Here is a 144,179-nt window from a genome sequence, read left to right on the forward strand (position 1 = left end):
GTGTACAAAAGTCATATCTAGAAGTCTGAGACTATGAGAATATCTACCCTCTGTGGATATACAGAATACAGGTAGAGCAAGAAAGTCTTGCAAGGCTCAATTCTTCTTTCTGTTACCTTGCAGAGACACTTTAAAATTCACTACATATAAAAAACCCTGACAAGCAGGTGTTCAGGACACATTAAGCTGGCACTTCACTAAGTGTGGATGACACCAGTGTTAACAGCTTCAAAGGTCATTTTTTAAAAGATATTAATTATATCTCAAGAAATTGTATCACCAAGTATTGGAAATTATGCACAAAAGTATACAAAGTGATATCCCCAGAGTAAAGACACAATCCTGTTCAGACAATAGCAGGATGCTGAGATCAGTTTTTTTGCACACAAAGGCCAAAAGTCCAATTCATTTTAACAGAAAAGGGGACTATCATGAGTCTCTTCTTTCTCTCCTCCTCCCTTTTTTTTTTGGAGCATGAAAAGACCTGGAAAAAGCAAAAGTAAGTCCTTATCAAGAACCATTAAGTTCTCTTCCAGAATCTTTCAAATATCACAATTGAATTTATCCTTCAAATGTCAGTGTCAGATTCCAGTGTGAGGTAGTCACTGCCTGGTCTGTTATTACTATCACTGCTTGCCTTCAAAAACCTCTATTCACTGTATATTCTTTTCAAAGATATGTGCAGCACAAAGTTAATCTGGTTCTCCATCTAGCTCTTATACTGTTTTTGTTGCAATAGCATCTGCGCCTCAGGAACAGACATTGTATTAATGTCAGTTAAAAGATAAACCTGGAAAAAGCATGTGACTGTCTGAGCCAGTGGGAAGCATTTGCCTGCTTCTTTACTGTGTCCTGCTTTACTATGTAGTGCTAGTTATGCATGTCTTACAGGGAAGTTATCCAGAAGCCTAGTAGAAATATCAATCACAGCTAAACTGAAGGTGGATCATGTCTATATCTGTAGTTATAAACTCTTTAGAAGGTCACTTTTCAACACAGTGTATGCTAAATGATGAACTGTGTGCTAATTGCACAGAAGGCATTTTAGGTTGCATCTCTTTGCACACACTCTTGTTCTTCCAGGCCATACTAAAGCTTTCAGTGGTTTATTCAGATGAGTATAGGTCATTGCACTCTTTCAAGCACTGCCATTGTCCCAGTAGTCTTTGTTAGCTAACCTAAATACTTTAAAGAATATTCCAGCTTGCTATTTTCCCTGTCCGTGAGGATAGTGTGCTAACTGAAGCCCATACCTTTGCTTTTTTCTGTGCTCCTTGTTACTGATTTTAAACAACAAGCTGGTCACAGCAGTGACTCTCTTTCTCGGACAGCACCTAACACATTTGGAGCATTATTGAAACTTTAATGAGTATTAGTAATTATGCAACTTCTTCACAGGCTTCATCAGGGACACATGGCACTGCAACATTCATTGTCACAAAGAAACTCACCCAGTACATAAGACACTTGCAAGATGCTTCCCAATAGGTCTCAACCATTTGGAACACATTAAACCTAAATGCTTAAAAGTCTGTTGACTATGAAGGAAAACTACCCAGCTCTTCTGAAAGAAGAAGAGAGGTTTTTAATTCTATTAAGATGTTCTACTAGCAAGTCTTCAATATATTCTTGATCTGTCTTAGATTATTTGATGGTAGTGGCAGGAAAAATAACGTATTTTTGATAGCAAGAGAGCCTTACTCTTCATATGTACAGTGTAAGCTTCCTGTAGGAAAAGCTTATCTTATCTTTCTTTTCTGCAGATCAGCTCTGATGACTTACTCATTGATTCTTTGAAGAAAATGCCCAATCATCCATACATATCTGTTTCTCATGCTGTAAATATGCTGCTTCTCTTATCCTTCATCTGTTAGTCCTTTACCCATTACTTTTGCTCTTTTCTGATCTTCTGTATAATGCAATTTATTGCCCTCATGATCCAGATCCCACTTTGCTCCTTTCTCTCTTCTTATGGAGCTAGATGCTCTTTTCCCCTTGGTGTGTCTGCCAGTTTCTTCTCTTTATTCCTTCACTTTGATCTTTCTGTTGTCTGTTTTTTCTCTTACCTTCTCTTCATGGCAGGAATGGCTACTTTTTATTACAGGGTCTCTGTGTTTCAAACCCTTGTTTTCTTCAGGAATCTACCATTCTTGAATCTTCCATGTTGTCTTTTCTCCTCCATCATGTCCTTAAATCCCCTTTAAGATCTTGATGCTATGTACCCATGGCAACAGCCGCTTCAGATGCTGTGACCAAAGCAAGCACTGAATTAATTCTGCAGTGCTTTTTTTGTTTACCATATCACATAAAAATGAGGGAGATTAATTTTCTTATCTGATGACTCATAACTCCACCCGAGCTGATGCTTGAACTCATTTTCTTAGAGCTGGGTGAATATCTCCTAAGGAGCAACTCATTTAGTGAAAGTAACCCTTTTTTTCCCCCGTTATCATGAAACAGAATCTGCTGGATTTTTACAAAGGGTAAATATTGAATGCCTGGTTAGGATGTGTTGAGCTTTCCAACATTATTCCCAAAACCATTAGAGAAGACAGCCAGCCATGGACAACACGTATCTGGGATGAGGAAGGAGGAAATAGGATAAACCAAATGTGGTAGCAGCCATCTGTGACTCCCCCAGCTGCCGCCGCCTTGCGCAGGACTCATTAAGCACACACGAAACGATGCAGTAGGTTCAGTCTGAGGGGGTGGCTGTGCAAACCTCTGCAAGCATTCCTTGGGAACAACAGCTACTGATAAGCTCATCATAGCATCTGACTCAATGTTACAGAGGTTCAGAGCAGCAACGAGCATGTTAGGGAAGCTACACGGATGGTACATATGTAATAGGCAGGTTATCAAGCACAACATTAGGAGTGAAATGCACAAGGGACTCTGATACATAGAAAGATGCTTCATACTTGAGCAGGGTTGTAGGTGTATACAGAGTTGATTGAGTTTGTGAGATAAGGTGCTGGTGTGATTTCTCATGTCAGTAATACTAGAAAGAAGCTGCTTATCTGATTATACAGATTGTGGAGAGGACTAGTTTTAGCAGAAGACTCTCCTACAAATAAGATTCATCTTGACCATCTGTTGCCAGATGGAAGTGTTCTACTTCTGAATCACTGGCTGCAATGCCACATTTAGAAAATGAATCTTAAATGAATAGATCCACAGCACAAACTATTTGCTGAGGTTATATTTTCTGTTTACTTGGCCTTAAGTTATCATATGGCTACATACTCCTGGGAACATGTTGTTATTTAGCAGACAGCCAATCCTGCAGTTTGCACCCACCCTCTGTGAGGCATCCCTGTTGCCTGAAATAGAAGTACGTAATTTATCACTAAAAACTGCACATACAACACAGAGGTCCTGTTCCACTTTCATTTTGAAATATGCACATTTATTCAAGGAGCCTTTAGGCTACAGAGTATGGATTTAGGAGGCAAATGTAGACAGTGTTTTGGTATTCAGGCAGGCCTAGAACACAGCCAATGGACTCATACGCCTTCACTTACAGCTCTGTGCTTACATTTCCTCTGTGAAAAAAACAAACAAACACTTTTTTTTCTTTCTTATTTTCTTTAAGATATTTACTGTGTTTTTTTTTTAGTGAACAGACATTAAGAAGTAAAAAAATATGCAGAAGCTACTGGGAACTTTCTGCAGTACAATTTTAAGTCATTACTGTTTTAATGAAGTATAAAGATGATTATCATGCTTAAGTTCTTTGAAGTTTAATTGTGGCTTTTTACACATATTATTATGCACAAGTGAGGTCTCATGCAGAAACTGAGAACCAGCAGTGTATTTTATCTCAGCAGAAATAATGCCAGGTTTTGGTCTTACATGAGCTGAAATGGACTGAGTTTATTTGGCCAGAAAGAAACTGAACAAACAAATGGAATCTGGAGAAATGCCAAACAGATATTTATACATGTCAGGCTCCACTGAATTTCTGTAAATGAGAAATAACTAATACACAGACCTTTGCAGTGTCACAGACTCACACTGGTAACATCGTACACCGCTTTGATTTTGAGGAACCGTACCCGTTCTCATCTGTAGTTGCATCATATCTTTTTGGCAACACAGAATTTGCTTAGATAGTCACATGAGGAAAGTATTTAATGTATTTAAAGATACATTTTGAAGAAAAGCAGCAGCTAAAGCCTGGGAAGAAAACTGTTAGATTATGTCTGGGACAGCTTTACAAAATCATTGTCAGGAATTCTGCAGGTCAGCAGTTCAAGACAACTTGAGATGCAGCTACTGCTAAATACAAACTAGTTTTGATGTACACACGTCTGTAGTGACTTCTGCTTCTTCTTTATGTGTACTTTTGGTGAACATTACAGCAGTTAATTTTTTTCTTGGCAAAACATGCTTAGAAATAGCAAATCTACAGGTTCACATGTGGGCTAACTTGTAATTAATACAAGGTGGAACTGATCCTTGTAACAGAAACAATAAAGTATGATCTGTTTGGCAATTATGACAATTAAAAAAGCAGGAAAGAAACATCCATGCTGAATAAATTTGAGGAAGTCACAGTGTGACCTTACTTAGTTGTTATTTAGTTCTAATAATACTGTTAATGAGACATAGAAAGTACATGTTTGACAGCTGATTCCAGATGAGGCTGTATGACAGATAGGTCAATGTCCAGCACTTACAGTGCATTGCTGGTAGTGACTGTGGCTGGTCAGTCCCAGAGTTGAAATAAGCAATGCACAGATGTCCCTGCAAATCCTATGTGGTGAACTAGAAAGTAGAGAAAGTAGTATCTAGCCTTAAAATACATAAAGTGGGACAGAAGATGCTTATCATGTATATGTACAACCATGGATGCATGAAGCAAGCTTGACTCACACACCACCTCCACAGCACTACCAGCCTTTACTGAGAGACTCTTGGCAGCAATAATTCTCATGTCACACAATTAAGCTTTCTTTTGTGAAACACTTGTTGAAAACCTTTAGGACTCAAGACTTGGTTAGGCTGGGTTTAGAACAGACCCAATATTGCTACCCCATGGCATGGCCTGTGACACTCATACCTCAGTGTTCACTGGCAATGCACAGAGAGCTGTAACTGATTTTGCCCTGCCTAGGAAGCCCATTCCTGACTGCAGAGCAAGCTGCAGGCTAAGGCTAGCTGTTTGAACATTCCACATCTTTGGATATTTTGATTCTAAAATATATTCAAAGAATATCTAAAAGATATTTTGATTCTAATACTCTTTGATTCTAAAAGAGAGAAAAAAATGAAGATAATAAGCTATGCCCAGATCTATATAGGGAATTATTCCAGACAGTTACACTGCACTATTTTAGTGAGTATCTCTGCAGAGATTCCCACCATCAGCTGCCTGACTCGGGGAAGGTGTCGTTGTAGCTACCTGTTGAGTGGCAAACCCTTCCTCTTATTATGGTAGAGGGTTGTTGTCACGTCTGTGTTGGATGGGATTTCCTGTCAGCTCCAGGAGTTTGCTCTTTCGCTCCAGTGGGATCTTTGTTTTTTTAAGTACAAAGCTATAGGATTAAGATTTGCCTTGATTCCTCAAATTAAGTAATTTTGTGAAACTCTTTTATTGGTTAATCCCATGTTAATTTGCCCACTTGCAAAACAAGTGCATTCTTCCTTCATCTTCTTAACATAAAAATGACCTTGTTATTTCTGATAATGCAGCTTGTTGGGCAAAACTTAATCCTGTCACTACAAACATAATCCAGTAAATCCTCCTCTTGCTGATAACACTTTTTCCTATTTGAACTCCCGTGGGAGCTTTTGATTCGGTGTTTGACAGGCTTCTAGGTCCTCCTAATGTTAATCTGCAAATAATGAGTAATCTAAGAAAGAGGGGAATATAGTTTCTCTGGTTCCTAGCTTTTATCTTTCATGGTAATAAGATTGTCTCCCAAAGCCGTTTCAACTGCTTTACAATTTTTTAAGAACCCATTGTATTTAATTTCAAGGCAGGAGAGCACAATTTAGCTCTCAGGATCATCGCTGATGTACACCCATCCGAAGGCCAGTAAAGAACGAAGAAACAGGAGACATTTCTGCAACATTTGTGAAAGTCACTGGGGAAAAGATTGTTTTGGTGTCTGTTGCACTGCCTCCAATCTGCTGATAACATTTTCCTCCACATTTCATTTACTCTTGACCTAGATGCTACTGTCCGTGGGCAATCACTGATGGCCCAGCAGATGCTGCAGGGACCTTGTTGGCTATGGGTTAATACACTTGTGAGGTGGGTGGCGATATGGGGGAAGTGGCAAAGCGAGTACCTGGCCTCGGCTTCAGAGGGAAAGCACATCTGAGTTCATTGCTAAGGTTCACCAGTCAGTGGCTCTCAGGAATTTTCAGGTAGCAAAAGCAGCCAAGGCTGGCTTTTCATGCTTTCAGGGTCACTCGGAGCTCCTGTTCTCTCATGCGTCTCTGAGCTGACAGTAGCTTACTCTTGCTCTTTACATGTCACTGGATTCACACTTTGCTTCTGAATATACACAAAAATGTTGACTTTGATCTGTATGACCTGTGGCCAAGTTATCTTAGTGATTTCTCCCCCAGCACCTTCCCCATCAGTATGAGCCGTGTTACTTCTGTTCCTCTCCCCTGCTACATACTCAAGGGACATGTTCTTCCTCCTATTGGTTCTCGTCTATTCCTTTTCTTCCTGTGGCAGACCTGGAGCCTGAAAGGATCCCCACTCCTACTTTTTTACATTTTATAGTACTTTTATAAGACAAAAGCAATTTGAGAAAATGTTACACATTGGTCTGAGAACAAATTCTCTGGTATTTTGCCTGAGAAAGGTATAGACAGTAGTGTACAAACTCAAGTGTAATTCTTATGAGTCCAGTGGGTGATGCAGGAACTGTCAGTCTGCCCACATGCAGAGACAAAATAATGGACAATTGGAAACAATGGACTTGAGGCAAAATGATTGGTGGAGCTCTTAGCCACCTTCACAGCTAAATATTTGTCTACCTGGTACAGGAACTATCTAGGTGGGAATGTGAGCCTATCTCAAAGGCTTCCCCAGCCAGCTCCTGCCATGCCCAGGCCCATTTCTGTGTTTCAGTGTGTTGATTATCAATCTGAGCAGAGAATCGGGACCTCTGGAGAGACTCTAGCTGGTTCATCTTGGAAAATTGATCAAGCTGTATATAAACATCTTTTAGCCCACAAACTCTGTGCTCTCATGCTTTACATTCAGGGAGCACATTCATCTTCCTTGTGAACAGAGACTGATGACAAATAATGATAGATGTGAACATCAGTATCTCAGAGGAAAGGATCTTCGTTGTTTCTCTTTTTTTCTTTGTTAAAATGCCATTGTCTTCTCCCCACTCCATTACCCCTATGAAGACTACATAGGTTTGCCACATAGAAGTGGTTTCTGATCACAAACATTTGTTTCCTTCATAGTACAATAACCTTATTTTCCCGTCTTCTTGACAAATTCAACATTCCCCAGACACAGTCTCTGTTTACCTTCTGGCAAGCCACTACATTGTTACCACACCAGGGAGCTGGAGTGCTACAGATAGCTCCAGTGAGCTTGATTTGCATTTTAGCAGACTTTTTTTAGTTCAGAGCATGTCTTTTCACCTCCTGAATTATTGGTAAGTACTTTTTCCTTGGTGTAGGTGAACTTCACCCATAAATGGAAAGAGGGAAATGAAACAGAATATGCTATTTGAATTTCACAGAATGACAGAATGGTGGGGGTTGGAAGGGACCTCTAGGGATCACCTAGTCCAGCCCCTGATGCTGAGTGGCAGGGGTGTGCTCCTCGGGGAGTGGTGCTGTAGACTGCTGCTGAGCATATCCCCAGAGCAGCAGCTGGACAGAGGCTGGCTGCCTGATGCGTGCACTGGGATATTGCCAGAGAAACTGTTTCAGAGGCTGCCTAGTAACTAGTTACATAAAAAGACTTCATATTACTCAAACAGAGCTAGTTCTTTACCCAGAGCTATTTATAGGGATGCTCATAGCATTCCAGCCATGCTCTCATGGATGGGTTCTTGATGCCTCATCCAGGCTCACTCATTGTCCACCAAACTCTTGGCAGCAACCTCTGGAAAGGCAATTTCACATATGGTATGTGTTTATCCTGTGTAAAGGGTGTTCTAGGCTCCAACTAGTATCCATCTCCATACTATGGAAAGGAAATTACAGGACACACCTCAGGCTCTACAGTTCATCCCCATTTTGGTGCACTGAGAGCTTTAGGCATTGGCAGACACCCATCTGCATCATTAACATGAACATATCTCTCCTTTGATGTCATGCTGGAGAAGACAAATCTTAGGCCCTTTTGTTGTTGACAGCTGAAGAGCAGCCATGTATTGGTCCTTAATGCTCAGAGCTTGTTCTCTTTTCCTCAGTGTACTGTTAGCACTCAATAAATAATAAAACCCTGCTATGTTGGGGCCTCCTTAACGAGCCAAGCCTATAGTCCTAATGTGCAGTAGCTGCACTTGCACATCTCCATATGCAATATTAATGGTGATATTATGTAACTGTGTAATGGAGTGTCAAGGAGTCTCTGGGACTCTTGCCTGAGTGAGGATCTGAACAGAATACGAATGACCAGCAGTTTGGCCCTGGATGCTTACAAGTAAATTCATCAACAGCACAGCCATCGTTTCCTATTTGCTTGATAAATGTATTCAGCCTTTAACAATCAAAGAGAAATTTCAAGAACATATGCCATATTGCTTGCTTATGAAGCGTTTTCTTGTTCATTGCTTTGGATAAACAAAAGCTGAATGCAGATAGCCACTGCTGTGGTTGATAGCACCAAAGACTGGGCTAAAAATGCCCAGAGTGACAGGTCCCAGATGAAAATGTCAGAGCTCCTGGGGAGGCCCCAGCTGGTGCAGACACAGGTCTCACAGAACAGAGAGCAACAGCTCTGTTCCCACATTTCTACTGACTCAGAGGGAGAGGAAGGCAGTGGCAGACTCCCTCAGCCACCTTCACAAGGGGAGGAGAGCATTAAAGATGCTCAGTGCACTGCTTGGAGGCAGGCTGTACACACAGACAGCAGAGTTTGTTTTTCTGATATTGCTTAGAAGCATCTGCTTTCTCTTCTCTTTAGTGTGCTGCCTCCTGGACTGTTCAGCCCCAAGCCCTGTAGAAAATATGCTCATGCACAGGCAGGACATGGGAGGGAGAAAGGGAAGACTCAGCTGCAGCTTACTAAAGAATCAGGGCAAGAAAGGGAATCAAAGATGGGTTTGGGAGGCTGTGGAAAAGAGAAAGCAGATGCAAGATGCACCATGTAAAAGAAGCTGAATGTGGAAAAGAGAGTGTGAAAAGGATAAAGAAGCTGTAGAGGGGACACAGAGAAGCCAGGAGAGAACATAAAACAGAAGTTAATAGTGAGACAGAGATGAAGAACAGTTAAGGGACACAGCTGAGAAAAATAGAAGAGGGCTAAAGCACTATTTCAGTGTCTTTTAGGAAGAGCCAAGACACAGGCTCTTAAAATGAGTTTTAAAAAATAAATAATGAAAGCCAAAGCAGCCTGAGGGTTGGTTTGTTTGGGTGTTTTTTTAAGGAAGGAGAGAGCAATCCAGAGAGGCTGCTCAGCAGTTAGAAGATTCCTGATGCTTGAAGCTGCTAGCTCCTCTGGAGGTTTTAGTCAATTCACTGCTCCAGCCATGGGCTGACTCCTGGGATTGTTACACTGACAGAACATTGTTTTCTGCTCTTCTCCCATGGCAGGCATTAGTACTGCAGGACTTTATTTTCTTGTAAGGGACTAGGAAAGTTATCATAGCTGTGGTGTTGAGAACCAATATTCTGTGGACTCTTCAGAACCAAAAATCTGATGTACTGTGATCATAAGACACAACCTTAGAGCTAGATAGTTCCTTCTGGTCCTGTGTTCCCATTCTGCTGTAGAAGCCTGGTAGATTAACATTTTTGAGACCTTTTAAGTCTTCAGCTCCTTGCTGTTGAGCAAAGCCATCTGGCACACTCTTTAAGAACACACTTAAGTTTCCTTGAAGTCAATAGAACCAGGAAAATTGCTGAAAAGAGATAATGGGTTTGTTTTGTTGAAGTATGCAAGGATATAAATAAAACAATGTTCAGTACAAATCTTTGTGTAGGCACTGCTATTTGGAACAAAAATGGCTGGAACCAATTTAACAAAATAATCAAATCTAAATCAACTCAAACAACTTTCATACTGGAGTAGAGGAGCAGACATCAACAGTTTTCCTCCCTGTTGCAATGCTCACCTTCCTATTTTGGTGCAAATCTGTGTTTTAAGCAGGCCTTTTATAGTTTGCTCTGGGCACATTATTCTAAAGAATGTAGGTTTCTTACACAATATCCTTTGTTCTCTCCACAGGTGGACATGATTTCCAGCAGCAGGCATCAGTCTCAGAGAGGCCACGTGACACTGCCATGCCCCATATTAACTGAGGTAAGAAAACACTGTAGACACATTGCTAAGTTCCTGGGTGTATCTTTAAAGAAAATGCTCTCAGCAGCAACAGATTTCTATTTTACCAACATATTTCTGTTTATCTCAAGGTGGACAGCTCCCAGCTCCCTGCAACCATTCATGGCAGCCATGGCTAAAGTGTCTGTCCCCATACTGTCTGTTTTTCCTCAGTTCTTTCATGAGAGGGAATGAAGGGGTTCCCCATACCTGGAATTTCATTTTAAATGGATGAGATGTTCTGAAGTGCCAGAATCCAAAAGAATGAAGTACCTCTGAGGTGGAACCACAGAGCTATTGGTGGTTAAATCTTAATAATACTCCATCAGTCTAAAATGCTTTTCATCCCTCAACCTCAAAGAGCCTTACGTTTGAGAGTAAAAATCATGATTTTGTTTTTAAAGATAGGGAGCAGTGGCAAAGCAAGTTAGTTTTGTTGCTCAGGGTCATTCAGTCCATCAGAAACAGGAGACATTTTGGAATAATACATACTGAGTAACATCAATACCATCCAAACCAGTTTGTTTCTTTTGCTGTTGAGAATATTCTTACTGAGGCACTTTATACAATTCCTCTCCTTTACTCTGAGGCTTGTAGATCCTGCTCATAGCAGAACTGCCCTGTTTTCTGCCCTGCAGTGGAGCAGGAGCTGCAGCCTGGCATAGATCTATTTGGCTTTATGTGATCTGATTTTAAGGTAGCTTGCTTCAGCCCCACCATGAGCTCAGCAGAACTTGCCACCTGCAGGGATTCTGGAGTGCCTGGCTGCTGGTGGTTGTTTATTTACGCAGTTATGGCCATTCCAAGGCTTTGTAATCCCCTTTAGGGATGGAGTGAGATGCCTGATAACTTTTTTCTTCACTGAGAAATGAAAGTGCACACAAAAGGGGAAGTGCAATATGAAAATGTCATATGGATTTGTTTCTAATAAGACTGTTATGTGTTGTTGATCTCTTCACCATGATTTAGCTCTTCAGGCTCTGCATAGCCACTTGAATGCAAAATGTAGGTCCTGAAAGGAATTACAGAAAGTATAAAGATTGTTATAGCAGTTCTACCATAACAATAACAACACAACCAACAGTAAATTAGAAATAGACTCAGCTGGGCTTTTGTAATTATGTTGTAATAAACTTTAAACTGTTTTGAAGCAACACAGTGCTTTAGATACCACAGATAAATGAAAAATACCAGGACAGGATCAAATACACGTGGTCTTTGGTGGAATTGAAGTTAGACAGAGGTTTAATAGAAAGTGAAAAACAAGGTCTGTAAACCCTGCTCCGTAGCTTTGAGTGACTTTGGCTGTCCTTGGCTTGCTGCTTGGTGGAAGGCTGTTGCATCCATTAACAATCTGACACATTTTGACTTAGGGAAAAAACATTTGTGACTCTTTGTATTTCTTGGAGCATCTGAATCAAGGGATATGATTGTTTTTTTTCTCATCTTGCATCCTACTGACTTCAGATACAAATACAATCCTAACAGGTGGCACAAGGAACTTGCTTTAGGGCAATACACGAGCTTTGAAGTAGGAAGTGAATTGCTTAGGCAATCTGTGTCATTAAAGTTGTCCAGGATGTTATAGAGATCATCTTGCAGAGTAATTGTCATGACTGGCTGTCCTCTAACCCCATGCCAGAGCCAGAAAAAACTGTATTGGTCCTTTAAAATGTTGATGAATTGATATAGGAATCACTTGACACAGAGCATGGAGGGAAATGCATCTTTAGCAACTGTGCATATCTCCTGCTCCAGTAGATTCTTCTCTTGTGTGAAAACAGAAAAATTTGCCTGCTCAGAATCTGAGCTTTGTGAATGTTGTTGCCATATATTGATTAGCCCACATCTACTGCACTGTTCATTCAAATAGCTTTTGGATAGAAACCGCCTTGAATGAAATTCTGTCCCATTTCTTTTCAGTTGCTAATTTCTGTAATTCATTTTAGTAACGCTTTACAATGAAAAATATGTGTGCCACAAGACATATCTGCTCTGTCACTGCGAGACAGGAATCAGCCACTGTTAGAAACAGTCCCCAGGGAGGGCTCTGGCTATCTGTGCAGCATTTTACTTTCCAGAACAGCAATACATTTATTTGACAATGCCCTGAAAAATTAAACTTCCAACTGCATCTAACAGGACGAGAAACATTCAGAGAGAAGAGGGTTTCAACACTAATCATTCACTATGAGCAATGCAACTGGGAGAGACAGAATTGATGCTGATGAAAAGCACTAGTTGTGCTAATGAAACTTTTTAATGTCCTCTGCTGATGAGGCAAGCATTGGAAAGCTGCTGCTTCTTTGAAAGGGATGAAGCAGAGTAATTCAATAAATGTTCCATATTTATAATGAAATCTCCCCAAGCAATTTCTGAGCTTTGCTCTCATAAACCAGCAACACCCTAGTAAGCAATTTCACTGGAGCAGACAATTGTTAAAGGATTTGCATAAGAGAACCAGATGCAAGCAAATGTCCTGCATGTAAGAGTTGTGGCAGTCACCCCAGGCAGTGCAGAAACGAGCAACTTCTGCCTCTGTTCATCTTCACCTGCTCCTAGTGAACTTGATTGTAGCAGTCCACAAAATGAGCCAAGTACAGTGTCTTCTTCTTTTTATAATGCCTGTTTTACTTATAAGAAGTAGATCTACACACAAGGCAGGAAGAGAAAACACCAAGGACAGCAGGATGCACGTGAGCTAGAATCTGAGGGAAACTACTCCGTGAATGATTTGTTCCTGGGATTGTCTCGATGCCTGAAGAGGTTTCCAGAATTTTTGCAATGACTTTTGCAGGCCTAACCACGAGCAATGCAGGGAGAAGAAAATTCCTGGCACACAGGGAATGTGCTGTGGTCACCTCTCCTGCTGGCTACCCTAGAAGAGGGAGGGCATCATGAGTTCTGTACCTGTTGGATATGAACAAGAAGCTGAACTTTCTTTTCTGTGCAGGATATTTTTAGTATACTCAGGGATATTTTTAGACAGTGGAGGTCTTTTCTAAGGACTTGTATAACATAACTATCCCAACTGGTTCACAAGCTTTACCACTCTGTTTCTTTGAAACACCCACACTGGTGATTTTTTTCTTGAAAACTGAAATGAAAGTATCTGTTCATGACACAAAATCAGAAAGGTAAAGCTATTGGTGCTAAATTAAATTGCTGCACATCAGCAACAATGAAAATGTCTCTTTCCAAGATTTTTTTCTGTCTTTGGAGCAGACAATAAGACAAAAGCCACTCTGCATCCCAGTTTGTATTGCCCCTATTTCTGGAGTTGCTGGTTACAACACATTCATAAGACAGTTGAGAGATTAAGTAGAGAGCACATGATTAAAAACTGTGTGGATGTGTGGATGATATGTTTTTTAGAGTTAGTAATACAGCATGCATGGATTTCCTAAACTTCTTGTTGACTTGGCTCTGTAGCCAAGTTAGGGAACCCTCCTCCTCCAAAATACAAAGTCATTTCACAGAAAGGGGAACAATATCAGATCTGTCCCAGCTGAGCTTGGCAATAGCTACACAGCCAAGTCAACAAGTCCTTGATTCTGTCCCAGTGACATGGCCTTCTTATCCCTCTCCCACCTGCCAGGCCTGAGAAGAGCCAGGCTGCCACTGCATAGTCAAGCTCCCTGAGTGTCTTGCTGTCACACCAGCACATGAGCTGCCTGCACGAGCTGCTCCCTTTAATCCTTTAACTCCATCAAGAACCTACAGAATCCCCTACATACTGCATTTTCCCCCAAGAAATCTGTAATTTCAGCTACTGATGTTGCTGACAACTTTGTAAATGTACCTTTGCAGAAATCTCTATCACCCCACTTTTCATTCTTTAACCATTTTTTCCCACATGATCCTTTCCAGTTCTTTAATACAGGCAGTTATCTGGAGTTAAGCTGGCTAGCTGGAGGAATAAGGCACCAAATGAGTAAGGATTTCCAAAAGGAAAGAGCTCTGTATTAACCAAAGAAGAATATATTTTTTTGACAGTGTCACCTATTATATCAGTGAAATTCATATTCTAATGTAATACAGTTCTTGCCCTTTAGCCTAACAATTTGTTAAACACAGGATATTTTTAAATGAGAAGCAGTCTCCAGTAAGTTAATTTAGCAAAGAGCTTGAAAGCTTTGGTTATGAATAATTACCTTACCAATGACAGCAAGTTACCACAGAGGATCTTCAAAACCTAGTTTATTTATTCTTTTATTACTACTCTGCCTCTTTTCCTTTCCAGCTGCTCCTTGCATTTCAGGATTCTCTTCTCAAAGCAGCAAAGGCTGTTGCTATGTCTCTCAGAAGTGACTTTTCAGTTGTTTCATTTCCTTCTTTGTTGCCTTCTTGAGTTTCCTGCTAATGCTTGACAGTATACTCTTGGCTGGAAGGTAGCTATGATGAGAATTGATGACAAATTCAAAGAGGTAGCCTCTCAGATTCTTTTTTAAGGGCCAATTCTGTAACAGGTTTTACGTAGCACCTTATTGGAGCATATCCATATACCCATGTATCCATATACAGGACTGTCCCTTTAGAGAGGGGAAAATGAAGAGATATGATTGTTGCCACCAATGTAGGTAAGCAGATGGGTCCTTTCACCTCCTGCCAACCCACCAATCTAGAGGAAATGTGACTTTATTTTTAGATATGAATTGCAATGATCAAGTGAAGTACAATAATTGCAGTGAATCACAGTTAGAATGGTTTGTAATCATTAAGGCTAAAGACTGCAGATCCAGAGGCTGGAGTAGGGCTCTGGTCATTCAGAGAAGTATGCTTAGTAGCTTCAGTGTGAGCAGGTCTCATTCCTTAACCAAGGTTTGTCTCTGCAGTCCTGGTCTGGGCTGAGCCGTGGAGCCAGAAGGAGTAGTGTAGAGGTGGTGTTCTGGAGAAGGTGGGGGCTTCTCAAAGCAGCAACGAACAGTGCCTGTAATTCTGTTTGGCAAATTGTGTGGGCTTTTACTTTCCCCCCTTTTTGTCCATTGAATCACTGGCTAAATGTATCCTAAACTTGCTCTTCCTATGTTTTTCAGCTTAATTTTATGATGTAACAGATAACATCCACCTTAGGAATGGGATCTCAGGTGTAATGCTAATGAGAAATGTCTGGTATAATCTGTATGAACATAAGTAGTTCTACCTCACAACTGCGTGTGAGCTTCTCCAGCAGACCCTGTTACAGAGGATGTTCTGGGCTCCTGCCAGGATGAGCTGCATACATTAACCATTCACCAGAGCTCAGAGGATGCAGGGATCATGGTGCTTAATTTATGATATTAGCCTAGAGCCTTTCCCTTTTGAGAGAAAGTTAGTAATCTAATCTTACATGCAGACCTGTGTTTGAAAGCACCTTCGGAATATATATGTACCCTGCCTGCTCATGATACAATTGCTAAGGGCCAAGCTGGGTTATGCAAAGAAGTAGCTCTGCCAATTTTACTATGCAGCTGCTGCTGAATTGAGGAATCATCAGTCGTAGAAGGAAGACCTGACATTTCCATGTAGAGTTTCATGCCAAGGTGACAGTCTCATTTTCACACACCTTTGGATGGTTTTGCCTTTCCCCTCCTCGATATCTCAGAACATTTTATTTCTGAGCCATGGAACTAGCAGAAGGTAAGGATGGCAAGTGTGCAGAGCTAAAAGACAGTCACACCTCTGTTTATGTGTGCAATTTAAACACGAGAGGGTGTTCTTCTGACCTCCCAAATTTGTGTTCTAACCTGTGAAGAACTTGCATGCAATAATATTTAATTTGAAGACAGCAATCAGTTTTAAGAAGATTAATTACCTTCTTGATGTAAACACTGACTGGGCAACTAATGTGCTGTGACTGCTACTCATTATATCAAACTCAATCATTTCATTGTTGCCTCGTCCTCCTCCTCATTTGTCTCATCTCCATCTGCTCACTCACTCACTTAAATGCTTGCACTGCATTGTATGAGATGTCCAAGCTTACTGGGGCAAAATGCTGCCTTCTATGGAAACAGGATCTGGCTCTACATAATCCTGCAACGTAAATGCGATATCAGTTCTTATGCTGCTAGTAATTTGACTTTTTTTCTGCCTGTGTGACTCTTAAGAAGTAGAATTCCTATTTTGGAGCTAGTTTAGCTATGTGCAAGCGCAAGTTGAGAGTAAAACTGATCACGTCTCACTAGAGCCCTTTGAAAACAGGGTGCTAGTCTAAGCTAGTCATCAAAGCTTGCTTCATTATTGTTGCAAGTGCTATCATCAGAGGCTGGTATTTCTCAGGATGGAATGAATGACATTTTCAGAGGATGATTCATCCTGCCCTAATGTAGTAAAGCTTAGTCACCTACTGGAGTTGTCTCTCACTGTGAACAACATACTAAGACCATATGAAACGTTGGAATCATACTGCAAATGCTGTGGGCAAGTCCTCATTTGTAATTCTGTTCTGTGCTCCAACTGCTAGAAGATGAGTTTTCTCTTGCCTTATGATGCTCTTACAAGCATAAATTTTAGCAGTAAATGCCCTGGGCTTTACGACTTAAATCACTATGTATCATTAAACAGTTTAATTAAACAGTTAAAATGTCCCTTTAGTTATAGCTTACCAATATCTGGTATTAAATACAGAAGAAGAGATCACTGTATATTGGCAGATTAAAGCTTGCGTCAACTAAGAATTACACAATGCTCTTGTAAAGTTTCTGTGCAAGTAAATCTCTCTCCTGCTGTTTGCCAAATTAGGGGGCTTTTCCTGGTTATCTCCTGGGATAAAGCCAGGAGGTCTCTGAGGATTTTAGTTCATTCTGCCCCTTCCCTGCTGCTGTGCCGTGAACAGAGGTGCAATATTCCTTTCAGGAAGGGCTGGTTTAGTGTAGTAAACACAGTCACTCTGATAAAGCATGAAAGAGGTAGGCAGAAATGTGAGAATGGTGGGATTATTTGATATAACTTCTTTTATTTCTTTCCAAAGAGAAGGCATTGGTGGGTTGGCTTGCTTTCTTTATTGCCTTGTGCAACATCAATGCTTTACAACTAGAAAATAGTATAAAAAGTGGTGATGTAAGCACATGAAAGGGTAGTGAATTTGGTTTGGAACTGGAAATATCTCCCTATAATGAAGATCATGACCTCAAAGTACTGCAGTTCAGCTAACGTTTCTCTTTGTCTGTCCTACTCCACATTATGTCTCTTGAGACGATATTTTATTTAAAATTAGGTAGGAAATGAAAAGAACAAGATGAATCTATGGGGAGTCCTGGGGGAACTCCTGCTCTGAGATCAGTGGCACTATTCCCAAGAAAGTTAGTTTCAAACCAGTTTGTCATCTGAGTTTTAGATGACAATATTACCAATAGCCTTCTCAAACAAAAAGTGTTGGTTCTGGGCTTTTCTCTGCCATTCTGCTGTCATTGCATATCCCTGCTAAAAATCAGCAGGGAATGCTGTGATTGCACAATATATCTAGCTGGCGGCGTTAGTCACTGGGGAGTGTGTTCTTGTGCTTCTATTTGTTTGATTTAATGCATGTTTGCATATTCAACTGTGCAGCCAATAAACACCATGTTCATGATAATAAAAGCCTAGCTCTGGATTTACTTGATGAGCTAAGTGTGTGTTGATGAAGGCAAGCCCCAGGTGTGCAGGCCGTGCTTATGGGGTATGGCTGCAGCAACGGCAGCTTCTGCAGGGGTATCAAGATGCAGCTACATTTGGTATTAGTGTCTTTGGGCTTTGGTAATATTCTAAGCATCTTGTGGAGCTTGGACTTGTTTCACCTGTTCATTCCTAATTAGCATTTCTGTTCTTCATTATCACACCAAACAGTAGTCTAGATAGTGCAGCGGTCAACTTCTACGTACTCAGCATCAAGTACATGTATGTTTTTCACTTGGTGCTCATCAGACAGAAGCTAATCCAGATTTTAACTTACCTTTAGCAGCTGCAAGAAATATGCCTTTCAGACTTGTGCTGAGGAAAACAAAAATCTTCAACACAGGAAAGAGGAAGAAAGGGCTGAGAAAGAATGACAGTGCCAGAGCACATCTTACCTGTACAGTGCATCGTTATTTTCAGAAACACTCACAAGGTTACTGAGCTTTCAAAAACAAAAATCATTGAAGTCTCACACACCTTCTGCTTTAAAGTTCTTTGGCAGCTGGTCATCTGCTCTGTAGTTGAGCTGCTTTCTATTCACTAAGGTGACCTGACTACTTCTCTCACCTAAACATCTTTACTCTAAAAACTGCAGGTTGGAGAAAGGGAATAATTCATTCCCTTAATCCCTCAGTGAAGCTTCAAGTTCACAATCAACCAATTTGCCTGTGTAGAGCACTTTTTGGAATGGAAAACAGAGCCTAGCATTTTCATGGGTTAGTTTTTTCATCTGAGTTAACTCTGAATACTCTGAGCTGAGTCTGACTTTAAAACTCTTCTTTGACTTCTGTATTCTCTGGTTTGTAACTAAATGACCTGTCCACCTGTAGTATTTGAAGCAGGGGCACTAGATTGAGCCAAATAATACAACTGAGTATTTAATGAATTTATTCCAGCCTGTTGCACACCACTTTTTTCAAATGACTGGAAGCTACATATTAGAGTCTAAATAGTGTCATGGTTGTAGAGTAACAGAAAAGCATAAGGACAAATTCTCTTCATTGGAATGCCCCTTAATAATTCATCTAATGGCAGACAACATACACTTGCTAGACCAAGGGCATTTCTTACTACTGTGTGCATCTGCCTCATGGCACAGTGTAGACAAGAGAGGGTCAGATTCTTCTCTTCAGGTTCCCAGTGACAGGAGGGGAGGCAGCAGACCAAGGATGGCACACTGTATATTCTAGCTTAATATAAGGAAAAAAACATGTTGTACATGCCAGTGTTTGCACACTGGCACAGGTTGTCTAGAGAGGCTGTGAATCTCCATCCCTCCAGATACTTGACAGTTACTGGACTAAACAACCTGATCAATCAGGACATGTATTGAGCAGGTAGTTGGACTATGTGACCTGTGGAAAATCTTTCCAAAATCTATGATCCCAAGCCCTTCAGAGATTTTGACAGTAGCTTCAACCTCCTCTAAGCAATAGCTCTGTTGGTGTCTCTATAAATAGAAGCTGGCTTGCAACAGCAAAACGCTGGAGTGTTTTATTAGCTGCTTACTGGGAAAAGGTTGATTTTCCACAATGCCAGTTTTTTAAAGAAATATGCCGCCAGTGTATCTCTGTGGCCTCCACTCAGAGCTCAAGAGCCGAGTTTAGTGCTCACTGCTGTTTGCTTTGGTCTTTGGATCAGGCCTTATATCCTAACAAAGGCGGTATTTGTGTGCAATCGGCAGGATGAAGTGAAGGGTTTGATGTGTATGGTAACGGGTGTTGGACTGTGCTAAAGACGGGAGGGAAATGCCCTGCGTTAGGCGGGATTCACCACAAGGTGTCTCATGCCTCAGCACGTTTCTCCCAGAGGTGCGGAGCTATCCAGGAGCTGCTGCTGCCTGCCGGGAGCGTCAACAACACGTAAAAACAGCCTGGATGTGGAAACCAGGCATCAAGAGCGTGCTCCTCACGGGCTGATTAAAAAGAAATGCCCAGGCACTAACATCGGTGAATATGAACAACATGCTCCAGAAAGGGGCAGAAAATGAACACTTAAGCCAAAGAGGAACACTGGAAGAGTGATGGCACGTTATGAAACAGGGCAATCAAATCTCTCTAGCAGCCCTCACTAAGCCAGCCAAGCGGAACCTTTAAGGCTAAGGTGTCCCTTTAAAGACTGTTTCCCGGCCACATGACGTGTTGGGGTGGAAGGCAGTACCTTTCAGGACCTTCTCTTTAATCTGTTGAGTTTGAGAATCCAGACTAGAGCCCGCACACGGGTGGATCTATGCAAGCACCGAGCACAGTCTTTGTGGATGTATACGTGCTACATACGTCATTTTCAGATGAACCCTTTCCTGTTCATGTATGTACAGGTTCTCCTAGCACTGGAGCAGACTCTGCTCTTACTTTGGGATGTTACCTGGGCAAGGACAGCCTCGTGTCCACCTACCCATTTTCTTTATAGCGGTTAAATGAAAGCTGTAACCGTTAATTGCCTTAAGAGCTATCCATATACAGAAGGTGTCTTGTCGTTCCGAGGCCTTGACCACCCCAGTGTCCTGGGTTGGGCTGGGACAGGGCAAGTCGCCCGGCAAATCCGGCGACCAGTTTGCCTGGCCGGGCACGTCCGAGCGGCGGTTGCTGTCGGGCCGGGGCCGCCGCCGGGCCGCGCAGAGCCCAGAGCCCGGTGCTTCCCGGCGGGCTGGGGCAGGACGGGGCGGCGGGCAGCTCCGGGAGCTCCCGGCTGTGCGCACACCGCCCTACAGGTGTGTGTGTCGGCAGAGAAGCTCCGCGGGAAGCGGGGGAAGGTGTGGAGTCTTCACTTACTAATCGCAGCGGCGTGAGCCGCCCCGGAGCCGCGCAACTTCGCCGCCGGTGCGGAGCTTCCCGTCGCCACCTCGTCCCGTCCCGTCCCGTCCCGTCCCGTCCCGTCCCTTGTCCCGCCCCGGCCGGGGTTCGGCGCGGCGGCTGTCCCCGGGCGGGGCGAGGCGAGGCGAGGCGAGGCCGCCCCTCCCGCCGCCGCGCTCCGCCCGCCGCACGAGCCGGCGCCCGCGCTGGAGCCGGAGCCGGAGCCGGTGCGGGTGCCGGTGGCGGAGCGGCGGGCCGGGCCCCCCCCGCCGTGCCTTGCCGTGCCCTGCCCCGCCCCGCCCCGCCCGGCCCGCGCCGCTGAGCCGCCTCCGCCCGCGGTGGATGCCGGCGGGGAGCGGGCGGAGCGCGCCGCCGGGGAGGGGGGCTGCCGCGGCCGCCGGAGCCCCCGCGCGAGCGAGCGCCCGCTCCGCTCACCAGCATGCTTTACTTCCAGATGGTGATCATGGCAGGGACCGTGATGCTGGCTTATTATTTCGAGTACACGGACACCTTCGCGGTCAACGTGCAAGGCTTCTTCTGCTACGAGGGCGCGTACCGAAAGCCCTACCCGGGCCCGGAGGACCGCAGCGCCGTGCCCCCGGTGCTGCTCTACTCGCTGACCGCAGGCGTGCCCGTGCTGGTGGTAAGCAGGGGCCGCCCGCGCCTCCCCTTCTCGGGCAACTGGTCGTGCCGGACCGGGCCGAGCCTGGCAGCGAGCCCCGGCCGGAGCGGCCCCGGCGCGGGGATGCTCCGGGATGTGCCCGGCGGCGCGGACCCTCCGCGCTCCCGGCGCTGCGTGGCTGCAGCCTGGCCCCGCGGGCCTCTGCGGGCAGAGCTGCCGGCCCGGCCGCTGCCCCTGCCCCTGCCCCTGCCCCTGCCCCTGCCCCTGCCCCTGCCCTGGCCGCGGCCCCGGCCGCTGCCCGCCCCGCGCCTCGCAAGTTTATTTTTAGCAGCTATTTATGTAACTGCCGGTGCCTCTGTTCACAGCCCCGCTCGTCTCCCTTCGGTAAAAATGATCTTTTCCTTTTCGAAGCTCGTGTCGGTTGCAGGGAGATGAGTACCTGAGGGAAACCTGCTTGTTAGCTACCGCCTACTAACATTTCACCCAGTGCTAATTAGAAGACCCCCCTTGCCAGTGTATTTTTTCGAAAGTGAACCGATGTGCGCAAGGAACGGGGAGCAGCGCCTCTTGATTGGGTTGTCTCCATGTGTCACAGTTACTGATGTGTGTGCAAACTAAACCTGTGTGTCTCTAACTGAATATGATTTCTGTCAACCGCCTTTAAATAGGTATATCTTAAATGAGATTTATTTCGTTGCTTTTCTTTGGGCTTTGGGGAAAGCAGCTAAGAGGGAAAAGCAGTGAGGTGTCTTCCCTTCAAGTTGTTCAGTGTACTATTTCTGTTGTCAGGTAAAAAGGGCATTAGCATCATTCAATGACAATACTGTGGAGCAAAGACCAGGAGAGAATGAGATGGGAGTATTTCTGTTGGGGATGGATTCTGTTTAGCCTCACTAGGTGCACGCACAGTTGCACATTCCAAAAAGTCCTTGTAAATAGTTTATTTTAACCATTATAAGCAGCACTATTGAAAAAATTCACAATAAGAAGAGGCCCCTTCAGCTAGCAATCATTAGTTTCACAGATAAATTTCCTTTAATGAAAATATTAAAAAAATAGGAGAGGAGAGAAGCTTCATCAGGATGATACTATGGCAGTCCCTGGCACCGTTACCTTCTACACTGAGCACCATGGTGGTACCCAACAGAAAACCTCACGCTTAGGCTCAGCCTCAGTGTTTGAGACTGGTCTTTTTTACCTAGGGATTGAACTATGGCAAAAGATATTATGTAGGCTTTTGATTTTGTTTTCCCTCTTCCTTTGATGTCAGTTAGCTGACCATTTTATTTGCCAGTTTGTTTGTTCTTTTGAACCCTTGTATACCATTGAGATTTTAAAGGGGTTTTTTTGTTACTGGTGTTTTTCTGTGCTTTGCGTGTGAGGTTTGTTTTGCTTTTAATTCTATTTCTTTCATTTGGCTCAGGAAGTTAAAAAGATTATGTCAGATACTCATGATGAGCATCTCTTTTTCCTAATTTGTATCAGCAAAAATGTATTGGTAGTTCCCAGCCATTTCCTGGGTGCTAGATGATTGCATCAGAGAAATCACCATGACATTTTGGGTTGGCAGTCTTGTACAAAGGCTAATTAATTTGATGATATTTAGCTGTGCTTCCTCTCCCAGACATCAGTCTTTTGGCAAATGGTATGCACTGGGAGGTCAGAGCATGGAAAACCACATTGCAGTTGCCTGCATTGCACTTTGGGAAAAAAACCCCATTAAGTGGAGAACTGAGCCTGTGGGAATCTCTTACTCAGTTGTGCAGGATGTGGACATTGTCTTTGCTTGCTCCTTTCATTGAAAGAAGGAGTGAAGGTAATACTGCTTCACCAAAGCAACTTGCATGCTTTTAGCAGTAGCTGAACTTCCTTCCCAAGATTTCAGAGATGAACTAGTCTCTTCCATTTCATTTATTTCTCGTCTATGACAGTTTGAACGTAGATATTCCATGTCATTTTTGGTTTTGCTATGAATATGTCTGTGTTCCATTATTTATTTTTCTGCCTGCAAAGGTGCAAGTGCAGGCCAGTGAAGGAGATGGCTTTCTGTGAATGAAACTGTAGGGTTTCTGCAATAAACCCACTGTTGTCATGGAATACAGTTTATTAAATACTGTGATTTATGAAAAGGATTTTTGTAAAAAATCCTCTTTTTTTACCCTTTCTCTCAGTTTGCCGTATGGGGTTAGTGCTGTCCCTGAACTTTTGAGACAGAGCAACAAAAAGGCTTTACCTTGGTGTTCAGAGTAACTGGGTTTTTTTGTTTTTGAGGGGTGGGCCTTGTTGACTGAGCCACAGCGTGCTTCAAGGTAACCCAGATTCTCCTCCTGTGGCTCAGTCACTGGCTCCATTGCATGGAGTTTTGATGAAGTTACTTTAAAATCAGAAAATAAATTATTTTCTTCACTCATCTTCTATTTAAAAAATGAAAAAGTAAAGTAGCTGGATCTGTCTTGGCAAGCATCTGTCAGCAGTGGGTCTGTTGCTGCTGAGGCTCTCACACAGCTGCCCATCAAAGCTCCTGTGGCACACGAGAGCTGCAGTAGCAGAGCCAGGTTCTGGGCCATGCAGTAAGGCTGAGTACCCAGGATGGACTTGTGAGAGCTGCCTTAATCCTGGAAACTTTCAGGTTAGTCTTTAAAATGCTCCTTACTGTTCCTGCAGCCCTGGAGCAGCATTGCTGCTGTGGGCCCATCCCGAGTCATAGAGTCATAGAATGGTAGGGGTTGGAAGGGACCTTTAGAGATCATCTAGTCCAACCCCCCTGCAGAAGCAGGGTCACCTAGATCAGGTCACATAGGAACATGTCCAGGTGGGTCTTGAAGCCCTCCAAGGAAGGAGCCTCCACAACCCCTCTGGGCAGCCTGTGCCAGGGCTCTCTCACCTGAACAGGGAAAGAGTTGTTTTCTATATTTAAGTGGAACTTTTTGTGTTGCAGCTTCATCCCATCACCCCTTGTCCTGTTGCTGGCTACTATAGAAAAGAGGGATGTCCCAGCCTCCTGGATCACCCCTCAATCTCCTCTTCTCCAGACTAAACAGCCCCCGTTCCTGCAGCCTTTCCCCATATGAAAGATGTTTGTCTGCTTTGCCATCACCTCTGCCCCGTGCCATCCAGGGCTGGCCACCGCTCCTCCCGCAGGGCTCTGGCCTGAGCCGCGGAGTCCTGGGGCAGCAGCACACCGCTCGCTCTGCTGCAGCACTCGCATAGGTGCTGCCCTTGGGAAAGGGAAGCTGCATGGAGGAAGGGGGGGTTGTACTCTGCGCTTGAGACATACTGACTTTGTGTATCTACAGTCTCTTTTCAGGTATTTGTGAAGTATTAACCAAGTATTTAGTCAGCCCTGAAGTGGTCAGTTGGTTGCACTAGATGATCATTGTAGGTCTTTTCAACTGAGCTATTCTTCTACAATATCTCCTAGGTCATGTAAGAGCTAGTAAGAAGTCACATTGTTGTGCTCTTTGATTCAACATTAATCAATTAATTGTCTGCTAATAGACATATCTGCTTGAAGTTTCTGCAACTTCAGAGTTGCCCAGGTTGTGGATGCCCCGTCCCTGGATTGTTCAAGGGCAGGTTGGATAGGGCTTGGAGCAACCTGGAAAGTGTCCCTACCCATGGCAGGGGGGTTGGAATGAGATGATCTTTAAGGTCTCTTCCAACCAAGACCATCCTATGATTCACAGGTATAACAGCAATTAAAACCTCTACAAGGAAACCTGTAGAGGCATCCAGGAGCTGTTCTGTAGGATGAGAAGAGCTTTCCTCTTTTCCAGTTGGTTTCGCAGCTTTTATGTAGATTCCATGAAGTGATGCAGGATATATTGTAACATTGGTTTTCAGTCAGAAGAATGTAAAAGCCCTAAGTCTGAAATTGTGTGAAGGGAGAACAAGACTGCTGCAGAGGCAGTGCCCCTGTGTAGTCCTTTCCTCCCATCTGTCTTTGTGACTCAGGCTCGAGTTCCGCTGGCTCTGCGCTCCCATCCTTTCATGTCTGTAGCACTGAAGCTCTGCTGCACTGAGCAATTCTCAGCCCATTTTGCTTTGCTTTTCTTTCTTTATTAATTTTAGTCTTTCTTGTCACCTTCACGTTTGACTTAAAGTCGCTCCTCATCTGAGTCTGCTCAAGTATGTAATCAGCATAAGAGCGCTAGTTGAGAGCTCAGTGCTATTTAAGCCATTTCCCCAAGTGCCAGTTCTTGCTCAGTGGGCTGGTTGCTTTTTTAGACTTGTTATGACAGATGTAGCTTGGGAAATATACGTCAGTCTAATCCTTTAGCTTCCAGTAGAGATGATTTGTGGAACTGTGAATCTGGCTTCTCATGTGTTCAGAATCTGTAGAGTGATCAGTTCTGCACTGTATCTTCCTGGTAGAGCTTAATAATTTTGACCTCTCTGAAATACTACCGACTACTCTCCAGGATTCTTCCAATGAATCCACACGCCAATACGGACCACTGAAAGCAGCGAAACTGCTTAAGCAATAATTGGTGTAAAAGTCAATGTTTTGGACCTGAGATGTACTCTGGCTGTTGTATAAAAGCCAGGAGGAGGTGATGACACATTTTCATTAAGCTGTGTAAACAGTTTTATTATGCAAATGTTATTTGTTTTTATTTCCAAGTAACCAGCGGATGATGACGGCACTTTAAAATCTCCGCTCTTCTGCTCGCCTGGATGGATGGCTACCGTGTTCGTATTTTCTCTGTAAACCAATTAAAACCTCATTTGTTTCAGGATAATCCTCTTAATATCATAATTGAATTCAGACATGAAGCATTATATTCTGTTTTTTTTTAGTAGCCTGAGTGAATCTTTAAATTGGCACATCCCAAACAAGGAGTGGATGTGAAAAATTGGGCATTCTGCCTTCAGCTTAGGTTTAGTCAGGAACTTTCTTCTTTCTGATCATTTGAGGAAGGAATTTTGAAACCTGTCAAGAAAAGACAGTAAAGTGAGAGATGCAACATCACTTTTTATCTATCAAATTTTCTGTATCCTGATGCTTTAAGAAAAACCAAGATCATTCTGTGAATAATGAGAAACAGAATCTACCTTTTGAAGGGTCAGCACAGATTTTGTAACTCTCTTTATTCTTCACTGTCTTGCTGATCTCTTAATAGTTCCAGGTCTGGGCAGCTCAAGAGTAGTTCAAGGATATGCAGAGACCTGAAAGATTCACTGCTTGTTTGCAACACATAGATCCAGCTGATGTGACTGGTCAGGCCCCTGTCTCACTCTTCCTTTTTGAACCTCCTAGACCCCATTTTCCTTCTGTCACCTCTGATTCCATGTGTTTTGGTATCCAGGACTGATCAGTCTATCAGGCTGGGTTTTCAAAATGCACTTGTCAGAGTAGCTTTTAGTTAATCTGTAGTTCACTGAACCTATTTCACTCTGATATAACTTAGTGCTGTATATGAAAAAAAGATGCTAGATTGTCATCTATTTCTGGGACATCAACATACTCTGTTATCTGTCTGTTATAAGGAAAAAACATAATAGAACTAAAGATCTGAGAACAAATAGTTCTGGCAGTATCTTGTATTCCTGTAGATTTACCTCATCTTGGAGAACTCTGGGTGCTTTTAATTCCTGATGTTATTCACAGAAAGCACTACCTTCACAAATGTTTCTTCCATCCATTTTAGGCTGATTATTGTTCTGCTTCATGGCTGGTACCAAGTTGCTTTAGCTTCTAGGGATGCTTTGGTACTATCCAAAACTGAAGCACAGGGACAGAATGGAACAAACATTTCTCCTGCTCTGCTACTTGAAGTAGAAGTGGCTATTATGGATCCTGAAAGAGACTAAGCTGTTCTGTCAGTGACAGAATGCAAGGATGCACAGTTACCAGCAGCTCTGTGTTACAGAGTGAACCAATCCTAAGAATATGGAGTGGGAATTCAAGGGTTCACTTTTATCTACACGTTCTAGGGCAAGTTAGAGGAATCACCCAGCAAAGGGTTTAGTCTGTCCTGGTGCTCTGGTTTGGGAGCAATAAGGTTTTTTGCTAGCTAGATAGTTAGCTGCCAATATTTGGATATCTCCCAGTGCTGTTTTTGAAGTGACAATAGTAATGCAACAGCAGATCAGAATTGTGCATCCAGACTGGTAGGAGTTGAGGAGACTAAGCTCAGACTGAAATCAAAGGGAAATGGTTTTACTTGCATGAGGAACTTTCTTTAGCTTCTTGATTCATTCTCTGTTTCAACAAAACCTGGATAGCTTTGATTAGCTGGCACAACTGACAATGGTTAGGATTTGATGCGAAGGAGGAGTTGCCAGAATACTTTGTTTACTCTCTGATCAGGTTCCTCTTGAAGGGTTTGTTTGGGCTCTGTCTTCATAGCTCTGTTTCAACCTGTGTGCACAGCTGCATCTTCATTTCCCGGACAGTTTTCTTCTTCTATTCTCACATTTTGAGGGGTGGAGAAGAAAAAAGACATGCAAAACTTGCTGGGTTTTTTTTTAATGTGCAAAGACTGAGGACTGAAGCCACTTTTTTGGAAGAGGGGAATGCCCTGTTAGGGGAGGAGTTGAAGCTGAGGGACAGTTGACACTATGCTGTTCCTTGGTGATTTCATTGCAGTTTTACTTCTGAATAAAAAATAAATGACACTGTGAAGTCTGCAGTAACTTTTGTGCCAGATGTCAGGATTTGCCTGTTGGGATGCAGAGCCAGCCAAACACACAGTTTGATAGTCTGATGCTGTTTTTATACTGGCATGGGACTGCTGATCTAACAGGAGAAACAATAAAAGATTCAGTACCGTTGTGGGGTTTCTTGAGAAGCCTTCTTTACCTGTCTGCCTTCCTCTTGTGCTGTGATGGCTGACGTGCCCAGTGCCTGCAGAAGTTATGTTTGTACTTCCATTTGAGTGTATGATTTCTGCCGTGCTTGATGTGCAGCATGCAGCTTACTAACACTAACAACACCGAGGCCATATGCCTCATCCCACGGTAGGCACTCTGCAAGGAAAGTGGCAAGCAGATGTGAACAAGGCAGGCAAGGTTCTGTTTGCAGCAGCTGAGTGCCTGCTTGTCCTATAAACAATGCAGTTATGTTTTAAGTGAGAAATTGTTAATCCAACTAATCCTGCATGGTTAGGGACTATGTATGCATTGTAATCTGAAACAGCAGGCTGCAAGTCATAATCAGTTTCTCAGCACACAGTTCTTGCTCGCTGTACATCACACAGGATTGGGGAGATGGGTGTCCATATGATACATAATAAATGACAGCCAAAGTAGACTTGTAAGTAGCTTTAGCTGTGTTTTTCAGCCTTAAAAGCTGTATGATGTTTAAAGAGCTTTATAATGCTCTTGCAGTATCTTACAGATACATTGGAGTGAGTGATGGCCCAGCTTTTGTCATAAAACGTTCTTATTTAGCTGAGGCCTGGTACCTCACAGATTGCAAATGAAGAGCCTGGCTGAGGTGGATATTCCACATGTCCAGCACTCGGAAAACATGTCCATGTGACATGCTGCTTTAATGAGGAGTATCCATCGTAACGTGCTAGGCCTTCCTATTTATGCATAGTGCAGTGAACATGGTGTGAGAGAGGGACTAGGAAAGCAAAAGTTAGAGCACTTGCTATCTCTGATCAGCAATCTGGCTTTGCAGGTGCAGGTATGTTTAGTTGCAATGAAACACTGCAATCTGCAGCAGAAAAATTACTGTAAAGACTTTAAAAAAACTACTGTTAATCTAATCAATTGTTCATTACCCCTTCAAGATTGTCTCTCCATCCTGCATGCCATTCCCTGGGGTATGAAGCATCATAAAGCCCCCTCTGGTTGTACTGGGTGAAAACTCAGTAGACTGTGGGTTCCACTTCTGCTTACCATTCTGGGCAACACACAGTGTTACCTGGAACTTTGCATGTATTGTATAAATGTATCATAATTAGCCATTGTGTAATTATTAAACAGTATGCATTGCTAGGAAAGTTTCATTAACCTTATATACTTGGTATTGTACAACCAATGATAATTGCACTCTAGCTATGTTTTAAGAGATTACTTCTTTGCAAATAGTGTTTTTGTTTCTCTGGAGATGCTGCTTGGTGCCTCTCAGTCACGTAGGGGGAAGCAGTGTGTATGAAGACATTAATTCCCAAGGTAGAGGGTTTTTAGTTTTTAAATAATAAAGACACTCTCAAGAACAGAAGCCAGCCCAGCAATATCCTGCTGTTCTGCTTCTTTTTTCTTTCTCTACATAACATTTTGAAAGCCCCATTGTTTTCGGCTGGTAGGTTTCATGCTGTCTCTACAAGGGATCTGAGTCATCCACTTGTTTTTTTGTCATCCAAACTCTGAATAATATTATGAGGACTTTGGTCAACTTGTAGTTTGCCTCTTTACAATTCAAGTATTAAATTAGGGTCAATAAGTGGAACTCAGCTTCACAGTATAGTTATTTTGGGTAGTAATAGAGATTTCTGTGACCTGTCCATAGCAATCAATTGACTGAATAAGATTTGTTAATCACGGGTCAACTGAGCTGCAGAGACTAACCATGTGGAACTGGCAGCCTGTGCAGAGCACGAGGTGAAGTGTTTGAGTTTGACCTGCTTTAGTTAAGACTTAGGCCAATACATGTTGCCTTCTTGGATTTTACAGTGGATGCACAGACTGCCTGTAGCGTGGCTCTGCTGACAAGTGGGGACCTCATATGGGCAAACTGCTCCTGGCTGATGTCTGAAGCCTGACCTCCCCAGCTGTGGCAGTTTACAGTGGCTCTGTGCCAAAGTTCATCTCTGTACAGAGCAGTGTGTGGATGTGCCTGAGTTTCAGCACATACTTAATAGTAGTTTGATCATCATTAGTGGGCTTGGTGTCCAGAGCCTCTCCACTGCTCAGCTTCTGCCTCTCCTGCTCCCGTGGAGGCTGTCCTTGGAGCTGGACTCTGCTGTCAGGCTGGGCTTGAGGCTGAACAGCCACGGCAGCAGCCCACACACACATGACTGAGTGTCCAGGAGGTCTGAGGAGCTTGTGCTATGCTGTGCTGTAGGCACAAACATGCTCCTGGCAATGGTGGGAGGCCAGTCCAGCCCTTACACTGGTCCTCTCTGCCAAGAGCTCGTGCTTGACTGGAGTCAGTGCTTCAGTCAGTCGTGGGGACTCTTTCCAGAGCGTTTAGCAGAGGCAGATGAGATTTGTAGGCAGACTGACCTTGGGGTAGGCAAGTGGTTTGCAGCCATCTGCAGCTGGCAGAGTGAATGTATGGAGCTGGGTTGTGAGCTCTGTCAGGCTTTGCCTTGCGAAAGGGGTCTGGCCACTCAAGCAGGACGTACATTTAGCCTTTACTGCCTAGCTGTCAAGTGGTAATTGTGAAACTAGGCTTCTCTGTAAAGCACTAAATGGTGTGTGCATGAAAAGAATTAGACAAGAACTAGGCACGTACTAATTGTTAATTATCTTGGTATTGGTGGTGTTTAATCACATGCTGCAGCGCTACTTGAAGCAGCAAGGCTTTCCTGATTTGGAATGGTGTATGTGAGTGAGTGTGGTGCTGATAGAATCTTTTTATGGAACCACGTTCATTTTAAGAGTCAGTACTATGGTTTTACCCAGTATTTCTATTGTCTCTAACTCCACCATAATTGTTGTGTGACTGGATGGAGAAGGAAATCACATTATCAATATATTTGCATGTGTGAGTGTGTGTGCACAGGGTGCTGCCACAGAATAGTTATGTTTATGTGGTTGATTTGTATCCATACTACAGTTCATGTGTGTTTTTAACCTTGAATTCTGATGGCATAAAAATAATGCCTAAAATAATTATTCTCCCCACTAGAATACCTAGAAAGTTATCATATCACTGACTGTGAAAGCACCTTTCAACACAGCATACTTTGAACTTCTCTTTCTAGTTATAGCTTAGGCAGCTCAATTAATGAGAGATTAAAAGCACAATATCTGTTCATACATTTACATAGCAGTTAAGTATTTTATCTAATACTCCTTGATTGTCTTCTCAGAGAAGAGCAAACAGCAGCTCTTACAAAGTCTGCCTTGAGGACTGGCAATGTAAATGCTTCGCAGCATCTACAGTTTTTAAATAGACTCATTCATCCTTAAAACACTTCTCTCGCCCCTCGAGCCCCTTTGGAGATGTTTGATAAAGCCAGCAGCATGCTTACTGTTATTTTACAGTTCTGTGCAGAGGAGGAGGTCCTTGTTAAGGTAAACCTTTATGCCCCATTTTATGAGTGGAAGGACATTGTCACATATTGAAGGAGAGTAGCTGGGCTTACTTTGGCTGATAGACTGCAGTTGATTTTCAGAATACCATTGCATGCCTAAAAGAGCTGTTTTTATGCTCTGCTGTCTTCACAGCAAAGTATACAATCTCCCCTCTGTCTGGTAGGCATTTCCTGTACTAGGAATTTTTTGCTGAAGTTCCCCACTCTTGCTGCTCCTGTTTCAGCTCATTGGCTGCTGTGTTAATGAGGGCACTTGGGACTTCCTCTTAATTCAAGCACTGCATTGTGTAAACTCCTAAACAGGGTCAGACAACATAGTGTTGCCAGCTGCACATCTGCAGCCATCTGGATTCGTGGCAGGAGCAGTAAAATAGGCATTGTGTAGCAGAGTTGAAAGAGTGACAAGTGTGGTGCAAATCATATTTGCAGAAAAACGTAAAATAATGCCCCGTATTTGATCTACGGGATATACAGAATCACTGCTGAAATGGTCCTTCCACGCCTATACGTATCGAATAAAGACAAATGGGCTGTGCTGCTGCCATGCAGTGCTCTGTGGAAAAGCTGGCTGCCTGGTTCACTGCCACTGCACTAAGGGTTCAGTCATTATTACAGCTTGTGATGCTCATAAGCAGTTCCTGGCCCACTTCTATGCTGTCATTAAGGTTCTGTTGCTAATAAACGTCACTTCAATGTGTTTATTGTAGTAACATTTCTAAGGACAAATAATTGCCCACTGTGAAATTACAGCTTCCAAGGCTGAGGAAGGAGATACAGGTGAATGGTCACACATTGTTTTGTATCTGGGCTTAGCAGCTATTTTGGAATGTGGAAGAGAGGATTCTGATCTTTCATTTCTCTGATGCTTCCTCACTGATTGGCATCACTAGGGGCTGCTGCTGGAATAACATCATGGGTCTGCCTGAAGTCACTAGAGCTTCTGATGTTAATTGACTTTGGTGGAGCCACAGTGTCACTCACTTTGACTGTGTCAGTGAAGTGTCAATGCAAGTTGCAGTCTCTGCGTTTCCATGAAAGCTTTTATCTGGTCATTTGTTTCCTGGATTTCACAGGCACTAGAAGTGCGGATTTATACCATCAGGTTTTTTCCCTCAGTAGTTTTACTGCTGGTTTTATGCTGAATATACATGTTATGCACAAATAGACCCTGATGTGAGGCAGCTCAGAATAAAGTCATGGTTCTAGATCAGGTACTTCCTATGCAATAGATTTTAAAGAGGTTTTAACTCATATTTAATGACACCTGAATCCTTTGCAGCAATTGCTTACAGTGTGAAGACTACAAAGTATTATATGAGATAATGACTTTGAGGAAGTATGCTCAGGAGTGGATGTTCCAGTTTTGTTCTTTTCTTTCTGTTTTATCTGATCTGTTACCTTTCTCGAGCACTTAGCACCTCTCCCCTGTAAAAATGGCTTGGCTTCCTCCTTTGGTTTTGTTGTGTTCCCGGGATGGCATTCATTGCTAAAATCCACGTCCCCACTTTCAAGTATTGCTCTAGAGTGTCATAGGGTTTCATGGACAACCCAGACCCTGCTCAGTTTAGTGGAGATGTTATCTTTGATTTCAGCTGGAGAAAGATAATGTCCTTAATGTATTTAATGAGTTGTAGCTTAGGTAATTGCGGAGGAAGATGCTCATACAGAGTGGAACTGGTTGTGTGCTTTGACAGAAAGCTGGTTTATTGAGAAGGTGACTTTAATAAAAAAGTACCAGATTTACTTATTGATCTGTCTAGCTAAATTTATCATTATGAATCAAATACTAATTGACAGTAACAAGCATAAGTAAAAACCAATTACTTGAGTGTGTTTTGCAGACAAGTATACTTTGCCACAAAAATCCAGGAGATAATTTTACAGGTATTAATGGCCTGTGCAGTCTCTTTCTCAGAGCTGGATTAAAACATGGGATGCTTATACTGGTATGGTGTTCAGTCCTTGAGTTTTAGTTGTTTGATGACAAGGGCATTTCAGTGAAAGCAGCATTCCTTGAACCGATCTCAGGAGTAACCTGTCTGCAAAATGTGACTGACCTTGAGTAGAAGTCGGAGCGAAGAAATGCTGAGAAGCAGGAAATTCGGATATTCTCCTTCCTCTGAGCCTCTGAGAACAGTTGGCTCCAGTCATATACTGACTGTAAAACCACTACTTTGTGACCAGAATCTTTAAGAGATGCCTTTTATGTGATCAGTTTTTATTCAACCAGGGATGAAAGACCGTTTCTGTGGAATTTTGCAATTGAATCTTCATCCTTGGTAGAAAAGTACAGTTGTGTAGATCACCTAAGGATTAAAGCATGAAGTCACGTCGCTGTGGGAAAGGGTTGTTGGCACAGGTATCATAAGCACTGCTATTGTGTTCATCAAGGAGTAATGTTTTCAACATGCACAGAAGGGCTGAGAGACCAGTCTTCCTCAACATATAGAACAAAGTACTGGGTTTTTTTGGACAGGCAAGAAACAAAGGCATTTACCAAGGCCAAGCAATAAGGAGCCACAGTCGTTTTCACGTGGATCACTTGAAGTCCAATAGAAGACTTCCATGGTACAGCTGAGTGCAGAGCTGAATGTACTCTGTGGAACTCAGCTTCTGACAGGGAAAATAAATGGTGGGACTTTGAATGGTTTGTTTTTCCTTTCCAAATATGATGGTGTTGCAAAGGTTGAAGCTAAACACCTGAAAAAAATGGAAACATTTTGGTGTAAAGTTCTCAAAATCCCTACTGAAATAATTATATAGAACAACATTTCTCAAGTATCATGCAGAGATCTGGAGACTAAAATTAGTTGCTGTTTGGTTGTATTACAAACATACCTTGTCAGGAAGATGGGTTGTAGGGTGAAGTGTGGAGCTTGGGAACTTTAGATAACGGCATTCTTGGTTCTGAAAAAAGAACATGAGAACAAGCTCTGATGGGGAATTCACACAGGTTTTAAGGACCTTATCCAGGATTTTTCAACCTAAAGTAACTTTGCCTTTTGAAACGTGCACTGATGCTTGTAGAAGACAGTTTGGAATTCATTCTTTTCTGCTCTCCATTTCCAGAGCAGGATTGCCATGTTTTGGGTGCCAGTAAGTTTCTCTGGCTTTCTTTTCTTTCCAGCTTTTGAGTGTTTTTTAAAAAATTATAAAATTCAGGGCATGGGCAAAGAAGTTCTCACCAAAATCCGTTATCTGCTGCCTCCTGGAATGTGCTCTTTGAGAGTGCTTGTGTCAGCATTGTGAAGCTGTGCCAGCAGTCACAGTTTTGGAGCCAGTTGCCAGACACTTACTTGGCCCCCAGACTGCCATGTTAGCGTTACTGAGATTGTTTTCCAAGCCCCTAGGCCATTCCTAATGCCTTGGAGAACTGCAGTGCAGAGCAGCTGGGTACTCTTCATCTCACAGCAGCAGGAAGGGTTTGAGTAGGGAATGTCATGGCAAGCACAGTGGGTGAAGTGGGCTGAATGGGGACATGCAGGTGCGTGCAGCCTCTGCTGCTGTTGCAGAGCATCCAATGCAGGACCTGCTGTCACATGCCACAACTTTCTGTCCCTCTCTGGCAGTGGCACAAGACCCATCTCTTAGTTACTCTCATAGTAGGGGAGTCCTGGAAACTGTTTCTCAAAATGATCTTTTATATACCCAAACTTTGTTGTGGCATGGTGTGACTGCAACCCTGGAGCCAGCTGTGCAGAGGCTTTGCCTGTTGGATGAGAGCAGACACCTTCTGTGTACACGAGCAGTTGCTTGCTTAGGCAAGACAAAGGAGGAGGGGGTAGGAAGCTTTTAGAGAGACTGTACTAAAAAATGTTTCAACTTTTTCTGTTGTATGGTAAAGTAGTGAATGAAGACAATGTAGCACATAATGAAGTTGTCTGTGTCTGTGATAATGTGCTCACGCATTCACTTGAGGCTCCCTGGTTGCAAATGCTTGGCTGTTATGTCCCCCTTGCTTTTAAATAACAGTAAAGTCTTAAAGAGAGCAAGCTCTGCAATTGTTATGTACTATGTGTGCAGTGTGTTACAAAGAGCAGTAAATAGTATTTGTGCCTGTAGAGGTAGTGTTAGTGTTTAGCAACATATGGCATAGTCAGCACAACAGAGAAAAAAAGTAAAGCAGAAAGTATGTGACTATTAGATCTATGATCTCATACTGCTGTTTTTCTTTTGAAAATGAGCAAAATGTTGGTGTTTTTCTCCAAAAAAACAGAAGTGTACATATTTTTAAACCCAAAGTTCCTGGGAAAACAAGGCTGAGCATTTTTCTGCACATCTTTCTCTAGAAAAGCAAATTTCTTTTGAAATGTTTTCTCCAGACTTCCAGGAGCTGCTCTACAGCCAGGTCCTGTATGTCCATGCTGGAAGCAAGGAACGATATTTTGTGTTTCACCAACAGCAGACAGATTTAGCTGGGATTGTTCATTTTTCTCAAAACTACTGGTCATCTTTTACTATAGAAGATGTACTTCTGTACAAATCAGGCAGGGCATTGGCTGTCAGTTTAAGCAAGGGAGAAGCAAGGAGAACAAGAAAAACACAAAGAAAATGGCCTGAAGGGAAGGCTCTGCATAATGAACTTGAAATTGCTACAGCTGGAAATACTGTTGCTGCTTTTCCTGCCAGAGCTGTCACCTCACACAGCAATTTTAGCGTAAAGCAGAGAGTGGAGCTTATCTACAGCATCGCTCAGGACTGAGCTCTGTGCTGCTCCATTCCTCAGGCTCCGGAGACTCTTGTGCTCTGTGCTGTGACATTTTTAAAGGGGAAATAGGCCAGAAGTAGCCCATGGTCTTGCTAAAAGTTAAGAAGAAAAGATAAAGAACAGGAACAACAGAGCTCACGGGAGCTGTATTTTAAAAAGGAACCTGCCCCTCGTGAAACGGGAACTCCCGAGTGCAATGGAGGAGGAAGCCGTGTAGCTCGCAGGAGCAGTTTGCCCGGAGATACAGAGACTACCCCCAACATTTTTAGCTCCAGTTCCCAGCTTCCCTTCCTGCCTGATAAGGGAATGTGAGGAAGCTCATTCTAGAGAGAAAAGCAGAGTGGACTGGCTGTCTCCTCAAAGAGACAATCCTTGCCATATTATTTCTCGAAGGTGGTCTCACAGAATCCTTGGTCAGGGTTCAAGCTGTGCCTAAATGAGAGAAACATCATGAATGAAGTCAGAACAGAAATGACAGTGCACGATACTGTCAAGTGTTCTTCATGACTTGAAGCTCAGAGGGTGGATGAGAATTCTTTTTAATGCAATAACTACTTCTCACTGTTACTCATCTACCTGAGCAGTTGCTGTAGCTGCAGCACAACCCTGAGAACTGGCAGAGAGGGAATCGTGTGTTCTACCACATTCCCTGGCCCATGTGAAGGTTTGTATACCCTGAAGTAGGAGTTAGCTGGAGAGATCTATGAATGGACACATAGAAATTTCTTTCCTAATGCCAAATAGAGAGTATCAATGTTAAATTGTAGGATTTATCTCCTTTACAGACCCTCAGATATTTTGTCATCCAAATGAATGTTTAATTCTTACTTAATCCTAGGTTTTTATAGGAAATTGCATCATAGATGGTGAGGTAGTCTGTAAAATAAGCCTCATTGGTATTTCAGAAGTGCAGATTTAAGGTCATTTATTTATACAGGTACTGGCAGTTGTAAACCATACATGGCAAGAGAGGAAGTTTGTTTATGGATTCAGTTCACTGGAAAACCAACAAGGTCAGAGCTGCTCTGGCTCTCATATTTGGAATGAGTCAGGTTTGACACTTCAAGTTGAAAAAGAGCTCAGAATTGAAAACCAAGCATATACTGGATAGATGATTTTGGGAAGGACATACTAGGTTTCTAAATTGACATGCAGTGTTAAAACTAGGAACAGCTTGCCTGGATTCAGGAAAATGACTAATACAGAAAAAACCCCTGCGCTGGTTTGGGAGGAAGGGAGTGTGTACTGAGCACTGTAAGTGTCCTGTGCAGGAGACAAGGAAAAGAGCAGGTATTGGCTGGTTGGTGACAAATTACTAGTACCGAATCAGCTAAGAAATTACTCATGAGCCATGAGTTAAAACAAGAAGAAGTATTAATTTTAGATGTCCTCCCTCCCCAGCTCCGTTGCTGGCTGTGGAATGGATTGTCACGGCGCAGGCAGGGTGCCATTGCCATGGAGATGCTTGTGAGAACTCTTCCTAGAATTTAGATTTTGCTGGGTTAAGGCTTCTTTTCCATGCTTCCATAAAAAGAGAGGATCATCTAAATGCTAGTTATGAAGTATGTATTAATATTAAGTACAGTGAGTTTTATGCTGTTCCTGTTGCACTTTATATAGTGACCCGGGACTAAGGGCCTTCCCTGAGGTTACAGAGAGAGGCTGGAGCAGAACAAGGACCTGATCACAGCCTGTCAGAGCTTAGGCTAGTGCCTGTAGGGCAATCATTCTCTGTCGTGCTCCTCCTTGTAAAAGTGATGTACAGTGCCATTCCATCAAAGGACTGCAAAAAGTATATCTAGATATGCTCTTTGGGACACTGGAAAGCCTGCAGTTTGGTAGTCTTCATGGGAACACTGTTCCTTTCCTTATAGTTGACATACTGTAATTCTATGTCAAAAGGTTTTCTCAGCCTTAGGGATGGCCTCTGCTTTTAATAGCCATAAAGATATCTGTGAGCTAGAGAGCTTTAATTGCATCATTCTTCAGGAAATCTCTACAGTGATCTCAAGTAGCATGATCCTGTTGGACAGAATAAGGTAAAAGGTACTTCCAATACACTCACTTTTTACATTGCAAATTATGTGTCTCTACTTCAACTTGTGTTGCTCTGTCCAAAAGTGTGTTGTCAAAGCTTTCAGATTGTCCATTGCAATCCTTCAGTCAGTTTTTGAGTATTCAAAAAACTTTCCACCCCCAAGACATAGCCAAGAAGTACACAAGTTATATTAGATGTCATATGTTGGCTGGCTGCAACTCACGTAGGCAGTGGAAGGGGTAATGGCAGTCCCTGTGCCAGAGGGAATACACAAATTGGTCCTGCAATATTTCAAGCATGCAAATGATGGTAAAGGGCAAGAGGGAGATGTAGAACTGATCGTTGCCAGTGGTGCCGGAGAGAAGGAGGGGAAAGAATTGCACTGGGAAACAGAATCTCTCCTGGGATGTACTGAGTTTGAAAAGGATTTTCCTTCCATTTCTGCAACATCAATAGGCTGTAGGAAGGAGAACAGCTTTAGTTGAGCTGCCAGGACAGACAAATACAGATTCCAGAAGGATTCTATCACAGCAAAGGCGCAGAAGTGTAGAGATCAATGCCTGTTGTGCTCAGTGGCATATCTCACTCTGTTTCTGAGGCTAGAGCACTAGGCCTAGTATAGCGAGAGTTTTGTCTTTAGCTAAGTTTTGCATCATTCTGACCCTTGCACCTATGTACTCACTGTAAGAGTATCTTTGAATAAGAACTGAGACCTTCAACACTGCTCCCTGCTATTCCCGGAGCAGAGTTTTCTTCATGCAGGTCACAAAGGAAATATAACAAGGAAGGGTTGTCAGCAGCAAAAACCTAGATGCAGCTGATGAAGACAAGTTGCTGGAAGTGAGGCTTTCCTCACTTGGTAGCATCCCTACCAAACAGAAAGAAGAACCTGTATTCCAAGACCAGCAGATGCAGAAGCCCTCTCAGAGCCGGAGAGCTGAGCTTGCTGGCACACACTCTCCGTGCTCTTACAAAAGATCAAGCACTGTATATCACAGATCTTTCCTTGTGCTGGATTCTGCCTTTCCCTGGAGGCTGGGAATCTGCAGTAATTTTACAGAAATGTGTGCAGTTCAGCAGAAAAGCCAGTTAAATGCAGAATTAGGCAGAGTTCGGGTCGCCTAGTCCTTGATGTGTCAATATTTCAGAGGAGAAAAGGGAGTTACCGTGAGTAACAGCAAAAATGGTGGTGGTTCAGTTCTCACCTTGATGAATCATATTAAAACTGGGGTTTTTTTGTTTAGGTTTTTTTTCATGAGCTGTAGGAGTCATTGGGCTGTTTTATCCTTATCAGCATCACAATGATGACCTTGAATTCAAGACTGACTTATGTTTCATATGTGCACTGATCATTTGTTAGTTGTAGATGAAGGAATTGTGCTTGAGTGTGCTGCAGATTTGCTTACATCAAAGTAGAGAGGGGATACTTGTTAGGTCAGGTATTGAAATCTGTTTCATCTAAAAATTCCATTGGGATCTGAAGCCACTCTAAAGTAACAAATGATGACTGTTTCTGAGACAGAATTAGCTTTGCTTTTTACATGCTTGCCACCACAGTTATTTCTGTTATTTGTGCTACATTATTTATTAGAAGCACGTTCCTCCCCTGTGACACAATTTAGCCCAAAGTCATCTGTGTAGATCTACAGATAAATAACATTAATTGTGTTCTTCCTGTTGACAATGAGCTGTGCTGCTGAGCCATTGCACGTGGTTGTTTTTGGTAATTGGTGCTGTGTATAAGCTGTTCAGACCTGTTGTGATACATGGGAAGGTTTATAATTTCTGTTAGGTTCAAGGCTTAGAAAAAACTGGGCAATGAAACAAATCTGGTGGCATCATTTCTTCTGTTTGTGTAATATTAACACTTGAGTTTTCTGGTCTTCATTCCTGTTTGTCAAACTGTGATGTACCTCTCGGTAAGCTTTACTGCTTTTCCAATGGCAGAGCAGAAGAGCCTTGCCTTTGAGTCCCATAGTGAACTGAAGTACTGTGGTCTCTATTTCACCCTTCTAATCTATTCTTTCTTATCATACCTGTGCTATCTGCCATACAGCTTCAGCATCACAGTTTTAGCTAGATAGATGCTTAAGGCTTGGCTTTGGCTATTGAATCTAAATACTGTAACTGTTATGAGTAAATCAAATGAAAGGTCATGTTTTGCTGTACCAGTAAATGCATATCTTAGAGGGAGTATTTGCCACCAAAAATAGTTTGTTTATTTATTTGTGCATGTGTTTTTGGGGTTGTGGGTGATTTGTTTGTTTTCATTATCTGCTAGCCATAATGCGAATGATCTGTAGACATGACAACTTTATTCATTTGGGTATAGTGAATGTGAAACAGGCCATGCCTAATGTTAAAATATCAGTGGTGACACTTTGTTCAAGCGTAAGGAGCAAAGCTAAAGCCAGACTTGATAAACTCAGTTGGCGAAATATGAATCAAACCCTGTTAAGTACCTCCTGGCAAACCAATCCTCTGATGTGAACAACGGCTCTCGTGTGGTTTCTTTTTGCTTTGTCCTCCATCACGGTCCAAAATTTAGAACCAACCCTGTAAAGTGCTGAGTGTCACTGAAAGCTATGTGGGAACTGAAATATTCAGCATCTTTCAGGATGAGGCCTTTCCTTTGGCCAACATCTTGTGCATGATCCGATCTGTTATTCTTGAACTAATAGATTTCTTCCTCTTTCCCCTCATCCTGAAAACTAGGTTATGTTACATTGATTCCAAGTCCTGGTCACAGAAGTTTACTCTCTTTTGATGCAGATAAAGTACAGCAAGCCACAAGCATGTTTCCCTCACAAGAAGATTAACATAGAGACCTTGGTTCACTTGTGTTGTGTTTTGTGCTGGTTTGCTCGTTTCCCTAAGATGAGATAGCCATCTCTCATATGAGTGTATTGTACTTGCTGTAATCTCATGTACCATTTCTCTCCCCTTTTTTCTCGTTCCCTAAGATTATCGTTGGAGAGACTGCAGTGTTTTGTCTACAGTTAGCTACAAAGGATTTTGAAAACCAAGAAAAAACAATATTAACTGGAGACTGTTGTTATATAAATCCACTGGTGCGCAGGACCATCAGATTCCTTGGTATGAGCAAAGCTAACGCTTTCGTGTTCTGAATGGTGAGAGTGATCAATTGTGTCTCAACTTTGACCTAGTGAAAATACTCAGATAACCATATGGTGTTTCATGTGTAGTCTTAACTCAGGTGCACTGAATTCTCTCCTTTTGGGTAGCAAATGAAGCTTCTTGGAAGTTTAGAAGCCAAGCCTGGTTTAGGTACTTTCTTAGTCTAGAGATTGTCCATGCTCCACTGAAGTGTGCTGTAACTCCCCCATTGACTTCAGGAGACATGAGCTGTCATCCTTTCTACTTAGTTCATTGGAAATGTATTGAGAAGTAGAAGCACCGCCACTCAAAATGCCTATTGAATACTCCCTGATGCTGCTTTTCTCTGTGTGTGCATGCAGGGACGCCATAGCAGGGCTCAGTTCTGTTGTTTGCATCTCACAGTTGTGTATGAAACAGCTGGAGGAAGGAAGCCCTGGGGCAGCTGGTCCTCTCGTGTGCCCCAGTGGCAGGAGGAGGAAGGGGATGTGCAGCTGTGTGTGTATTTGCAGTGTCTGTGTGAGGGCCATGTCTGCCCTCAGAGAGCGGGTTTGCTCACTGTCACACCACAGTGCTGCAAGTTATTAAGGAGACTGTCCTTGCATGGATCCAGAAGAGGGGAGGAGGGATGATGAGGAGCTCCTACCACTCTGGTTGTTCTGTGTGTAATCAGTGCCTGTGTTTCCTTCCCACTTGCTGGGCCCTCCTTGCTCACAGAAGGAAAACAAATTGGGAGGGAGGGAAGGGATGAGAATGGCCACCACACTGTTCTGCCAGGTGAGGCATCACTAATGCATCACTAAGGTCACCTGTGCTGGGGTACTGCACACCCTCAGGGCTTGCTGAAAGGGCCCTTCTAGGCAGCCACTTGGTGTCTGACAGCTCAGGGTGAATTAAGGTCAGTGTGCCATGCTGGCCAGCCAGGCTCCCAGGAACCTCCTCAGGCTGGTAGCTTTGCTGATGGAAACACCCAACTATCCCAGGTGCAAATGTTTCTATGGCATCGTGTCTACATCCACTAAAGTCCTCATGGTGCCCCATGGAGTTGGGAACTGCCAGAACCCACTGTATTCCCAGTGAATTGAGGTATGGGAAAGGTAAGGTGATGTGTCTGTGGAGATACAGGAGGAAATCTGTAGCTCAGGTGGAATTTGAACATGCACCTGCTGGCTCTGCCTCCCAGACATGGTATTGTTTGCATTTCTTTCCAGAGCTCATTTTCTGCTTCCAAAGGGACAGAAAAACATATCTGTTTTCTTTTAAATAATCAGATACATGCATTTCCATTCTGATGAACAAGTGCACTAGCCTAATGCTTTGCTTGTATGTCTGATAAAACCCCCTATCTTAGTGTGAGTAGCTCCTCAAATGTATAGATCTTTAGCTCACTGTGGTGGTACTGTGATTATATGCCATGCATATAGATGTACCCCATAGCAGTCAAATGGAGACAAGTCATGAATGGCAGTACTGAATGATTCAGTACTTCAGCTGCTTTCCAGCTAGGAAGGGGAAATATGTTTGTCCAGTATGTGTTACCTCTCCATGAGAGCCTGACTTCCTTGGTTCTCAAACAGATTTACAGGGTGAAGAATGTGCATCTATTTCGTGAACATGGGCAAAAGTTAGGTACCAGTGTAGTTAGCTGCCCCAGACAGGGAGGCCTAGGGAGCAAGCTACTTGCACAAGTGCTGAACGTGCTCCTTCAAAGGATGGAGAGAGATCAAGCGTGCTGGTACGCAGCGCTGCTGCTGGGCTTGTGGGGCAAGGACTGACCCAGAGGTGAGCCAAGGTCTTTAGGGTGCAATACTCCCAGTGGAAGGAGCTGGTATGTTACTGTGATGAATACTCTATGTTGCCCTGGAGTGAAATTTAACTCTTTGTTTTCCTCTTTAGGAATTTACGCATTTGGACTTTTTGCTACGGACATCTTTGTAAATGCTGGACAAGTAGTAACAGGGAATCTTGCACCACATTTTCTTGCACTTTGTAAACCCAACTATACAGCACTTGGATGTAAACAGTATACACAGTTCATCAGTAGTGTACATGCCTGTACTGGAAATCCAGACCTTATCATGAAAGCCAGAAAGACATTCCCATCCAAAGAAGCAGCACTAAGCGTATATGCAGCTATGTATTTGGCTGTAAGTATGTCCTACTATTTCATCTCAGTGGGGTTTTGAGAGCAAATGGCTCACACTGTGAGGGGAGGAGGGAGGGATGGGGAGCAAATAACACAAATATTGGCTAATATATATGGTAAACGTCCTATGAGGTGCTGTGAGACCTGGAAGAATTTGATTAGTTTGACTTAATCCTGACAGATACAGGTGTAATGGCTCCCTGAGCCTTGAAAGCTGAGGGGCAGTTGTCCAGAAAGGGTTCTAGATTTAGGTTAACAGAGCTCTTTGTTTGCTTTTTCCCCATGTCTGGACAATATGGGAGGAAGCTTAGCTGAGTGGTAAAAAATAAGGGTGGGGATTGCCTGTGAGTGGTAGTGGTTCCTTTCCATATTTTAACCTGGGGATTAGAAGAATTGCACATAGTTGTATTCTTTGGTGAAGCAGAAGAATGGGCATATGTAAGTGTCTGACCTCTGCAGGTTTCTGTGCACGTCTCTAGGTACCAGAATTGGTATGTGCAGATACCTCAGTGCTCATGCAAAATCAGTTTGGCTTTTATTCTGCAAAGAAACAGGGACAAGACCATCCAGCCAGTCTTCCCTGTCTCCTCTCTTGATAGAGGGAGTGATGAGCGGGACTGGGATAAAAACTTGTGTTTACTGCCTGGCATCAGAACTGTTTTAGAGGCTATTGAGAAGTGCGAGGCAGCAAGTGAGGGCTAGAGTGACTAATCAGCCTCACTCAAGTAACTGTGCAGAACTCGCTGGCTTAGTTTGGAGTGCACATTGTTCTTTTCTTGAGCAAAGGCCCATCTTGTTTAGTAAAGTTGTCCCCAGCACATATCTATGGAGTCTCTGACCTGTGCTGGTAATCACAGTCCTGTGTGGCCCTTTGGATGGCCCAGGGCTGCCATTGCAGTGTCCATGGGAAACAAAGCAAATGTGTGTACCTCTGTGATTGTTGCAGGAGTCACCCCTTAAATCTCCTCAGTATGTGTGTGTGGCATATATATGTGTGTATGTAGACCTGTGTGAGTGTGTACTGCTTTGGAGCAGATATTTAATGAATTGACTTTTGTCATAGAATCATCATGGTTGGAAAAGACCTCAAGATCATCGAGTCCAACCACTATTAACACTCACTTCAGATTGATCTTGAAACCGATAACTTGCCAGCATGGCAAAGATGCCAACCCCATCCCCAGACAATGTGCCAACTCCATGCTTCTGAGTATGGTTTTAGAAGCAGTTGCTTAAAACCTGCAGCACTGACAGTAACATTTACCATGAGTTCCTTGTGAGCAATGTCTGATTAAGAGCTGTGGCTCATCAGTCGGTACAGGCAAGCGTTATCTACAAATAAGAGATGAGCAATAGCATTCTATTCTAACTCAAGGCAAGTGTAAGACTCCTAATACTATTGTCTTTATTTGGGGAGATATCTAAGGCTTTGCTTCACTGAAACATACCTCTAAATTTGGTGCAAGCTATTTTAGAAAATATTCAGCATTCTTCAGTTTAATTGCTCCTATTTTTCTCATCCATCTGTAAAGCTGGATTTCCACTGTTGCCATGAATCACAGTCACCAAAGGAAACCAACTGTTCAGCTGCTGCAATGCAGGAAGGAAAATAGTATTAGTGCATTTTGAAAACAAAAAGTAGACATTAGTGAGGTCTAATGCCTAGTATCAATGGCTTTTGACATGACAGGGGTATTTTATGCAAACCTTATGTTGTCTGTGGTCAATATACAGTTAGCAACATCAAAAATGAAACCTGATGTGATCAATTTCATGGCTTTCTAATCTTTCAGTAACTGCAGAAATGAATGTATCCTCTGTCATTACTGTTTCTCTGTGTGATGCATGACACTCATCATTTAGCTAAAGTGCTGTAAACTGCTCTCAGGATTTCTGAATTCTTACAGGCTGCCTAATAAAGTGAATTACTAGGATATATCAGCTGAGTTGCAGGCTGCAAATTTAGGTTCCTGGTACAATATTGGCAGTCTTCCTTTTTATTTTCTTTTGTAAAATCCTGTTGCATAGTTGCAACTCAAAATACTGTTTGTTACATGCTGGGGAAAGAAATGCAATGTGCCAATACCGGGGGTAGTGTCCTCACATGGTTATGATGTTTATCAGCATAGTTGGCCCTCAACAACTGTCTCATCACCATTCAGTGGGGTAGAAGATTTAACCAGTAACCTAGTCTTTGCATGAGCTGTGGTACAACAGTTATTGAGAGTATGGACGTAAAGACCTCGGTGTATTGCTCAGCTAAGATTTCATGGTCATATAATCTCTGATACAAAACGTACTTTCCTTTTGTGGTTAACAGAAATATTAGGGAGAGAGGGAGGGATTGTTGCCAAATCCTCCCTGAGGATTTCAGCCAGCTGTGCACAAAATAAAGCTAGCTTAGAGACATGAACAGGCAACAAGCTGATCCAGAGTCCTTGCTCTCAGAGGGGGCAAAGTGAAAAAGTCAGGCTTGTGTGATTTCACTGATCAACTCATTTAAAAACAAAGCCTATGCTTTATCTAGTAATTCCCTTATCATGTCCCATTTAAGTGCAGCCACATCAGATCACCCAGCATCTGTACAGGTTGTCTTGTTAACAATAGCTTCTTTTTTCATCCAAGTTCTCGAGTCTTCCTTTTCCCCCCTCCCCTCTTGTCTTTTGAGAGTGGGTGGCTGCTATGGTAACTCTGAATTCCCCCTGCTGAAAGTGCAGTCTGTCTCAAACTATTGTATTGCTAATATTTAGACCTCTCTGTAGTGTTTGCCTCCATGACTTTCTCTCTGCATCCATCAAGAAAGACTTAGCAATGGAAACGTTGAATGGCAGCACTATGGTTAGAGGTTTTCTCTACCCTGCTCCAAACAGACACTTTCAAGGATGCATTGGCTGCCTTCCTCAGATTTTCAGGTTTATTTTTCCCAGTGTGACAGAGTCTTCAAAATGAAATACCACAAGTCTATTCCAAAATCTCTAACCAGGCCAGCTGCCACCCATCTTTCTCCTCAGGTGTCTGCTCAAGTGCCTTAGATCTTTGCTTGGTTTGGTTCTGCTTGAGTTGTATTAGTAAGTTGAATGTTTGTGCTTTCACTTGTAAGCATTGCAGTTCACCTTATCTCAGCAGGAACATTGTGTGCTAATACAGGCATTAAGGCACAGGCTGGTAGGTGGTTGCTCAGGGTGTAGCTGTGGAAGCCACGTCTCGGTGTGCGTAAGCTGGTGCACTTTGGACAACTAGTAACGTATTTGAAGCAGCCACATAGGCACATGTTTGGGTTTTTTCCACAACTGAGACACAGAAATGAGAAGTCATGAGTCTTTTTCTGGAATGATTTCAAAGTGGTATATGAAGATTTAGTCAGTCTGTTCCCATGGATTTAAACATGAGCCTTGTGACAAGCAGATGTCCTTTGGTGCTGCAGACCTAGGGGCTCAGTCATTGGTTCTTGTAGTTTAAGACAAATTTTCATTCATTCTATACAATTTGGGGGTTCTTTGTTGATTTATTCTTATTGTGTTGGACAAGGGCAGTTGGCAGCCACCCTGACTGCAGAGTGGTGTTTGAACTTGAGTGTTCCAACTGTGGATTTGTGGATAGAGGAGCAGGTTTAATGTATTGATAATTGACATAGCCCTTAGGTCCCTAGGCTGCTGTTGCTTTCTATTGTGAACCCTTGACCTCGACTGTGGCCTCAGGCAGGGCTAGCAGGTAAAACTGACATTTTTTTTCCTCTCTGCAGAGCTTTTGTTGGGCCCATGATCATGTTTTACGCAAGATTTTTGCTCCTGGCATTCTGCTGTATTGTCTTCACACTGGGAAAAGACAGTGAGGCAGCCTGGGTAACAGTGCTGGCAACTTGGTGACATTCTGCTGAGTGTCACTTCTTGCTCCAGTCTTCAGGTGGAGATCTTGTCTTGGCATTCTTTGTGTTGAAGTGCCTGTTTGGCTCCTGCTCAACGGGCAGCAGGCAGAGGCATGACAAGCTGCTCTTTGATGGACTTCGGGAAGTATTCAGAAGGAAAGGGAGTAGCAGAGACACCTCATTGAATTGACTTTTTCTATTTTTTGGTTAGGAAATTGGAGAGTTAAAGGATTTTTTTGGCTGGTTTTCAGGGGCAAGTTAGGAAAGTGGAACTTCATTTCGGTATCTGATGCAGAAAGTAAAAGTATCCCTGGATACTGATTGTACAGATTTATCATGGGCTTCATGTGTTGAGTGTATTAGTTACTTTCAGACTGGACAGTAAGATAACGTTACAATTTGATCCAGGGATTTATCAAAAACCCTCTAGGTATTTGTTGTCAGTCAGTTCTTTATTACAATTCAGTTGCTCAAGATAACGACCTCTGCAGACCAAATCAGCTTTAATTAATATTTGTGTGTATCTCATAGTCCTGGTACACAGAAGGATAACTCTTCTCCAGCTGTTTAGTCACAACTGTGGGATCCTCATAATGGGAAACTTCATATGCCAGCATTTCCATAAACTTTCCAGCATTTCTAGAGCTTTATTTTCCTTTTGCCAACTCAGACCCTTGACTTTGGGAGCCAATTTTTGTCTAGGCTCATTAGTAATTACTGCAAAACTTAGGAGAAAGCAGGAGGAGGCTTCAAAAGGACTAAAAAAATCTTCAGTGGGCAGTTGCAGAGAGACCCAGATGATTTGAGAATGACTGTGATTTGCTCTAGAAAGAATTTGACCCAATAATTATTCATCAAGGAAGCTGGAGAGCTTTTAAATTATCAGAGTTCTAACTAAACATGGAACCTGGCTGCAGAGTAGCGTCTGCTTCCACCCACTACTTTGTCAGCTCTTTGATCTCTTTTCTCTTAGGTATGAAGAATATTAAAAGGTGTGTGTTCTTGGGATCTGCAACACTCTATAACATGATTTCTGTTATTTGATTAGTTCAGGACTCTTAACGACGACATATTACACAAGCAAAACAAACCAAGCTCACTTATGTTTTGAGCTCTGCCAAGGATAGGTGCCTGTGCAGTGATTCCTCTCTCTTTCTGCTTGCCATGTGTGAGTCAGTGTTCTCTGCCCACTAATGGGTTGCTCTGTCTCTTTGTCAGTCCCCCAGACCATCTGCTTCAGGGAGGACCGAAACAGCGAGCACAGAGGGGATCTTCTTGCCTGCATCCCTGGGTCCCGGGCTAGGAGAATTAGCCTCTCTCCTGCCTGGTGTGCCCAGCCTGATGACTGGCTCCCACCCAACTCAAACAGGATTCTGGGATCTGTTGTGTATGTGTTTGTGTCCACCAATGCTTGTAGAGGTGAGCCTAAAGAGAGCTGTAAGAAGACAACCAGGAAGACCTCATAGCATAACCCAGGAGGCCACTTTGTCCTGCAACTGACAGACAGTTCCTGTTCTTCTACGTGCTTTGGAACCATCTTTTTGCCCCCCACTAGATTTAGGACATATTTCACGAGTCAGACTTGCAACATGACACTTTTGAAAGCTTTCCCAGTACAAGCTAAGTGACAACACTATCACTATTCCTTACGTTATGAGCTGATGGTCATGTCAGAAACCTCACAGGTAGCTGTGGTGGTGGTGATGGTTCTGACACTGTCAAATACATATTTTCAGAAACACTTCAAAGTTTTTCTCTTGATTTATGAGGTTCTCTGAAGACTCTGCTTCCAGCATCTTGAAGACTAGAGGTCAAATGTCAGTGTTTTCCTGAATAATGGTCTATAGAATGACCTAATAATGTCCCCTTCAGTGCCTGCTTGCTGGCATCACCTTTATGTCTTTTAATACTAAATCTATTTCAGAAAAAAGGAAAAGCAACAGCAAAAGTTTTTCAAGAGCAGACTCACTGCTAATCTGATGCTGCAGAAGAATGTGCACCCAGTAAAATGAATTTTAACTCCTGTCTCAGCCATTGACCTTACATACAAATTCTCTGCTCCTGGTTGTGCTGTTGACTAATTTAAAGGGTTTCTTTAATTAGATTCCTCCTCTCCCAATTTCTTTTCTTAAAAGGAGCTGAAATATGCTTGGTCAGTAAACATCTTTAATCATATAAAAGCTCATATTGTCATTCAGTTTGACTGAGTTTTAAAACCACTGAGCTATTTTCTTTTGTTGATATTGCATTTAATATTTATGAAAAGTAAGAGAAGAAAAACCTTGTCATCTTTGCAAGATGTTTGTTCTTTGTCAGTTACTGATTCTGCCTTCCTTCCAGAATCAAGAGGAAAACAGCTGCTTAATTATATTTTATTCTTGGTGCAAATCAGGTCAAAGCTGAGTTGACTGTGTTCAAATATTGAGCTTCAAAAGGTCAAGTTTAAAAATGGGTGTTTATGAATCCTGTCTTGTGTGTGCATTTGCTATGTAGACTTTTGCAAGTACACAGACTCTTCAGTATACTGTTTCTATTGAGTCTTTAATAATCTTTTCCTATAGTAGTATCCTTAACATCAGTGGTGTCTGTTCTTTAAAGAGAAGACAACAGTGGTGCCTCTGCTGGCAGAAGCCTCAGGTTGTTTTGAACAATGAACTGGGCACAGCAATCTTGTCCATGGATATAGGAAGGGACTCGATGAATGGTGGGCTTTGCTTCTCACATGAGGCACAGCATGAGTCTGCAGTTCCCTCAGTGCTTTGTCTGAGTAGGGATTTGAAGGATATGCCTGTTTGCAAAACGATTCTGAGAATTTTCTGCAGAGCACTTTTCAGTTTAGCTTTGTGTTAAAAGTGTTGGAGCTACTGCAGAATCCAGCCTTTGTGTTACAGTGTCTTTTGAACTTCATAAAAATTGAGGTCATCTTCTTGGATGCTGACCATGTGTGGTAGTTAACTGAAACATATCACTGAGAGCTGCCTTAAAGGAGTACAGCTTGTTTGAGTTGATTTTCCCCTTCTCAGTGGTTGTTTTGATTTAGTATGTCATAATACAGAGTACAGTTCAGGATGGCTACCTGCCAGCTTCCCTGTGTCACTCCCACCCAAGCTCTATTGAAATGTGGTGATCTTGCTGCAAATTCAAAATATTAAGATCTTTTCCCTAGCACCAGATGTTCTAAAGTGTAGTGTGAGTGTGGATGATAGGGGTCATATCCAGGAGTACAGTGAGACTCACTACAACAGAGGGTCACTGATTAAACCAGCATCACTGTTCCTGTCTGTAGCTTGAAGAAAACCAGAGGGGCTAAAACGATGGAAATTAAAGTTGCAGTTGTCTTGTCAGCATTTCCCATGGTAAGAGTAACACCCTGAAGAGTGCCTGCAAAGATATTATAAAGAGCCTAATAGTCAGCAAAGGGAGAAATGCTACTTCTTAAATGGTCTGGGAAGAAGACAGGAGAAATGGGGCTTGGAGAGACGTCCCAAAACTCTTTTTTTCCCCACTTTTGCTCTGTCTGCATTAGTTGAAAGCTTGCTGCTAGTTTGTTATTCATCATGTAAGGTGCATTGAAGATGTACATGTGGCAGTACTCTGCTCTGATTTTAAACTGAAGCCTTGGTTCATTCTCTAAGCTATGAATCTCTCTCTAGTGTTTTGAAGAAGATTACTGTCAGGTGTTTCTCTTTTCAGACAAGCTCTGACCACTGCTTCACTTAATTTGCTGTAACTGTAACCATGCTTCCTAAACTCAGTCTTGACTGTATTGGAACACTTCGTAACTGATTACCCAGTAAATTAATCTGAAGTTTCAGGCAGTATAAAAGATCCAAAAGGCTGCCTGTTTGTTGACTAAAAGGTATTGGTTCTTAATGCAGGCTTACCTGTTTCCCTTTGCAGTTTAAAGTGATGGCATCACACACTTGGAGTCTCTAGTGAAACTGCATAGAAAATATTTGCATTCTTCGGTCTAGAAACTACAACTCTAAATGAGAAGGCTTTAGGGATTTCAAGGGTTTAATTGCAGAAACTTCTGCAGAAAGTCAATACTTTTTTTCTCAATCTTGTTAGTTGAGGTGTAATTTTTCGGGGGAACTTTCAAGTGGCCTTAATGCCAAGATTCAATAGAGTGGAAGTTCAAACAATTTCTTCCATTGGCCCATCAGAGCTTGGAGAGGGGCAGCCTAACCCTGGTAGTCACTATAACGCCTCCTCAGGACAGAACAGCTGCTCTCTTATCAGGCAGTGCTTTTAATTCAGTAGTATTGCACAGGGAGAGTTAGCAGGGCAGATGGGTTATTTGGAGTTTGATGCATAAAAGTTTCTGCATTTAGACTGGTTTGTGTGCTGGGGGATATTGGTGCTAAACACCCTCAGTCCCTGTCTGTGAAGTACAGAGGTGTATTGGTGCAGCACTGCTTGCAACTATTACGTGTTATGTATAAAAGTAGATGCTGGCATTTAGTTCACTTTTCATTGCTTTTTGACAAATCTCTAGTTAATCACATGGAGTACTTGTGTATGAGGGAGAACAACAGTTACTAATTAAACCAAGGCCTGGATGTAGCCCCCTCAGTGTAAAGCTCTGTTATTGTCAGCACTGCACAGTGAAACATGAGTGTATTTACTCTCTGCATGAACAAATACAGGGATGGATAGTAATAGGATAGATTTGCCTGTTCCTTTGGGGGCTTTTCAGATTCACCTAAAACGTAACTTTGCTGTATGGTCTAATTCTTTTCCTGTATCCCTAGAATAAGGATATGATGACTTTATTTAATGCTTTACTTGTTTCCTTACAAAAAATCAAAGCCAAATACACATGGTCTATTGAAACAAAGCAAAGACATTTAATTTGCCAGTTAGGGAGATACATCCATCAGTCTTACACTTTCTTCCTTTCTAATTTGCAGATGTATATCACCAACACAGTAAAAGCCAGAGGAACAAGGCTTGCAAAACCTGTTCTGTGTTTGGGCTTAATGTGCTTGGCTTTCCTTACTGGAATCAACAGAGTAGCAGAGTATCGAAATCATTGGTCAGATGTAATAGCAGGATTTGTAATTGGGATATCTATAGCAGTATTTTTGGTAAGTGGATGTCTGTGTCACTTCTGTTTGGAAAAATCAGTGTGTAACTTTGTGTGTCTCAAAGTGTTGCTAGCCTTGCATTTCCAGACAACTAAATGTCAAAAGAGGTGTTTCTTGTTTTTGTTCTTAATGAATTATCATTTTCCTTAGTTATATGTACACTCAGAAATGCAGAGTCGTTATAGCACTGATGAAATGATCTCTCTTGGCTTCCTTATGAACCACATTGTAGCATTGCAACCAACAATTTTTACATCAAGACCTACTTTAAGCAAGTGTATATCCTTCAGAATAACATCTAGCTATGATTTGGTGTAGAATGTATTAAGTTCCATATTAAATCAATACATTTTTATGTATTCTGTATGTTTATATACATTTTTACATTCATATATAAATACATACACTCAGTACTAGAATCAGAGATTAGGCAGCATTTCTTTTCCAGCTTTAAAGTAATGCTAGTGAATTTCTTTCATACTAATTCAGATTTATGTTGACATCTTACATGATTTTGTACAAAAAAATCCTTGTTTAGCCTTTTCCTTTTCTGGAACTGTGCTCCCAAAGCAGAGCCTTTGTCACAATCCACAGTGACTCGTGTCTGTGTCAGAAAGTTGCTGCTAATCTATTAATCACCTTCACTGGGAGCTTCAGTGCAAGACTGGCACAGGATAGTCCCTGCTGTTTACTGCCTGCACATTTGTCTGCCTGGCAGCTTGTCCTAGTACCAAATACACCTGTGAATGTTTTCCCCATGAGAACACTTTTAAGCGTGAGTCTTAGGTGTCAAGGTCTTGCTCTCAAGATCTTGGATCTGAAGACTTGGCTTGGCTGCAAACTCTCACAGAATAGCTGAGGTGGGTGTTTTCAGTCCTCTGAGAAGCTTAAGGTCTCCTTTTAAAGTATATTTGTTCATCCTTCCAAGCTTTCCCTGCCACACAAGATGTCCAGGAGATCATTTTTAAGAAGTTGTTTCCATTGTGTTTGTGCCCCTAAAGTAATAAAAGACAATGGAATAGAAATCTGAAATCCCAGCATGTTGTCTTAGATTTTGCCATGTATGTTGCATAAACTCATTTGAGTAGTGTAACATCAAATGTAGTTGTGTTCTGAAGGGAAAACAATGGGCAAACATTGCTCTTTGGCTCAGTGTCTGAATAAGTAGAAACACTGACATACTGGTATGTGTCACATCCCTAAATCCCTGTGCGAGTCACTGCTGACCTGAGCAGCTTTGGAGTTTAAGTCAAACTTGGAGATGGTCCTTGCCTTCTTATTCTCCCGTTGAGAAAGGCTTTGCTGGACACAACTTAGATGGTAGTGGTCCTTCCCAGGAGTCTGAGGTTATTGCCATGTTCTGCTGCCTGTGCTCCAGACATCTATTCATGACGTTGCTAATAGGCATGTGTTCTCTTTTCATTCAGCTTTGGTAATGGCTTTGCTTTTAGATGAGAGGGTTTTTTGGTTCACAGATAATGCATTTAACAACAAATTGGTTGAAAATCTTTTGTCTTGAAATATGAATTAAGGACTTTCTGTAAAACATGAACTTCACATCTCTGTGTACCTGCTGTAAGCTGTGACTAAAGCCTGGTGTCAGCTCTGCCTAATTATGAATGCCAGGATCAAAGCTAAAAAAATCAGTTATTCTTTAGCTGTTCTGTTTATCTTCTGCTCCCTTCCAGGTTGTTTGTGTGGTAAATAACTTCAGAGGACGTCAGCCAGAGCATGAACGTTCTCACATGGATAACCTGGTGCAGATGCCCATGATCAGCATACCCCGGGTAGAGAGCCCTTTAGAAAAGGTAATGTCTGCTTTTTTAAGAAACAGTTAAATGTAGCTTTCCTGGAAGAATGATCCCAAACTTGTCTTGACAAGAGTGCCAAGGTAATCAGATTTCAAGTAAGGAGACATGGCAGTGAAGGAGAAAGAGGGAAACAATTAATTCAGAGACACTCCTTAGGAGATTCTTTGTGTCACCTGCAAGAACAATCGCAATATATCAGTCTCACTTCTGTGGACACTGCTAAGTCCCTGAAGTCAAGCTGAGTAGATCTGAGGGCCTTTTGTGTTCCTCAGGTGAATGTGGTTAATGCTTTAGCTTTGCTTTTGGCAAGAGGCTAATGCAATTCAGGTGTGAGCAGCCTCAGTCCTGTTTCTTCAGGGTGTGTCCTCAGGCTGGCGTAGAGTGTGGGGAACAGTCCTTTTGGGAGTAGCTGTGGGGCTGCACACACTGGTAGCCCCAGGATAGGGCACCCACATGAGAAAACTGGGCACCTGACATCTGTGCTAGCAGAGCAAAACACTTGCTGCACATGATAGTGATAGAGAGCAAGAGAGGTCATGGAGCGGGACTGCGCCAAAGCCATGATTTCTTGCCAAAGCAAAGGGGATTTGCGACCAGGATGTGCTGATGGAGTCTCCTGATGGTGGTCTCCTGGATACACCAAGACTTCTGGCATGAGTAAGTATTATGGTGTGTTTAGAATTTATCTTAGTTTCCTATAATAAAAAGTTTGAGGATGGTGTTGTATTGGGTAAGATTGTGTTTAAACAACTTGGAGCCAACAAGCCCTGAAACAGATAGCATAAAGAGTTAAAGACAATGTTTTAAGCATTTTTGCTGGGGGAAAGTTTGAACTACTAATGCAAAGTTTAAAGCAATTCTACTTTTTCTAATGACTTTATCTGTTCTGTTAAAAATCTCTCTTGTTATGCCTGTGTTTGAAGATAGTAAACAATTCCACACTGGGTAAGGCACCAAAATAAGTTTCTATGGCATTCTTTTAAATCCAAATCACTTGTGACATATTTTTATGTTAAGCATAAGGAGAAAGGTTTATAACTGTTTCACAGTCTGTCTTAGGCACTTGCAAGGGGTGGAAGTTCTCTAGCAAGCATTGCTACTAGTTCTGGCTTTGTTACTCCCTTCCTTGAAGGGAAAGGAGATTTCATGAGGCTCTAACATGCCTTTTTGAACCAAATGTGTCTAAGCTAATTCTGCTGATACCTTGGCATAAGGAGGTCAGAGTCTCATTTGCTTGAACAAGCACTGAGGTGCTGAATGTGTATGTTCAAAATAAGCCATTCAGTAAACTTTCTGTAAAATGTCAAAACAAAGCAAGATGTCAGTTAGCCTAGGACACACCAAATTCATGAGAGCATGTCTTGTGTGCCAGGCTCTCTTGCAACAGAAGCTGTTTCTGTGCCTCAGAAGCCATCACAGGTAATAAAGGTACATTCTCTGGCTCGTGAAATCTTTTTCTGGGGATAAAGGCCTCCTATTAAATTAGTGTTTCTACCTAATTTGAGAACCTCTCACTCATGATGAACTGTTATTTTCCTGGGACTCAGCCTAAGCAAGACTGAGATGTTGTGGGGAAAGCTATGGGAGAGTGTGGAAGGGTGGTGGCAGGGTTTGCTCTGCTTGAGCGTGACCTCTAGCATTTGTGAGCAACTCAGGACTATTATGTGATTGAGCTTCTTTCCTTTTGAAGCCATGTTCCTGTGGTAGTGGAGGGGAGCTGCTGCCAGCAGACTTCACTCTAAGTAATTAACCAGGGGAATGTCTGCAGGGGGTTACACTTGAGATCTCAGCGTATGGGTTCAGCTTTGTGTTGCAAAGGCTTTATTCTGTTCAGGTAGAGAGGGTGAGATGGGAGGATGATAACAAGGAGACTTTACTATTTCTTGGCAAATGCTTTCTTCTGTTCCCAAAGTTTAAGTTTCATTTGCACTGATGACAAAGTTACTTCCAGGGGAGAGCTTCAGGTGGCTTTTTTTAGGGGTTTCTGTGCTTTTTTTTTTAATGCTTAGTCTAAAGCTTCAGGGAGAAGCTAGACACTGGTAAAGAAAAGCTGCTAACAATACTTATGTGGAACTAAGGTCTAAATGGAACCATCTCAATTAACTACCATCACACAAGAATTATTAACTTAGTCTTTCCTTTTATCTCCTTATTTTACATGTTTTGCTCTCCTCTGAAGAGAGAGGGAGAGGTGCTAAAGAAATTGTGTGCTACTCCTCTTTGCCTACATTAGCTGTGTGCAAATTACTCTTCAATACATTTCAGACAGGGATGTTCCAGTCCCATATTTTGAATGCACATACATTTACATTTGGCTTATTTTAAATCTGTTTTTCCCTCCTCTGTCTGCAGACTCTTGTGCCAGTATTAAAGGCAGCTTTCTGTCAGAAATGAGCTGCTAAGAGTAGTACAAATCCAGACTGACTGAAATTGTCAGGGACTAAGGCAGTGCTAGCATGAAGCAGTGACACACTGTTACTGATATTTAAAAGAATAACTCTGTGTATTTGGAAGTGAGTGATTCAGAGATGCTGCTTCAGGAGTGCTTCATTAGAGATGCATACCAGATGGGACCTTGCTCATTGCCGTTTGTTATAGATTCACCCGTAAATGAATAAACACATGGTGCATCACACAGACCTGGAAGCACCTTGGGTTTGTGTTCCCAGATCTGCAGCTTGCTATTCCAGTGCTTTTTCCTGCTGGAGAACGAATGCTCCTGGCATGCTTGGTATGCTTTCCCTGCTGCCACTGTCTGCCTTCTGCTGGAGGTCAAGAGCTACATTTGAAGTGCACTTAAGCAGGAACATGTGTACTTGTAGTGCTCTGAACTGAGCTGCTGCTGGTTAATGACAAGGGTAGATCACTGTTTGCATGACACTTCTGTTTAATTGTGGTGCATGCAGATGATTAAGCTGTTCTGCATGAGTATATGCATTCAAATAAGCCATAGTTGCAGAGCATCTCCTTGAGGAATCCTTGCCAGAGCTGGCTCAGTAATGCAGACTTACTGCTTTCACCTCAACTACATTCATCCTTAGAATTAATGAAAAGAGTGGAAGCCAAGAAACCTCGTCACTCACCCATCTGCTCCTTTTTCTGTCCCATCTCTGACCTTCTTTGTCTCCTACAGGCAATTTGTGTTTCAGTTAGCCATCACTCCTACAGAGAGAAGGCTCTCTTCCTGCCGCAGTCAAGGTTAGGGACTGATGCTCCTTTGGGAGAGTTACTGGGAAATGGGGATATACTGGGTGGTACCCGTAGGAGTTTAAAGATCAGCGTAATCCAGTACTTTTTCTGGAGAGACTGACGTTATGCTAAAGGCACCTGAAGCTGGCCAGTGCTTCCAGGGTGCTGCTGTACAGCTTGTGGTAGCTGCTGACTGTCCTAGTCTGGTCTTTTCTTTCCTTTTAATAAGCATTTCAGCTTTGAAAAACTAAAATAGGAAGGCAGTGTGGAACCTTTGGGACTAGTTGAGACAGCAGGTAGAGTACTGACGTATGAGGTTTTAGAAGGGAGTGTTGGGATAAGAGAGGCGCTGTGGTTCACCTCTTGTGGGATGGGATGGTTACACTGTCTGGTCATCAGTGCTCTCTCTAGCTGCTCAGTGCTTCTTACTTGCCATGGGGCCTCTTTGCAGTGCTCTGTTTGACAGCTGCAGTTATCCCCAAAGTCTGTGTTTGACCTTCCTTTATAATGCTCTTTCCTTCAGCAAAGCCCAAAGTGTCTTCCCACACGTTGCCAGTCTCCCTTGTTACAGTGAGGTTTCCTATACAACACCTGTAGGACTGACTCTCCAGCGTGACTGAGCTTGAAGCAGATAGTTTGAGGTCTGCTCTGACACAGCCATTTGTAAGTTTTAATGGTGGTCAGTATTTGTGATTCCTCTCACAGCATGTGACATCCTTGTTGCCTGTCAAACCAGTTGCTAGTGACTGTCAGGGTAAAGTACTGCAAAAAATCTTGTGAAGCTTGACGTTATAATTCTTGTTCTATTGTGTGTGCCAAAGGTGATGATGGTGATAATGCATTTGAACAATAGTAAGTGTAGCCATTCCAGTGGATTCTGTCTGCATTTTAAGGCTTGGAAAGCTTTCCCCTTCTCTTTTTGAGGTGTTTTTTCTCTTTACTCCGTCTTGGTTATTCCTGAGACACAGAACAGCTTCACAGTGTCAGAAAAGGCTATTACTAATTTTGATTCTCAGTGTTACTGCTTTTTCCTTGGTCTTAAGCAATTTGGTACTGAAGTCTTTCACTGGCACATGCACTTGTGTGCACACAGTGTGGCCTGAGGAGTCCACTCCAGGAGACTTGTCACCTGCAACTGAGCTCACTGACTAAAAGCAAAACACGGAGATATTTTAGCACATCATGAAATGGGCAGATGCAGGAGAGGATTTGTGTCTGTTTCTGTTGCTGCAAAATATTTCAGTTGAGAAGTGTCCAAATACTGTTGTACTTCAAGTCCAAAAGTGTACATGGTTATCCATGTGGAGTTTTAGTACGTGTCTCTTCAGGATGGCTTGAGGGGACTCCATATGCTTACGTTAACTTGTCAGCAAGTTGTCTGTTGTCATAATGGTTCTCGCTTGATAATACAGTATGTCAAAAGAGGTACAATGCAACATTCACACACAGAAACATTCACCCAGGAGAGGTGTCTTATAAAAGACCATAAGCAATTCTACTTTAATGTCAAGCATTTGAATTTGCATTCGTGTCCTAGTCTGCTTCTGGGGGATTGTGCAGGAATGATTTCAGTTTGGATGCAAGCTGTGATCACTACAGCTAACGTTCAAATGAACACGGGAAATGCAGCGATACGTTCGGCCTGACCTCCTCAAATGTCCATGTTGTAGGTGTTTCACAACCAAGGTGTTGGTAGCAGTCAAGAAGAGTCCTTGCCCCGGCAGTCCCTCCAAGCTCGCATCGTTAGGTTCTGCTCCTGGCTATCAGGAACGGAGCGTTTGGAACGTCTCCAGCTCAGGCAATGACCGTCTGTGTGCAAGAGCGCGCATGGGGGTGTGTGGCCTCGGAGCCAAAGCAGATGCAGTGTGGCAGCAGCGTTCTGTGCAGGTCTGACACGTGTCCAATGGGCAATTTCACTTCGACTCATTCTTTTCTTTAAAAAGAATGTAGCTCTCTAAAAATGGGATTCACCCAGGAAAGGCATAACCCATACTTTGCCAACCCAGAGAGTTGTATGATAACATTAGTGTTACTGTATGAGAAACTATCATTTGCCTCAACTGCTGCACTAATAGTTTTTCTACTTCTTTTAACAAACTATGTGAAGGACTAGAAACAGTTTTTCAAACTCCTGGTTTCAAAACCAGAAGAACACTTTCTAGGATAACTGTTTTTGAGTGTTTGTTACCCTGTTCACGAGAACAGAACACAAATTATATCACTGTATAATCACTTGCAAACAGAAATGAACTGAAATTGTAATAGAAGATTTACAGGTGTTGGATCATTTTCCCCCAGAAACCTGCACTCAAGGCTTAGGCTGTGGCTTTGCTGTCGTGTGGCAGTGTGAGAGCGCGGGTATGAAGCATGCTTTGTTCATGTGCTGCTCACACCAGCTGACTCTGGCATTTTACAATGAATAATACAATAGCTGGCATGCCTGTCTGTGAATCTGCTGCTGCTGAGCAGGTTCTCAGCACGTTCTAAATCTTTTTGAGTACTGTAGGGAAAAATCATTCCCTGTGGAGTTGGAGAAGCTGAGGTCTTGTGCATGGTTTTTGCTTGTCTCCTGCATCTATGTGAACCTGTTTGCTGATGGTGGTTACTGTCTCACACTGAACTTTGTCACAGTAAATCTAAGCAAGAAGTAAAAGAGCAGAGCAAGCCAGATGAAATGCAGTTGTTTGAGGGGGATGCTATTTGTTACGGGTTTGTCTGTAAAGAGTCTCAGCAGGGCTTATTTGTAGTGTCTGTAAAAGCACAAATACCCAGACATTTGCATTTATCCGTATCAGTGGTTCTTGCCATCAGCAAGTGATTAATTTTGACCTAGTTATGCATCACTGCTCAATCCATTGGAAATGAATTGAGTCCATATCGATAGCTCTGCAATCAGTAGCTTAGTACTTCACTCTGAGGGTTTATTGAGGAAGGGGAATTCTCTTCTGTGTTGCTGTATCCCATGCTCTGCATGTCCTTCCAAGGATGCTGACCTGCTGGTTTTTGAAAGTATAGCTGGCAGAACTGTGAACCACATTCTTCTCTCCTAAGTAATAGTTATCCAGTCCCAAATTAACGCCACATGAAAGAGCATTTGGTTCTCTGCATCACTGACAAATGTGTGTTGCTTAGAGAAAGGGAGAGCACATAGCAGGACTTGAAAGAGCAAATTAGAATAAATAATGATCCTCATTCTTAACCCATCTTACTTTTCAACAAAGTGAATAAATGTAGACCGGTGCTAATTTAAGTTGACAGCACCATTTCCAGGTCTAAATAAGCTAAAATTAAGTAAATATTGTGAAGAAAATGTCATGATAGCCTCCCAGCAACTCCAGAGTCATTGAGGTTACTCAGTGTATCATCTTTCCTGTAGTGGAAGCAGGAGATGCCCAGCGAAGTAAACTGCTTTGAAATGCTAAGGATTTGGGTTCTAATTAGGAAATCTAATTTTGCTCTTCTTATGCAGAATCCAAATCTGGGAAAAATGCCCTTTGCTAATATTGTGCACTGAAATCATCTTCACAGAAAGTTGCATACTATTGTTTTTTTCTAATCCTTTTAAAAGAAGATGCTGGCTATGCTTTAAGCATTGCTATTGATTTAAAACATGTTCATTCTGTTTTGAAGAAGAACGTCCATAGATGCTCACTATTTACTGGTGTTCCCTTACAAAAGCTGTAATGAAATACAGCAAGAACATTGCTAGAGTTAAAATGTGTATTATAGGGGAGGGGAAGAGAGCTGCTCCTCCTGGAGACAGTGTGGGTATGGCACAGGGAGAGAGCCAGCAAGACTGCCAACCTTGTTAGGAAGGGGGAAGAGGAGGCAGCTCTCCTGTGCTGCCACTCAGGATGCTTCTAAATTCTTTTCTGTAATGTGAAAACCAAAGCTGGTACCTGTCTCCTTCTGCACCAACTGATAGACAAATATCCAGACAATTTAAAGGAGAACGGAGAAATGGAAGCTTGTGGCCACTGTTTCTGTCCAGCACTTTCCTTGGGATGTTGTAAGGGATCTTCTGAAGGACTTCAGAAGAACTTCCCTGAAGCAAAACCAGGGAGATCTATCCCACTCCCTACGAGGTATCTACCTCCCCCTTCTCTTCAGCTTACACCTCCTGTCTTCTGACTTTGGTCTCCTCCAGGAGGAGAGGTGATGGGAGAAATCTGCAGTGCTTTGTGTATCGTTTCCCTCTGTGCATTGGAATAGACACGTGGCTTAACATCAGGATTCCCTTTACTGGTTTGACACGTTGCATGATTTACGAAAATGGTGTCAGTCCAGGCTACGGTGTGCCTAAAGGGAACATGCACCCACTGCATCCTCCACATCACTGTGCAGTTGTGTCTTCACTTACCAGATGTTTGCAGAGTCACTTGCTTGGGTTAGAGCATGAGAAAAAATAGCGAAGCTCTTTGGCATGCTGCAGTTGTGCTGTGCAGTCACGTGTAGTACGTTCACGTTGGGGGCGCATCCTTGTGTTCAGAACAGTCGCCCTGTTGAAGGAAAGAGGAATGAAGAGGACACTGTAGTGACTCTGAAAAAGAAATTTGGAGTGTGAGTTCTTGGCCGCTGGATGCAGCTTTGTTGTAGCATTTTGCAGCTTGGTTCTGTGCCATCAAGCTCATGGAGAGCACTTAATCTGGAAAAGCCTGCACTGTTAATATTGCATTAACACCGAAACAGAATATTGCAGTCTGTCAGGAGCTGACATCTGAATTTCTAGAGATTGTGCTTTCAGTTACGGGTAAGGTAGCAATAAAAGTAAAGTTAACTCAGTTATTCACCTTGTTAATTTAAACAAACCCCATGTGAAGCTACAATGTCGTAGGACTGTGGCACCTCATTCTTCTGTTTCACAACCTTAAGTATCCAGCCTGACGGCAATGAGCAGAGAGTTGCTGTGGGACCGAGTGAGAGCACTTGCCCTTCCGTCACCCTGCGGTAGTCTCTGAGCGTAAGGCTGTCCTAAAGCACGAGAGGCAGACGTTTGCACAATGACTGATGTCTATGTGTGTGCTTTCTGGGTTTTTATCTGTTTGTTTCTCCTTTGACTCGTAGAACCACATCACGGCCTTTGCAGAAGTCACATGATGTTGACGCTGATGTGTATTCACTCCATTGGACTTCATCTCTTTTCACAGCCCACACACGATAATTGCAGTGTATCAAAAAACCAAGACATTTTTAGAGGTCCTATTTCTGACTTGATTTTTACATCATTAAGCTGATACCGACATTTTTAAGAGTTCTTAAATATTAGAAGGTCACTTTACTTTCTAGCAACGATATTAACTGTTTCCTTTTTGATGGAATGGGACAAACTGAGCACTAATGGTATTTATCCGACAGTACCCTCTGTTTTGGCTTCTCATTGTTTTTAATGGTTCATGTACCTATTCCAACAGTACTTCATGTTTTGATTTTTAAAACCTACATTTTTAATTCGCATGAACTTGTTTCCATTTGAGGCAATTTCAGTGTATAAAAAGTAGACAAAATATTCTGTTCTGTATGAAAATGCTGTTTGCACATTGTATTACTCTGTATTCCATGTAAGATATCATTCAAATAGTACGTTATATGTAAGACTGGTGCTTCTGCTTTTGAAGAGGAGAAAAAAATGCCAATTTTTACTGTAATAAGTATTGTATCATAATTAAAAGTTTATTTATTTGGATATTTTCCTGACATAATCGTAGTTGAATTGTTGTTTTGTAGTTCTTGAATGTCTTGGATGAAATATATGTATCTAGGTTAAAAGAAATGAAAATAATATAGAAAGTTTGGTCACTGATATATACTTTATTACTAATGATACCCCCGTGAGAGGTTAAGGGCTCCATTCTTAGCTCAGCATATCTGATAGGAAGCTGTGCTACTCAGAAACCCTTTAAAGAGATGATTGAAGGAAGCCTGCATCTTCTCATGTTTGTTACACACCCTGATGCTGTGCTGGGAGAAGGGATGCTAGGGTAAGGGGAGGGTCCCTGGCTCAGTCAGAACAGTGCATGCGAGTTCCTACTCTCCGTTTTCATGTTGATGCATTCATGGACAAGAGCAAAATGACTTCATTAAGTGGCCAGGACAGGCAGACCTTCTCTTTAGAGATCTTTCTGTCTCCGTGTTTTGGGGCCGTATTCTTGCATAAAATGCCGTCAGTCTGCGGTGTTGACGGATGGATTATTCACCATCTTGCAGTGTTGTCGTATCCCCTCTGTGGCTGTGAGGGATCCCATTGAGCCTTCCCTGCAGAAGACAGCCCTTGCTGACTGTTTGTAGTGGCGTTGTCCTATAATAATGGAGCACCAAATGGATCTGAATATTGTAGGTGCTGAAGATGGTCTTAACATATGCCGAGAAGGTTTCCTCCAGCAGCAGCTGATCCAACACTATGCTATAGAGAGAGTAGTCATGTTCAGTGCAGGCTAGTGAAAATTCCAGGCCTTAAATTTTCCATAATTCATTGTGTTTCCTGTGCATTGAGCATTGTTAGAAGATATCTGAGACATGAGGCTGTAAAATCAGGTTTGTCTTTTCTATGATGGATTTTAATACATTCCCACATAGCCGTCCATGCAACACCTGCTTTTTGGGTTTATTTGAGCCTCTGCTCTCATTAAAATCCAACTACCCAAATAGTGTTTGGCAAATAGGGCCAGGCCAAGTCACCTTTGAGTGCAACAGAGCCATTGTGCTGACAATAAGAAACACATCAGCGGGGAGGAAAGGAGCAGAATAGAGCCCTTACCTACACATTGTTACTTAGGTGATTGAAAATCCACCTTTCTTAGACTCTCAGCCGTGTTTACAAAGCTGTAGTAGGTCCAAAGTTTGTGTCACCGTTTTAGGCACACGTACCCTTCTCTTAGTCTAGTGGTTTAGGGTCTAAGGTACTAATTATTTCCCTGTGTGCAGAATTAAATGACATCTTCACTCATTTTTGCATGGTAGCAAACTTTGCTTTTTTTTATATCTGATTTATAAGATTACCAAGAAATTCTTTTATGTTAAAAGAGATGACTCTTTCTCAGTGTACTGTACATCATCAGCTTGTAACTGGTCTCTTTCTCTCTCAGGATCTTTCCCAGTCAGATATTTGGGTTAAATTTATCATATTATCTCTGTGAACCAGCAGTGAGAAAACAAAAAGAGAGACACTCTGCTGTATGAGGTATTTTTAAATAAAATAATTTTTCATTCACATGTAGTGTATTTTTTTAAGATACCTGTTCTAGGTGTGTTTTAGTTGATAGTGAACATCTCATGAAATGATGACTTTGTCAGCTGAACTCGGTGATGTGTTTTGACAATTAACCAGGAGCCCCCATAGTGAATTACCTTTCCTTAGAGGTGGTTCTGGTGGAATTGAAAAGGAAGAGAGGAAGAGCTGCATTGCAGAAGAAGCCACAGCCTGTTGAAGGACTCTCTCCAGGATGTGAACCTGCCAAGCTCCAGCCCCTCCTTTGACCGATTTTTTTCAGAAATGGCAAGGATTGACTTCTCCCAGCCCGTACCTCTCCACTGCCCTGAAGCTTGGGCCTTCACCCTTCTGTTCTGGACCTGAAGCAGCTTTCAGCAGGAACAGTTTGCTGAGACAAAAGTAAGTTGTCATTTTCTGACTGAAAGGGCTTTGTGGTGTTTGCTTTGAAACAAATCCCAGTCAGGAACATATGGCAAATAAACATCATCAAGAACAAGGGGTGATGGGATGAAGCTGGAACACAAAAAATTCCACTTAAATATAGAAGAAACTCTTTCCCTGTTGAGGTGAGGGAGCCCTGGCACAGGCTGCCCAGAGGGGTTGTGGAGGCTCCTTCCTTGGAGGGCTTCAAGACCTGCCTGGACGTGTTCCTATGGGACCTGATCTAGGTGACCCTGCTTCTGCAGGGGGGTTGGACTGGATGATCTCTAAAGGTCCCTTCCAACCCCACCATTTTATGATTCCTGTGCAGGAAGTGTTTGGGTGCAGAGTACTCCATAATAAACACACTGTGGTTGAACCATTTCAGTGGGTTTGCATGCAGCTGGGTTTGTGATCCTTGTAGACCTTTTCTGTGTGTGCTTCAGTGAAACAGCACCACTCTATTTATAAACCAAGTGTTTAGGAAGCGCCTCTAATGCTATATGCTGATATGTTCCTAAAAATGGACTTCATAAGGCATATGGGGACACCAGCTGGGCTGGCACCCATTCCATTTTAGATTCCTTTATATGTATTCTGCTGTTTGTTCGTAATCATGAACTGCATAAGACACAGGCGATAGCATCTGGGCTCACATCTCTTCAGCTTTTCAAAATGCTCCTTTTAACAATACGTATTAAAGGAGGATAATGTTGGTATATTTCAGCTGCAATTTGCTTTGCTCTTTGCTGTTCCTTTCTCATAGTGTTGCTGTCCAAGATCATAGTGAGCGCCACAGTCCATTTGCACATTATGCTAGCAGGGAGCTTTTTATACTCTTCTGAAGTCTAATTTTGGAGTTTCTGAGGCTTGCCATGCAGAAAGCAGAGTGCCATTTTGGGAACAGATAACCTGAGTCTATTGTGATCAAATGCATCCCTGGCCATCTGCATAGCCTTGGCCTTGGGGACACGGGGGAGCATCTGCAGGCAGAAGGGTGAGCAGCCTTGCACACCTCTGAGGGGCTGTGTTCATCCACAGATTGGTTTAGGTGTCTTTACATGTCTTCTGCTCTTGTTCTGTTATCACTAGCTATATAAAACATTTGGAAGCTAATCTAATTGAATTAGGACAATGTAATTCTGAATAAAAATATGCAGCCAGAGGTTTTATATGAGCCTAATCCACAGCAAATCTCTGGCTAATTCAGATAAACTGTCCCGAATTGTCCCCTGTGTGGACAAGTCTTAAGTCTTTTTTTCCCCAGAGGAGCTCTGCTGTTGTAATATCTTCCCCTGGTGACTACAGCCAGAACAGTGTGTGGCAACCAGCTTCCTGAAGCCATCACATCAGCAGAATAATCGTCTCTGCATTCTGCATCTGCTAGTGGCATCAGTAGTGTCTGTGGTGCAGACCACTCCTCTTGTGCTCTGAAAGTGATTAAGAATGGGCACAACAGGAATCTCCTGCTGGGAAATTACTGGATCCATCCTTTAATATGAGGGCTTCAGTAGGAGCCCCAGTGAAGAGTTTTAGTCCCCCAAACCAAATTCTTTGCACCAGTGCTCATCTGACTAAATAAATACAAGTAAGAATCAAAGCCTCTTTTTCTAATCAATCTCTCCCTAAATAACGATATGATGCATAGTACACATCCTCTGCAGCTACAGGGAACTTGTAGCCACGCTGGCAATCCTTAATGTGCTTCTGAGTGGGAGACCATTGAGTTGGGAATTCCTAGGATTGCTCTGATGTAGGCAAGTAACCCTAAAAGATAGAATAAATATGTCTACAACTGTAAAATAAAAACTAAAGAGCTAAAGAATGAGAAGGAGATGAATGGCAGAAGCAGGGAAAATGCCTTCTTTTGCTTGTTAGCAATTGTGCCAATTTGAGGTAGATGTGCTCTGTTTTTCTGACTGAAAATAACAATACTCCAGTGGATGCCACTTCCACATTTCTGAAATACTGCAGTAGAGAAGAACTGCTGCTCTTAGTCTGCTGCTTCTGCTAAGAAATCATCTGCTCTTCCATCCTCCTGCTACTGTTGCTTAAGGAAGCAGCTACTGTTCCTTCCTTAGCAACCTCTATTTATACAGGTAGCAACTGACAACTTAAATCTCTTCTATTCAGATATTCTAAAAATAAGTCTGAAGTGGTGAGAATGAAATGCTTATTTGGGAAAACAAAAGAAAAGCCTCTCTGGCTCTTTGAACACAGGAGACTTGAAGCTTATCCTAGGAGGAAACAGCAGGAGTAAAACTAGCCCCTTGTCTTTTGGCAATGCTTTGCTTTGTTGGCAAGTCAAGGTGAATGATCTTTTCTGAGATTAGTACCCTTTTGGTTTATTTGTTTGTTTTTTCCTGAGCAATTAGAGAAAACATTACAAGGATGTATGTATGTACATTCTTGGAGAATGCAGTCTTCCAGAGGGAAACTGAGAATGTCCTTGTGTCTGTGGGGGTTTTATTCTATGGAGTCAAACCCAAAGTCAGTGACTACCAGCACAGAGGTAGAGGGATAGAAAGGCTGAACAAACTGTATCTTGTCAATGGAGGGTGAGAGCTTTCCCACGCTGAGTCTTGTTAGGAAAGAAACCAAGTGAGTAGGGGCTTGCTGCCATTGTGTGACAGAATTCTGTCATCCCGAGTCTCCTATGGGAGTGTTGTCTGCTTATAAGGTATAAGTTGCAGTCAATTACCATTTTGGCTAGAAGGACAGACAGTCAGGAGGTGTCTGATCTTTAGTTCTGTCAGATGAAGAGAAGTCAGTACTCCCATGGCATGGGACACTGCTGCTGCCTCATGACCTGCCTTCCCTACACATTTGAGGTACAAGGCTGTATTCTGCATTTTTGAATGAAGAGAATGGATTTTTTTCACTGAGAATCTGGTGATCTGCATAGAGAGATTCAGAAGGTCTCTGATGGATGTTGTTTGTTTTGGAGTGGTAATTGTACACTTGCATACTGACAGAGACCTGAAACTAAAGGCTTGTCAGAGTTGAGGAGAGGAGTCACCTCTATGGACTCAGTTGAAGAGGCAGCTTCTACAAGTTCTGAGCACTGCAGTGGGAGATACCACAAGGTTTCGGTCATCTACAAGGCTTTGATGACCTTTGTGGTCTCAAGTGTGTGATTTGATTTTCAGTGGTACTTCCCCATTATGGTTGTGGTTTCAATTGGAAGGGAGGTTGCTGAGAAACTTACATATCAACACAAAAGGGAACAGTGCTAAGACTTTCCTCTTTGTCCTTAATGGCCTTTAGTATATCTGCTCCTTTTGACAGGGGACTCTGTGCTCTGCCTTACCTTTTTCACTAGTGAAGGCATCAGACACAGCTTTTACATTAGCTGTGAGGACACAGGAGAGCTGCAGCTTCCCCTGTCGCTGCTGTTCTGCAGCTAGAGCTGAGATACACAGCCATGCTCCCTCCTCCTAGCTTAAAGGGATACCACATGTCTTTGGCAGGGCAGCATACTGTGGGAAATTGGGCTGTGGTCCGAGTTGCTGATGAGTACTTGCACGTTTGTGTAGTTACGTTGGTATCATTGGGGTTGTGACAGGAGGCTGCGAGCTTATGTGGATCAGTGGTTAGTCCTGGAACAGGGAAAGGCTCCTTCACCTGCCAGATGGAGTCAGGAATTATCATGTGAATGTATCAGCTGTGTCTCCCAGCAGCTCTAAGACACCCTGGAGTAGCCCTTTTCCAGGACAGTGTGTTATCAGCCCAGCCTTTCAGTTAATCATTGTTTATTCCTTGAGGATGACTGAGATGTGATTTCCTTTCATTCTCTGTAACAGTTGCCATTTTTTTTCCAATATGCCAGTTTCTTATTCTTGATTACTTTCTGAATTTATTCTCAGTTCCATATTGAACTTTTATTGCTGTTATTACCAGATGGCATCAAGAGCTTTGCAGCATACATTAATCTAGCTTAAAAAAATTCCATTTCCCTTCGGCATCAGTCCTCTCTGCTGAGTTTTACACTTCATCAGTGCTTAAGCATGTCATCCTCCTCATTGTTTGATGTTTTGCAGTTTAACATTTGTTTTAGAGTGTATCATAGGCAAATAGGGAGCTCTGCCTTGCACTTCTCAGCACCCAGGCTCCCGTCTAGCTGTGGCGGTGGAGGAGCTGTGACGTTCTGCCAGTTTGTGCATTACTGGACATGGGTGCTGGTTGCAGTGCAGAGGGAAAGGCAAAGAGAAATGTGAGGCTTTCAGGAGGCTGTCACAGGCAGGTGTGGCTCTTTTGTCGCTCTGCTCTCATGTTCAGTGCTATTGTCACAACAGCAGCTGTGTTTTGCTGGTTTACCTGCATACCCCTGTCTCTGTATCAGCAGGGGCAAAGCAGATTAAGTAATGCCAGAAATGCACAGACTCCTGGCACTTTTTACTTTTCCATTGTCTACTCCTTTGTGCAAACGTACACCAGGCACCTCATCTGCTTTCACATCCATCCTTCAGATACAACTGACCATGTTTTTGTCAAGGGAGCAACGTAATATTCACTCTCTTCCCTCTCTTACTGCCTTCCTCTGGTGACTCTGCCAGTACTGTTAGTCCCTTTGGTTCTATTTTAACAAAGATCCATACACAGCAGAAGTAGCACTGTTTAGGACTGTATTTGCTTTCTTATTACATGTCTGGCTACACATATGACATGATTGATATCTATTCTTTGCACTGTGAATTGTCTGTATCTAGCTCTGCAAGGCATCTCATCAAATGGAGCCTTCATCCCAAATGGGACCTTTAAATGTCATCCCTGATCTTCTCTAGACACTGTTATCTGTCTAGAAAACAACTGGGAACCCGATGCAGAGCACAGTGTCTGCACACCTGGATCAGTTGATGTAGCACTGAGATGTTCCAGCATCTTTCATGTGAACATGAAAGAACAGGCCAAGATACACAAACATCTTTTATGCTGCTGAACTGTACTGCTACTGACTTAAAATTGAGATTGCTGTGAAAGGGAGAAGGCATGGAAACACAAAAAAGAGAGAGAAATTGAGCTGAAGATTTTAAGAGCTGTTTAGATGGTAAGGTTCCAACGGGGAGAAGGTGCTTACTGCAGTAGCTAAGCATATCAGATGAAAGTCACACAACCAATCTCCACCAAAAAGGGAGCTTTCCAAATATTTTGTCAAAGAAAATATATAAGCATAAAGAAAAGCAAATAGATTTCTGCCTTTTTCGTGTGCCTAAGCCTTCCTGTGCCATCCTGTGCAGGAAGCTGCAGCCTGGGATCAGTGTAGGAAAGTACAAATTGGCTATATTTAGTGACTATGTAGCAGAGATTTGTTTTCTGCCCTGCTGTTCCCTGAATGAAGCTCTTCATGGTCACTGTGCACAATCAAGAGCCATTCTGCTGAGTGTGGGTGTGCAGCTAGGGCTTCTGATAGCAGTGAGATAAAAAGCTGCTTAGGGGCTGGAGGTGATGGCTACTAAATGCATCATTCACTGATTCCCTTGATGTACGCCTGTGATCCTACAGAGAGTTTGTAACCAAATCACTGCATTTACAACAGCAGAAACTGCCACTGTTGGTAACATCATTGCAGTTTCTAATTACAACAGTTGAGAGGCTACTAGACAAACAAAGAGGCAATTTAGATGCAGTTTGGCTGTAGGTATCAGAGTGCTGATGTTTCTTGATGCTCATTTATTTCTGGAGAGGTCTAGGAAAAGGATTTGTCAGGCAGAGGCTGAGGAGATGTGAGGAAAGTAGTTCTACAGCTGTGTGTTAGCTCAGCATTTAGAGCAATGGAGCTCCATTATCAGATAAGGTGCTCTGCCTTACAGGGTTCTGTAGCAATGAGAAGGTGCTGGAGGAGGATCGACACTCATCACCTATTACAGCAAATGTCGTTGTGGTACCTACAAGCAAAATCATGATGAGACCTTTTTTACCCTCCTAGTATAGTGGGCTGCTCCCTGCTACACCTGCCCAGCCCACAGATATTTCTGAATGAATTGGAAGGGTCCAGAGAAAGGAAAGTTCAGGCAAGGAGCTGAGTTTTAATATTTCTTTTCTCTGCAGTAGTTGTGTGGTTCATCCTTTAGTAGCTCACCTCCAAGTTAGTCTAGTGAACTAAAGCTTGGGGAGTGGAAGAGTGAGATCCTGCTGATGGAAGACATTAGCTTGAGTTGGCAGAGAAGTAAACCTTTGGTAATTAGTGCCAGACAGTAAAAGTTACTGGAGATGGATTGAATTTTCTTGAAACTTAAAAAACTAAGGCATTTCTCCTTTCTGGTGAGTTACCAGGTGCTGCTGGGACCAAGACTACATATAGAGGAAACACTTAAAGCCATATTTTCTCATAACAAAAATACCATATAGTAGTTGTTTTATTTTCTCTCTTTCTTATTTCTTTCACCTGACACGACCCTAAAACAATGGACAAAACCTTCAAATGCATGCATGTTCATAAGATGCTTCTACAGATGTACAAAAACAGCAGGTGACTTTGGCTTGCTGGGTGCCAACCAATGTGAGTAACCCAAGGAACAGAACACCTTGCAGTCTGAGTAGTTTTTCAGCCAAAACAGCCAATTTGGTTAGTTTTAATTGAAAAGGGCCTGGTCCCTTGTCTGGGCTTTCCTGACTCTAATTAAAACCTGTTCTTTGCCCTGGGGAATCCATTCCTCAGGAAACTTGCTCTCTTCATTAGCAAAGCAGCTGCTCTTGCTGCCACTCCTCTGTTCTCCTGGCCTTCGTGTCTCAGCTGGTGTCAAAGCAGCAGGACAACAGCAGAAATGAGATCTAAACCCATCTTTCTCTTTCCCTGTTCTTTAAAAACTGCATTGTAAAGGCCACCTTGGGTACAGATGCAAGTCTGTAGCTATGTCTTATTTCCTTTTCTAAATGGAGTTCGGTCTGAGTCAGAGTCCAAGATCTCAGCTATTCTGATGTGCAGATCTGGAGTACATTCCGTATGCTGGCCAGCCTCCAAGTATGTTCTGCCTGCCTTAACTTCCTCAGTGCCACCAACACACTGATAGTTTTCACTCCCTGTTCTTCAGTTTGATGTAGTGCTGCTGTGCACTGCTCAAACAGCCAACTCAGGGTAGTCACTGGGCACAAATGGTAGTGGCTGAAGATGCTGGCTGGGGACCAGGCACTCAGTACCCAAGGATGCAGTGCTGGACACTGGTCTGGGCTCAGTAGCTTAGGGGATGATGTCACTAAGGTCTGGAGATAACTTTCACAGAGTGATAGCTGCATGAACTGTGTCCTGGCTGCTTCCTGAGCATGAGATCTGTCCTGGGTTTATCCTGCTTGGAAGCACGTTGATGAACCATGAAGGAGAATCATGAGGAGAAATGTTACATGGGAAGTTCCATCTGTGGGCAGGGAGAGTCATAAACCCATTTTGAAAGGCAGGGAGTTGTTTACTGGCTTTTGTGCTTGCATATTCTGTAGCCTTTCAGCATTGAGTTGAAGTCTGTGGTAACAATTGAGGGTTAAAATTTCTCACACTTTGGTACTTGTCTTACTACAGAAAATAGAATTAACTGAGGGATGGTGAATCAAACACGTTTGTAAAGTGTGAAAGCACAGTAGAAGAGACAGGGGCACAGAGTTGGGAATATGGAAGGTGTGGTTTAAGCAGCACATTGTCTGGAAAGCACAGAATATAAGCATCAGTAGCCTCTGCTCTGGAAGTCTCTCTTCCTAGAAAAGTCACATTCTAATTTGTATTTTGGATGGAGCTATTCCTCCTTATTTACTAAACTCAGAGAAGTTCTCTAAATGCCTGTTAGAAGTTATGTTACCTCTAAATCAGTTCTTCTTTAACAGTTATTTTTATACTAGATGGATCTCTTTCTCATTACAGTCAACTTGTGATGAGGCCTGAGCAGAGGCTAGTGGAGCTAGCTTAGTAGAGCTGCAGCTCGCTTGGGCTTTTTCCAGACCATTGCTAGCAATTTGGCTTCTTTATGTCCTTGGGCTGAAACTTTCAAATTCATTCTAACTTTCAAATGTGAGTATCTTTTCAAGGTAATTAACTGCCCACGTCTACATGAATGTGCCCATGTCTGGATGAACCAGTCCAATGTCAGGCTGAACGCTTGGGTTTGGGCTTAATGCAGCAGCAGTGGGGAGCCGTGCGTGAAAAGCCATGCAGAAAAATACGACTGCATAGGATGCTGAGCTGTGGACATACATTGCTGTGGGACAGGCACAGCAAAGGGCTTCTGGAGGTGCTGAGGAGCTCAACTTGAGATTTTGGATTTGTCTGAGGCTCTTGATGAGCTCATTGGACACAGCATCATGGACTGAAAGCGATGAGTGCCTCTTGGCTGACTTAGCAGGGGCAGGAGCAGCCCAGACACTCCATGGACAACAGATTAGCCTGGAAAGACTCCCAGGAATGAAAAGCATAAAAGCAGAGATTATACCTCCATTCCAGCAAGGTGTGGTGGAAAAGACAGACTGTGAGTTCACCTGCCTTTTGTGTGCCCTGAGCATGGACGTGTGCTGTCCACCATGGAGTGTGGTGCTGCCTGGCCACCTCCTCTCAGGCCACCAAATAGTCTCTGCAGGAGGTAATTTATTTGGGCCAAGAAAAGGTGCTTATATACCATAGCTGAGGGATAAGAGTATGTAGAAATCAAATTTCAAATGCTTTAGCTTCCAGTGGGAGTTCAGAGGATTAACTTTTGGGTGCCTTTGAAAAGCACTGTCTGTGCTATTCATGTGAGAATATTAAGTAGCAGATTCATGGATTCCAAGGAGCCCTTTCTTGAAATCATGGCTTCTGTCTATTTTAAATCTATTGAGCCTCACACTGGAATAGTGCTTCTGAAGCAAAGAAATCTTCATTTTGCCTCTACTGTGTGTGAAGAGATTTCCCACGCTCACAAGGCAGCAGGAAAGAGCAATGCAAAGTTCAGGCTGGGAAGCCAAGCTGCAGCATACAGCCATCATGCACTTAGCACGTGGCATTTAGTAACGTTCTGCCCCTGCTTGGCTTTGAATAAACCAGAAGGAAAACAGCACAAAGCTTCGTTTGCCAGTGCTCTGATGTTGACTGGAAGCTTCCACTTTAGGTTAACGTCTTTTGCAAGGCGGAGCGAAGAGAGAAGAAAAAGTTGAGGGAGCTGAATTGTTGTTTGGTGTGTGGACTGGAGGTTTAGGGTTTTTAACCTAAGTTATCTTTGGAAGCCTGAGCAAGTCACTGAGAAGTGAAAGCCTCTGACTCATCCCACAGCTTGTGAGGAGGCATCAAAGAGGAGTTAGTGGAGGACGGATGGCCCCTCTGAGGACAGAGAGAACCCTTTGTGCTTCAGCTGCTCAGACACTGCAGTGTGGATAATCATTCCTGTTTTCCCAATGCCTAAAGTTCTTTGTGGTCAAATAAAGCAATGGCTCCTCCATGCAGAGATGGTGATTTTCCTGGCCAGGCTGGTAACTCTCATAATGCTGCTGCAAAGATAATCTTTAGCCTGCTCTGGAGCACAAGCTGGATTTTGACCAGGCTGTCAGTTTCCCGTGTGTCCCGAGTGCTCCTCACGTGCCGTCAGGATTCAGCTGTGCAAGGTGGTTTCCACTCTTTCTAAAATACTTCAGTGTGATTTGGGTAAATGAGGTGCCTGCCATTGGTTCTTGAGAACTATGCTTTGGTCCAGGGCAAAATTATCAAGTTACAGACCATGGAGAGAAATGAATTAGAAATGAAAGTGCTGTGAGGCATTAACTGTGAAAGCACCGATGGGTCTACTGTGATGGATTTATCTTTGTCCCTGCAAGCAGTCTTCTAATAGGAAAATGTATTAGACTGCATTTATGGCATATTATGGCATTTCAATCATTCTGTTGCAGAATAAGACTCCCATGTTAGTGAAAAATCTGTGTGCTTGCATTTGGGCATGACAATGTTTCTCTGATGTTAAAGAGGTCATTTAAAAATGAAGTTTTGCAGCCCTGGCCACCACTCATTCCGAGAGCCTAGAAGGCTTTCATGAAAAATACTTTCTAATGCATTTGTGGTAATTTATGCTACTTTGTCCAAACAGTAGAACATTGTGTTTAATTTAGAGAAACCTACAATGATTAAACAATAAAAAAATCCATCATGCACGAGCTGAGCATCTTCTGTAATGCAACTGATACGATGACAGTTCTGAGATCAGGGCTGGATCCTGTATGTGTATCTCCTTTTTTTTGTGTGTCTCTTTTTTTCCAGGTTACAAACTCTCTAAACTTCATTCCAATATTTCAACCACAGAACTATTCAGGTGTTCCTTTTCTGGGCTCTGTGCAGCCTATCCACTGTGCTGTGACACAGTATCAATAATACCTGATATTTTTATTGTCTTTGGTAGTGTGTACACAGTTAAAATAATAGAGGGGTTCTGCAGCACTCCTTGGTGGTTCAGTGCAGTGCTCCACAGTGTCCTTGCAATTCAGTTGTCTTAATATAACCTGCAGCTGTTACACTGGTGTGTGGTACCTTTGCAGGCTGAGATCTCTTGGAAATAAAACCAAGATTTAAAATACTTCTAAGTAAAATAAGCAAAGACTGATGGTCTTTGTGCTCTTTACTGCAGATGTTTTTTCCTTTCACAAGTTGTTTCAGAATACCTCAGGGCCTCCCTGGTAGTCTATAGATAATAATACTCAATTAAACTATATACTTTTCCTCCACACATCAGCTCCCTGAGCCAGTCTGGTGGGTGAGGATCCACACAGCACGTGGAGGTTTTGATTGACTCGGTGTCAATAAATTCTCTCTGGTACCAATTTGCTGCTAACTGAAGAATTCTTTTTTTCCTTTTCCCCTTCAGGAGACAGAAAACAAAATTCACTTTTGAGGTGGGCTGGGAGTAGAAAGAACTTGTGTGCAGTAAGTGAGATAGGGGAATGATCCTTAGTCATATACCTTGCAGACTTTTTGCATCTGTTTCAAACGTATTACTGAGTATTAGTGTTGATGGTTATTGCTGACACTTGTGAGTATCTTGTGCTGTTTGTGACTGTGGTGTTACCCATTTTTCAACCTGTGTGCCCTGCTCAACAAATGAGGCTATAGGGAAAAAAAAAGGTCAGCTCATTAGAGTGTTTGAGTTTCATGTGGAGGAAGCAGAAGCAAAACATTTCATTGAGAAAACTGAATGTACCTTTATCAAAGAAGATGAGAAGTGTTGAGAGAAGCAGATAGTATGCATTGAGTAGTAATAATTTTGCAAAATCACAGAATCTTCAGATGTTTTCTTCCAAAAGAAGCCTGAATCTAGCTCAGTGTGGCAACTGAAAGAGGCTGTGGGGAAAGTAAGTGAGGAGAGGAGAAGCTCCATCTCCCTGGGAGCTGTTACCATGTGTGCAGAGGATTTTTTCTGAGACACACTTAAAACTGATGACTTCTTAAATTAATCAAAAGCCCAGGGTTCTGCTGAACCTCAGAGCTTAGTGACATTCAGAAAAACAAATGAGATGTCTAGATGATGGAAATGGTCATGGTTATTGTACACAGGTTTTCAAGCTATTTACAAAAGAATCAAACCATTAGTCTGAAGAAGCAATCTTAGTCCTAAATAGGAGGACTCCTGTACAATTGTTATTTCATATTTGCTCCCACCCAACCTCTGGTGACAAACACAGTGCTGATACCCATCAGACACTTCATACTGGACTAAGTGGATTTCAGATCAAAGTGTGTATATATATATATATATAATAAATCCTCTCAGCTATTTTATGTCTGTGAATGGACTACAAATGACTTAATACAAAAGATCAGTGTTTCCAACTGTTCAGATCAGCAGTGAGCAAATCAGTGTGGCATGGTTTTTGCTTTCTGCCTGGCTGGATTATGCAAACCCTTCTTAGGGACAGATCCTTGGTTTGTGGGGTTTTGGTTAGTGATAAAATACAAGCTGAAGTCTCATTGTAACAGGGCAATAATGATGCAAGTTTGACAAGGATGGTTTGTGTAGCTAGCAAATAGTGTGTAGATGATAAACAGCTAAGGAAAAGAACACAAGTCAGTGTGAACAACTACAGAAAAACCTTCCTTCTTCTTTTTCAATAGGAGTGTGAACAGTATTGGATATGAAATAAATTAAAATGTAGTGAAAAGACATTATTTGTTGCAGCACTAAACATTGAGACAACAATTCTATAGATTACAGGAATGTGAATGGCTACAAATAAATGTTGTGGACACTGTGGTTACAGGGTTAGAGGTGTCTGCAGTTGCTAGAAATCAGCTACAATCTTAATATTGTTGGCAGGGCTTTAGTTGAAGTCGTATAACATTTACACTTGCTCCAAAAGATGTGTGCTGTGGAAAGAGACTGGATCAATTTTGATATTGATGTGCATTTTACTTGGGGATTCTGACTGCATCAGGATCTGATGCTTTTCCAGTGATTCCTCAACGTGTAGTAGTAAACTGCAGTAAAACTGATGAACCCCAAACTTAGTTGTAGGAGGATCAGTGGTATGTCAATGAAATAAATCCATTGTTATCTCTTGCACTGGGGTTTTTCATTTGGAAGGACACAGCTATCTGAATGCACCACGTGTGAACTGACCAGATCTGACTGTAACGTTTTAGGCTCATTGTGTAACAGTTTGCCACAAGACCCAAGAGGATGACATTTTGGGGCAAACTATTGAATTCCTGTGGCTTATCATTTCCATGTGGTTAATTACACGTGCAGCTGTAAGCTGAAGGGATTCTGTTCCTTTTGGCAAAGATGCATCAGTGCATGAAATTGTACAGAACGCCCTGGATTCTCATCTATGAGATTTCCTTCCTTACTGCATTTCAGAAAACCTTCCTCTTGCTATAGGGAAAGTAGTGTTCAAAGGCACTTGGTTAGTTTTGGTACCATCAGAGCTGTAGCATTTTTGTTTCCTTGCAAACAGATCTGTCTGCTTTGCAGATTTGACATTCCCATAACAAATGCCACAGGATGCAGGACCCTTGGTGTTAAGGTGTTGCTCTGATTAAGAGACAGACGGCCAGAAAATCAGAAATGCTGATCCTCAGATGCTGAGCTGGAACTTTGATTAGTCACTAGCATAAATATAAAAGTCCTGTCAAAGTATCTTCCTCTCTCATAGATAAACATTGTGTGTCATGCCTGTCTTTTTGCAGTGTTCTGTTCTCTGCAAAAATGACCAGCAGCCAGATTGTGGCACAGTGGCATCAAACAGTACAGTGGTCCATGAAATCTGTCAATTATCTAAGGGTGGAGGATGGAAAATAGTACACACATCAAGTACTTTGAGTAGACAGCAGTAGCTGCAGCCTACCTGGAACAGTCTGATAGTCATTTTTGTCACAGCTTACACTGTTTCATAGTGAATAATTGTCTGTGTGGCTTCTCTGAAGCCCCATCCAGTGTGGAATCTCTCTTGATGGGGTGCATGAGCCAATATCAGAGTATTTTTCAGATGCTTTTGCAAGTGATGTCATTGCCACCAGCCCCGTGGGACCACAGCAGGTGGGAGCTGCAGCTCCAGCCTTGCCCAGGCACTGCCACACCAACTGAGAGCTGAGACAGGCCCATTGGGAGTGTTCTGGATAGAATCTAATTGCATGACAGTCTATCCTACAGGTTAGTTTTAACCTTTAACTGCTTGATTTACTCCCTAGTTAGTAGGATATCCATCATTTACTCGAAGAGCAAGTATTGTACATTCCGAGACAGGAGGGAAAAAGCAAGGAAACCACTGTCCACACAAAAAGTGAGGCTGAACCCCAATTTAAATTCAAAGCTCACTTCAGCCTTAATTATGGAGCTGCAGCTGGCACCTCATAGTACAAACTCTTAAGTGGCCTGTTGAGTTTATCCTCAATGTCCACAAATGAAGTTATAAACTTTCTTTAGAGCTTCCCCTTGTGCTTCAATGCCTGGCCATGGTTGTAGATGTCCTGCAGACTCCACAATAGCCCTGTGTTTCCCTGGCTGCCTGGAAGGTTTGGTAGTGAACCTGCAAGCATCCCATGTATTTAGCTCTCTGCAGCTGTGCAAACAACACAATGCATCTTCAATATTCTTCTTTAAACGTGCACATGGATAATTCAACTTCAAAGCAGCAGCTCTGCTAATTCTTTTATGAAGATGCAAATTACTAGTGTGACTTCTCACCCACATTGGGAGCTTAATGGAACAATCGGTCTGAGCGAAATCTGCTCCAAGGTCTGAGCGCCGTTGGGAGTATTTCTGCCAGTCTAATCCATGCTTTGCTCACTGGCAGGGTGCAAAACTAATAGTAGCCTGGAGTTAGCAAAGTTCTCACATCCAAATCCCAATACTCAAGTTCCCTCCCCTTATAACCTACAGCATTTCAGGAACAAGGGCCCCCATTCTCGTGTTATTTGCAGAGAACAAGCATAATAAAGTAATGAAAGCTTAACTAGGGAAAAAGAACACCAATGTCTTCTCAAAGATTTAGTGTGGAATGATGGAGCATTTGTTAAATGTGGTGTCTTCTCATTCAGCAAAGCCTTACTCACTGGTTGTTAAAAAGTGGCATATTTGACTCTGGTGTACATGTTTCCTGATGTGCTTTTAAAAACCAGCCTGAACTTGATAAATGCTTGGCATCTTCTCCTCTGGCCATGACCATGGCACAGCCAGCTTTTAAATGAAAGGCTGAAAGATACATTAGGGGCCTCAAAGGCAGCCAAGGCAATTTACCAGCTTGCTTTTTAGTTCACAGAAACGGGAAAGTTTAACTTCTAGTTAGTGGAAGTCCAACTGTAATTAATTCACTGTGGAAATTTCAGGCCCAAGAGGAATATAATGGCTTCAGTTGTGCCTTCACACTTTTGCCTCTCTCCATACATGCACTTAAAATGGGCTGAAATAACACTTTCAGAAAACAAAGCAAAAGCAAATGTCAGCTTTGAAATGCTGTTGGAATTTCCAGGGAAGGTCACAGAGGAACTTGCAGCCTCTGTTTCCAAGTAGCTGCTAATATGTGATGTGAGATGTGCTAAGGCTCTGTGGGCTGCAGTTTTGCACCTTTTAAGGTCTCTCCATCCAAAATGAGTGTGTGCTTGTAGAAGCAACTGTTTGACTGTTCTCCAAGTCCTAAACACGTTGGGTTTGCACATGTTTTGTCAAGTTCTGAGCTCTAAGAGGGAATACAAACAGGACAGCGAGGGGAGACACATGGCATGAGAGTTCTTCATGGAGGGGACATAGCAAGAGAGATACTCCTGGCAGCTCATTAGGTTGTACCTTACTTAAACTAATGCTGGGACAGTAACAGGTTGGCTTCTGTAATACCATTGTCCTCCTTAGCAGCCAGTCAGATTTTTACCAAGGAGAAGAAAGCACCAGTTGTGTGCATCAGAGCCAGAGTGCCACTGAGCTAGCATAGAAAGCCAGGCTTGGACATGGTGCATGTAGTATGTCAGAGTCAAAGAATGGTGGGGGTTGGAAGGGACCTTTATAGACCATCCAGTCCCATCCCCCTGCTCAAGCAGGTCTCACCTAGGTCAGGTCCCACAGGAATCATATTCACTCTATCTTTTTTCCCTTCTCCACTCTTTAATCAGCAACTCTCTACACTTTTTATTCTCTTTGTGCTCCATTTCCCAATCTTTCTTTCTCTGTGAGTTATTTCCTCTGGGTCTTTTTTCCTCTTCATTTTTTCACAGTGTTTTTGAAGCAGAAAATGCATCAAAAATGCAACAAGCTTGAGCTAAACTTGAATACTCACTGTCTTGGATGGACTTTGGGGCTGAGGTAGACTTCTTTCTCTCCTTGGTGGAGACAGGGTAGGCCTGGTATGTCTGGCTGGTCAGGCAGCCCTGGCAGGCAGGGCAAGTGCCATCCCCACAAGGACCAGAATAAAAGAGAAGCAGCCTGGTAGGAACATGGAAAAAGCACCACAAGCTGCCACCTACCCACTGGCACCATTGCTTTGCCTCAGTGGTGGCAAGGCTTTAAGTATTTTAAACATAATGTGGAATTGTCCAAAGCTAGAGATATTTCTTATGTGAACAAGTGAAATGCTGTGAGTGACACAAGAAAGTGCCCAGTAACAGAGATGCTGTTATGGTGCAGAGCTGGCAGAGGCACGAGTGAGTGTCCCACTGCCAACATGTGTCCTTTTGCCCCATTCCAGGAGTTTGCCATGTCACCAAATCATCCTTTTAATAGAAAGGAAATGCCAAAAGCCAGTGCAGCCATGTGCAAGTGCCCCTGAAAGACATGGCCTGCTGGCACTGCTTTAAAGCTGGCATTTAAAATTGCTCAGACAGATGGAACAAAAGTATGTAATAAAGTGTGACATTTCATTTTATCATCTGTATTTGTTAAGTGAATTCTTCTGATCATTCCTACTGTCAGTAACACTGAATGCAAATCAGGTTCTGACCTCTTGCAGCTTATAAAAAACAACTCCAGGGGTCATGTAGAAAAAGGATAAGTAATAATTAGTTACAGGATACTCATTCATGCGTGGAGTCTGGCTGCAGTGGGTGACAGCTCAGCCTGACAGGAGAAGTGACATGATTCCACAAAGTCACAGCTTCCCTAGCCAGTCATTTACAGACTGCTTCTCAGTACCAATTGTCTGCTTTGTGGGCTTCCTTACACATAGTTCTGTGTATCAGGGCTTTATCAGAAATTCAGAAAGGTTGGCTTTGTTTTCCTCACTCTCTTCCAAGTGAGTCCCCCTTGTTTGCTCTGGCATGAAGCAGAGCACCTTCTCTCTGTCCTCTTCACAGCACAGCTCCATGGGATCTGTGTTGCCTGCCCCTCGATGTTTCCTCCCTGCTGCTGGACATGCTCCCAGAGCCTCTGCAGAGCACAGGTCCAGCTGGCAGCTTGCACAGCAAAGCTGCACGGATTGAACTGCCCGTTCTGGGAGGAGAGAAGCCAGCCCTCGGGGTCAGCACTCCCTGTTTGGCATCGCTAATGAAACCAGGAGGTGGAACAGTGCAAGCACAGAGCAAGCCCTGATACTTGAAAGATTGTCTCCTATCCTTTTCCAATTTGGTCAGGGGCTTCAGCAGCAATTATATCACTTAATGTTCAGTTAGTGCTAAATTGGGAATATTAAGCAGTAAATGATTGAACTTATCATTAGCAATGAAGTGAAAAGCAACCTCCTCACTGCAAGAGGAATGTCATTGAGAACTCACTTTGTAACTGACAGGATTTGGCAAGCAGCTTTACTGTGTTTTATAGGTGACACACTCTGGGTCCTGGCCCTGAGTTTGTGATGGCCACTTGCTCTTACTGCCAACAGGAGTGGTTTGCAACCCTAGGATGTACCAGAAATACATGTGCAGAGCTACATATTAACTCCATTCTAGCAGCAAGTAGAAATCCCAACTTCAGAGCAGAAACTGCTGTTTAGGTGCTTTATCAACAAAGCTGAAAACAGTCCAGTCTTGAGAGCTGAGAGTCTGAGGTATGACAATATTTACATAGCTGCTTACACAAACGCCTGGTGAGAAATAACCAGGCTACCACTGACACTTGTTGTCACTGTCTATGGCACCAATTTTCTCGCCTAAGAAGCCAAAATAGCCAAGAAAGTACTGCCCCTTGATAATAAGGTGCATAAATGAGCTGAAAGCTGGAGATACAAGAGATGGATTTGTCCAAGGACCTTCCCTTGAGGATCTCATTAACAGAGGATTTGTAGTCTGGGATGCTGGCTTGGAAACGGCCGCTCCCCCGATGAGAGCAGCCAGGGACTGCAAACAGCTCGTTGCAGGTGGGGAACAGGGCACAGGACCTGCTGATCCCATCACGTTTTAGACCTCTGAAAGCCCAGCCTCTCGCTGCCCAAAATGTGGCATCCCTCATCCATGTGAACACAGCACCCACACCCTGGCTGCCACTCTGGCCTCAATACTGTGTGTGGCTGCCCGTGAGTGAAGCCTCTTGTTTGCGTCCCTCTGCTCCAGGAGCGATGCTGACCTCTTGCTGCTGCCTGCATCCCTGCCTCAAGGGAAACCCCCAGCACAGTCCTGGGCCTTGTGTCAGCATTATCAGCTGTCAGCATTACCACAAGCCAGCGGTATCTCTTTCAGGCTTCCCAAAGGCTGACCATGGAAATCCTGCACACGACATTTCACTTGGTAAGGAACCTGTCACATTTAAGTGAAGATGGAGAAGTATTTGCAGGAAGCTATTTTCAAGCAGGGATGTTTACAGCAGATGCAGCAAACAGATGCAGATGAGTAGAAGAGCTTCCATCAGGGTACAGCTGGATGACACTGTTACCTCCTGGGGCTTTTGCTGCACCCCTGAACACACCGGCCGAGAATTGGTTGCAAGAAATATTCAGCAACACATTTCAAATAATGAATATTTCAAGTAAATCATTATGGGCCATACCTGAATAGGAAAAGAGGCAAAATAGATGATGAATTATTTATGCAGCTTTAGCACTAATGTGATAAATATTACATGATGTTGGAGGGAAATGAAGGGTTCTGAAATGAAGAAAGAAATTAGCTATGAAGGAAAAGCACCTGAAAGCCAGAGAAGGTGAATACACAGGTTTGAGATTCGTGAGTAGTAACGTCGAGACTAATGGGAGAAAGTAAAAAGGATGGTGACTGGGAATCACTTGGAGAGGCAAAAAACTTTTCCTCTTTAGTTCTTTCCCTACAGAGAATACACAAACTTCTCAAACTTCCTTCGGCTCTGTTCAAGGAAAGCAAAAGGAGACCTCTTAGAGTTAGACATGCCCAGATCTGGCTAAAGGCAGTTACGTGATCACAAGTGTCCTCGTTTACAGAGGGACTGTAACACTTGCAAAAATTACCATCTTAAACATCAAATAGATTGTAAAGTGACTTTTCTCACCAGCTTAATATTGAATTAGGGCAATAGGATTGTATCTTTTTGAAGGACAGAATCCCTGAGGCTTCTGTCGTGCCTCAGGTGGGCACGTTGAGCAGCAGAAGCTGCTGTGGCAGCAGCCACATCTGCGGTCAGATCTGCTCTGACACACCACATCAAGTGACAGCATCGGTGGTTCCTTGCTTGCTGTTTTGCTCAGGTGTCCTGTGTACACATTCTCACTAGTCTCATCACTCGTCTCTTCATTTTAACATTGGGAAAACTAATGTTTTTTAAATCTGTTTGTTGTGTGAGAGGAGTTCACCTTTTTCCCCTTCCCTTCCAAAGCCTTTCTTCTTCACCTTCCTTTCCAACAGTGAGTAGCAAATGGAAGGATGGAAACAAGTCTGAAAAACCCAGTGTCTGTCTTCCAAAGATTTTGAAAACACTAATTGTTCTAAAACTGGAAACAGAGACAAGTTACACAATTTTCCCCTCGTTGCCAATGGACTTGGGCTTCTTTTAACCTCAGGAGTAATGTATTAGAATGGAATGGTTTACATTTGTCATTTCCATAAGTGTCTCATTTCCAAGCTGTGTCACAGGCACACCAGGCTCCTCCTCAGTGAACATTTACCAGCCCTGGCATATCAATCCATCTTTTGCACATCTGCTCAGCAAATGTAATTAGTTGTACCCATATGCTGCAGAAGTACATGCTGAAACTTAAGAAACAGAGAAGGCCAAGAGACTTGACAGCCTTTGTCCTTCCCATTTTGTGTGTTATGTTGAAGACTTAGAAGAGTGAGAAGCTTTTCTTGCCCTCTGCCACAGGGGGGGGATATCACTGTATCCTAAGAGGCTTTGAGACACACAAAAACAGTTTGTGGTTTATTGTAATACTTTTGGTTCTACTCACTTGAGGAGTAAAGAGACTGTAAAGAAAGGTACCATTCCACATATAGAAATGCCTTCTTTTCCTAGTCATTAGCAGGCTTATGACTTTGTCTTTGCAAAGAAATGATAAATAAGGTGGACAAGGATCCTCAGGTTCCTTGATGATCCTTGATGATCCTCAGATTCCTTGACGATCAGCCTTTTGACAAACACGCTGAGTTTTGCTGGCAAGTGGCAAAGGAGGGAGAGACTACAGTCCAAAAACAAGCTATGGCTCAGCAGCAAAAAGGTGGTCCAATGGCATCTTTGTGCCTTTTTGGCTCACGGGTAAGGCTGTTCCACGTTGGCCAACATTCAGCCCCTGCGTTCAGAAGCTGAAGGGCTGAGCAGAAGGCTGATTTAACTCCCTGGGACTTTACTCAGCCACAGGATACTATAAATATGCTTTTTTCTACTAAGCAACATTACTTTGCATTCATATTGTGCCCTCTTTCTTATGACACCATAGTTCAAGACTATACATCCTGCAATAGTGCTGTTATAACTGGTTTATCCATTAATCCTGCCTTCTTCAAACTTGACCCCAAAGGGGGAAATCTGCTCTGGATGCACTACAGTTCCATCTCCAGGGCAAGGGTGTTGAACTGCTCAAAATCTGCTGTAATGAAGCCTTGGTTTAGTTTTTTCCTGGATGATATATTACCAGCCTCTCTTGGTAGCCTGTTTCAAACCCAAGATTGATATTCAATTCACAGGAGACTTGAGCCCCACCACCACGGTGTGGAGCAGAAGCCACTGATCACTTGTTAAATGATAAGGTGCCACCCAAATCCTGACAGTGCTGAATTCTGTCAACTCTGTTTTCTAGTTTTCGTACTGAAACTCAGAACAGTGTGTCACTGATCACTCTCTGAGCTAATTCGTGGTAAAGAAACACCATTTTGTTTCGGTTCCTCTCTGACACACCACATTTAGTGGTTGTGGATGTTGTTTAATGGCTGTCTGTTTTTCTTAAGCCCAAACCAAGTTCCAAAACATTAGCATTCTTTTACTTCAGTGGGGGGTTCAAAATCAAAGCTGCTCTACCTCCATCCTCCCACTTTTCTTTAGGGTTAATTTGGAGAAAAGAAAGGCTCTCCTAATTATAGACATTTTTGCTTTCTTTATAAACTGGCTATTTTAAGTTCTGTTTACAAGATCACAATATGAAACATCATTCAAAACAGTGTGAATTGATTACATCCTTCTGGAGAACATGTAGCAGTAGAAGATGCATTTGTAGCTGTTACCCTGCCCTGTAATTAAAGCTTTATTGCTTCCGTTCTAAAGTCGTGTTGCTGCTGCTGGAGAGCAGCTGAGATACTGAAGCTGAGACAATGGAAAATGCTCCCCTCCCAAAAAAACACCCCCAAACCTCTTTCAGAGACAAATGGCAGAAATACTTTGGTCACTACCAGATTTAAGAAGATCAAGACACTGATTCTATTTTCTGCTCCAGTTTCTTTTTAATGAGCAAAATTTTCCCAAATACTATTAGTAATTTGAGTGTTGCTTAATTGGGAGACTTTGTATTAGAACAGCTCACCACAGTCCTTGGTCTTTTCATTGCTTTCCTGGGATTGTGGATCCCAGCACAAGGACGGGGTGTTGAGCAATCCCATCAGCAGTGTTCACATGTGCCACGATGAACCCACAGACCCTAAAACAACATAAATACATCTGCAGAGCTGCAGTTACTCAGGGAACGCAGTCGTGCTTTGAGCTGGTGTCAGAGTTTAAACACTAGCATTAACACTGAAATGTTCAGTGCAGTGAGCTAGGTGTCAGCTGCCAGCTGTGTGGACGCACGGCCGTGCCATGTGCCACTGCTCTGGCTGTTTTGTGGGGTCAGACCTGTGTTCCTACATCCTTGCCATAAAATAGCAGTACCACAAATAACCAGGGAGAACAATCTGGCATCTGCATCTGCCCTATCAGAGGGGGACTCCCAAGGAAAATCATCACAGCCTTGCAGATTCCTAGTAAATACTTTTGGTAAATGAGGTGATGTATTAAAAAGCAGGGGTGAAATAATATTGTTTTCCATAAGGCAAATGCTTGTAAGGGCAGATGAACATACATAGTGAGAACACTGATCAGCCTTGTCAAGTTGCAGACAATGAGTTTCTGAGCAGTGAAGGCAGAATTCCCATAGCAACCCTCACACACTGCAGGCACAACACTCGTGGTGTGGGGAGCAAGGCATGGCACGTGGGAACAGGAACATGCTCAGGGTTAAGGGGGAAAAACTAGGCTAAAAAGAATTGAAATCAGGACAGCAAATGTCCTTCTAATTGTATCCAAGGTATTTTGCTCCTTCTGTACTGTATTTGAACTTTTCTGTTCTGGCATCTGTAGACCCAGTCCAAGTGCCAGGTGACAGTTATCTTTGTGCCACTCCCAGAGTAATGAGACAAAGTACAGTAGCTCCTTTTGCTCCTCAGCATGTGGGGCAGCACTGGGGCTGAGGCTGGGCTCTCTTTGCCCCAGCTCATCGCCAGCCTCAGCAGAGCCCTGAGCAGGAGCCAGCGTGGGGCCGTGGGAAGTGGCTTTGCAGCTTTATGGAAAGGGGGGGAAAAGAATAAAAATGAGGGAATTCCATCTATTTTAGCCTGATAGGAGATGGCTTTTTTTAACCTTGGTTAAGAAAAACTGGCAAAGACTTGCTGGTTTGACCCAGTACTACGTTTTTGTGTTAGATATTCTGGATAGGGCTGGTGCTGGTGTGTTCTGAGAGTCTCTCTGCTTCAGCAAAACCTCAGAAATGAAGAAAAAGCTAGTATGCAAACGAGTTCTAGCTGAGCCTTCAGCAGAAGTGTATTTGTTCATTTCTGGTCCCCATGTGTGACAAAATGAGGCACAATTGGATTTGTGAGGTACTTGGAAAGTCTTTTAAAATTGCATGCCATAGTGCACAGTCATCACAGAGGGTTAGAAATGAGTTGCTTTTCCTGCTTTTGCACCTCCCCTTTCATATTTCTTCCCCACAATTGGATATGATAACTAAATATGTGCAATCCCAGGACTAAAGCAACATGCTGGAAGGCACCAGTAAAGACTGAACAACTTTACTCTGTTAAGCTGTCACAGTTAATTTGCTTATAAAATTTGTGCTTTCCTGTCAGTGGATGAACACATGGTCTCCAAAGAGCTATTCTCACTTAGCTCTTTCCTCTCAAGCCCAATGACAAATCTTACTCTAAGGTTGCTTTAGCCTTGCTTTTATGTCAGCACAGGATGGCCAGGTTGTTTTGTTTATTGCAGAAGGTATTGCTGGTGGACAAAAGCAGAGCATGCACTAAATTCCTGTAATAGTTTTTCTCTTCCTAGAATCACTCTCAATTTTCACCTTATTTCTTAGACTCAGAGAGTACCTTTTAGGTTGCAAAAGGAGCCTCATAAACTTTCCTCTTTTGCTTTTATTAGATAGAAACTTTGAACTCTGGTGTGGTGTCTATTGAAGCGCTAAACAGTAAAACGAGATGAAAAGGCATTAGTGATCCTGCAGCTCCCATGAGCTGCTGCAGCTTTGTGGGCCCCAAGAAATTCTGCTGGGCTCCTGGGCAGGAGGTGAGATGTTCAGGGCAACTCTGGCTTTGTCTTGTAACCCAACAGCCAAGTAATGCAGCACCCAAGTGAAAAACCCATCCTTCCCGTGGGAGCTGTGTGATAGCTGTACACATGTGCAGCTTCTTGCTCGTTTGATGTACTATTGTTTTACCTCTTGGTGAAAGTTTGATTTATTATTGAAATAAGGGCAATGCCAGAGTACAAATGAAAGAAATTAACAGCTTTTTTTTCTTTTTCCATTTGCAGAAGAGGCTGGTGAGGTGCTTTATTGTCAGTTACACCCCCCCCATTATAACCTTGCAGCCGCTTTTCATTAAAGAAGCTAATTCAAAAGGCAATTCAGTTGCTCTTTAAGCTAAGATAGTGTTATAACAATTCCCTAGAGAACACTGAATCATCCCCATACCACGTAAGCAACATTTCCATGATTCCAAGGAAGTTTCTTACTTTGGCTTTGACAGTTAATGGCTCACTGGCAACTCTCGGTTAACTATTAATGCAGACATAATAATGCTTATTCCTTAACTAACCTTCTGAGCAATGCAATTATCAAAGGAATCATTCCTGCTGAGAACTCAGTATCATGTCACAGTCTAGATCAAAACTTCTAAACCTCAAAGTAGAGCTTTTTGCCTGTAGGAAAATGAATATAATGTCATTTGATCATTTTGCTGATTATGTTTTAAACAAGGACGTCCTCTTACAGCTCTGCATTTCTTTGTGTAACTTACCTAAACCAGGATGGACCTTCACTTTTCAGGTCCCCAAAACCTCCCAAATCCACTGAAATTTCAGCTTGTGGCTGTCCCTTTCAGATTTGGATGAGTGGTCACCTCTCTGTTCTCCCAGTGAGGCAGAGCCACTGCCAGCAGCGGGGCTGCCCCAGACATTGGTGCAGCACAGAAGTTTCTTGAAGGAGTTCAAGGCACAGTTTGTTGGCCAACATTTAATCACTCTTTATTTGATAAGCTTCCTCTGTGGGACTATACAGATAAGGCTTTTATCTCTCCATGGTGATGTCAGGGCTACAGTGAAGGCAACAGGAAGGCAATCAACAGTTCACAACTGATTCACAGGGTAAATGCTGTGCCACAATTTGGCTGCCCAGATGCTTTCTGCTAAGGCTGTGCAATTTGATCTTCTAGTCACTTGAGTCAGCCCCACCAGCTACCAGGCATGAGCTCCTCCACTTGTCAGAAAAGGTTTATTTAGCTATTTTCTTTGCATAAACTTAAAACATGTCAGAGGAACCTACTACATATGCCTCTGCCCTCATCCATTCCTCCCTGAGCTGCAAGGGACTGTGTATGCAATAGAGTGAGCAGTGCTGGTATGGGATGTTGAAGTGTGAGTTGGGTGTGTGGAAGAAAGCCCCTTGATATTCCTCCTGGCCTGCAAAGCTGCTGCTGGAAGGTTGGTTTTGTGATTCATTTGTGGCAGTGCTATCCTTTTCTCAGTGACACTGTCAGTGAAATCCTGCCTGTAAGGGTCAGGCAAAGGAATTCATTTCAATACATAAAGCCCAAGGCTTTTTGAAAAGCCACTGTGTCGGGTGCAGGCTGACAGCAGCAGGGACCAGCAGCTCTCTTTCTTTTTTTATGCCCATATTTTGTTTCCCTTTCTCTCTGGACATGCATTTTGCCACAGACTGTGCAATCACAGTCCTGGGGAAGTTGTGGTTAGCCAGAAGTTGGGGTTTGCACGCTGAACTCTGAGCAAAAGGAACACTCTTTTCTTTCTCTTCAATACATGTTTGACTTGTGCTTTCCAAGTTAATGCACATAAATCCAGAATGCTGTCATGGGCACTTTGAACTGTTACACCAGGAACTCACATCTACCAGCCAATGACCCCATGCCTGATGCTGAGCAGAAGAGCCATCCCTGCAAAAGGTGGAGTTGTTGGGCCAGGAAAGGACACTCGAGCACATTGGCTGCCTGAGGAAGATGATAAGCTGTGCTAGCGCTGTGTTCTGCAGGTGGTGATTATCTAGCTGGGAATCTCCAGGTGCAGTTGGAATTTTCTGTTTTACAGTAAAATGCTGATGTTTGTCAAGTGACCTCAAACAAACTGGAGAAAAATAACCCACACAGAACTGAACAGGAAACTTTCCACCATTCAGAGCTATTGTTTCATGCTCTCTGCAGACAGACACACTACAAAAATGACACCATTTTTACACTAGTTTCTTTTCTTGAAGATCACATTTGCTTTTTAAGTGTTCAGTTAATTTCCATCTGCAAATCTGCAGAGGGATATCGGGGCCCCCAGACAGAAGCTCTTAGCTATAGTTACTGGCAAGTTGAATTCCTAGCCAGACTTCTGGCACCTGAGAAATTATTTGAAGTGGTTGGGCTCTAGCAAGCTGTACAAAGCTCTCTGAAAACAGCAGAAAGTCGGGAAGTATAGGCAGTTTGAGTCATCAAATAGTTTAAGCACTTTGTAAGCAGTAGCCTAAGGAAGGTGAGGCTCTGTAACAGAAAAATCTTTGGAAATAGGTTTCTATACACAAGAGACTTTCAGAAGTATTTGAGTGACACAAAAAGGACAATGTTTGATTGTACTTAACAGGAGACCTTGGTTTTGCATGATGATGCTGCTACTAGAAAATGGTCACAAGAAAGCCTCTGTGTAACTGATTACGAAAGTCTTTCCTCCCACAAGTTCTGCCCTAGCTTAAGAGGAAGAGAAATCAAAAACAAATCATGAACATGAGCCACCACCCTCATTTTTACCCAAGATGCACAACCTGACAGTGCTTCTGATTTCAAAATGCCTGACAGCAGCTTCCTGCTCTGGCAGAACACACAGGTAAAACAGCACTACACACGTTGGCATTCCCCATCTTGGCTACCACACATGACCTAAACTAAGAGTCATGGCATTTAGTATTGGGTTCCACTGATGCATATCTTTCCAGGTAAGCCTGCTCAAGCTGTTTCTTGAACTTTGGCTTCTCTGGTACACGGAGTGTTACTATCAGAGCGTTACTGCCACCTGTCTGGTTGGAACCCTGTTTATGGGACTGTATGCTACTGAGAGATTAGGAGCTAAAAACAGCAGGCAAAATTCAGTATTAATAAATGCAAATTAATGCTCACTGGAGGAAAGCCACTTCTCCTACATACACACACTGATGGCAATTAAATTATTTAGTAACCTTCAGAATAGCTGTTAATGTGAGTGGACATTGATGGGATGGCAGCTCACATTCACGGGTGCTTTAACAAATAAATTAGGAATTAGTAAGAGAGTGATGAAAAAAGATCCAAGCATCATCATGGCAAGGTGTCCATTTCTGGTGTGCCTGCATTTTGAACACCAGTTGCAGCAGAGCTAGGAAATGTAGAGAAAAGCAACACTGACGAGCACACGTGGGAGCTGCCTTTTGTACAGGAGCGACAGCTTCTCCCCTGGGAAAGGAGGCAGCGTGTGGCAGGTACACCAGAGGTTTGTAAATCCTTGAGTGGCACAGGGAAGACAAACAGGGAGCAATTGTTCATCTCTTCTCACAATTTAAGAGATAGAGGGCATTACCTGAAATTATTGGCTAGCTGGTTGAGGAAATCAGAAAGTGAATTGATCTCCCCTGCAAATTGAGTTGTGGAATCCATTGGTATTCTGTGTGTGAATACCACAAGGTTAGATGCAAAACCAGGAAATAAAGCGTGGGAAAAGGCATCAATGGCTGTTAAGCACATGGACAGAAGCTCTGATTTTAAAAAAGCCAGAAACCTGGGGAAGGCCCCAAAGGGAACTGCAGTGTCCCCCCTACACTGCTCGTCCGTGCACTGCCTGATGGACACAGCCCCAGCCTCCCAACACCCCCTCGGCTCTCCTGCAGAGCTGCCCATGCTGGGGACACGTGTGCTGCCTGCAGGCTTCCACAAGCATCTTAACTGCTGGTTTAGAGCTGGAAAACAAACAAAACAGAAAGAGATGAGCTTTCTTCAGTGCTTCATGGGGGCAGCATGGGAGCAGTCTTCTTGGCATTGCTGACAAGGCCATGCTGGTATTCCAGGTGTCCCTTGCAATTTGAATTTCTGAAGATCGAAGCCAGAGTGACTGCTCCAGCTGGGGCAGGTGCACAGCCAGCCAGCCTCCACAGCCACGGGGTGACTGACAAAGGCAAACTCACAAAACACCACCCCCAGAGGGGGAGGCCAGAGCCCAGTTAGGCTCTCTCCTCCATTCCTGCACCCCATTCTGCCCATATTCAGACCTTAACTACCAGAGAGCACAACTGCAGGAATTACAAGTGCAGACTGACAGAGCTTTTGGTTGGAAGGAGCCAATGACTGGGAGCTGTAATGCACATTGCATGAGTGAATCAGCTCATCATCTTAATGCAAAACTCTCTTCTCCTTTCTTTTCCCTTTCTCTTCCACTCTGGCTGCCCAAAGAGGGAAGGAGTTAAGGACTACAGAAAGGTCATCCATGGGAGAAGGGCTGACCCTGCAAACTGGGAATGGAAGCTCCTGCATTGGCAGGATCAGTGCTGCATCTAACGCTGTCTCATTGTAGAAAGTGTTTCATCAACTGACACAATTTTCTTTATCCCTTAAAAAATGTGAAACTGCAGGCATTTAATAGACATGTAAACGCTGCAAACAGCACCAGCAGTACTCCACAGTGGCATCACTCTCACAGGCCATGCTCAGCATCCTTCTGTACCCCGCTGCCGTCAGGTAACGAGCACCATCTATTCCAATTATCCTGAAGAGCTCCCTGAAGGCTGCGCTTGGTAATTGTACAAATGCAGGAGATTACTCAACACAGAGGATACAACAAGCACGCTAAAATACCAAAGGCTGGCACACAGAATGAAGACAAACCTTCCTTATTAAACTTTTTATTAAAATGGGGCTATTTTTACATATTTAAAATAGTTTATATCCAAATTATGCAATATTTATGAAAACAGTTGTATGCAAACACCTGCATAAAAATATGTCAGATCACAGCTAAGCAATAGAAAGCAATATATAGCGTGTTCCAAAATGTATTTCAGGACTAGAATACCTGAGTTTTCAATAAGCTGGTTTCCTGTTGTTAACAGTTAAATTTAATAGTGTATTTGATCTTGTGTAAAGCACTTCTTTGGGAGAAACTGCATGGAAAAGGCAGACATCAGGCAGAGATATTTCTCAAGTCCTGTCTTCAGAATCTTCTTCCACATGAAGATCCACTGCTTGAGATGCCAGGAATGACTGCCAGGTAGCAAGGCACTTAAAAAAGAAGCACAGAGATGTGTGAATGTGGCAGATGCATTGCTGTAACACGGGTAGCCAAGGAGAAAAAGAAGAAGAAAAAAAGGCAGAATAAATACACATTGTTACAAGATGCTTTAGTGGGACTCTGGCAAGAGCCACCTCTGGGTTCCAAAGACAGCTCAGGGATATGCAGATTGTTCCCCAGTATGCTGAGGGAGCTGTAAAGGTCACTCATAGGTAAGGGCGAGTGCACTGTGTGATAGCGTGGGAGATGCTCACCCTCATGATGCCCTTCTTTAATCTCTCCCTTTAGACCTCTTCCACACAGAAGGCACACTGTCAGGCACAGGCTGGGGGAGTGGGGACATTGTCATCCTTACAACAAGTGGCATTTCTCTTTATAATTGCACAAGGTAATTGTTTTATATGAAGCACCAAGAGTGTAGGCAGTAAAACAGAACTAAAATAACCCCCATGACTCCCAAAAGGCTTTAGTTCAGTTTGGCTGAAATGAGTGTTGGCAGTGTGGTAAACCAGAGTGTTGAGAGTCATGGCAAGGCTTTCACAAGCTAACCCATGGTGTGCTGATGCTTGTTGCCCAAGTACCAGGTTTCTACTGTTTCGAGTCTTACTAGAACAGAGCAGGCAAATCCATGCATTAAGTGTGTTGGTTTGGAGCCACTGAAAAAAAACCCCTTGAAATGGAAATGTTCTAATACAGTTTTGACTTACACACATATACCTATTGCTCATGACAATGCAGCTTGTTTGCTACTTACTGTGCACAGTATTTTTAATGAAGAATCTGAAGTATCATAGAATTATAGAATAGTCTAAAGAAGAATAACTAAGTCTTATGAAATGCCTCAGGAGGTATCTTGTTTTATATTAAAACCTAGACAACATACTCCATTTATCTGAACTTTGAATTAAATCAGTACCCTGAAAAGAGCATCATTTCCTAAATGAAAACTTTTGCCTATGTGACCTGTTGGACTAGATGATCTCTAAAGGTCCCTTCCAACCCCTACCATTCTATGATTCTGTGAAGGTATTCAAGCCCCAGGAGATTGCCATGCCTAGCTGCAATGAAACAGCCAGCATCAGTCTGTCATTGCTTAGGAGACATGGGAAATACGCCAGTGTTCATGCTGCCTGAGCTTGCAGCCACCTAAGTCTGCCTTAGACATTTCTAGTGAGTGACTGCAAAACTCTGCTATTAAATATGTAGATTTAATCATGTTGCACTAAAGAGCCTAGGTCCTGGTATTATTGCATATCTACATGCAAGCAGATGAGTGGGAGGACCTGCTAGTCCTTAATAATGTTCAAGTATAAGCTCAAAGAGCAAAATGAAGAAGACACACAGATGAGGTTGAATTACTGTGGGAAGGAATAACAGGCTAAGATTCATGTTGAGATCTGCTTTCTTCCTTGGCTTTTTTGAGAAATGTTAATTTGGAGTAGTAAATGTAAAATCAGGGAGGAATGCTAAAAGCAGTGCTAGCATGAACAGTGATCTGCAAGTGTTGCAAACTGAGTGCTGACTTAAAAGGTCTTTTTGACCTTTATATAAAGCGTATAAGGTTTGGTGATTCTCCCCTACTTCACTGTGACACTGTGGCAGCTGAGTCTGTCCAAGATGCCTGAGCTGAAACAGGCATCTTGGTCTTAAAATGTCAATGAGGCAGCTGCTAGCTATGTGTCTTCACTGAGGCACTCAGATTTCTGTCTGCTAGAGCCCAGCCTGGATTCCCATCCTAGAAAGCTGTAAGGCATGTCTCTTTTCCCAGGCTTTTTCTAGGTGTGGGACAGAAGTGATCCCTGTTTCTTGAAGAGTCACTTGTTGGCAGAGATGGATGGGTTTCTTCGAACCACAGTTTAATTTATACCATGCAACCCCCTGTTTTGTTTTTCTGCAATTTCAGTGATGTGAATTAAAATACATGTATCAGAGCTGGCTGGAGTGTACAAATGGCTTTCTGTTATCTTTGCAACACTGAGCCAAACTGCACATGTTAAAATGCAATCCCAATATGTTGCTTAACCAGATAGATGCTATCTAGTGAAGTCTTTCCAGACAAAGACACGAAGCGTTTCCCTTCAGTTACACGAGTGATGCAGTTTGTAACTTACCCTCATTTGTGTAACCAAAACACATCTTCCAAAATATAAGAGCAATGGTGGCTCATCTCCCTGTCAGACATCACAGTGCTGACAAGTTTTATAATTAACCATACCAAAACAAAACTAGGTCTCTGTGCCTTGGGCTCAGGCTCCTTGTATTGTGAAGCACGAACTGCATAAACAACATTTTGTTAGTGATGTGTATACTTCAGTGTTGTTACAGAATGGTTTTACTCCATTCTTCTGGGAGGCTGAAAATGAAGCTCTAAGTAGAGGATCAACCATCTTTCACAAAGGAGACAGAAAGGGGGGGGGGGGAAAGAGGAAACAAACCCAGGAAATTAAATGTGCATGCAGAGGATTGAAACTCATAATCCAATTACTTGGAAAAGCCTGGCAGAAGACACAAAAACCCCTAACTACACAGAATGAAACAGCAAGAGCTTCAGTAATGCTACTTTACCTAAAACTCTCTGGGTACTACTGCAGGTCACACATCTATTCTGCAACATGTTTAGAAACAGACAGCGAAAAGGTTTTCATATAAATGCATATCTCACTGACAACCAGATATAAAACTGGGATGTGTGGTAGGGATGATAACGGCAGCAGTGTGCCACGTGCCATGCGTGTCTTTGTTCCAGCTCTCTGACTTCCATGGTTGAAACCTTGGAAGTATCATTTATGGTGGCATTTTCTGGAGTAGAATCTGGAAATGAAGCCTTGTGTGTGTCTGAGGCAGAGAAAATACTTTCATAGTTTCTGGGTGAAAGGAAACAAAACCGAGTGCACTGAAATAGTGATTCCCACTAGAGATGTATGAAAAAGCCTTCCTGAAAGCATTTGAACTAAATGTTTCTGGTTGAAGTGAATGAGGGTTCCAGGAGGGATCCTGGCTTCAAAGTGACCTTCACAGAGACAAAACTGGCTCAGCCATGTGGGAGCTTTTGAAAACTTCCTGAAGTTTGTTAGCTGACTTCCCAGGCATTGGGAAAGTAGGATGTGACCAACCTGCAACAGCAGCTCACTCTTTGCTGCACCACCCAATGAGTAGTTAAATACAACTTATAGAGACCTCCAGGGCAAACAACAAAGCTCATCTATTTTTCTACAGCTTTCACTACATTAAGAGAGGCTTTGGACTTAGAGGGAAGCTGCTGTGATGGGAAAAGAGCACTGTTTTGCCCTAATGAATCTTTTAGGTTCATTTATGCCAGTAGAACAATGTAGGTCACAGAAATGAACTAAATTCTGCTTGAAATAGTTAAGGAAATCAGGAGACTGTATATATTTTTGGGAAGGAGTAAGCTGTGTCAACACCAACAGGAATCTCACTCTATCAAAGATAATTTTAGCTTTCTATCTGATTAAGCTGCAAGGGTTTAACAGGATTAGTTTGACATGAGAAAAATAAAATGGGAGGCTGTGCTTTAAAACAAAGAGTCATTCATGCACAAGAAAAAGCATGTTCCTTCAATGCCAAAACCAATTAAATATCATCCTCCATTGTGGGGAAAACCAAACCAGCCCTCCTGCATTTACTACAGTGGCTCGTGAGCTGTGCAAAACCAAACGCTGGTGTATTTGCTGGCTTAGCTAGTCTTTGGATTTGGCTGCAAAACCCAGCCACTTCTTCTGAATAGAAAAATGAGTGTTTCTTTTTCCTTGATGCTGTGAATATCCTAGAGATTACAGTAAACACATGAGAGAAAACAAAGCTAGGCAATGCTTCATGGCTATTGCTCTTTGAAGGCAGAGTTAAGCATTGCTTGGTTTGCTTGTGCTGATTTGTACCAGGGACACTTCAGACATGCCACAAATAATACTACCCCCACTAACTTTGTATCTTGTTTTGGTTTTAGTAATGCTGCATCTTTAGGGCTCTGCAGAGTATCTGTATCTAACTCAATGCAAACACTACTGGCGACAACGTGCTTTCTCAGCTGTAAGCCTCACCTTTCAGGCAGTTTGTGATTTTAGCTCTTTGGCTGAAATCTTTCAGCCTCTCCTGGACTAAGGTGTAGTGTTTCAGACAACAGTGTCACACCTAAGGCATGGGGAAGAGGAATAAAAGAAATGGTGTGGTGTTACAACATGCTTCCTTCAACTTTGGTCTGTGAGGCAAACAACTCAATGCTGTTTACCTCAGAAATATGAGTAAAGTTCTGAATGTATAAGAATTAAAACCTTCTCCCATTGTTCCAGAAGATCCTCCTTGTTTTAGCAATGCACTTGCAGTCATTATTAATACAGTATGGCATTGGCTTTAAGCCTTTGCAGAATACAAAGAGACTGAAGCATGTATTCAACTCTTGTCCATAAGCAAAGAAAAGGAAGTAGGGAGCACTGAATTCTTGAGACCAGCGACAGGAATACCAGATGATAAGTCAGTCATTGTAACACTTGGCTTCTAAATGACATTATATTTCAATCCATTAGAACAAGGCTTGTACATTATCACAGGAAAGCCTTCATTCTCACAGGCCTACAGAGAAGCACCCTGTCCATTTGCAACACTGGGCTTTAATTAATGTCTTTGTTACCATAGTGTTGAGAGACAAAAGGAGATTGGTGAACCACAGCTGTTGAAACAGGAACACTTCTTATTGAAGTGTATGAAATGTTAAGACAGTCAGTAATCTAGAAGGCTACAGAAATACCTCTGCTTCTTTTGAATTAGGAAATCCAGATAAATATAATTACAGGTAAGACTTGAAAGTAGCACTTCATGTAACGTGAATATTGATTCAGCTTAGGGGACACATATTCCTTTTTGCTACCTAAGTGATGCTTGACAAGTTGACAGCAGAATCCTTTCCAATGAGGAAAAATCCAAACCAATGTAAGGCCATACATATTATGAGAAAGGCAAAATAACACTATAAAAATACTAGTGCACTTTGACACGCTGCTGTGTTGGACTTGGTCCCACTGGCTTTAGTTTCATACAGCCCTAAGGAATGGGTTCTCTACGGCAAAAACCGCTGGAAAACATGAGATGTCTGTCTCTTGTTATTCTGGTTTTGACATTTAAGGAAGGCAGAGCATGGCCACTAACAGGAATGGCTCCTGGTTAGGTTGTGTGCCTGGGAAATGAAGTCAGCAAGACTCGAGGGGTAACGAAATGCACAGTGAAATGCACCTGTAGAGGAGGGAATGGGACACTGCTCATGGACAGGCATAGTTTAGTAGTTTACACAGTTTAACTGAGAGGGTGGGGAAAGCTGTGGAAAGGAGAAGCAGGTAACAAGTTAGAAAGCAAGAGATGTTTCCTCATAGGAGACGGACAAGAGAGCTGGGCAACAGAGTCATATCCATGGCATCCATAGTGTCTGGGATCATACACAGAACACGGCTTGGGAAAGAAAAAAGGCAATTTAAGAAGCAGCACTGGCAGTTACAGAGATAACAGAATCATTTCTGCAGTTTGTGACTCGGTGATAGTAACTTCATCTATAGTACAAGCTTTGGTGTTCTGAATTAAAACTCAAATCCAGCAAAAAGCCTTTCTAGACTTAAAAGAGAACCAAGGGATGATTTCTATATTTTGATTTAGCTAATCAGTCATTAGCAAAAGACTCCAATCTATTTAGCATCAGTTTAACATACGTATTGCTGATCTAGAATTCAGAGATCAATAACTGCAGAAAATGCAAGAGGCTGCCAAAAGCTTGCTGCCTGATTTCAGACAATATTGTGATCTTAATGTGTAATAACAGCTTGTCAATGTCCATGCACCTCACAGGCTGTGTGGTAATTAATGAGACTCCATGATCAAGAGCTCCATCTTTTCAATTATGGCTTAACAAAATGATTTGTAGAATGAGGCCACTGTCAGTGGCTAACGGGCAACCCATGCAAAGTGCAGAATGCAGGATTGGTGGTTACAGATACCAACATATATCTGTGGAAACTACTGGTTTATGATTAACAGGTAGCTTAGTGCATTCCATTTCCCCCCCACAATAAGAAGAAATGATTTTTAACAATTCAAGACACGAGGAATATTTCCAGAATGCTCACTTCAACCAACAACAATCCCCAGGAAGAAACTTCACAGAAGGCCTTGTTATATGTTTTCAAGTTCTCTTCCTTAGTACGTGCTCTTGTAAAAGGGAATTCTTACCGTGAGTATGAGCTGTGGTTAATGTTAGTTGAAAATAAAAATCTAATGTCAACCACTTTTCTTTCTTTCTTAACACATAAGCTTCAATTACACAAAGGTTTGAGTCATTAACTGTACACACCTACAGCCTTCAGGGCTTTTCATATTTACTTCTTAGAATGGTATTACTCTTTATCCTTGCAAAGGCTGATTATTTACTGAAAGACAACTCCTTACAGCAGTAGCCACAAGGGCTTCCCAAACGTTCTGTCTGCAATGGAGTCACATCCTCATACAAGACAATGGACACAAGTGTGAGCTTTCCAAAGGGATTCTTCATGTAGTTACAGCAAAAGGTTTGCAGCTGATGTGTAACCAAAAGACATGGTCCAAATTGCTGTGGTTAGTAAAACAAGAGTGCCCTCTGTCGATGCTGGGCTCGGGATCAGCCACTCGGGCACAAATTAAACACAATGTGGCAAATCAGGGACAACTGCCTCCCTCTCCCTGCAAAAGCTGAGTCTGAAATGAACACAGGGTTGAACTTAAATGCAAAAAAATCCTCTTTGCAGCCCATGGACTTCTGCACTGGAATAATGAATGAAGCTGTAACATTGCTATGAGAAAGTGTCTTACCTCTTCATAATAACGGAGATTGTTCTCAGCCACGTGAGTGAACGTTGCTCTCATATCACTTTGCATGTTTTGCTTCCACCTGTCCCAATCTGCTTTCAGAGCATTATTGGCACATTCAACTTTGTCTTCAAGTTTCCCAATCTCTTCTGAGAACTAAACATGAATTGCAAACATTAAAAATATTAGCAAACTCACCATTTCAAAAGTGATTGAAGTCAAGTGACTGTAGTGCAGATAAACAGAACGGCAGAACTTAGCACACAAAGTCATTCCCCAGCGACAAATTAGAGTTTTATTCTTAATGAGTTGCTGAAATACTACTAACAGAAATCCTAGACAAGAAATAAAGTGCTGCTGAAGATATTTTTATGGACTGAGAAGTGACAGTGTCTGGTAAGTAGCACTTGACAGTAATACATTTAAAAGGGAGAATACAGAGGAGGGCTTTGCTGAAGCAGAATCAACTCTACAAGTTAGATTTGGCTAAAAAACTGAGAAAACCCAGGCAGAATCTCTGATAACCTCAAGAGCAACGAGAATGGGAAGAAGACAGCAGAGTACATGAACTTTCTGATTTCTTGCCTGTTAACTTGCTGTCCTTTCTTGTGGAACTAGCCTCTGTGTGACTGTATGAGGGAGAGAGAAATACAGAAGCAGAGAAAGAAATTAAACCAGTGACTTCTGCACAGAAACTTTCACAGCACTCCAGGATCAAAAACCTTGAGGGCTGCTCTACAGATGTTCTTTTCAGAGACTTTTCAGCTAATGGGAATGAGTAAATGAACTGAGGCCCCCTCTTTAATGAATCTTCCAGTCCTCTCAACATTTTTGTTACCAATTGTCATTTACTGATCAGCTGTGTCAGTTCTGTCTGGCACTCAGTCACAGAATGAGGTACATCATCTGCAGCTACAGTGCAAATTCATCTGCTGGGACTGCAGCACGACTGTCTGCAGCAGGAGGGAGCTCAGGCAGAAACACCACCACCAAGAAGGAGCACCACACAGGAAAACTCATCTCCTTGTACTGTGTCCATTGCAGCTCAAGTCCCATCCACCTTCCTCTTCTCTGTGGGGCAAATTGGTTTGCAAATACCAAAGATGAATGCACACTGAATACTGGAAGCAGTGAATATTTTTAGATGATTTAGTGTAGTTTAATCTATTTTCTCCTTGCAAGGAAATAGTCCCTGCACAGATATAAGCTAAGCTACACACGAGAAGAACTTCTCCCACTCAGAAGTCCTGGCTGCAACAGCTTCTCCTTATCTCATTCTTCCTATCTTTGAGACATTTATTTTACAGTTTGTTACATTTTTTAGTAACTGTACATTTTTTCCATGCATGGTCACACCATGATGTGGACAGGCAGACTCTGTTCTACATCCCAGCCTGGATATGCAGTTTAAACATCACCCTCTAAAGTCCAAAGGAAACTGCTTTTGTATCAAGGCAAGGGCTGGATTTCAGTTCTAAAGACAGCATTATACCACAAGTACAGAGGTTTAAGATCTGTTTTCTCACCAATGAAAATAAACATAGATGCCACCTTCTTCAGCTGCCATGGCAGTAGAAACCAAAGAAGAGTGGCTGGTTCCCAACAAAAACATCCTCCAGTGTTTTCCTCATCTACAAGGTGTAAATTGTTGTCATTTATCCTGCAAATTAAATAGGATCTGCAGCCATTCTCTTGGATCACAGTGCACTGGATCACTGGATCACAGTGCAGCAGCTAAATGAAGTCTCACATCAGTGAGCCCCAGAGGAGGACAGCACAGTGCTAATCAGACAGAAAGCCAGGGGCAGGAGGTGGGAGCTGCTTGGGCAGAGTGCTGCCAGATAAGAACAGTGCTGCCAAAGAGACTTGGCCCAATAGCCCAAGTACCTGTAAGTGGCAAAGAATTTTCCACTCTCTTACTATGCTAAATAGTGTTCATTCCTATCTTCCACAGAAGTGAATCCTACAGCTTGGTGGTACTAACCCTTTTTAGCCTGGAGGTAAGATGCAGTTAGAGTCAGCATTTTGTGTCATTACTATGCAGTTTCAAGCCTGAGCACTAGAATCACTCAGTTAGCATTTAATGCTTATCTAGCGCTGTCGGGCACATTACACCAACCTTTTGTCAGAATCACTATTAGCTCTAGTGGCAGTACCAAAACTCCCAAACCACACAGGAATGCACTGGCACTGCTGTGTATGCCTTCAGAATGGGGCATGGGAACGATGGAGCCACAAACCCAACATCTTTACAGCCAGAGCTCTGGAGGTAAGAAAGGTCTAGAGAAGCAGGAGGATGCCAATGGTTTCTGTCAGAGCCTGCATCTAAAACATCACAGTCTTCAGACCTTCTGTGCTCTCAACTGCTGCCTTTGTGGACAAAACTTTGGAGTGGGAGACAAGGGTCTGGCTTTTTAGGAGCAACACAAGCAGCTTTCTAAAAGCTCAGTGGCAGAGGCACAGCTCAAGGAAACGTTTCCTTCGTAGCCAATGGGGCTGACATCTCGTGAGGTTTCATTTGCAGTTGCAGCCTATTTCAGCTGCGCTGACCTTGGGGATGTTTTGCATTCTCCTGCTGTAAACCTCCTGTTTGTTAAATCATTTCATGTTTGCTGTGACTAATGCTAAAGATCTCACAGCCTTTTATCAGCTCTAATGACAGTCTGAGATTCCTTATCTATGGTGGAAATGTACTTCAAATGAGATTAGAGTTCATGCCACTCATTGTCGGCACAATTTCTGGCTACTAGATTGCACTGACAAGTTCAGTCTGACATCTATGAGATCATTAGCAGCTACATGAGTTCTGCTTAGGAATAGAAAAGTGCCAATACAGCCAAACTCAGTGCCTCACACCAATTCCAAGAACAGCACCTGTGTTGTAACCACCTTCTCTTCTGAAATCAGTCTGGTTAGAAGTGTCAGCAAAACGTTTCAACACATAATAAAACCTAAAACATAGTGAAACACTGATAAAGAAAACACAAGTTGGTTGAATGGTTAAAAATAGCAGCACACCATTCTCTGTGGCACAACCAGCATGGACAGAAAAAGCCTGCAACTTCTAATTAAGAAAAAGTCTCAGAATGCAGCTGCCACTCAATTACAGAACCTGGGATTTTGTGATCAGATTAGACTGACAGACATCTGTTTCACTGCTCTCGTGAGGCTGCAAGGAGAAGCAGCCTCTCAGAAACAGGATTTGCTGAAAACAAGTAAGAAATGGAGGGGTTGGGAATTTAAGGCAAAGATCTGAACACATGGTTGTCACACTCTCTAAAGGCTTTTTACCAAAGCTGGAAACATAGAGTTAGAAACAGTGAAAAAAAGACCTGGTTGTGCACACTGATCTCAACATTTCACGGTAAGAGAGTTCAAACATCTGTTTATGGAGGGAACCACTGTCAATATCAAATCAACACGGTATGACCACTACTGTGCTAAAGGAAAACAGGCCTTGTTGTCTGTAACAGTTCAAGAAACAGTGTGTGTGCACCTTGTCTGGGGGCTTCATCACATTGGAAAAGAAATACATTCTCAAATGACCAGGTCCTGCCAGGCAATGTTCTGTTCCCTGTGGTGGACAGCAAGGAGAATGGCTGCTGAACAGCCTGCATGGAACTGGGATTCATCGCTGAATCGCTCTCTGCCACTGTTTTTAGCAGGTTGCCCACAAGCCCTGCAAATGGAAAGGGCTCGTTACAAGGGATGCAGCTTTAGTAGGCTGACAGGACTGGCTGCACACAAATAACTTGGGCACAATGTGTAACACTCCTTTCTGCCACCATAAATTCTTATAGAGTATCTGAGGTTGGAATGGATGGGTCATTCTCATATTCCTATGCTGGGCTTCTGTGCTGCAGGCTGCTGCAGGCCTGGCACTGCCATGGCCACCCCAGCTCCCTGCCTCAGCCCCTGCTCCAGCTTCGCATCCAACCTTACACCTAACCTAAGGACAAGGGCTGGAGGAACAGCAGAGGTAGCAGAGAAACAAGGACACATTAGAAAACACAGGCGGTGAAATGAAAGGACAATACATGCACACAGAGGTTTTAGTTCTGGAAAACAAGCCCAGAGGTATTTCCTTTCTGCAGTACAGAGAGGCAAAGTGTTACAAAATATACCTCAGCCACTGCAGGTATCAGACAGTGGTAATGTACTCTTATTTATTCAGCTCAGTGACAAGAATGTGCATTTCAAGTGCCAAAAACTACCTAACCAGCCCATCTTTACCTGAAAGCTAACAATGACAACCCTAATAAAAAGTGTCTGAAATGTCAAGGACTTTCCTTCTGTGATGAACTAAAAAGTTATGTGGTCCTTTTTATCTCTTCTTTACAGCATGTAGCACTTTGTGTGAACGCTGTGCTAGAAGGACATCACAGTTAAGCAGTCAACAGTGTAAAAAATGCCAATAGCCATCCCAGCAGCTCCTGGGACTTGGCCTGCTGAGCCCTGCTGATGCTTCTGGGGATGCCTGCCCCATGGGCCACCAGTTACAGTCTGACTTCACCAGAATGAATCAAAGTGTTTTACTGGAAATAAAGATATCCCTGAGCCCAACTAGGTAAAATAGAAACCTGAAAGAACAGAGTCTCAAACTTCTTATTTTAAAGAAGTTTTATGAACAGCTTTGCTTGTTCTAACCAGCTCCTCCCCCTCTCCTACATCAACAGAGCAGCAGCACTGCAGGAGAACTGCAGCAACTCAGCCTTTCTTTTCCCAGCCAGTGTGGAAGTAAACAGAAACACCGAGACTACCTTGCAGTACAGCCTGTTCTGACAAAACACAGCGGTCGCCCACGATTGCCACTTCTTTGCTCCAGCAGCCTATCTACGGAAGCTGTGCTTCTTTCTCATGATTGCCTTTGCCTGGCACATGTGGCTACAAAGACCAAATCTTTTCAGAATGAGAACTGTTGAGAGAGAGGCCAGTTCCAAAACATGGCTTCAGAGGACATGCTTCCTTCAGGGCATCATTTTGTGCAGTCAGGATAAGGCCTGGAAGGTTGCAGCTTTCTGTACATACTCACCAGATCCTTTTCTGTCTTTTTATTGGCTAAAGCATCAACTTTGGAGTCCAGCTCGCCTTGAATTTGGTCTCTCCTTTTCAAAACACCCTTAATAGAGAAGAGAAAAGAAAACAGAACAAAATAGACTGCATGAAATGTTTGCCATCAATCCAGGAAGCCATCAACCAACCTGTCTATTTAATAGATAAAGCAAGATCACAGAAGGACACCAGTTAATTATTTTGACATGACACATGGACTTTCTCAAAAAAAACCCCACTCTTAAAAATCATGAAGACTTATTTTTCACTCCCTGTATTTTAACTTATGTGTTTTTCAAGACATTCAGTAGGTCCAAAATCAATGCAGTAAGAATCTGCCTTACACAGTGTCATTGCTAGTTGCATGAGAAAAGCGGAGCAGTTTACTTAGTATCAGCTCAGCTTACTATGTATTCATATTATAAAAGAGCAAAGTGAGCTTGCCAAATGTCATGAACAAAAGTATCTTCTCTGAGTAAGACTTACAAGTAGAATAGATGACTAAGGTGGTAAACTAGGCATTACTGTAATGGTGAGTTTAGGCTCCAGTATTATTGTCTAAGTGCCAAATGCAGTTCAGAAAAATCAGATAAAATGATCATGCAACTGATGGGTGTTTGAACCCTGAGACACCTGTGTGTGCTCTCAGCATGTGTCATTCTTACCTCCTTTAAAACTGTCTTATCGGGGATGGGATCTTTAGTATCATGTCCAAAAATAATTAGAAAGGGGAAGGAGCATTGCTTATTAAGCTACAAACCAGGAATGGTGTTAACAGATGAAATTGCCATTCCAATGCCCAGTTGCTCTGGGACTTTGAGGAAGCCTTACAAATGTCCCTTTGCCTCAGTCTCCTCCTCTGTACGAGCCCACTCGGTGTGCTTATCTTGCAGAAAAGCTGCAAGGCTTTAGTCAGGAGAGCAGGGCATACATCATTCCAAATCTCCAACCCTTCTTTCACATTACCTTGCTACAACTGGTTTTACAGCTTCTTCTACATACACTGAAGAGACTTTCAGTATTCACCTCTAGCACAGTGCGTGTTGAAACAGCACAGGGCACAAGCAGCTCAGCCTTCTCTAGCTGTTTGATTTGCCTGAGTTCCCTTTGAGATGGTGTCACTTCAACAAACACAGTAGAAGAATTTAGGAGGTTCATTTTCAAATAATTTTTCAATGTTTCTTCTTGAAGAGGTACTTAGAAAAAAATGGTAAACCTGATTTTGGACAATTGTGAGTAACAGAGTAGCAATGCCTGCCAATGCTCTCAGTATGCCAGGATATCCCTTGGTTAGAGAAACACAGAAAATGTTTAGCTGTAAGCATAGAAGCAAGTGAAATATGTCTGCAGCAGCTTTCCTTCGTGTTGCAGATGCTTTCTCTGTTTGTACTATTTCTTTTGCCTCTTTTAAAACCGTTTTATTGTCTGTTGGGCAACTTTAGTCCCAAATACTGCCTAAATTACTAAATAAACCCGATTATTTTAATATTAATGTGTGACAACTATAGACAAGTGCTACTGCTAATGGCAGACAGACCATGGTTTTAACACCTACTATTGTACTTTTACAGCTTTCTGGTGTAATATTTAATGCTATCCTGCCACAAAACCCTCAAATAATTGTATGTGGACCCATAATCAACTTACTGCTGCAGTTTGTGCCCTGAGGCACAGCAGTATTCTGCACTGGTTCTCTTGAGTCACTTAGGAAGGAGCCCATCCAGATGTAAATATTTTAGCTGTGAATTCCTCTCCTCCCCCACTGCTGAAGGCTGAACTCCCAAGACTAGAAAACAGAAGGATTGTGTTGCACCTCCTTCTGCACTTCTGTGTGTGACAAAGGTTGCTGTGATGAGGGCTTAAACAAACCTGTGAAAGCAGGTCTTACTAGTGTGTGACTTCCTCTAGTCTATTTTTAGTGTGAGCAGTAGCTGCCTCTCCAAACTGCAAGAGGGAAGTAAGCTGTAGGAAAAGTAAAAACCCATGGTGAATGAGAGGGAAGAGACAGTTGTAGAACAGGAATGGCTAGTGGAGGAAGAGTTTCCTCTGGACAGGACCTCACGGCAGCCCAACGCTGTGTTGCAAGCGTTGCAAGCAAGAAAAAAAAGATGCAAAGGGCAGCTGCTGCTTGCAGTGTGTGTGTGGAGAGGCAGGTAGTGACTCTGGGCTCTGTCCACAGAAAGCCCTCTGTGCTGTGGGCAAAAAGGAATCCTTGTGAGCCAAGCTGCAGACTGGAAGGCACTGTGCAGGCAGCATCTCCTCAATGGCATGCAGGCTGGGATTGCTCGTGGGTAATGGACTTGGGAATCATAAGTAGTCTGGAAGTGGGGGAGAGGAAGAGGACCTGCAGTAGCTAAAACAGGGGTCTCTTCAGACCTTTAAGCAAAGCAGTACCTGTCCCCCATCTACCTGCATGTAAATCACGAGGCCTATGAGACACAGGACATTTTGTATGGCCTCTCTTTCAGTGAAGCTGGTTTTAACGAGAGCAGTCATTGCAGCAGTAGTCCTTAACTGCTCAGTTAACTGGGGTCTTGCTCTGCCCATGATCTGTAACATGCTCTCAGCCCCTACGCAGAACCCACGTCAGTAAGGCAAGAACAGACACTGCAGCTTGCATTGCTCAAAATCAAGACAAAGAGGGGTTTGTAGACATTCTGCTTTCTGGAGGCAGCAGGGTGGGAATTGTGACATGCTGTAATTCTGTTGATTATCCATCAGCACTGAGTTTATCAGCTCTGTAGTCAGATTTTTTACATTCTGCCCAAGTGTAAGGAAGATACCTACATCAAGGGAGCTGAAAGCAGCAGCTCATGGCAGAGACTAACACATGCTTATATAATGGCACAGGAACTGGAAGTTCCCTGCTGTTCTGGAAAAAGAAAACATAGTTTAGGAACATCTCCTAGAAAGGGAAAAACCTCTCCACTCCTTTTCCCCCACACAATCTGTTCCCCGATGAGTTCATGTTTCAGTAGTGTCAGAGGAGGTCTTTCTCAGCTCTCCCCAAACCTTCCTGTGTTCCCTCCCCTCTGCTATAATGCAGAGCTCTCTGAAGATGGCAACACCAGGCACTCTTGAGCATAGACACCGAGGGCTATCTGAGAGGCAGAACCTCTTGGTTAGCAAGAGAGACAGGACCGGCAGGGTTCCCTGCTAAGGGACAGCTACCCTGTGCTCTGCAGTTCAGTCACAACAGCCAACACAGGGACTGCAAAATCCTTTCAATCCATTACGAATCCTCCTCTAGAGTTTGTCACTGGACTAAGCCAAGTTTTATATACAGCCACAAGCAATCCTTCAGGAAACCTTACCATCAGAATGTCAGTGTAGAGGACGTACTCGTGTAAGACGGGGAGTAGGCTTTCCGAGAGACCTGCCATGCGCCTCTCCGTGGCCTTGCAGCACTTGTCGATGCAGCTGGCAACACCTTTCAGGGAGTCTGCTATGTCTTCTTCTGATGCTGACCAGAGCGTGTGGATGGGGCCGTATTCCTTCATTTCATTGAAGTACTCTTAACAGGAACATACACACACGTTACTGTTTTGTTCAGTAATAGATGTCTACGTGATACTAACCTCATATTTACTGTGAACAAAGCAAGAGACTGTGCCTAAGGTTTAAATCTGCCCAAATGACTGAGATAAGTAAATGGAAGTGTCTTGTTCATCAAGAAACAAATCAATTAATGTATTGTAATGAAGCAGTTCCTAGAAATCTGCCAGCAAAAAAAATAATGCCCCAGTCAAAAGGACAAATGCAAAAGGACAAAAGGACACAGACACCCACGTAGACCTGAAGGGTTGTATTCAGGTCACCCAATGACCTGAATTCCTTCACATTATCTTCATACAGAAGGAGAGGAGCCATGGCAGCCCCAGCAGCAGTTGGTCTGACTTGCTTCTACTGCCCTGAATTCCTTTGCTGCAGTAATGCTCCGAATCCTGTCTCAGTTATTAAAATTAGCAGCCTTGGTATGTCCCAAAAGCTGCAGAAGACACACTGAAGCTCATTCCAGTTCTGCAGGTATCATGTCCTACAGCAGTTTTTATTAATCTAAATACAAAGATGTCCCACAAATTATTTCCCTTATGTCCATGTGCTAATCCCTGAGCAGAAAGAAGGTCCAGAATTCACTGTGCATCTGGTAAGGCTGAACTTGGGCAAGGCTGGACGTGACCTGGAAGCTGCGTGCTCACAGGGGAGTGCTGCCAATCCACTGATCATGTACTGAAAACACAATTTCATCACAACTTCATTTGTAATGAAGAAATGCCCAAGAAAAGGGACAAAGCAGCCCTGGGGCATGGAGAGTCTAACTGAGAATCCCATGTTAAGCTCCTGCAAGCAGGAAATGTTCTCTGAATCACAGCTATCAACAGCACACACCCGGGACAAGGCAGCCCTGCACACAAGTACTCTGCCAAGAGCCATTTGTAAAATGCAGAAAGAATGTGCAACCTACAGCATTTGAGAGCATGCCAAAATTCATAAGGTTTTCCAAGAAATATTTTGGCACCGATGCCTTGAACCTGCAGACCTCAGCCAGCCAGTTCCCCTGCAATGAATGATATCAAAAGGAACTCTTTTCGCCAACATCCATTTTCCTTTTGTAAGACTGCTCCAATTTAGCAGAGACACGCTGAGATCTGGCACTGCACAATCAAGCACAAGGGCTCAGCCATTAAAGAACACAGTGCAGCTCTTCAAATTATGTTATATAGACAAGAAAATCCCTCAAGTGCTGACCAGTGGAAATTCTTCTGAATAGGCCTAGTCTGAGGTCAAGGTCAATCTCAGAAAGTCAGTAATTTAGCCTTCCAAGTAGGTGTGCAAACTGCTGTTACTTATGGAAAACATGAGATGAAGTCATCCTCCTTAAGAAAACTTGAACAGGCACAGTTTCCCCTGACAGAAACTATGGCCAACAGCAAAGCTATTAACAAAAAATAAAATCTGCCTGGTCAAGACAGAAAACAAGGTACAGAATGAAATGAAAGAGGAGACCTGGAATGTCAAAAACATTGTGCCAGTGCGAGATGGCACACAAAATGTAACTGTTCACATGGCACTGAAAGTATAAAACAAAAGGCCATTTCCAAAAAGCACAAGTCAAAAGATAGCCACACTTGCCACATTCTCTTCTAAGTTCCTTATCAAGTAGTTTAATTGCATCTTAAATCTCTTGCTATCAACAAGTTCTATAAACTAACTTGAAGGTCTGTCAAAACAATGCCCGCTCTGAAAAGCACAGTATAAACACACAGCTCCCTGTTCCCCTCCTTGCTGGAAAGAGCATGTTGCCTGGCACAATGAAAACGGATTTGCTTCTCCAATATATTCATTTCTTAAATCAATAAAACCGATGCTTGTTTCCTACTTACCCCTTTGTTCCTTGTAAATTCTGTGAGCTATCTTGTCCAGCACGTTTATTTTCTGACTGAACGTTTCCATATAATCGTTCATTTCTGTAAACACCTCGGGGCGATTTTTAACTCCTCCCCTTACTGAGGATGCTACAGCTCTGACCGTCTGGCCCACTCTGCTCAGCAGCCCAGGGCCCTGCTTCTTGTGTGAGGAGAGTTCCTGAAGGGAGAACACGCCGTGGTTACCGCCAAGGACCTTTGGAAATCCTCTGCAAATAATGCATGCTCTAAAACCCAGAACTCCACATGTAAACCTCTGTGTGTATTTCTAGTGCATAACAGCATTGTGAGATGAGTGTCGGAACAGTGCCGGTGGCGTGCACTGTTCAGCTAAGCCTGAGACGCAGCATGCCGTGGATCACGCTCACACGAGAGCGGTTAAAGATGGCAAAGGACCTTTACCCTTCCCCTCCTTAGGGTGAGCTGCCTAGTTTGAAATTTAGCCTTTTGAACAGGAGAGCAGAGGTCACGATTGCAGAAATAAGTCATTGAGAAAAGCAAACAGTGTTCCTACTGGAAGAAGTAATCCATCTATTTATTTGTGTTTTTGGTAACTAGAACAACCTTTGCTGTGGTTCAGAGACGGGCTTTTCTGAGTGCAAAACTCCAGCTTTCAACCAGACACATCCTGTAAAGGTACGGCAGGAGATTCAAAGGCTGTAGTTTACTTTTACGAGGATACTATAGCTTTAAAAAAAATAGCAGCTGAAAAATGCAATCCTGGGCCAAAACAGTAATTCAAAATACTCCTTTTCATGTCATCTTGGAAGCTTATGTGTATACCAAAAAGAATGCAGAGTTGGAACACTGTGAATTTGCCACAGAAAGCTAAAATGCAGCAACTGAAGCTGCTTTGGAAGGTACAGCAATGTTTGTGACCTCATGTATGATTACCAGCAACACAGGAGAAAAGGTTATCTTGGGGGATGACTATTCCATAAGTTCCCCATCAATCCCTGCCTCCTGTCACCTCTGTAACAAGCCATGGTGGGAAGCTATGGAATACTGAACTAGGGAGCCTCCCAACATACTCTGCTAACACAAGACGTGGCTTCACGTGACTGCAAATCAAAACAAAGTCGTTTTACCCAGGCCTGTGCAGTCAGGAAGACTTTGAAGTCCTCGTGGAAAGTTAAAGTTGGGTGATCAGCAATCCGGTTCAGGAATTTATGTAACGCTTTTCTTCGAGTCTCAATGAACTCATCACTGAATCTTTCCACCATTCCTTTCATGATGAATTTTTCAGGCAGTGGCTAAGGAAAAAAAAAGAAGAAATGTGTTGTACAAGGTGCGTAACACTGGGTGTACTGTAACAGTTCTTCTACTGGCTAAAAAGCATAGTTATACCTTGTAAAACCCACTATGCAGAAAGCTGTTACAAAGTTATGGTATTCAAGGGTGGTATAACATGGTTCTTGTAGCACACAGCGCAGGAGAGTGCAAGTGCAACTAAGGAGGACAGAAATTACTGCAAATTCCTGCAAATGGCACAATTACAAACAGAAGAAATACCTCTATGGGCTTTTAATTATCACATACATATAAAGCTAATGAAAATAGGTTGGTTCCATGATTGTGAGACTTCAGAGGCTGAAGAAAGACCTCACACATCTTATAAACAAATACAAATAACTGAAGTTTTAGCAAACGAACAGGGATAATCAGTGTTGGGTGGGCTTCTTCAAGCTTGCTCTTCAACCAAAGGAAATCCTGGTACCGTCTTCGAACTTCGTATTCACTGGAGTCAAATTCACTACGAGATGTCTGAAAACCAAAGGCAGAAAGAACAGGCCTGGGTTAGAACAGCAGAGGAAAAGAACAAGATACTTTTAGATTCTGGAGAAAACGGAATGCTTGAAGGGAATGCATCCATGATTCTCTTTTGCTTGTTAATTGCTTCTTGTTTTTTAAAGCGCAGTGATCGACTACGGGAAGGGATAAAACGCATCCCATTTTAGAAAGAAATCAAAGTTCTGTTGGAAAATAAAAAGGAAAAAGAAAAGCAAGCACTAAACTGCTTCAAGTAATTATCCTGCCACAGTGTTTCCAAAAGATTTCAATCAACATTTCAGGCTGGCATTTTCCTTTCAGCAATCACAGTTGTGTTTGTTACTTTTAGGGTCCTTCTTTAAACCTACGAGTGAGGAAAGTCCATCTTTTAGCATTCTGGAGAAGACCCCAAATAGCTGACATAGGTCCTTGGGATCTGCTGACATCAGTCAACAATCCTTACTTTCAAAGCATGAAAACTTCAGCATATCCCAGCAGTAACACTTCCTGTGCTGCTTAATGGATTCTGCACTCCATCATCAGTTCCAGATTTGTAGCCCTTTGTTAGATTTGCCAACAAACCTTTAATGCCTAGCAAAAAAATGCTTATTACAGTGTTGCAAAATTGTCAGGCCATGAGATTTTGTTTTATCACTTCTCTATCTTCTAGAATCGAGCCACAAAGAGCCCGTGTTTTCATTAAAGCAATGCGTGCTGCTTAGCATTCATTGTTGCTCAGAGATTCATAATGCGATGCAAGTAAAGGCTAAAAACCTCCAAACAGGCTTTTGTAATCGAAACATTTTTGAGGGTTGAATACAAATTTTTCAAGGTATGTGGGAGGAATTCTATTACTTTATCATCAACAACCAGCACTTCAAATTAAATACGATAAGAGAGGATAGAATAGATAAAAAGGCAAAATAAATCCACCATACTTGCCCGAAGAAAAAATGTTCCCTCGTCTACAAAAGCATGCATAAAGTGAAAATCATTGCTGGCAAGCTAAGAAAGATAGCTCTCTCCTACTCTTTAAATATTTTATGAGGAATTGATATCTCCTCTTATTTAAGGATGAATAATTCCCATTTGAAAATTTGGTTTTAAATGAATCTTTTAAAAAGAACTCAAAGTAAAATAAATTAATAGTGCAATTCTCCAAATGCAGCCCGCCGAGTATTTGCTGGCAGTCCCACAAGAGCTGGCTGCTCTCACAAGGCTGACTTTCTGCCTTACTTCCTGTAAATAATTTGCATTCAGGACAGCTAAAAATACACTTTGGGGTTTTTTTCCTAATATTACTTTTTCATTGGAGAATTGTGGCAGTTTCCCCAGAAATCACATGCAACTGTAAACGGGAAACAAACGTGCCCGTGATAGCGAGAACCCAACAGAACTGAAGGTACCACGTATGCAGGAGTGCTAGCCTGCAAGTGATCCAAAAGTGAGAAATCCTTGGGCTAACAGAGTATCTTCAATCTGAAACATTCCTTCTGCTGTCTCACCTTCCTGCCGGAGATCACAGCAGCAAATGCTATTCTCACACAGAACACTTTTTGCCATGTAAGAATCATTAGCTTTTTCTATCAGCATAATAGCCCTAAGCACCTGTGTTTGGAGACTTACACTGCATTTGTTCCAGATTCCACTGCATGGTTTCATGCAGTTTTGGTGATCTGTAACTCGTGGCAAAGTCAGAGTGTCATTTAAATGTAGTAACGCAGGAGGAGAGATAATGCCACGGCTGTTAGTCATGACCAGGGACAGATGCTCACCTTTGTGACCACTCTGTATGTAATAAACGTCTCAATGGCTGTAATGTGGCTTTCAGGGTCATCGACTGTAATGAAGAGATCTCTTAATTCTGGTTCATCTTCAAATTTATACTGGTTTATCATCGATGAGGGGGATATTGGCATTGAAGGACTGAATGAGTTTACCTCAGCCAGGGATGCGTCCTACAGATAAGACACGAGAACATCCGTATCAACACAGCCCTGTGTACAAACTCACACATACAGACACGGGTGGCTCATGCTGACATGGCAAGCCTTTTCAACTACCTGATTAAAATGATAAAACATACAGCTGATGAAAGAATTCTGTAGTACATGGCAAATCCGTTATCCTTTGCGGTGTCTCCTTCAGTGAGGATGTAGGAAATGACATTTATTCTAGAACTGGTGGAAGAACAAAATGCTGCCATTTGAGAAGAATGTTCTGCATAGCTAGAGAGAGAACTTGCCTCTGAAATGTCAAATCAGTTATGAATCCAAGCACCCAGTAACTGCATGGGATACTTACCAGCTTCATTGAAACTGTGAGAAGCCCGTTACTCAGGACTTAGCAAGCTTGAATTATCTCTAATAACCTGAACAGGGTAGATTAAAAGCTATGATTTTAAAAGAAAACAAGACAAAATCCAAACCATAATTTGTGTTGGAGTTGGATAGTTCAGTTTGCAGATAGTTGAAAATAAACTTTGAAATGAAAACGTTTACAGAGGCACAATTTAAACAACCAGCCAACGAACCAACCAAGCAACAGTAAGTAAAGATGCAGAACAAATCTGCTGCTTGATTCTGAAAAAAAAAGAAGTCAAAGCACAGTTTTGCTGGAGTGGAAAGCCACTTTGTGATAGCATCAACCACTTCCACCACAGCTCTCCAAGAACATGTCCCTGTAGCAGCTGCTTCTGCTTGCTGTGCTCAATGGTGATCACTCAAACGAGAAACAGAGTGGAAATTGGAAACAGGAAAGAAATCTCATTTTCTTCCTTAAATGCAAGTCTGAATGAGACCTACTAATCTGAAATCTTGAAGGATACAGTAACTAGGAAACTAAATGAAATTCACTGGCTCCATAAAAGAGCATAACAAATGAATAAATCATTTTTAAAATACAAATTGGGGCAATTAAATGACTGGATTTGTAGATATCACTCATTTTATACATTTTCTGTAGTATATCCAGTGCAATGAAGTATTTTCATAACAAACTTTAAAATTAATCTATTTTATAGATGTTTTCTAAGTGTAATTGGATGACACTAAGTACTGAGTGGCAGAGTTGGCCTTTCTGGTGCCTTGCTGACTCCAGCACAAGGAGAAAAGGGGTGTTGTCAAAGGGAAACCTGCTCAGATGCCAGGAGTGGCAATGTGCCAGCCCACACAAACTGGAGGCATCCCAAGGCCCATCTCGTGTGAGTGAAGAGCAGTGCTGCTGAACTTAGGGAGAGGGGCTTCTTTTTCCTTTGACTTCAACTGCACCAAAACTTTGGAACACATTCTGTCTTGTTCTTTTCCCACCTCAAACCTCACTGCCTACAGCCATCCCTCTCCTTTGGATTATTCCCACCAATACAGAGTGGAAATTTGCACTGAGAATTATGCACAGAAAGCACTGATGTACCAGTTGTCCTCCCATCACTTAGGGACAGGATGGAAGACCAAAAGCAATACTTTAAACCTTATATAGCTGCTTCCTTGTACACCTGTAAAGCCTTTCCTTGTCACGCAGTGTGTTCTCATGCACAATTCCCATGTGGGTACGCAGCCAGCGCTGTGCTGAGTGGCACATGTGAGCACGTAAGGGACTTGAATGGCCATATAGCTTGAGGAATAATGACTCTGCAAGGCTAAACTGGAGCAAGTCAAGTGTGTTTCATACTTTCTTATTTTCCATGGGTCATTAATACCTTAATGTTTTATTCCTCCTTCTAGGTCACTACCAAAAATTGCTCTACAGAGGCAGGTTTCTGAAAGTCTATTTTCATAGGGAAGGGCTTAGGAATATGTGGTTGGTGAAATAAAATGCAGGGAATAAAAATCCACAGGATATGCAGGTCTTCAGCTCTGTGTAATACAGCTCTAGTGCTCATCTGCACAGGAGTTAATGCATTTAAGTTTTAAACAAGCAGCTGTTTCTCTTTGTCCTCATGGTACTTCAGGTTTAGTTCCAGCACTGGAGGTTTGTGTGATAGAAGTCTGACGTAACAGAAACATGGCGAAAAAAGAGATAGTTTTCTGTACAGCTGTAATTGTGTGGTGGGAACTGTGTTTTTGTGTGCATATAGACCAGGGCTCTCACTCACATTTGGCTGCAATGGGGCAGGAAGACTCCAAAATAAATAAGGGAAGGAAAGCAGTGATGCAGCAGGAGCAGCCTGAGCACACAGCAGAGCCTGCAGTGATTTGTAGAAGATATAAGGCACCCAGGGGGTTGCCTAAACACCACTCCGCCCCAGAGCACAGATCCTTGACTCAGGGTTGCCTCCACGCCTCATCCCTCCCTCACTCCCTCCCAGCAAGGACCCAGAGCCAGCAATCTTCTGAGGCCTGGGATCCAAAGCAGGACTGGAGATAAAGGATGTGGTGACAGAGTTTGTCTTACTAGAGAATGGCTTGGTTGGTGGAGCATTTGTCAAAGGAGCAAAGAGATTCAGGAAGACAGAACAGTTCCTTAGCCAAAAAAGTCACTTATAAATCAGCCAAAAACTCTTAATCAACTTGTTTTGGAAGAAAAATTCTCCTCTGTGCAACTCTGAAGTGGCACAAACGTCTTCTCCAGAGACACCATTAACTAAGATTTCTGTAATCAGGAAATGGAGAAAACCACTGTAATGAGTTTGAAAGAAGAACTGCTGAAGATTTCAGGTATTAACCCAAGTGCTGACACCTCTGTCAGCACCAGGTCACTGTATCAGCTAGCAAGGAAGGCAAACATTAACTGCACAGGTTTTGTGGTATGTGTGGCACTCGAGACTGTGAAACTAATGGAAGAAAGCAGGTTGGAGACATTGTATTTGTGTGACTCAGAACTCAGCCTCTGCTAAAACAACCTCAGAACTCTTTCCATGGTAACAGGAAGTGGGATGAAGTGAAACGCGCATCACGCCATGAAATGCTTTATCAGAGCTGCCCAGGAAGATGCCAGTCTGTAACAGCTGAGCTGTGTCACAGGGTACCAGGTCAATGCCTTAGCACACTCTCAGGTTAAATGGCTGTGAATTTTCATAAAATAAAAGTCCCACGTTTGCCTCTTGAGTAACTTTGGGTATTGAGGTTGACAGTTTTTAAGAACCTCATTTGTCACCATTTTGTTAGCTGGTACCTTTCATTGGCTAAATGGAGAGGAATGAGGAACCCTGCACCACTCCCTGACACACAGCAGCCTGGCAAACCCAGCTTAAAACTGGGTGGTCCTGCACAAACCCCAGTAAAGTACAGTTTAAAACACAGTAGTCCTGCACAAACCCCAGTAAGGTACAGTTTAAAACAGGGTGGTCCTGCACAAACCCCAGTAAGGTACAGTTTAAAACAGGGTGGTCCTGCACAAACCCCAGTAAGGTACAGTTTAAAACAGGGTGGTCCTGCACAAACCCCAGTAAGGTACAGTTTAAAACAGGGTGGTCCTGCAACAGTATGTTATGGGAAAATTTGGTTTACAAAACTTCAGTCTGAAGCTCCATTCATTCTGTCAGTTTCCCTTGAATATAGGAAACATAAACAAATGGAGTGTAATCTTCCATCAGCCTTGCAGGTTCTCACCAGCTCTAATCAGCCTTCACGGGCGAATTTCAGGTCTATTGGCAACCACTAACTGCAAGTTTCTAGGCTGGGGAAAGAATGCTGTATTTTCACATAGTATGACAAATACTCCTGTTTGCAGGAGTAAGTTACGTGGCAATGCATTAAGAGCAGTTCAGATTTAATGTATGTATGAAATATTTGGCGTGAATCCAGGCTGCATAAGTTTAAAGATACAGATATTTGCCATAGAGCAGCCATAACTTGTATCAGCTACACTTGCTTTTATTTTGTACTCCCTGGAAGCATCACTCTTGACAAGGAAGCAGCATAACTGTTGCCATGCTGTACTGATGGGCAGATTACCTGCACATAGACCTTCTCCTGAGCTCACCTAGCAAAAGCAAAAGGATTCAGAGCAAGAAACAGCTAAAATGGTATCTTAGCACTGCATGTTCAGTGAAGCACTCCTCTCTTCATGAGGCAAATGAAGACTGGTGCTTCTCTAGAAAACCCGTTATGCTTAAGAAAAACACAGGTAACTGGGTGAAATTCAGCCTGACCTCTCACATGTTGCAGACCTTTAAATCACCTAATAGTCGCTTCTGGCCTTAAAATGCACATACAGTCAAAGTTCAATGCATAGCTCCTAAGAATGAAGCTTTTATTCCAACAGTTTTATTCATGCAGACAAATATATATATATATACACCTATTTTGTTTCCTATGACAATTGGTCCTACCAAAAACACATCTGGTGTCACATTTTCAAACAGGAAACATCTGTTTCTCTCCCAGTGTCACACAGCAGTTCTGAAGTCTCAGAAGCTGTGCAGGGTCTCAGCCCCCTCATAGAATTTTTTTCCACTTCATCTATCTGTATATTCTTGCGCTTTAGATATTGCCTTGGTAAGGCAAATAGATCCAGGATATACTCTCTCCTGTAATGGCTCAGAAGATAAGAGGTAAGTCTCATCTTAATTGAGTACCAAATGCCAACTGCTATAGGTGATAGCCACAGCACACTTCATTGATTCCATTAAAAGCAGCAGTGGCACCCATGTACCTACCTAACTCTGTGCTTTCAAGTTTGCAGTTACACTCCTTGTATTCCTTTCATCAAAACAGAGATGTTATGTGATGCCATGATTCTCCAGCCACCTATGTGATGCTGTCTGACTTCTCTTCATCTTTCAAAAGAAAATTCTATCCCAAACTTGAAAACCTCTATTTATATTTAAGTACAGCTGCAATTACTAACCGGGACTGTCTATTTAATTTACTGATAGAAACACTCAACAGCCCGGGTTAGAAGGGAACTTGAAAAAACGTCTGGTCCAGCCTTTTATGGGAAAGGGTAGCTTAGGTGAGATCATCTGACACCCTTTCCAATCACTTCTTGAAAACCTCCAGGGGACACTGCCACGTCCCTGAGGAGGTTGTTTCAGTGAACGGCTGTTCTCACTGTAAAAAAAAAATCACCTTTCTTATTTAAAGAAAAAAACGTCTCCCGGTGCACGTCAGCATCTAGCCTGGAGAAAAGGATACCGACATGCCACATGGCAAATGTGACGACAAGGTTACAGCGAGTCCAGATTACTTTGCAAATGGAAGGTAGGAACAGACAGGGCTTGCATGGTTCCTCGAAGTAGCAAAATCCCCTTTCTGTATCCAAGCAGAACGTCACCCGGGGCTCCGCCGGGCTGCCAGCTCCGGCAGCTGCACACAGCAGGACGGGACCTGCCCTGTCAGCGCGGGGCCGGCGGGCAGAGGCGGGGCACAGATCGCCACGATCGCCGCCGCCCGGGGCCGTCCCGTCCCGTCCCGCCCGCCCCAGCGAGCGAGGAAGCGGCTGCAGCCCGCCCGGCCCCGGCGCGCCGCGGGCCGTACCTTGCTGAACACCTCCAAGTCATCCTCCTCGTCGTCCAGCGCCAGCACGTCGGCGGCGGCGGCGAGCAGCGGCTCCCGGGCACCCGCGGGCACGGCAGCCGCGGCCGCAGCTCGGGTCCCTCCCCCGCCGCCGCCGCCGGAGGCAGGCGGGGGGAGCAGCGGCGCCGGTACCCAGCCCTCCGCCTCCATCCTGCCCTGCGAGCGCGGGCGCCGCCGCAGCCGCTTCCCGGGGGCTGCAATTGGCCGCCCGCCCTCGCCCGCCTCCGCCGCGGCCCGCCCCCGGCCCCGGCCCCAGCCCCAGCCCCGGCCCCGCTGCAGCCAGGCCCGGCCTGGGGGGCGCGCACAGTGCGCAGGTCTGGAAGCGGCGGGAGGGCCGTGCCGTGCCGTGCCGTGCCGTGCCGTGCCGTGCCGTGCCGTGCCGTGCCGTGCCGCCCCGTCCCGTCCCGTCCCGTCCCGTCCCGCCGGGGCGGGAGGAAGCGGGAGGAAGGGCCGTGGGGCTGCGGCTGCGGAGGTTGGCCGGGAGCGGGGGAAGAGGCGGTGGCTGCTGCTCGCAACGCTTTGGCGGAGGCGTGGGGCTCGTTGACGCGGCGGCAGCTCCCCGCTATGGCCGTCCGCGGGGCTGCCGGGGCCGGCGCCCGTCGGGCTGCGCTTCGCCGCGCTCGGTCAGCCGTCCGCGGGGCGGGCAGCGCGCAGTGCCCGGGGGAGGGGACCCGGCCGAGCCCCGCCGTTTGCTGCATCGGCACTCCCAGGCGTTCCTTCTAGCTCTGGGCGGTGTCTTTGTTCGCGGTGGCCGCGCAGGCTGCACACGCCACGGCCCCGCAGGGTGAAAGCGAGCCTGTGTCTCGCCGTCGGTTGTAGCTGGAGGTTTACTCCTTCATCGTGGGGGCTGCTGTGCTTTCTGATGTTGAGGCTAGAGGTTACTTTGGGGTTGGAAAGCTACTTGTGAGGACAAACCGGCACCACGTCACATTCTGTGCTGAACACAGGAGCCTCTGTGGTGCCAGACGTGTCACTGAGACCCACGTTTGCACTGTCTGAGACAGGGCACGTCTTTACAGGTTTCACCTGGGACATCTGAAGTCAATGGGAGCTTTGTTAGCGTAGGCTTCAAGAGTCCTGGGCAGGTGCTTAAACTGGCATCAGCATCATCTTTGTGTACTTTAATTCCCTTGCTGTCAAATTAGAAAAGGCAAACCCTGTAATCAAATAAAGGTATTTTGAATAGCATTCATTCGTCAGGCACCACTGGCTGATGGGGGTTTCAGCGGCTATTTCACGCTTTACAATAAAGCCTTGAGCTACACGTTGGATAAAAAACAAAACCGAGATAAGCAGGTAATATTCACTGAACTGTGCAAAGAGAAAAGGAATATGCCTGTGTGGCGAGACGGCGTTTTCATGTGTTGGGTTTCTCTTTACCTCCCTGCGGGTCGGGGGCAGTGGGGCTTTGCCCAGGAGCCCCCCGCGCACCTTGGCCACGCTCCCCGCGGAGCCGCCGCCAGGGGGAGATGGGACCTGCCCCGTCACCTCGGGTGTGCACCGAGCTGCTGAGGGCTGCTTCGCTAAGGGAAAACAGCTGCTTTCTGTAGCTTCAAGTGACCACCGGGCCTGGTCCGAGATCCTCGCTGCCGTTTGCTGTGCCCCAGCTCGGTGCTGCTGCTCACCACTGCAGCGTTTACCCTCCCTTTCAGCCCTCGCTGCTCCTGTATCCTCTGGTTACCCTCAGGTGCCACATACTGATAAAAAGTGAATGTCAGAATGTAATTTTTCTGCTCTTTCTACTCTGCCCTTTGCACATCAGTGGTAACACAAGTGTGGCTAGTTTACTTTCTGACCTTGTACAGGTGATGGGTGAGCTTGTTTTTCCCTAGGTTTGTCTTCCACTGTCTCTAAGTGCCATGTGTCTGCTGGAGGCATTCAGTTGTTCTGAACAGAGTAAGTACCTACGACCCATATAATGCCAGAGCTTTTAATAGGTCTGTATTTAAATTCAGATGTTGTACTTGTGAGGCAATAACAAAATAAAAGCCGTTGAGGATCAGAATTCCAAACAGCACACATCAGAGATGATAAATAAAGGACAGCCAGTCAAAGCAAGTATAAAACTGATGTACTGTAGGCTGGAATGCTGAGGCTGTCATCTGGATCATGCTAATTTTTCAAAGTTTTACCATTCTCTTGGGTTCTTTATTTCTGGTTGAGAAAAATCTCACAAGATGTTTTAATTGGACTTTTTCTTATTATAGCATGTTATTAGCTCATTAATCAAGCTTAACAAGACATATTTTTAGATTCCTCGCTGGCAGTACTTACCTTCCTGTGCTTTGTATTTGCAGTACGAGTCTGTGAGGAAAGGTACTCATTGTCCTCTCCAGGAAAACATGCATTGCATTTGGTATTTCAACTTTTAATCACCATAAGGCCTCGTGTTAGAAAAACACAGGAGATGTTCTGCCATTGCCTTCCCCTGCCCTCCCCACCCTTACCCCACTTGTCCCTAATCTGAAAAGGCCCAGGACAGCTTCTGTCCCGTGCCGAGCCCCAGTGGGATTGCCAGCACCTCTCCCCATGCAGGATTTAGCAAAACCAGCTTTTAACAGACTCAACAATCTGTTGTTCATTTTCTGCTGCAGGACCACAGACTGCTTTAAGCAGTTGAATAACTGTACTGTTCAGACATAGTGCAGGTGGCATAAATATGGAGCTACACTTAGCAGAGAGGATTTACATGTTTCTCTTGTACTGTTATTTCAAAGGTGCATTGCTGTAGATCTCAGTGATTTTTCATTGTAATATGTGTGTGTGCACACGTATGCCAACAGGCTCTGTGTTTCCTGGGCACCTGGGATTCACACATTTAACCACAGAGACCCTCCTGTGATTCTCTGAGCCTGTGGACGTAGCTCTTGGCAATAACTGAGGGTCAATATGCCAGGTGGTTTTATGCCATGAATGTTACTGCCCCAACTAATTACAAAGCAGCTACTGCACTGAGACAATACCTGACAAGATTTTGCTGCACAAATTTTAATGATTTGCAAAATGTGTTGTCTAAATACCTCTACTGTCCTTGTGAAGTATTCAACCTTCCCAGACCCAGGAGCACCAGGTGGAGTCTTCACACACGCCCAGGCTGAGCTGAAATTGCCTCCAGCTTTTATTTATTCACTTAAGCCCAAAAAGCTAGTTTGTATTGCAAAAAGGTCAGTATTATTCCTCCTTGCATTTCCCTGTTTCTTTGGTGAGAGTGCTGATCCTAGCTGGTAATCCCTCCCAGAGTTGCTTTTTCTTGAACAAATTAAATTTCCAAACACCGAAGCAGAACCGAGCCGTTGCTGTGCTCTCGTGTGCAGGCTGCATGAGATCCCTTTAGGCCACAATACCACTTGGAATAGTTAATGTTGCCTTGTTGAGTTTTACCAACCGCACAGCGATACGGACGGGATTAAATCTTGGTTTATTTCACTGTCTCCCTGGCCAGGCAGTGGAGGGCTCATGGTGTTTTACTCTGTTCCACCACTGCAGTGCAAATAGAAGTCTATTAGGGGATGTGCTGACATTCAGCACCTTGATGCAAATGAGAACACTTTTCTGGGTCTGAAATGCGTTGTCAAGTAGCATTCTTGTCAGGGCTGTGTCCTGGGTGAGCAGAAGTCATTGTGTTTACACCCAGAAGATATTTTGATGCTGAATTAAGGGCTGACCTTCATATCATACCATTTATTAGAGCAAGCTTTATAGTAAGCTCCATAAAATGGCTCAGAATAAGGTTAACTATTTGTGTTCTGTGCATGACCTGGCAAAGGAGCTGTAGCATTAAACCCCTCGGGTAAGTTGGGAGCTGCTTAGCTTTTCAGCTGCCCCTCGTGTCTTGGTTGAAAGGTAACTGTTGATCTCTTCTGTTATTTTTGTTGCTGCTAGTTTAGGTTTGGAAAGGGCTTTAACTGGAATATTGTAAAATGATTTATCTGTCAGGCAGTGGATTTCCTCCAAGCTTATTTTGTTCAGAGACTATCAGACCGTCTTTGCTCTCTGACTGCCCAAAGGAAATTACAACGTAGTGTACTCATAATCATGTTATTTCTTTTAGAGCTGCAGATCATTTTTATGACATTGTAGACGTACAAAGCCCTGATCAATATCTAGAGACTCGCTATCCTTTTAAGTTATGTGACTCTGCCAAATTTTAGACATGAAAATATTCCAGGTGAAGCGTTATTGAGTTTCATAATTTTTGCAATATCTAAAAGCAGTTGCCAGGCTTCATTGGATATGAAGGCATTGATTTTTCTTTTTTAATACTTTGCACTGTTGTCAGATAGAGTCCATCTGTTCTAATCTGGCATTGTCCCTTCTGCTCAAGGGATGCTTTCGTGTTTCCACATAATTGCTGCTGGGTTTGTTTTTTGATGAATAGTATATTTAGCAATCTGGACTTCATGGCATGAAATGTTGGAGTATCTCCTAGTCCAAGAGTATGCAAGTAGTATATTAATATTTAACATACCTTTAAAGGTTTGTTGAACTAATTTGATACGTGGGTCAGAGTTCTTTCTAGTTTTCATTTTCCTGACACCCAGTTTGGGAAGTCTGAACTGTAAGGATAGGGAAGCAGTTGAATACTGGATAACAGTTAACGTGTTTATAAATGCCCAGATGTGACCCATGTTTGTTAAATAAGTGGTCCATGTTTGTTAAATAATTGAGAAGAAATGACAAGGCATGATGTGAATGTTTCTCGTTTACAGACGTCTCTTTAGAATCACGTATTTCAGGTGTTGCTGTGTAATGCACAGGCTCTGAAAATGCTTTGCAAACCTGTAATCAGCATTTGACCTTTTAGGCACAGCTTGCCATTGTTTCAAGGATTATTAGCCTTTGCAGAATTGCTTTATAAGGATTTGGCAATCTTTCATTGCTCACACACACCTTCCCTGACCCTAAGAAGCTTTACCCAAGGGAGCTGGCAGGCAGGTGAGCCTGCTTAAACCAATCAGGAGCCACATTGTGCTTGAACTAACACTCCATATTCAGGATGTATTAATAGATATTGTAATTTTGGTTTTAGGCAGAAACTGTGTGTGCCTCTTGCCTTAGCTTGTTACTATCAGGATGACTATTAAGAAGGTTTTTAAATGAAAGAGTTTTTTGGTCCTCAAATTCACACCTGATCTATTGACATAAAACTTGGATCTATCTGGGACCTAATGAACACTTTAGTACTTATTGATAGAAAATGATATGTATATAGTCATATCATGGGCTTCACTGCCCCAGAACCTCACACTGTTCTCGCTCGTGGGAGAATCTCACTTGTGTCACCGAGCTCTTCTCTTCCATAAAACTCTCTGTGATGCTGATTGTAAAGGACAGAGGTTCAAGGTCAATCTTGATAAAAACCACCCCTGCAGAAATAAAAGTATGGGCATGGCCAGTAGCTTATGACCCAGAGGAAAGAAGGACGTGAAAGATGCAGCTCTGGAGAGGAATTTTAAGTGATGTACGTGAAACTGCCAAAAAGAGAATTGCAGGTGAGGGAAGCGAGCCAGGAGCCTAACTGCAATCGATATCCAGGTTAAGTAAACAATTACAGTCTGGCAGAGTTGGAAAGGAATCCACCCAGCCCCACAGCGTAACTGCAGCGCTTTGACATGTACTTCATGGATGCCTTTCTTGCCATTCACACAGGCTGGAACTGAGAGTTTTTTGCACCCTCTTGGGCAAAGGCTGCTCTCAGTTTATGAGGAGCTGTTGGTGAGTCCTTGCAAACAAATGATGCATGTCAGGTAATAACGGATGTTGCTTTACAAATCTGGAAGCTGGTGAGACTCAGAAGTGACCCAAACCCAGTGTATGTTATCAGGTAATGTGATTAGACAGGGAAGCAAGCTTATGAATAAGTAAAAGATACAAAGGAGTAATATTTGAGTGCTTCATGAGCACTGGTCTTGCCCAACGTAGAAAACATCAATCCTGGAATGGAAACAGCTGTGTTTACAGCATTTTAACATAGTTTCCTTATCAAATATTAATATGTGGAAATGCCCTTGTGTGAAAACCTGGCAGTTGGTCCAACAGAAGAATATTCTTCTCCTTGCAATATTTGCTATAAAGTTGCCAAATAACTCAAAACCCATTAAAGAGGTGCATAACCCCCAAAGAGCTGGGATGCATTGATAGAGGAAAGAATATATCTTTTTGCATTTTATCTTGGTCACTTACCCCTTAGGCAAAACTTCTTGGGAAACCTCAACATTTTCCTGACACAAGCATACGTATGAAACTGATAGCACAGTAGGCAGTTGGTCTGCTGTTATCCACTTGGTTTATATTTAACACTCCCCACCCCACCAATATCTTTATGCTTTAGAAACACCAGTTGCTCACGGTGGACGGTGAAGTGCCACAGGTACTTGTTTCCCTGTGCTCACAACAGATGAAATGTAATAGGACAGCTACTGCCTGTTCTCTCACCACAAGATCTTCCCTTATTCATAAGCTTGTGTAGGATTAGCTAAGGCATGTAATGTGTCTGGTGGGAACGGCGTGGAGGGAATGTGTGAGTGAGGTGTGGCACAAGTGGCCGGGAGAGCTGACTCCATTTGGTTTGTAGCCCGAAGAAGGGTCTTTTTTCTTTTCATTTTGTTTCCTCTTTGCACGTCTTGTTGTGTTTGCACTGAGTACAGTTCTGGAGACTCATAGGCTTCACAACCTAAAGGTGTTTGTCTCCAAATACTGAGAAGAACCACTGCCAAATTCTAGAGAAGAGTAGCAGAGGAAACAATGGAAATGTGTAAAGACTTGATGCCAAGATGCAACCCAGGACACAGAGCGACCTTGGTATGGTCAGGCTGCAGCTGCAAGAGCTCTAGATCAGACAGGGAAGGAAGGAAACAGAAGTGATTCACAGGAGCAGCACAAGCAGTCATTTGCTTCCTCAGTTCTCTCTTATTTAATAACTATTAGTAGTTTTGTTTTGCATTGTGAGAGAATAAGAACAGATTGTTCTGTACCTTAGAGAGGAAACAGTGGGACTAATTAGGACACTATTTTATTCAGCTGACCTTGCACTTAAGGATGACATGATAGCAGAGCACTTAAGATGTTGAGCCAAGGTACTTGCAAGAGAACTTGTGTTTAAAGTGAGGCTTGTGGATGGACTGTGGCATTGAGATAATGTGTTCCAGTGAGTTACAGCCAGCTCTGTAGTTATGCAGCACTGGCACTTGTTTTCCACTCAGAGAAAGTGAAAAGTTGTTAGGCAAGATGAAACTGTGGAGAAGAGTAGGTGTACCTCCCCAGCTCCTAGGAATTAAATCCCTGGCAGATCAGATGAAAGCTTAGAGACATTGAATTTCTCTTCTTTATTCATCTTTCTGTTAGCAGTTGCTTAGAAGGGTGCTCTAGACTAAGAAAATGGAAGGGCTGTAGGAGAACTGGAGAGGTGAGTACTACAATATTTACACTTCACCTACTCCACACTGGGAAAGTTTGGAAATCAGAGAGGTCAGTTCCTTCTACTTTAAGCTTGTAACTGTGCTTCCCTTATCTGTGAAGCAAAGCTGGCTGCTGGTTTTGGCTTTACTGAACTTCTGAAGCCATGACAGAGCAATATGGAGTTTTCTATGTTGTGTCACCAAAGACAGCAAATGCCTATGTGCTGGATTGCACTTTGCAGCCTGTGGCCATGGATGCTGCAGCAGTTGACTGGAATTTCTGTAGGAATTCTTCTTTAAATGGGCTTAATGATTTATATTCCCAAATTGTTCACATTTCTAAACTTTATATGAAACTAAGGAAAAGGCTACAATTTTAGGATGACTGGCAGAGAGAGTTTGCTTTTCGTACACAACATCTCCGGGAGCACCTGTGTCTTTGCTCAAGAGGAAACTCCAGTTTAACCATTCTGACATCTCTTGGGCTGCCTCTTAGATGGGCAAGCTCTGCTGATGCTGGGCTCATAGCTGAATGTAGGGGAAAGAGTCTCAGTGGTCAGCTCACCTGGTTTTGAATCAGCTGGGAGTTACTTCAGGTCTTTAGCCAGTGGGAACAGCTAAGGGGTGCCTTCAGGTGAGTTTGCACCTCTGTGTTTCAGAAAGCAATTCAGCCTGCCAGGAGGAATGATAGAAGATGCAGGAGACATTGATTTGCTTCCCACTCTGCCAAAAATATCTAATTCCCCATGGGTTGTGTGGTTTGTAGCTGAAGCCCTGTGCTGGTAAGGCAACACGGCTGGTTTGGGTATAGCGCTGGAGCACAGGAAAGCCGTTCTTGCCTCCAGCTATCCTCTCTGCTTCAGAAGCATTGTTGGGTAGGCTGGAGCAAATCTCCTTTGGTATCTATTGTACCTTTTTAGAGCTTTAGGAGCATTCCCCAAGAAGATTCATGATTCCTGTGCTCTAAAAGAATCAGTGCAAACTACTCACAAAGCAACAGAGAAATTGGCCTAAGGTTCCCATGAAAACACGCTGCTGGTGTGTAGGTGCCTTTTAACTTTATCTTTCTCGTTACAGGCACACCTGAACACACATACATGCCTGAGAGATGTGAGGGAAGGAAACAGTAAAAGCAAACACAGTAGCTGTGAACTTAAACCCAGATGGCAAAAAGGTTACAGAGCATATTTTAAAGTATGATGTAGTTAATAAAGCACTTTTTTTCCTCATTACTATTTTTATAGTACAAAAAAAAGCAAGTGATGTACAGATCAGGACAGAAGCTGAAGGAATGTGTCTTCAAGAAAAGTATAGCTTGAAATGCTAATGGCTTTGAAACAAAATTATGCCCATTTACAAATGAATCAGTCAATTTTTAGGTAAGCAAAATGCAGAGTGGAATGGAGACAAGTCATCTCACAACTGATCAAAGATAAATCATGATATGTACTGCCTCAGACTGAGGAAGCTGAAAATAAGGAAATAGCATTGGCAATCTGCCTCTGGGGACTGAGATTGGCATAATTGGTAAAATGAGTCCGAAAATGAGAACTGAGGAGTAAGGCTGAGAGATGTTAGGACTGCCTGACTTACCTGTGGCCAGAGCAGTTCTGCAGGATCACAGTTCAGTGCTATAATCAGCAGAAGGACTTTGATTAGTCGGGGTAAAAATTCGATGGTTGGGAGAGAGTAATTAAAATGTTTGTATGCAAATAGAATGATATGGACCAGCAAAATTTGGGGTGTTAAAAGGACTCAAGAATGTAATGGAAAAACAAGTGGGGAGGGGGTAAGTGAAAAAAGAGAGTTGCACGTTGTGAGGCAGATCAAATAAAGCGGCAGCAGCACGAGCGTAGCTATGCTGTTTGAATCAAAGCTCTTCAAAATCAGGGAAGGACAGGAAAATTCTATTAATTTTGTGAGTCTGTAGGGTATTGCAGAGTTGAATTTTGTTACTAAAAGGGATCTTTTACAAGCATTTTTATGCTTTTAACATTTTGTGCGTGGTTAAAGCTTTAAGTACAACCAGGAGTTGTGGCCATATGGGTGGGCAGCCCCACATATGGAAGTATTTAACTTCTTCAGTATGGCTTGGAGAACAAATGCTAATAATACTGGTTATTTCTGCTTGTAGTAGCTGACAGCTTTTTCGCTTCATCGATAAAAAGCCAACTGTAAGGCTTCATTTAAGTAATGAAGATAGTCTAGATGAGCTGGTTGAAGAATGTATGATGTGTGATTCAGATAAAATTAAGTGACAAGAGTAAAACAAACAGGTGTGTAACTGAGGTTTTCAAAGCTCCTTATTTACAGATGGGAGTGATTAAATCAATTTATTAAAGAAGCTCAGAAACTCAAATGTGGAGGAGGTCTGGAACTTTCTTACTCAAAAGTTTGAAAACCATCTGGAATTAATCTCCAGAACAAAGAAGGATATGGTGTAGAAAGAATGTAACGGGATGAAAAGACATGTAATTAACAATAAACGAGCAGAAAGATTGCAGCAAGGACTGACAGGCAAAGAAATCTATGCAAAAGAGGTAAAGGAGCATAGGAATAAGGAGAACTGAGAAAAGCCCAAGCAGACCTGGACCTTGCACTGGGTATTAAACATGATAAAATTACCCAACCTTAAGCAGGTTCAGAAACAGACCCGTAAAAATATGGGTTCAGGGATAAAATGTGTGACCCTGAAGATCAGAAAATGCTTTATTCTGTCTTTGTTAGAAACGCTGCTGCTGACTCAGGTGGGGAATGGAGGTTGCCCAGTAGGAATGAGTCCACAGGCCTTAAAATACAAATCATTGCAACTGAGATGTAAGTGAAACACAAGCAGCTTGATGTAGTGAAGGATGGCCATCAACAGGTTCCTGACCAGAAAGAGCCCGTGAACTCTCTGATACTGTATGACAGCAAATTCATGATGGGCACTAGGGAGAGGGAAAAATTATCCAGTTGCATCAGTCTGACCATGAGGCTTAGAAGAAATTTGAAGAGGAATCCATCCTTCCAAACCATTGTAACTTTCTACTTGAGAGATTGTGAAGAAGACACTTGAGTCTACAAAGATTTTCCCATAGGAATCAAGTCCACCAGATGACTCTCAAGTTTTGCCCTGAAAGGTAAGTGCTTTAGACCTCCTGTTAGCACCAAGCATAAATTTGTGAATTGCAATCTGTTTGAACAAACTATATTTCTTTCTAAACTGTGTTTAAGCATTGATGAAATAAGTGAGGTGAAAAACTGCAACAGACCTTTCCCTATAGGTTCCCTAATAGAGTAATTTCCTTCTTGACCACTAGAACCAACAGCCTGACAAAAAGCATCCTAAATACCACATTTTCTGTACTGCCTCTGCAGAGATTGGGAGAAAAACAGGCTCAATCCAAATACCAGAGAGCAAGGCATTTACATTTTGTGACCTGTGCTGTTCCCCACCCTTTGAGACTGTCCATTGCACTGAGGTTTGAACAATTCTTCACAGAATTGGAAGGCAGTGGGGGGCAGTTTTACATCACTGGTAATTTTAACATTAAAATCAGCACTTAGAGTGCTTTTACTGTTAAGACCAATGCTGGAAGAGCACCGTGCAATGAATAGTAAGTTTAGCCAATGCTGATAAAATAAAACATGGCTTTACAAGTTGCAGCTTGTTTAATCCTTAATTTTTCCCCAAATTGCCTGTCAAATGATTGGTAATGCCTGGCATCCCTTGTAGGAATGCAGTTCAGATACACTCCTCAAAAGAGCTCATATCACTCCAGGGGTGATTGTGTCACCTCCACTAGAAGTGTTCCCCACCATTGGTGTTTCTTGGCAGGCTGACACATTTTCACTTGACGTTGCTGTAACCCCTGGGAAGACAAGCAAGTCCTACCTTTCTGTGGATATTTCATTAGTGAGCCACCACACTGAAGTATTACAAGTACGTGTTCCCTTCTCTGGGGAAGGAGGGGAGGGATACCAAAACTATTGTGCTGCTCTTTTTTTTACTTTGGCTTCTTTCACTGCTACCCTGCAGCCTTACCACTTCCTAAGTGAGCATTTCTCCCAGCCAAGGACTAACTGTCAGCTCTTATCTTTTGGACTGTAAATTAATCCACGTTATTTTTCCAGAAGGTTCTGGAGCAGAGCAGCGGAAAGCTGCTGACACAGTGCGGCCCTTCAGGGACTCCTGGATTGTCTGGAATGGGACAAAAATGCTGGTAAATCAAACTTTCTCTCAGAAATACAGCCAAGAAGCATGGCTGGCTGTTTAGTAAAATGGGCTATAATATATTTTCTAATGACATTATTAGCAGTGAGCATGCAGACCACGTATTAAACACCTGGCAGAACGAGGGAAACGTGGTCTCTCATATTTGATCAGAGAGCAGAGGGCTCAGCTTACACAGGGATGTTTAAAGCAGTGGTGAAAATGTTTACACACAGTCAGTTTGTCTTATTTTTGAAGTGTAAAATGCCCAGGTTCCCCATTTACATTTACCTGGGTAAACATTCCTACAGCTAGTACGAAGTTTAAGGAGTGTAAGTTGAAACAGAAAACCTTGTATGGTGTATTTTTCTTATTTTAGTGAAGCTTTTCTTAGGTGTTCTGTTTGAAGGCTCTACCACTGACAGGTTTTCTTCTAAAATTGTATCAATAGCAGGTGTTCACTTTATTCTTTACTTTTTGACTTCTAATATGTATTTTTTCACGTCTGCTAGAAAAGCTCGGCTATCAGTTTAAAGCATGTTCTTGATAACAGACAGGCAAGGGCTGGATGAGCTGTTCTTTTATTCTTATGTGCAATATCTTGGGTATTTGAAGGGCTCTTTAGTGATCCTTTCCTCTAAGAAGCTCAAATAATTCCTGGTATTTTATTAATCTGTCAGAGCAGGAGTTGCTTCTGAATTTATCTTGGTATTTCTGTCTGAAGCAGCTGTGCAGCCTATGCTTCAAATTGCCAGCATTAAATCAACATAGTTTTCCTCCTCATTCTTCATCAATTTGTCATATAGATAAGCCCACTACCTGCACTAGCAATCTTCCATTATCCACTGTTCTTGCTGGTTTCTTCCATATACTTCCATCAACACCCACAAAGGCTTTTTACTCTCAGATATATTCTGTCTTTTTCTCTTTAGTTTTTTTAACATCACTGCTTAAGATGATATCTGCAGATAGCTAATGACTCTAAAAATTGAGGATGTCATATGACTTATTTTGCCAGTGATAGAGCTAGGTGGTTTGGACTTTAATCTCTTGAGATCACAAAAAGGAAATTAAAAAATTGTAAGTCGGATAAAAACAAACAAAAACCTCCCAGAAACACCCAAGGGAAAAATGCATCGTGGTGATTTCTGTTGTTTAGGTAAACTCCAGCATCCAAAGTTCTTGTCTAATTCCTGAAACTGCACACACTGAAAAGGTACACGTTTGAGGAAGGGGAATGAATACATCTCGTTCTCCTTTATGCACCGTGCAGAAAGTGTCCCTCACGGTCAGGTTTTTACTGCAGGAGATTCAGTCGCCATCCAGATTCTTCTGGACTTTTTTCACCCATTTGCTTGTCCTTAGATGTGCTCGTGTGACGATGTGTACATGTAACCTCCACAACTAGAGATGCTCTTATTTGCATTGTAAAAGAGCAAAGCAGTGCCAGTGTTCTAATGAATCCTCCATGTACAAGATCATGCCTCATTTTTCTATGTGCTGTTATCGGCAGCAGGGTGTTATAGTCTGTCCTGGTATTTCACTGTATAAATTAGACAGCTAAGGAAGGGAGGAGAAAAACAGCAGATAATATTAAGTAAGCTATTCCAGATCACAACACACAACTGTGACAGCATGAGAAAGGAGGTTCTGAGCCCAGCCTACAAGATTTGGAGTCATCACAAATGTAATGCAGATGTTTAGGAAAAGGAGAGGGATTTGGAACTGGCTCTGATTTTACATTTATCCTTTTTGTGCTTCTCTACAGATATAATTAACTATTTAGAGTGGCAGTTGCAACCTCATTGGAATGGTTTTCAGAAACTGCAGTTTCCAGTTGTCACTTCAGTAATGTCATTTTTTTTCCAATGGAAAACTGAACAGAAGCAAGACAGTTCAAAGACTCGCTGCTTCTCCTCCATTAGAGCACAAGCACAAGTTGAAAAGGGCCATATGTTTTTCTGTGTGTAACCTCCATGTGTGGGCACGTTGGATACTAAATAAAGAACTGCTAGACCTTTTTTTTTTGCAAGGAATAGGTTTATTTGCAAAAGGGAAGATTAGGAAAACCATCAAAACACCTGAAGAAAAATAAATTGAGGAATAAACCAAACAGGAGGCTCCTCTAGAAAGGTCTGTGCAAGGTGTTTGCAAATAAATACTTTAGAAGATATGTTTCCTCTTTCAAATCAGCCAGAAGCCATTGATTCCCTCTGCTCCCCTATTGCTGCTGCAGGTGCCCCAAGGCTTTTTCCTCTGGTGCAGCTGTGCTTCGCTGAAATAAATGGCACTTCCTGGGGACTACATCTTTAGTTACTGGAACAAGAGTCATTGTAATATGCATTGAGATATTGCAATAATGCTTTCAAATGGTTATTAAAACACAACACTACATAATAAAATCACAACTGCATGGCTGCAGATAGAGCTACTGGTGACACAGCTACTTAAATATTGTTCCCTTCAAAGAGGAGCTACAAGAGAAATTGTAGGGCAGCAAAGAAAGATGTAAAAAAACCCCTCAGTCACTCAGTGGTGCAGTCTCACTTCTGTTTGCCTTTTCTTCCCAGCTCCCTCCCAGTTTTCTGGTTCGGTTTATAATCTCCTAAGTACTGAGTTTTCATAGCTCAACTCATTTATTGCCTCACATCACAGGGAATAATAAGTCATGCCTAACAGTGTGAGACCTGGAGAAGAGGATTCAGAGTATGCCTCTGTCTTCAAGGAGATGCCAGGTATTTCCCATACAAAGTAAACATCTTTCTTGGGAGAATCATAGAATCATAGAAGACATTCTGCTTTAACAGAAATGCTTTGCCTTTTCTAATAGAAAGGTCTCTTAATTAAGAATATTGCATTAAAACAAGGGTGAACCCAAACAAATGTTGCTGCATCATAAAGCTCACAGCCTGCTCTACAGAACAGAAATCAATAAGGTAAAGAAGTTACATGATACGGAAGAACTGTAGCAAGAAGTCTCTTCTTTTTCCTAGCATCCACCAGGAAATACTAAAAAGCAATCTCATTGAAGTTGTTTCTGATGCAGCATGTGGTGCTGGCTTCTGGGGACCCCAGTGGGGACGTGCAGGATGCTTTGCAGCTGCCGAGGCTGTTGGTCTCAGCAGTGGTTGACAGCTCCTAGCCTAACTCTGTGTATCTGTGTGTCACAGGTGGGACGTCAGTGTGTCAAGGCCCTGAGGTTCTCAGTAAAGGGCAATGCATGCCTCCTGGGGAAAGGAAATACAGACTTAAAGTTCTGCTGGGTGCTTGGAAGCTGAGTCCTATGACAGTCTGGGCTTCTTTCTTGTCATGCTTTAATGGTTTGGTGTTGCCCATCAGCTCCTTCTGCCCTTCATTGACCTTTGCAGCTTGTCCCTTTTTTTTTGTTTGTTTTTCATTTGAGGAGCTCAACTTGTCATCCTGGGCCCATGGAGTTGTATCCATAGCATGCACAGGGAAACTAGCACTTCAAACACCAGCATACATTTCAAATGGACCCTGTGTGTTGCTAAAATGTCAGAATTTAGGATCTTTCCAGCAACAGCCGTGACCACCCCGTCTAACGTCAGGCATTTGGAAGGTCCTTTCCTAGCCAGTGCTGTTCAGCCATCTGTCTCTTAAAGAGCAAGGAGACACCGGTCTTGCATTTGAGTCCCTCCCTCTCCAGCTGGAAACATTGCCTATTATGTTCTTCATTGTAGTTGTCACAGAGTTTGTGGTACCTGCTCGAGTGTACACAGCCCGCGTGTTTGGATTGCCTTGTTTGTGTGGTTCATGACACTTGCCCAGTGATGGACAATCAAATCTCCCTGAAATCTCCTCTTTTCCCAGCAGTGATTCAGGCTCATCTTGCATTCTGTACTATTTATTTTGTCATCAGAACTGATAAAATTCATAGTAAGTGCTTTGTCACTCTATTTATTAGCCAGTTTCTTTGGGAAGCATTTTGGTTGTCTCATAGATATTCCCAGCGCTTTAAATGATTATTACTTTTTTTAAAACGAAGCCTTTGCCTCTACACTGCTTGAGAAAATCCGTGATTGAAATCTGAACTGTGTGCCACTGTGATAGAAAGTATATTCTGGTTTTGTTTGCTGCTTGGGGAGGAATCAGGTTTCAGCTTGAGTGGTCATGTATTCTCCCTCTGTGTTTTGTTTCTGGTGGGTTGTTCTACAAGCTCACATAGCAGTGCTACAGGATCAAAACCTCCAGAACACATCCTAAAGACATTTACCTGCACATGCTCTGTGGATGTGTAGACTTGCCAGATTATCATATTTGTGATTTAAAGCGTTTTGACTTCCTGATAGTTTATATAGGGGTTTGGAGTGGCAGAAGAGAAACGTTCCTGTTTACCTTCAGCTGATTCTTTGCATTAGTGGAAGGAAATTATCCTCATCAAGATGTCTGGGGAAAATTGTCTCCTTTTGATTTTTCAGTAGCTTAAAGGCATCACTTAATTTCATCTGTTTCTTTATATATACATGTCAATACAAAGACTGAAGATTAACATGTTTGGGGAAGTTAAGAGCTGTTGGAAAGGGGACAGTGGTCAGTTATTCAAATGCAGCCTAACTGAGACTTTGAGATGCAAGCAACTGCTCCTAACATTGATAGCTGTTTCCCATTTTCCCTGATCATTTGTGTCCTTTCAAAAATCTGTGATTTTAAGGATGAAGCTTTCTATGGAGCTGTCGAAATCTTATCATCCACGTTTATGAAATAATCAAATTACACTTTCTTACACTTAACTAGAGAGACCAAAGTGCTTTTCACATGCAGTGCTGTGCTTAGCACAAAAACAAATGCTAATGTGACTATCGGTACAGGACCAAACTTTATCTGAGATCTGGGGTGTTGCCATGGCAATTCCAATTGTTGGGAAAAAAAATCTCTTTTGTGCTTCATTCTGACAATATATTGCAAAATGATGATTATGAAGAAACATAAACCCCAAAGCAGGGTGGGGGGGGAGGGAATCTCTTTTTTTTTGAAGGTGTAAGACATCCTTTCTCCTCATTTACTTTTTGTGAAACATGAGTGTGTGCCCTGATTGTTACGAGCTGTAGTTTTTGCAGATTCAGATACATTTTTATTCCTCAAACTGCCATAATAATACTGAACGTTATTTCTCCCAAATGTAATAATCAACATAATCAGAGACTCAGAAACATACATCCCATTTCCTATGCAAAATATCAGTTTCTGGTATGTTATACTGCTGACGTGGGCCTCTTGCTTTTAACAATACTGCCTATGTTAGTTGAAGCATATCTAAAATACCAAACTTGCCTATGTTATTTATATACATCAACTATATAATCTATGCATAATATACTCAGAGAGGCTCATAATAGCCAATAGATCAGTCATTTCTGTTTCTACCAATACATCTCACTGCAAGAAAATGGATATGGCTATTACCTATTCCTTGCTAAATCAATGCACAACGAGCTTTAAATAAAATAACACACCATACTTCTGAAAGAGAAAACGAATGAGGGGGTGAAGGCAAAACGTGGTTGGTGCTGCAATTCACGCTGAAGTTTATTGTGCATCCTTTTGTGTAGGAAATGCACAGAATGGGAAGCCTTTCCAGAAGAGAACTAATTCTTGCAGTGCTGCATTGCTGCTTTATAAATAAATCATTGTCCTTTCTCTATTGATCACTGGAACAATCCAGTCGAAGAATGCTGACTTAGTGCGGCCCTTCTCAGGAGCGCTGCATTGAGAGAAAACGTCGGGCAAGTGGGACCCAGCAGCAGGGGTAGAGAAAACCCTGGAGTGGTGAGGCATCGGGTTTGGGGCAAAAATCCATCTCATGAGTTATTTCTTACCCCTCCCCAAAAAAAAGATTAAAAAAATGGTTTCTATATGACTCCCTTCCTTCCTTCCTTCCTTCCTTCCTTCCTTCCTTCCTTCCTTCCTTCCTTCCTTCCAAATTTAATCCAGTCTTAATGATCCCAGTTGTGATATTTGTTCTTCAAGAAAGAAGGGCTCGGGTGTTGCAGGAATACACCTGGGTTAGCAGGCTCTTGGCAGTAGTACTGTGTTCCTGTGAACTGAGGTGGAATCTGAATTTTCTTTGATTATTTCAAAGATCACAGCTTGCCAGTCTGACAGTCCTGTGGTGTCTGATTTGTCAAGGTTGCTGGTATCAGGGCCCAAGGCTTTTCTGGGAAGAGTAGCCTGTTACAGTGAGGAGCTGAGAAACACTCTCTGGATTTATGTGTCTGACTGTTGTGATTAGTATTGGATCTGAGAGGCATTTGCCTTCTAAACCATGCCTGAGATGGGTAGATGTCCCTGTCGAGTCTGGATGCTCTCCATGCCATTATCCAGAACCTCCAGCTGGTTCTAGAATGGACAGTTCTTTCTCGTAAGAGTTACTGGTAGACCCAGGGCTGTGCTGATGGCAGGTCATTCAGGGCCATGGTGATGCACTGCTTTTAGGGCATGTTGTCATCACACCATGGGTTTTTCTGCTTCCCGTTAATTGCGAGTGCTGCCAGGATGCAGGTCTGTACAGATGTAATTATCTGTCCCACGGGGTGTTTTGTCCGCAGCGTGGCAGCCGGAGGCAGCACGTGCTCGCCGTGCCCTCACCCCGGGTACAGTTAGCAGGCTGGTGGGAGCCAAAGTACCGGCGAGCTCTCATGAGCATGTTAGAGGCACCGAGCAGGGAAGCTCGAGGTGAGGGGCTGCGGGCTTGACTGCCGGGGTTGGTGGGAGTCGCTGTGGCCACGGGGGTGGCCAGGGGTCCGGGCTCTGCAGGGTAAGGCTGGGCGGCAGCCTGACCAGCGGGGATGGCTCCCGCCGACAGCCAAACTTCCCCCAGCTCCAGCTCTGCAGCCGAAAGGGCAGCGGGGAGCGAACCCGGAGGCAGGGAGAGAGCCTTTGCCTTTTCTCCTTTTCCCGTCCCGGTGCCCGCGCATCGCTCCGGCCCGGCTCTGTCGTGGGCTCACCGGGCCCCGCGCGCTCTGTCGCGACAGCGCGGCCGTCGGGGCGGCGCGCGCGGCCGCTGGGTGTCGCTGTTGTCCCGGGAGCGGCGCGCGCGGCGCGGTAATTAACGGGGGCCGTAATTGGGGCGGTAATTGGGGCGCCGGTGGTTCCCCGCCGAACCCAATCACTTGGCCACAGAACCGAGCCACGGGCTCCGGAGGAGGCGCGTTTCGCTCCTAGCGGGCAGGGCTGTGCCGCCCGAAGCCCAGCGCAGGCGGCGGCCGCCTCCCCCTGCGCCGTTTCCACGGGCTTGGCTGGTTTTTTCTCTCAGCCCTGCCAATAAATGGATCCGATTACACCTTTTAAATCGATGTTCTCTCAAACTGGTACGACAGAAATGATCGTTTTGCCGTTGTGATTTCACTGCCTTTGCTTTTGGCATGTGAGGTTTGTTGGTAATATCTCTCTTAGTCTGTCTGTGCCCAGCCTCCTGGTGTGGTCTTCAATATGCATGTTCTTTGCATCCAAACTGAAGTAATCTATTTAAAGATCCAACAACCGCCACCACCTACAACTCTAGCTTGACCATGACTGCACACTTTCCAGAGCAGCGAGCTCAGCAATGCCCAGCTAAGGAACCGGAGCTGCGAAACTTCCTTTGTGCGAGGGGTTTCTTTAACAGCTCAGGTTTCCCGTAGCTGAGTGTGGCCAGTAGAAGTTCTGGTTTTTGTGGATGGCAGACTCAGTTCAGCCTAGGTGAAATTCAAATTCAGAGCTTTTCTGTTGGGAATATTAAAGCCTTTAAGCTCCTGGCCAAACTCGGGTGGCACTGGCGAGTCAACACCACACCCACGGGGGACAAGAGAAGTTGCCAGAGAAATCTCATTAATGCCTGAATTTCCTTGGCTGGGTTCTGGATATTCCCATCAAAACACTCTGTGGTGTGCCAATATCAGGACTGCACCTTCAGACCTGTGAGAGTTTGGATAGGAGTGGTCCTCCTGAGCTGAGCCCTGGTGACACCAGGCTGGGGGACACCCACCAGGACCCCCACCAGGTGCGTGTCCCCATCCTGCAGCCGCTGCTCACTGTGTTGCCCAATTACGACCAGAGCTTGTCTATTAAATCGCAGTGATCCTTTTTGAATGGATTCAAATTCTCTTCTGAAAGAAAAAAAAAAGATAAAAAGGCTACTCCTGCAACAAAATAATGGCAAAGTCATTTTAGAATAATCTTCAAAACATGATTTATAACTCCATTGTAGCTCAGAAATTGCTTGTCTAACTATCCCAGTGGTGCAGGGCTTTCTCTGCTGTCCCTGTATCTCCTGTACAAAATTATGGGCTATTATACCAAAGTCGTATCTCTGTCTTATTTATTGAAGTGTTGGTTCACTAAATAAAGGATCTCAACGATGATTTGAGCTGGCTGAAAACCTGCTTGGAAATTATATATTTCAGCAAAAGATCTTCAGCAAGCTCTATTTTTTTAAGCTAAAGTACTTAAATTCCCAATGACCAAATTCATTAAAATACAAATTAGCCTGAAGAAACAGATGAATTACAATGGTGTATTTGCATATCCTACACTTGGTGGGAATGTAACAGTTTCTTCACGTAGAGTAACAGCTACCACATCTTCACAACCCCACAGCTGAGTAAATGACTGTGAGGGGAATGAGGAAGCACAGAGGACGAGGATGAGATTTATTTTGTACTGAGTGGGAAAGAATACTGCAAAATTTGGCGATTTGCATTAAAACCTAAATTAAAACAGTATCTGAGCAAATCAATCAGCATAGGAGATATATGCATGTCTCAGTATTCTAATAATAGAAAGGGATTTAAAGAAATGTCATGTTTCAATTGTACTTTCAGACTTGTAGATAATTAATGGTTATTGCAACAAAGGTGAGTATGATCTGAGGGAAAAAAAACCCAGGTGAGGAGCGATCAGGCTGGATGGAATGAGAACATCTTATCCCAGGGGAGTTAAATGATCCCCCTGCAGTGAAGACCTTTGCATCCTCAAAAGACAGCAACAGAAATTTCTCATAAAGTTTGACCTGTTGTTCTGTAAGTAATATAGCAGAGACTCCAATAGCCAGCATCTCGTCAATTCCTTTTAATAAATGAAGCTGAACTGATACAGCAGCTTGTGCAGTTTCTCTGATCTGTACCAGTTCTCTGCTCTATGCCTTCATGTGTAGCTCCGTGAATTGCTGATGCTCTTGGCCAGTGAGTTTTCTGTGACTTCAAAGCCAAGCCTTTCACTTTGCCTTGTATAAAACATGCCCAGAAGCTGGGTACTGAGAAAAAATAAGTAGGGAGAAAAAAATATTGATTTTAGGTGTTAGGATAATCTAAGGAAAATGGTTCAAAAAAGCAGGAGGAGGGAGTAGGGTGCCAGGAAGCCCCTCTCTTCTTTATCTTTGATTTTTTTTTCTTATCTTTCTCATCTGTTGCCAATAGTTTCCAGAAAATTCCTTTGTAGAGAAGCAGCTCTTTCTGTATCAACACAAACAATTAACTGTGAATATTGCATTTGTAACTTCTAGAAGGTGCTGTGATATTGGAAGATGTGTTCTTAAGAGAGACTGTTCTGCATCACTTCAGCCTTCCCGGGGAAGGAATGGTTACTAGTTGAGAATGATGGGCAGCAGGGTCATCAGTGGCTTTTTGTAAAGGTTGGCATCACAGTGCACAAACCCGATTAGCTCTAATGTAATTATCTTTGTTAGCTCTTGTGATGTAACTCAGTGTTTGTCATTGTGCATTGCTTTGATGAAGTAACGTTAGGAAGACTGTCAAAAGAGCCTAATAGTGCTGGTTTTGTGCTCTTTTCAGAAGTGACTAAGACATTTTGAATCCTATAGGTCAGTGGACCTTCATACTTCTAAATCACTTAGAATATCTTTGAAAATATGACCTTTAATATGGTCCCACTTTTCCAGAGAACTTTAAGGGTCATCCAAGAATTACCAGATAAATTTGGAGTCAAATACAACGGGGAATTGCTGAGTTAACTTCAGATTGAGAGAGAATAAATCAAAGAGAGTTCCAGGAATAAGGCTTTTTGAAGCAATGTGATTTTACTGTATTGGCATATCCCACAAGTTCTTCAGTCACGTGAGAACTTGAAGCATACGAGCAACCTAACTGACGAAGGCTGACTTGATACCCTTTAGGAAAGTGTTTCAATAACTCATTGACCTGCAATTGTTTAAGCTTATTGCCTAAAATATCTTCCTCCATTCCTTGACATTGTCAATTTTTTCATAAGTGAAAGAATTTTTAATACTAAGTTTTGTGGCATTTGAAACCAGCCTGAAAGAGACCATTTTATGAGAGCTTTAGAAACTTCACTTAGGTTGAATCCAAGGAAATGGGGAAAAACAGAGTATTGCAGATGAATAATTTTTAAGGGATAGGGAGGAAGAGACACCATTATGTAAAGGAATGTTTAGCATCGAAGCGTAGCAATGGCTTTAGCTGACAGCAGAACAATAACTTCAGAAGATCACAAATTATTCTCAAATTTTAATGAAAAGGGAAGCCAGATTTATTCCATTCTGAAGGTAAGAAAGGATGACTTCACTCCCTTCTTCTTAAAGCATTTTCCAGACATGCTTAACTTTTGATTTCAGTGTTTTTAATCCTGATTCACACCAATAAAAACTAGGTGCAGATGAGTACTGATGACTCTGGGTTGAAGTTAAAGAGACGGTTAAAAACATCAATGAATATTCATCTAAGTTCAGAAATGAACTCCAAATGGAACGTGTCTATGGCTCTCTGTGAATTTGCTCCCTGTGAGCATACAAACACTTGAAATCATCCTTCATGAATATTTGCAAAGCAACTTTTCAATTAGACTTTTCAGATGCTGGCGGAAAACAGATTGTCAGGGATGCATTGAATGGTGACAGTTGGATTTCACATCGTGTTGCCCGGTGTCTGTTCTGTAGGGCTGCACACCTGAAGGACTTCAGGAGGATTCTGACTGGATGGAGCATACTTTGGAGAAACTACACCTTGTGATTCATCAAGTTTTATCAGGAAACAGAAACAGATGAGAAGATATGAGAGAAGAAGATTTCAAATTGCTGTTTAAGGAATATTTTTTCTAGTATATTGAACATTTTGCTTAAGCAAAAGTGGATCTTAGAGGCCAGTTTCTCCCCACTTGTGCTGTCACGAGATTGTCACTTGCAAGTTCAGTGAATATGTCCCAGAAAATGAATTTTAAGAATGTTGTTGGGGTTCTTTTCTTGACTGTTAAAGATATGAAACTCATGGTAGAGTGCAATGGCTGCTAGTACGGGCTAACTTAGCAAAAGTGCTGTGCACACACGCAGTGACTATCTTTGCAACTCTCAAATGCGATGTGTGGCTTCAATTAGAAGCTAACTTTGTGTAGGAAGATGCTTAAAAAGATGCTTGGATAAAACAGTTCTCATGGTGTATCAAGTTTAAGCATTATCTTGAGTGTGATGTGACTTGCAGGAGAACCTGAAGCCGAGAAGAATATTCTTCCTAAGGAATAAAATAGAAATGAGAGTTCAGCAAGTGTTCCAGCCCCAGCGGGTGAGGCGGGAGAACAGGACATGGTAAAGGTACAGGTACGTTTGTATTTCCAGAAGCTGGAAAGCTCATCTGCCTGGAATGAGAGCAAGGGATTGCTCAGTGTGAGCAGCCTGGGTGAGAATTGTATGTGTAATTGCCAGCCCACCATGCTGCTGCTCCCACTGAGGCTGGGATAGGTCCTTAGGGATAACTACAGTCTAAAAATGCACTTTTTCATTTTAGTTGAGTTTTTGTTTTGTGAGTTTATTCACTGTTTTGCACAAAATTCTAACTACTTATTTTGCTGGACTGAATGTGTCCTGATTTCATCTTTCACCTTGTCAAGTGAGAGGCTCATTCCCCGTGGCTGATTCAGGGCATTTCTGGAGCGAAACACTGCAGTACTGTGCACAGGTATTCCCTGGGAGCGGGGGGGGGTGGTTTCCCACCTCGTTCCTGGAGTCAGCTTGAGGGCAGGGAACAGGCAGTGCCAGGTCAGTCTCCCTTAGCAGGCATAGCCAGTGCCTCTAACAAGCAGCAGGCGAGGAAGAGATTGTTTACGATGCATAAGGTACCCTAAGAGGGTCGTACAGCTCAGAAGAAATCAGATCAGGTTTCAGAAACTGAGACAACTAAATTATTCAGCATGAACAGTCTTCGCTTGCAAAGGTGCCG

At 43.0% G+C, this 144,179-nt stretch overlaps 2 protein-coding genes across 3 annotated transcripts; one reads left to right on the top strand and one right to left on the bottom strand.

Annotated features, from left to right (window-relative positions):
* Positions 1–21,331: 21,331 nt before the first annotated feature.
* On the top strand, positions 21,332–62,804 carry PLPPR5 (phospholipid phosphatase related 5). Of its 2 annotated transcripts, none has more exons than XM_062003956.1 (6): positions 21,332–21,547; positions 41,453–41,585; positions 43,503–43,753; positions 52,531–52,707; positions 54,396–54,515; positions 62,772–62,804. In XM_062003956.1, exons 1-6 carry the CDS (start codon positions 21,344–21,346, stop codon positions 62,802–62,804), a joined length of 918 nt encoding a protein of 305 aa, XP_061859940.1. In that variant the 5' UTR covers positions 21,332–21,343. The 2 variants fall into 2 exon arrangements, with proteins under 2 accessions (XP_061859940.1, XP_061859939.1); XM_062003955.1 differs by lacking the exon at positions 62,772–62,804 and adding an exon at positions 59,378–59,512 and having other exon boundaries at positions 21,359–21,547.
* A 30,671-nt stretch (positions 62,805–93,475) lies between these two features.
* SNX7 (sorting nexin 7) lies at positions 93,476–120,620 on the bottom strand. The gene is made up of 9 exons (XM_062003556.1): positions 120,367–120,620; positions 114,724–114,906; positions 112,832–112,942; positions 112,267–112,431; positions 111,137–111,338; positions 109,067–109,266; positions 105,733–105,819; positions 100,704–100,856; positions 93,476–93,850 (listed from the first exon to the last, which is right to left on the bottom strand). Exons 1-9 carry the CDS (start codon positions 120,553–120,555, stop codon positions 93,770–93,772), a joined length of 1,371 nt encoding a protein of 456 aa, XP_061859540.1. The 5' UTR covers positions 120,556–120,620; the 3' UTR covers positions 93,476–93,769.
* Between the last annotated feature and the right edge of the window lie 23,559 nt (positions 120,621–144,179).

The sequence above is a fragment of the Colius striatus genome, chromosome 10 (assembly GCF_028858725.1).
Source record: "Colius striatus isolate bColStr4 chromosome 10, bColStr4.1.hap1, whole genome shotgun sequence".
NCBI classification, from domain to species: domain Eukaryota; kingdom Metazoa; phylum Chordata; class Aves; order Coliiformes; family Coliidae; genus Colius; species Colius striatus.

Excerpts from the sequence above, each read along its gene's own strand:
- PLPPR5 (XM_062003955.1), top strand. The coding sequence starts at position 21,359 with ATGGTGATCATGGCAGGGACCGTGATGCTGGCTTATTATTTCGAGTAC. Across the intron at positions 21,548-41,452 it reads CAGGCGTGCCCGTGCTGGTG|ATTATCGTTGGAGAGACTGC; the intron begins GTAAGCAGGGGC and ends TCGTTCCCTAAG. Across the intron at positions 52,708-54,395 it reads TATCTATAGCAGTATTTTTG|GTTGTTTGTGTGGTAAATAA; the intron begins GTAAGTGGATGT and ends GCTCCCTTCCAG.
- SNX7 (XM_062003556.1), bottom strand. The coding sequence starts at position 120,555 with ATGGAGGCGGAGGGCTGGGTACCGGCGCCGCTGCTCCCCCCGCCTGCC. Across the intron at positions 100,857-105,732 it reads AAAAGACAGAAAAGGATCTG|TTCTCAGAAGAGATTGGGAA; the intron begins GTGAGTATGTAC and ends ATTCATGTTTAG. Across the intron at positions 93,851-100,703 it reads ATCTCCGTTATTATGAAGAG|TGCCTTGCTACCTGGCAGTC; the intron begins GTAAGACACTTT and ends TTCTTTTTTAAG.